Source organism: Oncorhynchus mykiss, chromosome 2 (assembly GCF_057628025.1).
Source record: "Oncorhynchus mykiss isolate SJ-2025 chromosome 2, ASM5762802v1, whole genome shotgun sequence".
Taxonomy (NCBI): Eukaryota; Metazoa; Chordata; class Actinopteri; order Salmoniformes; family Salmonidae; genus Oncorhynchus; species Oncorhynchus mykiss.
The window spans coordinates 101544415-101676366 of record NC_143023.1 but is presented as its reverse complement, the minus strand read 5'-3'; the positions used below and the strand labels follow the sequence as shown (position 1 = coordinate 101676366).

The 131952-nt window shown below is 44.6% G+C and overlaps 5 protein-coding genes, 1 long non-coding RNA gene and 1 other non-coding gene across 40 annotated transcripts in view; 4 read left to right on the top strand and 3 right to left on the bottom strand.

Annotated features, from left to right (window-relative positions):
- pgghg (protein-glucosylgalactosylhydroxylysine glucosidase) overlaps positions 1-5977 on the top strand; it is a 31461-nt gene extending 25484 nt beyond the window's left edge. For all 10 annotated transcript variants that reach the window (XR_016490287.1, XR_016490285.1, XR_016490286.1 and 7 more), the window contains 2 exons: positions 321-544; positions 3959-5977. Coding sequence is in view for 7 of the 10 variants with exons in the window: in XM_021578743.3 (XP_021434418.2) it covers positions 321-544; positions 3959-4035 (301 nt within the window). In the remaining 3 variants the exon portion in view is untranslated. The remainder of the gene's footprint in view (positions 1-320; positions 545-3958) is intronic.
- On the bottom strand, positions 4060-7571 carry LOC149985327 (uncharacterized). Its single transcript, XR_016490289.1, has 2 exons — positions 4253-7571; positions 4060-4189 (listed from the first exon to the last, which is right to left on the bottom strand). It is a non-coding gene; the product is annotated as an uncharacterized LOC149985327 (long non-coding RNA).
- Positions 7572-10288: 2717 nt separating this feature from the next.
- On the top strand, positions 10289-23721 carry incenp (inner centromere protein). 11 transcript variants are annotated; one of them, XM_090214434.1, is made up of 19 exons: positions 10408-10662; positions 11308-11456; positions 12072-12179; positions 14994-15649; positions 16048-16099; positions 17069-17132; positions 17364-17511; positions 17745-17866; positions 18217-18354; positions 18583-18600; positions 19107-19337; positions 19753-19875; positions 20651-20808; positions 21041-21137; positions 21363-21496; positions 21539-21569; positions 22303-22359; positions 22659-22812; positions 23336-23721. In XM_090214434.1, exons 1-19 carry the CDS (start codon positions 10660-10662, stop codon positions 23518-23520), a joined length of 2628 nt encoding a protein of 875 aa, XP_090070560.1. In that variant the 5' UTR covers positions 10408-10659; the 3' UTR covers positions 23521-23721. The 11 variants fall into 11 exon arrangements, with proteins under 11 accessions (XP_090070541.1, XP_090070560.1, XP_036816934.2 ...); XM_036961039.2 differs by having other exon boundaries at positions 17379-17511; positions 21363-21569; XM_036961042.2 differs by having other exon boundaries at positions 21363-21569.
- A 408-nt stretch (positions 23722-24129) lies between these two features.
- On the top strand, positions 24130-42220 carry fth1b (ferritin heavy chain 1b). 3 transcript variants are annotated; one of them, XM_036961181.2, is made up of 5 exons: positions 24130-24343; positions 29886-29991; positions 34657-34803; positions 37635-37760; positions 41302-42220. In XM_036961181.2, the coding sequence occupies exons 2-5, from the start codon at positions 29890-29892 to the stop codon at positions 41452-41454; spliced, it is 528 nt and encodes a 175-aa protein (XP_036817076.1). In that variant the 5' UTR covers positions 24130-24343; positions 29886-29889; the 3' UTR covers positions 41455-42220. The 3 variants fall into 3 exon arrangements, with proteins under 3 accessions (XP_036817076.1, XP_036817082.1, XP_090070565.1); XM_036961187.2 differs by having other exon boundaries at positions 24226-24367; XM_090214439.1 differs by lacking the exon at positions 24130-24343 and having other exon boundaries at positions 29885-29991.
- A 3602-nt stretch (positions 42221-45822) lies between these two features.
- On the bottom strand, positions 45823-72079 carry best1 (bestrophin 1). Its single transcript, XM_036961196.2, has 9 exons — positions 70025-72079; positions 68891-68985; positions 67710-67943; positions 66190-66344; positions 65761-65838; positions 65371-65523; positions 65118-65198; positions 63064-63215; positions 45823-47828 (listed from the first exon to the last, which is right to left on the bottom strand). Exons 1-9 carry the CDS (start codon positions 70174-70176, stop codon positions 46646-46648), a joined length of 2283 nt encoding a protein of 760 aa, XP_036817091.2. The 5' UTR covers positions 70177-72079; the 3' UTR covers positions 45823-46645.
- A 60-nt stretch (positions 72080-72139) lies between these two features.
- LOC110501267 (guanine nucleotide exchange factor for Rab-3A) lies at positions 72140-96334 on the top strand. 13 transcript variants are annotated; one of them, XM_036961085.2, is made up of 13 exons: positions 72147-72370; positions 73004-73451; positions 75980-76238; positions 77928-78023; positions 78239-78316; positions 78661-78900; positions 83313-83432; positions 87948-88076; positions 90242-90354; positions 93130-93153; positions 93626-93725; positions 93911-93977; positions 94169-96334. In XM_036961085.2, the coding sequence occupies exons 2-13, from the start codon at positions 73222-73224 to the stop codon at positions 94258-94260; spliced, it is 1548 nt and encodes a 515-aa protein (XP_036816980.2). In that variant the 5' UTR covers positions 72147-72370; positions 73004-73221; the 3' UTR covers positions 94261-96334. The 13 variants fall into 13 exon arrangements, with proteins under 13 accessions (XP_090070485.1, XP_036816980.2, XP_090070475.1 ...); XM_036961088.2 differs by having other exon boundaries at positions 72150-72370; positions 73008-73451; XM_090214363.1 differs by lacking the exons at positions 72147-72370; positions 73004-73451 and adding exons at positions 74247-74366; positions 74528-74632.
- An 8454-nt stretch (positions 96335-104788) lies between these two features.
- On the bottom strand, positions 104789-104979 carry LOC118944189 (U2 spliceosomal RNA). The gene has a single exon (XR_005039506.2). It is a non-coding gene; the product is annotated as a U2 spliceosomal RNA (small nuclear RNA).
- Between the last annotated feature and the right edge of the window lie 26973 nt (positions 104980-131952).

Genomic DNA, 131952 nt, shown 5'->3' with positions numbered 1-131952 from the left:
GCTAGAACTCCAATTGCTAGGGGGCTGGCCCACGTGGGGAGAAGTGTAGGGGAAATCGTGCAGCATAGCTTCAAGAAAACAGTCGCTTTCAAACCGGGCAATTTGTGAATAATTGAGGTTAGACAAAAATTATGCTCATAGATTATAAATGAATGATCTACTCATTGACACATCAGCCATCAAAGTTTTTTTTTTTTATACTTTCTTAGTGTCCACAATACCAGAGAATGTCTTTAACTGCTGGGACATAAGGCAACAATGAGCTCCTCGGTGAGGGGATCTGCAGTATGTACCCTTCTCGTTTTCATTTTCCTTCTCAGAGTACAGAAGGATTGTCTGGCCTTCGCCCCTTCCATCCCTGATGACATCACTCAGCTGTGTATCCGGGGGGTCAGTTACCTGGGCAACAAGATGGACTGGCTGGTGAGGGGACAGGAAGTTTACATCATACTGAGAGAGGGAGCAAAGCATACTGGGAATACCAAACCCTGCGCTCTGCAGGTGGTCCTCAAGAACTCCGGGACCAAGATCCCTCTTATACCAGGTAAACTCTATTCTATTCCATTTTATTTTACTACCAACTCACAAATGCTGAAACTGAGCATTCAAATACTGTCTGGATATTATAGTAAAGTTATAATTAAATACTGTCTGGATATTATAGTAAAGTTATAATTAAATACTGTCTGGATATTATAGTAAAGTTATAATTAAATACTGTCTGGATATTATAGTAAAGTTATAATTAAATACTGTCTGGATATTACAGTAAAGTTATAATTAAATACTGTATGGATATTATAGTAAAGTTATAATTAAATACTGTATGGATATTATAGTAAAGTTATAATTAAATACTGTCTGGATATTATAGTAAAGTTATAATTAAATACTGTCTGGATATTATAGTAAAGTTATAATTAAATACTGTCTGGATATTACAGTAAAGTTATAAATACTGTCTGGATATTATAGTAAAGTTATAAATACTGTCTGGATATTATAGTAAAGTTATAATTAAATACTGTCTGGATATTATAGTAAAGTTATAAATACTGTCTGGATATTATAGTAAAGTTATAATTAAATACTGTATGGATATTATAGTAAAGTTAAAATTAAATACTGTCTGGATATTATAGTAAAGTTATAATTAAATACTGTATGGATATTATAGTAAAGTTATAATTAAATACTGTCTGGATATTATAGTAAAGTTATAATTAAATACTGTATGGATATTACAGTAAAGTTATAATTAAATACTGTCTGGATATTATAGTAAAGTTATAATTAAATACTGTCTGGATATTATAGTAAAGTTATAATTAAATACTGTCTGGATATTATAGTAAAGTTATAATTAAATACTGTCTGGATATTATAGTAAAGTTATAATTAAATACTGTCTGGATATTACAGTAAAGTTATAATTAAATACTGTCTGGATATTACAGTAAAGTTATAATTAAATACTGTCTGGATATTATAGTAAAGTTATAATTAAATACTGTATGGATATTACAGTAAAGTTATAAATACTGTATGGATATTACAGTAAAGTTATAATTAAATACTGTATGGATATTACAGTAAAGTTATAATTGTTATGAAGGCACACACACTCAGATTTTCTCGTTGTTTTAGGGTGAGGAAAAATCGGTAACACTTTACTTGGAACCTAGTGTCATAACACGTTATGTAACGGTCATAACCAGTTATAACACGTTATGTAACGGTCATAACCAGTTATAACACGTTATGTAACGGTCATAACCAGTTATAACACGTTATGTAACGGTCATAACCAGTTATAACACGTTATGTAACGGTCATAACCATGTCATAATATGTTATAACACGTTATGTAACGGTCATAACCATGTCATAATATGTTATAACACGTTATGTAACGGTCATAACCATGTCATAATATGTTAACACGTTATGTAACGGTCATACCCATGTTATAACACGTTATGTAACGGTCATAACCATGTCATGATATGTTATAACACGTTATGTAACGGTCATAACCATGTCACATGTTATAACACGTTATGTAAAGGTCATAACCATGTCATAACACATTATGTAACGGTCATAACCATGTCATATGTTATAACACGTTATGTAACGGTCATAACCATGTCATATGTCATAACACGTTATGTAACGGTCATAACCATGTCATATGTTATAACACGTTATGTAACGGTCATAACCATGTCATGATATGTTATAACACGTTATGTAACGGTCATAACCATGTCATGATATGTCATAACACGTTATGTAACGGTCATCATATGTTATAACACGTTATGTAACGGTCATAACCATGTCATGATATGTCATAACACATATATTTAGACCTGTTGTGACATAAACATAAAAAGAAACGTCCCTTTTTCAGGACAATGTCTTTCCAAGATAATTTGTAAAAGTCCAAATAACTTCACAGATCTTCATTGTAAAGTGTTTAAACACTGTTTCCCATGCTTGTTCAATGAACCATAAACAATTAATGAACATGCACCTGTGGAACAGTCGTTAAGACACTAACGGCTTACAGACCGTAGGAATTTAAGGTCACAGTTATGAAAACACTAAAGAGGCCTTTCTACTGACTCTGAAAAACACCAAAAGAAAGATGCCCAGGGTCCCTGCTCATCTGCGTGAACGTGCCTTAGGCATGCTGCAAGGAGGCATGAGGACTGCAGATGTGGCCAGGGCAAGAAATTGCAATGACCGTACTGTGAGACGCCTGAGACAGACAGCGCTACAGGGAGACGGGACAGACAGCTGATAGTCCTGGCAGTGGCAGACCACATATAACAACACCTGCACAGGATCGGTACATCCGAACATCACACCTGCGGGACAGGTACAGGATGGCAATAACAACTGCCTGAGTTATACCAGGAACGCACAATCCCTCCATCAGTGCTCAGACTGTCGGTAATAGGATGAGAGAGGCTGGACTGAGGGCTTGTAGGCCTGTTGTAAGGCAGGTCCTCACTAGACACCACCAGCAACAACGTCGCCTATGGGCACTAACCCACCGTCGCTGGACCAGACAGGACTGACAAAAAGTGCTCTCCACTGACGAGTCGCGGTTTTGTCTCACTAGGGGTGATGGTCGAATTCGCGTTTGTCGTCGAAGGAATGAGTGTTACACCGAGGCCTGTACTCTGGAGCGGGATCGATTTGGAGGTGGAGGGTCCGTCATGGTCTGGGGCGGTGTGTCACAGCATCATCGGACTGAGCTTGTTGTCATTGCAGGCAATCTCAACGCTGTGCGTTACAGGGAAGACATCCTCCTCCCTCATGCGGTACCCTTCCTGCAGGCTCATCCTGACATGACCCAGCATGACAATGCCACCAGCCATACTGCTCGTTCTGTGTGTGATTTCCTGCAAGACAGGAATGTCAGTGTTCTGCCATGGCCAGCGAAGAGCCCGGATCTCAGTCCCATTGAGCACGTCTGGGACCTGTTGGATCGGAGGATGAAGGCTATTCCCCCAAGAAATGTCTGGGAACTTGCAGGTGCCTTAGTGGAAGAGTGGGGTAACATCTCACAGCAATAACTGGCAAATTTGGTGCATTCCATGAGGAGGAGATGCACTGCAGTACTTAATGCAGCTGGTGGCCACACCAGATACTGACTGTTACTTTTGATTTTGACCCCCCTTTGTTCAGGGACATATTACTCAATTTCTGTTAGTCACATGTCTGTGGAACTTGTTCAGTTTATGTCTCAGTTGTTGAATCTTGTTATGTTCATACAAATATTTACACGTTAAGTTTGCTGAAAATAAACGCAGTTGACAATGAGAGGACGTTTCTTTTTTTGCTGAGTTTATATTCGTTATTTTATGGCTGGTTATGACACCTGGTTAATATAAATATATTTGATATAATAAATAAAGGTCATTATGTTTGTTTGTTTCCTCAGGAAAACCAGTGACTTTCCCACGGGAGTCTGGAATGATCTGTAAAGTGGATGGTGCCTTATCCTGCTGGCCCATGTGAGGACCATCCCTGTCAAACCCCATCGCCTTCTATCTACAGTACCTTCTATCTACTGTACCTTCTATCTACTGTACCTTCTATCTACAGTACCTTCTATCTACAGTACCTTCTATCTACAGTACCTTCTATCTACAGTGCCTTCTATCTACAGTACCTTACCTTCTATATACAGTACCTTACCTTCTATCTACAGTACAGTACCTTCTATCTACAGTACCTTCTATCCACAGTGCCTTCTATCTACAGTACAGTACCTTCTATCCACAGTGCCTTCTATTTACAGTTCAGTACCTTCTAATTATACAGTACAGTACCTTCAGAAAGTATTCACACCCCTTGACTTTTACCACATTTTGTTGTGTTACAAAGTAGAATTAAAATGGATTGAATTGCCTTTGTTGTTTTAAACGATCTATACAAAATACTCATAAATGTATGAAAAATTAAACACTAATGTATCTTGACTAGATAAGTATTCAACATCCTGAGTCAACACGTTACAATCACCTTTGGCAGCAATTAAAGCAGTGAGTCTTTCTGGGTAAATTGGTAAAGCTTTGCACGTCTGGATTGTACAATATTTTTCCATTATTCTGCGTTGTCAATTTAGTTGTTAATCATTGCTAGACTGCCATTTTCAAGTCTTGCCATAGATTTTCAAGTAAGTCAAAACTGTAACGAGGCCACTCAGTAACATTCAATGTGCTCTTGGTAAGCAACTCCAGTGTATATTTGCAGACTGAACAAAGTTTTCATCTAGGATTTTGCCGGGGGCTTAGCTCTATTACGTTTATTTTTATCCTGAAAAACTCCCTAGTCCTTGCCGATGACAAGCATATCCATAACATGATGCAGCCACCACCATGCTTGAAAATATGAAGAGTGGTACTCAGTGTTGTGTTGGATTTGCCCCAAACATAATTTCTGTGCCACATTTGTTTTTGCAGTATTGCTTTATTGCCTTGTTTGCCAACAGCATGCATGTTTTGGAAAATGTTTATTCTGTACAGGTTTCCTTCTTTTCATTCTGTCATTTATGTTAGTATTGTGGAGTAACTACAAAGTTGTTGATCCATCCTCAGTTTTCTCCCATCACAGTCATTAAAATCTGTAACTGTTTTAAAGTCACCATTGGCCTCATGGTGAAATCCCTGAACGGTTTCCTTCCTCTCCGGCAACTGAGTTAGGAAGGACGCCTGTAGTGACTGGGTGTATAGATACACCATCCAAAGTGTAATTAATAACTTCACCATGCTCAAAGGGATATTCAGTGTCTGCTTCTTCTTTTTTTTACCCATCTGCCAATAGGTGCCCTTCTTTGCAAACCATTGGAAAACCTCCCTGGTAACATAATTCCACTTTGACATTACGGAGGATTGTGTGTTGATCAGTGACACAAAATCTCAATTTATTTCATTTTAAATCCAGGGTGTAACACAACAAAATGTGGGAAAGGTCAAGGGGTGTGAATACTTCCTGAAGGCCCTGAACCTATATGTCCTTATGCGAGTCCCAAATGGCATCCTATTCCCTTTATAAAGTAGCCTTGTCTGAACCAGAATGTCCCATAGGGCAGGAGCCTGTCTCCTGTTTCTGTAGCGTGAGGCAGCTTGATGTACAACTCCACCCCCGTGAGGCAGCTTGATGTACAACTCCTCCCCCTGGAAAGGACGCTAGCCTATCGCAAGGCCCATAGCCCAATGTAACGCACAATAGACTGCCATTTGGGGCTCATTGTTATTCCTGGTTTATTCATGCACTGGAAATTATTTTCTGTGTATAAGAAGGATTTCATCTATTGTGCTTTAACCATGTATTTAGTGTGACTTGATTTGTCATTCACATCTCAGTAAATGTACTGTATGTTTGTAGAGATGGATCAAATGCCTTTTATACTGATATACTTAAAGCTGCAATAAAATATACATTTGGTATGAGCACATTTTACTTTTTCGTGAGTGATATTTTTCATTAAAACATCTTGCAGCATGGACTCTGGATGCATGGATATTGTGTATTGCAATTATTTTGACCACACATACCTAATATTTCAACCCACCTAAGTGTTGCGTCTTTATCTTAGCAGACCTCAAACAAAAAACAAAGATGCATTTTCCTCCATTTTTGTTGCATGGCTTGTAAAATGAGATTTTGTTTTCTTCAACTGTGATAAAGATATTTTCCTGAGCCTTAATCTCTAAACATGCTTAGACTTTAATAATATTAGACTGGCTGTTATATGAATAACATCAAAACATTTTTTTAGATACAGCCTACACTTTATAGTGCAGGGATCATCAACTCGATTCAGCTGGGGAAGGATTTTTTTTATTGAGTTGATGGTCAAGGGCCCGGAACATAATTTGTTGACTACAAATTGACCGCAAGAAGCCTAAAGAGATACATTTGAAACCTTGCTTAAGTTTGTCTACGACCACATCGTGTCTCTCTATTTAGCGTGGGAATACTTGAGAATGTCTTAAAGTAAAATCACTTAGAGCTGATTTACTTGTTTTTTTTATGTCCAACAATGAAAATTCCACACACAAAAAAATCAGGTTTGGGGATAAACGCCGAAAATAAGGTCTGAGGTTAACACAGGCTTATGAGATCTTATACGTTTAGTTATATAAGATACTATATGTCCGTTAACATGACCTTTATAAAATATGAAGCCTTTATGTGCTTTAAGGCAGAGTTAGTGCAGACAAAAAGACGCCAATAGAGAGAAATAGTAATGGCGTCCTTTTGTTGGGACGTCTATATATTTAACCTTCATTATATTTTTATTAAGGATTCATTTTTTTATTTTTTATTTCACCTTTATTTAACCAGGTAGGCAAGTTGAGAACAAGTTCTCATTTACAATTTACAAATTTACAATTTACAATTGCGACCTGGCCAAGATAAAGCAGTTCGACACATACAACGACACAGAGTTACACATGGAGTAAAACAAACATACAGTCAATAATACAGTATAAACAAGTCTATATACGATGTGAGCAAATGAGGTGAGATAAGGGAGGTAAAGGCAAAAAAGACCATGGTGGCGAAGTAAATACAATATAGCAAGTAAAACACTGGAATGGTAGATTTGCAGTGGAAGAATGTGCAAAGTAGAAATAAAATAATGGGGTGCAAAGGAGCAAAATAAATAAATAAATACAGTAGGGAAAGAGGTAGTTGTTTGGGCTAAATTATAGGTGGGCTATGTACAGGTGCAGTAATCTGTGAGCTGCTCTGACAGCTGGTGCTTAAAGCTAGAGAAATAGTAATGGCTCTTGTTTATATGTGTTTCCAGTTTCAGAGATTTTTGTAGTTCGTTCCAGTCATTGGCAGCAGAGAACTGGAAGGAGAGGCGGCCAAAGAAAGAATTGGTTTTGGGGGTGACCAGAGAGATATACCTGCTGGAGCGTGTGCTACAGGTGGGAGATGCAATGGTGACCAGCGAGCTGAGATAAGGGGGGACTTTACCTAGCAGGGTCTTGTAGATGACCTGGAGCCAGTGGGTTTGGCGACGAGTATGAAGCGAGGGCCAGCCAACGAGAGCGTACATGTCGCAGTGGTGGGTAGTATATGGGGCTTTGGTGACAAAACGGATGGCACTGTGATAGACTGCTTCCAATTTATTGAGTAGGGTATTGGAGGCTATTTTGTAAATGACATCGCCGAAGTCGAGGATTGGTAGGATGGTCAGTTTTACGAGGGTATGTTTGGCAGCATGAGTGAAGGATGCTTTGTTGCGAAATAGGAAGCCAATTCTAGATTTAAATAAAAAAATAGTAACAACGTCCTTTTGTTGGGACTCCTCCATGGTTCGTTGGACAACGTCTATATATTTAACCTTCATTATTATATTTTTTATTAAGGATTCATATTGAGACCAAGGTCTTTTTTACAGATGCCCTGAATTACAGAAAATACACACGTCAAAATATAAATTCAAAATGCAAGCAGAAAGAAAAACACAGTCATAAAATACAAACACATTCATCAGTAATAAGGTCCTCAACCATCTTTCTGAATTGGCCCAGCGGCACCAGAACAAACACATTCATCAGTAATAAGGTCCTCAACCATCTTTCTGAATTGGCCCAGCGGCACCAGAACAAACACATTCATCAGTAATAAGGTCCTCAACCATCTTTCTGAATTGGCCTAGCGGCACCAAGGCATCACGCTTAAGAAGATTGTTTCCACAAATAAGGTGCAAAAAAAACAACGAAAAACTGATTTACTTAACTCAGTAGAGCCCAAAGGAATTTCCAGAGTTACGTTAGCTATCCTTGAGGCAGGGTGCGGTAACTCTTATGTCTGATGTTTAGTAATGTTAGGTACAGTGGGATTTTTTTTTGTAAAATGGCTTTTTATAAATTAAAACATAGCAATGTATCAACCTACATGACACCGGTGAGGTCCAAGCAACTTTCTGGATGAGAATGCAGTGATGAGTACTAAAATTGTCGCACGTAGTAAATCCCTATGGAGAAAATGAATGGCGTTTTTTGGATAAACGTTGAAGGAATTTAGTAAACACAGGTGTAGGAGATATACGTTTTGTTCTATGATATAATCTCAATCAGCTAACGTCACATTTAGTTAATTTTAAAGAAATTATGTAATAAATTTAAAAAATACATATAAAGCACGTAAAGGCTTCATAATTCATAAAGAGCATGTCAACTGACTGCTATTACATCGTAGAACAAACGGTATTTAACCTTTCTGATCTCCCCATCCCGGATCCGGGTTCGTGAATACAGACTCAAGCTCATTACCATAACGCAACGTTAACTATTCATGAAAATCGCAAATGAAATGAAATAAATATGCCATCTCTCAAGCTTAGCCTTTTGTTAACAACACTGTCATCTCAGATTTTCAAAATATGCTTCTCAACCATTGCAAAACAAGCATTTGTGTAACAGTATTGATGGCTAACGTAGCATTTAGCATTAACATTCAGCTGGCAACATTTACACAAAAAAACAGAAAAGCATTCAAAAAAATCATTTACCTTTGAAGAACTTCAGATGTTTTCAATGAGGAGACTCTCAGATAGCAAATGTTCAGTTTTTCCTGAAAGATTATTTGTTTAGGACAAATCGCTCCGTTTTCTGCGTCACGTTTAGCTATGAAAAAACCCCTGTATCCAGGATTGTGTAAATCTATCAGCAAGCTCATTAGCATAACACAACGTTAACTATTTATGAAAATCGCAAATGAAATGAAATAAATATGCCATCTCTCAAGCTTAGCCTTTTGTAAACAACACTGTCATCTCAGATTTTCAAAATATGCTTCTCAACCATAGGAAAACAATCATTTGTGTAAAAGTAGCTAGCTAGAGTTAGCATTTCGCGTTAGCATTTAGCGTTAGCATTAGCGTTAGCATCCAGCACGCAACATTAACAAAAACATAAAAGCCTTCAAATAAAATCATTTACCTTTGAAGAACTTCTGATGTTTTCAATGAGGATACTCTCAGTTAGATAGCAGATGCTCAGTTTTTCCAAAAAGATTCCTTGTGTATTAGAAATAGCTCCGTTTTATACATCACATTTGGCTACCAAAAAAAATCCATAAATTCAGTCCTCAAAACGCAAACTTTTTTCCAAATTAACTCCATAATATCGACTGAAAACATGGCAAACGTTTTTTAGAATCAAGCCTCAAGGTGTTTTTCACATATCTCTTCATTGATACATCGTTCTTGGATACATGCTTTCTCTCCTGAATCCCAGGAGAAAATGACCGCACCTGAAGATTACGCACAAATTTAGACAAAGGACACCGGGCGGACCTCTGGAAAATGTAGTCTCTTATGGCCAATCTTCCAATGATATGCCTACAAATACGTCACAATGCTGCTAAGACCTTGGGCGAACGACAGAAAGTGTAGGCTCGTTCCTTGCGCAATCACAGCCATATAAGGAGAGAATGGAAAACAGAGCTTCAGAAATTCTGCTAATTCCTGGGTGATGCATCATCTTGGTTTCGCCTGTAGAATGAGTTCTGGGGCACTTACAGACAAAATCTTTGCAGATTCTGAAACTTCAGAGTGTTTTCTTTCCAAAACTGTCAAGAATATGCATAGTCGAGCATCTTTTCGTGACAAAATATCGCGCTTAAAACGGGAACGTTTTTTATCCAAAAATGAAATAGCGCCCCTAGAGCTCTAACTGGTTAACAGCTCCTATTACCCCTGTGTTAACCTCAGACTTTATTTCCGAGGTTTAACGCTAAATAGCACTATCCGGAAGAAGAAATAAAAACCCTCTCCTACGATTGGATGGTTTGAATCATGAAAAGAATCAGTGATTCCGCCCCCTAGACACTTCCTCTTTAAATGTGATTGGTCAGTGGGAGGAGCTGATTTGGACACGTCATTTGCAAACCCGTCTCTGATTTGCTAGGACAGTTTGGAACATTTTAAACGGTTTTCAGCGGGTGTTGAAGTCAAGTAGGACTAACGTTACTTTGTTGTGGTTGTGCAGAGAAATACATGGCGTATTTTACCATTTAATATATATATATATTTTGTTGATAAAGATTGTTGAAGTCATCTGCTATTGAAGCGAAACGGATTTTTATTTTTTTCTCGAAAACTGGAGGAATTTTATGGTATGGGAATTTTATTTGATTTGGCTATCGTTAGCTAGCTTCATTAGCCATCTTTCCACGTTGACTTTTAAAATCTCAACAACAACAACTCGATAGATTGCTAGGACAACACTGACTATCTTTGTTTCTTCAACATGATCTGATTTTACTTTGCATATTATTACAGGACATATATGTTGCTAGCTGCTAACAAAAGTTGTCCGGGAGACTGGTTACGTTAATAAGTAGTTAGCTATTGTAGCAAGCCTCAGTCCAGCGTTACTTGAGTTTGCGGAAATGCGCGGGTTTAGCTCGAAAATTCAAAAATGGTAGCTAGTTACAGTTCGCTAACTAGTAAGCCATTTTGTTACTGCAAGCAAGGTGTCAATGAACATTTGGTTAAATGTAACGTTTTTTGTGGGTAATGTTTGAGTTATTGAATTGGATTGTCTGGAATGGTTGTCGTGTCACTTCGCACCCCCCTGCATGTGTCTTTGTGTCAGATGTCTCGACTTGTACAATATTTTGTTCTGAATTTTTTTGGCCTTCCTTGTTAAAATGTAACTGCTTACCAATTTAGTTAGAGCGTTAGAGTTTTGTGGGAGGTTTCACCATCCCATCAAACGTTTGAAAACAATTGATTCTTTCCTCCTTTATTTTCACCAGGTCGCAACCATGACCTCTGTACTGTCGTCGACGCATACCCTGATGCAGATGTTTAATGGGAAGATTCAGGAGTTCGCCAACGAAATAGAAAATGTCCACATGGTGTGGCTCGAGGAGATCCAGCAGGAAGCCAACCGCATGTTTTCAAGGTAGGAGGACTGAAGTGTACAGGGAAAAAACGACCCCATCAGAATCAAATCTATTGAGGACGGACTCCTTCTAGTCATTTGTGTCGTAATTATTTTTTCAAACGGTGCCCTTAAAGCATTATACAAACACGGTACATATAGTTGATTGGATTAAAATACATAGTATGTGTTTATATGGGAAAAATACACTGTAAAAAACTAGCGGTCGACCAAACCTTTTTAGTTTTATTGGCATGATTTTGCTCATAAGGAAACTGAGTGTGTAAAAACCCAGCAGCGTTGCAGTTCTTGATCACAAACCGGTGCGCCTGGCACCTACTAACATACCCCAGCACATCAATATTTTGTCTTGCTCCATTCACCCTCTGAATGGCACACACACAATTTAATGTCTCAATTGTCTCGAGGCTTAAAATCCTTATTTAACCTGTCCCCTCCTTCTTCATCTACACTGATTGAAGTGGATTTAACAAGTAACATCACTAAAGGGATCATAGCTTTCACCTGGTCAGTCTGTCATGGAAAGAGCAGGTGTTCTTAATGTTTTCTATATTCACAACAACAACAAAATTCTTCTCCAGAGCCATTCACATTTTTTCTTCTTTCCTGTCTCAGTGACTTCAGTGCGGAGCCAGAATTGATGCCAAAGACTCCGTCACAGAAGAAGAGCAACCGTAGGAAGCGTCTATCCGTGGGTCAGAATGAGAACCACACCAAGAGACGGTAGGTTATTCTGTTAATTTATTCTACTACAGTAGGTTCCTATGTCTCAGACAGAGCAGCCTTTTCATTGAGTTTCATCATGTGACACTGTACATTTTAGTACAGGAATCAGAATCACCTTCATTCACCAAGAGCTTGTGCCAGGAATTTCACAATAAACAGAGTTAACGCCCCGACTAGACCGATCCCACGTGTGCTCTTCATCGCGCACATTATAATTTTACCGCACCAGACACGTTTAATGACACGCAGGTTTAAATACCAAAAACAACGGTGAACCCACAATATTAATTTGAGGACAGGTTGAAACACGTATTTAGTTTTGTCCTGTAAGATGAACAGTAAGTTGCTATTTTAACTGACATGCATCTGGTTCTTTGAAAGAATGTTTTAAGCACCCTCGTGGGTTTGTATCTTTGAATACCAATGATTTCTGCTATAATGCCTGGTTTGACGTCTGCTATAATGCCTGGTCTGACGTCTGCTATAATGCCTGGTCTGACGTCTGCTATAATGCCCCCTGGCGTCTGCTATAATGCCCCCTGGCGTCTGCTATAATGCCCCCTGGCGTCTGCTATAATGCCCCCTGGCGTCTGCTATAATGCCCCCTGGCGTCTGCTATAATGCCTGGTCTGACGTCTGCTATAATGCTCCCTGGCGTCTGCTATAATGCCCCCTGGCGTCTGCTATAATGCCCCCTGGCGTCTGCTATAATGCCCCCCTGGCGTCTGCTATAATGCCCCCCTGGCGTCTGCTATAATGCCCCCCTGGCGTCTGCTATAATGCCCCCCTGGCGTCTGCTATAATGCCCCCCTGGCGTCTGCTATAATGCCCCCCTGGCGTCTGCTATAATGCCCCCCTGGCGTCTGCTATAATGCCCCCCTGGCGTCTGCTATAATGCTCCCTGGCGTCTGCTATAATGCTCCCTGGCGTCTGCTATAATGCCCCCCGGCGTCTGCTATAATGCTCCCCGGCGTCTGCTATAATGCTCCCCGGCGTCTGCTATAATGCCCCCCGGCGTCTGCTATAATGCCCCCCTGGCGTCTGCTATAATGCCCCCTGGTGTCTGCTATAATGCCCCCCCCCCCCCCCCCGTCTGCTATAATGCTCTCTCCCGTCTGCTCTAATGCCTCCCTGATGTCTGCTATAATGCCTCCGGTCTGCTATAATGCTCCCTCCCGTCTGTCGTCTGCTATAATGCCCCCCCCCTGCTATAATGCCTCCCTGACGTCTGCTATAATGCTCCCTGGCGTCTGCTATAATGCCTGGTCTGACGTCTGCTATAATGCCTGGTCTGACGTCTGCTATAATGCCTGGTCTGACGTCTGCTATAATGCCCCCTGGCGTCTGCTATAATGCCCCCTGGCGTCTGCTATAATGCCCCCTGGCGTCTGCTATAATGCCCCCTGGCGTCTGCTATAATGCCCCCTGGCGTCTGCTATAATGCCTCCCCGACGTCTGCTATAATGCCTCCGGTCTGCTATAATGCTCCCTCCCGTCTGTCGTCTGCTATAATGCCCCCCTGGCGTCTGCTATAATGCCCCCTGGTGTCTGCTATAATGCCCCCTGGTGTCTGCTATAATGCCCCCTGGCGTCTGCTATAATGCCCCCTGGCGTCTGCTATAATGCCCCCTGGCGTCTGCTATAATGCCCCCCCCCCCCCGTCTGCTATAATGCCCCCCCCCCCCCCGTCTGCTATAATGCTCTCTCCCGTCTGCTATAATGCCTCCCTGACGTCTGCTATAATGCCTCCGGTCTGCTATAATGCTCCCTCCCGTCTGTCGTCTGCTATAATGCCCCCCCCCCTGCTATAATGCCTCCCTGACGTCTGCTATAATGCTCCCTGGCGTCTGCTATAATGCCTGGTCTGACGTCTGCTATAATGCCTGGTCTGACGTCTGCTATAATGCCCCCTGGCGTCTGCTATAATGCCCCCTGGCGTCTGCTATAATGCCCCCTGGCGTCTGCTATAATGCCCCCTGGCGTCTGCTATAATGCCCCCTGGCGTCTGCTATAATGCCCCCTGGCGTCTGCTATAATGCCCCCTGGCGTCTGCTATAATGCCCCCTGGCGTCTGCTATAATGCTCCCTGGCGTCTGCTATAATGCCTGGTCTGACGTCTGCTATAATGCCCCCTGGCGTCTGCTATAATGCCTGGTCTGACGTCTGCTATAATGCCTGGTCTGACGTCTGCTATAATGCCCCCTGGCGTCTGCTATAATGCCCCCTGGCGTCTGCTATAATGCCCCCTGGCGTCTGCCAAAATGCCCCCTGGCGTCTGCTATAATGCCCCCTGGCGTCTGCTATAATGCTCCCTGGCGTCTGCTATAATGCCTGGTCTGACGTCTGCTATAATGCCCCCTGGCGTCTGCTATAATGCCCCCTGGCGTCTGCTATAATGCCCCCTGGCGTCTGCTATAATGCCCCCTGGCGTCTGCTATAATGCCCCCTGGCGTCTGCTATAATGCCCCCTGACGTCTGCTATAATGCCCCCAGGCGTCTGCTATAATGCCCCCAGGCGTCTGCTATAATGCCCCCTGGCGTCTGCTATAATGCCCCCCCCCCCCGTCTGCTATAATGCCTCCCCCCCCCGTCTGCTATAATGCTCTCTCCCGTCTGCTATAATGTCTGGTCTGACGTCTGCTATAATGCCTCTCTCCCGTCTGCTATAATGCCTGGTCTGACGTCTGCTATAATGCCTGGTCTGACGTCTGCTATAATGCCTGGTCTGACGTCTGCTATAATGCCTCCCTGACGTCTGCTATAATGCCTGGTCTGACGTCTGCTATAATGCCATCTTTGTCATCCCTGCAGCTTCTCAAAGGGCAAACGCAGCAACCTGCGTCGCTCCTCCGTGTCCACCTCCCTGAACCTGATAGCAGAGGATGACGGAGGATCTCCGGTCATGCTGGAAGAGATAGTCAAGCCCCCTCGTTCCCGCAGAGCCAAACAGACGACCCAGCCTGAGGCGGCGCCACCCGTATGCAGCACCCGCAAAGGAGCTGCTCCGACCACCAACTCTCAGCCGGAGGAGATGGAGTATGAGGCTCCTAGCAAACACATCCAGGAGGAGAGGATGCAGCCAGAGGAAGCTGAGAGTAAGAGGGAGTCGTTCAGCTCTGTCGCCTCCCAGCCCCACTGTCTAACACCCCCTCAGACTCAGAGTCACATAGCTGAAGCCATAGTCAAGATCTTGGCCTCAGAGCGGCGTTCTGCAGATCTCCAGATGAACCGCAACCCAGAGCGCTCTCCAAGCCGCACCGCCACTAAGATAGCCATCGCTGCCGGCGCCACGCCCCCGGGTCCCAGGCGGAGCTCCGTGAGACACTCCCTGACCGTGCGGCGCTCCCTGGCAGGGCTGAGACACAGCATGACCCAGGAGTCTGTCCGCAGAGCCTCCAGGAGATCCTTCCTGAAGAAGAAGGCTCGTATGGGTAGCTCCACCTGCAGCAGCAACGTCAGCGGGCATGGTGAGGGACGAGATATGACCTGCCATTTATACCTTGACTGGAGTTTGTGATGTGAGCAGTGGAGGCTGCTGAGGGGAGGACGGCTCGTACTAATTCCTGGAATGGAGTCAATGGAGTGGGGGCAACCACGTCCTTTGATGTTGGACACCGTTCCATTGACTCTATTCCAGCCATTTATCATGAGCCGGTCCTCCACTGGATGTGAGCGATATGGTTTGGTGTGCAGCCAGCGTTTGTTTTCATACCAGTCAGATTACTAATTTACTGCTTCAGAGCTCAGTCTGAGTTGAGCGTGCCTTTTTAATGTATTTATCTCTCCATATTACACCGTGACAATGTAATGATTATATACTGTGCTAATGAATGATAGCATTGTGTTGTCTGTCTGTCCGCTGTAGAAGATGTGTGGATGGAAACTGATGGACATGAGGCCCAGGTGCAGACTGACGGGTGAGTGATCATATTTATTAGCCCTATTGTGTGTTTTTATATCAGCCATTGTCTTGTCTTTAAACACGTCTGTTGTGAAGGATGTAGGCTTAGGCACTATACCTGGATATTTAGCCATTAGATGTTTTTTATATATATATATATATATATATACACACACATACACAGTGCCTTGCGAAAGTATTCGGCCCCCTTGAACTTTGCGACCTTTTGCCACATTTCAGGCTTCAAACATAAAGATATAAAACTGTATTTTTTTTGTGAAGAATCAACAACAAGTGGGACACAATCATGAAGTGGAACGACATTTATTGGATATTTCAAACTTTTTTAACAAATCAAAAACTGAAACTGCTCTCTGCGCTTTTGACGGACCTCTGAGACTATCACAGTGCAGGTGCATTTATACGGAGACTTGATTACACACAGGTGGATTGTATTTATCATCATTAGTCATTTAGGTCAACATTGGATCATTCAGAGATCCTCACTGAACTTCTGGAGAGAGTTTGCTGCACTGAAAGTAAAGGGGCTGAATAATTTTGCACGCCCAATTTTTCAGTTTTTGATTTGTTAAAAAAGTTTGAAATATCCAATAAATGTCGTTCCACTTCATGATTGTGTCCCACTTGTTGTTGATTCTTCACATAAAAATACAGTTTTATAGCTTTATGTTTGAAGCATGAAATGTGGCAAAAGGTCACAAAGTTCAAGGGGGCCGAATACTTTCGCAAGGCACTGTGTGTTTGTGAATATTGATCGCTACTTTCTAAGGAAATACCTGCAGTCAACTTGTGCAATATGTTAAGAGATAAAGTAGATGGCCTTCTTCATTTCACCTGTTACCGTAGTTCCCAGTGTTTCTGTTTACAAGCGCACACCTGCTTGTGAAACGTTTTTGTTACGGTGTGCCCACTAATGAATACACCCGGGGTTATTATGCATCTGATACGCTGTTGTGTATGACAGGGTGTTGTCAGAGGAGCCTGCGAAGACTAAGACCGACAGCCCAGCTCCTGAGACTTCTCCTGAGGTGGGAAACATCCCCATTGTACCTGGATGATACGTTTATCTAAAATATACATTCATATCAGGGTTGGGGGTCAATTCAGATGTTCCTCATTTACTTCCTGAAATGGAATTGAACCCCCAACCCTGATTGAGTTGTTGATGTCTAGCTCTACTGTTTCTGTCTGTTCCTTATGTAACTATATTGAGGATCATAGTGAAATTATTCCCCAAACTAATTTTTAATTTTGCGCAGGATAACGCGGTGCAGAACCACCCGGGGGTTCTCAGTGTTACGGAGGTTCGTCGTTTCACTCGCTCCATGGCCCAGACCACTCCCAGCGTGCCGCCACCGGCCTCGATCATCAGCAAAGCCAAGACCGCCACACCAGACTCTGGATCAGGTGCAGGCCGTCATTTCCTCACACACACACACTCCTCAGCAAAGACTGGCACACGTACCGAAGCTGCACCACGTATATATGCAGAAATACCCCCCCCCCCCCCCCATCTTCTGAATCATGCTTGTAACGTCAATAGGTTATAGCTATGCTTTAGAGAGGGAGCCAATGTGTGTGTGTGCACACTGGCAAAGATGTTGGCTGTATTGGTGGTTAACGGGTTTGTGTTCTCCTAGATGACAGTGGTAAGAAGCCACCGTCAAGTCTGGGTCCTCGTCTCAGTGCCAAGCGCAGAGCAGCTGCCGATGAATTCCAGAGCCCAAGGAAGAAGCCATCGCCCCCTGTTAAGAGCCAGAGTGTAAGATATTTTATTTATCTGTTATTTTACCAGGTAAGTTGACTGAGAACACGTTCTCATTTACAGCAACGACCTGGGGAATAGTTACAGGGGAGAGGAGGGGGGATGAATGAGACAATTGTAGGTGACCGTGATGGTTTGAGGGCCAGATTGGGAATTTAGCCAGGACACCGGGGTTAACACCCCTACTCTTACGATAAGTAAGATATATTAAGTGGTATCACTGTATCAAGTTCACTTTTGAAATCACATTTTTATAGGTTTACGTTCTGAAGCAAGTGTTATTTTTCCAAAAAAATATTGTAAGCTTTTATTTGCCATGAATAGACCCCTAATGTTGTCTGCTGTAGGTGAGGCCCAACATGAGGTCGTTCCTCCACACGGTCCAGAAGAACCAGATGCTGATGATGACCCCCAGTTCTCTGGGTCGCAACACGGTCATGAAGTCCTTCATTAAACACACCACGCCGGGCAGAGCCGACCTCAAGGTTCGTTTACAGATCACACTACTCAGCGATGTGATATTTCCTGAATAATTCCTGCCTTCGTGACATTATCCCCCCCCCCCCCCTCTCTATGTTGTCATGATCACATCATAACCATTTTGTGATCATTTTGAGCCAAACGTTTAGGAAGTAAAAAAACAAAGCACAATGTTACCAGACAACATGTGTAGCCTTGTTAATTGGATCTCTCTTTCCCTGTCCCCCCTACAGTCAGGCTGTGGTGTAGTGGTATGTATTATGGTGTGGTATGTGGTGGGGGGGGGTGTTTGTGTGCTCTAACTGGTACATGCCACTTGTCATTGTTCCCTCCAACACCACCTGAGTTAACGTTGGGTTCTAAAGGGGCACAAAGGCTGGGGCTTTTGTGATTTTAGATTTCATCCGATTTTATGTCTAACGTGTTTTCGGGGCGCCTACACACGTCAAGCGCGTTACCGGCTCTTTGCAAGAACATACATTTGCCCCTCACTTAACTAAATTTAAATTATATATTTATTTTCGCCTTAAATCTGTGTAGACGTCCTTCAGATGCATTTTCTTTCACCCTTGGTGCCTTTAGTCCATATTAATCTTGTTCCCTTTAATGGGCTCTTTCCATTTAAAATAATACTACCACGGATTTCACTCAGTCCCAAATGAGATGCCACTAGAATGTTTAAAAATATATATATATATATTATATTTTTTTTATGCCATGTATCTATATCAGATTCCCAAGTGTAATTTTCTTCTAGGAAAGAGAACGCCTGAAACTGGAAGCACTAAAGAAGAAGCAAGAGCAAGAAGACGAGAGGAAGAAGAAGATGGAGGAAGAGAAGAGGAGAAAACAGGAAGAGATGAAGAAGAAGAGGGATGAACGGCTGCGGAGGGTAGTCGAGGCCCGGGTGAAGGAAGAACAGAAAGAGGAGGAGAAGAAGAAGAAGATTGAGCAGAAAATGCTCCAGATTGACGAGAAACACGACAAGGTGAGATGTTGACGAGAGATGCGACAGGGTGAGATGTTGACGAGAGATGCGACAGGGTGAGATGTTGACGAGAAACGCGACAGGGTGAGATGTTGACGAGAAACGAGACAGGGTGAGGTGTTGACGAGACAGGGTGAGGTGTTGACGAGACAGGGTGAGGTGTTGACGAGACAGGGTGAGGTGTTGACGAGACAGGGTGAGGTGTTGACGAGACAGGGTGAGGTGTTGACGGGAGACGCGACTACTGAATGACGGACGGATGACATCTGATGCAGAGGTGAAGCTACAGTAATGGGGGTCCTGTTCATTTGGGCACAAACCGCCTTGAAATGGAGTGTTAAGAGGAGATACTATCTGAACTTGTCCAATCGGAAACTCTTGTTTTCGTTAAACTATTTTCCCCCTGTTCCCGCAGCTGCGAGTGGAGCGCATGGCAGAGGAGAAAGCCAAGAAGAAGGTGGCCACCAAACGCCAGGAGGAGCTGGAACTGAGGAGGAAGATGGAGGAGGACGTCAGGAGGAAGAAGATTCAACAGTCTGTAAGACACTCCTGTTTCCTACTTTCTATTTATTAGTAGTAGTAGTATGATTTATTTTTTAGTTGGCAGATATTGGGGAGGTAGACGGAATGCCGCCCATTGGGGAGGTAGACGGAATGCCGCCCATTGGGGAGGTAGACGGAATGCCGCCCATTGGGGAGGTAGACGGAATGCCGCCCATTGGGGAGGTAGACGGAATGCCGCCCATTGGGGAGGTAGACGGAATGCCGCCCATTGGGGAGGTAGACGGAATGCCGCCCATTGGGGAGGTAGACGGAATGCCGCCCATTGGGGAGGTAGACGGAATGCCGCCCATTGGGGGGGTAGACGGAATGCCGCCCATTGGGGGGGTAGACGGAATGCCGCCCATTGGGGGGGTAGACGGAATGCCGCCCATTGGGGAGGTAGACGGAATGCCGCCCATTGGGGAGGTAGACGGAATGCCGCCCATTGGGGAGGTAGACGGAATGCCGCCCATTGGGGAGGTAGACGGAATGCCGCCCATTGGGGAGGTAGACGGAATGCCGCCCATTGGGGAGGTAGACGGAATGCCGCCCATTGGGGAGGTAGACGGAATGCCGCCCATTGGGGGGGTAGACGGAATGCCGCCCATAGGGGGGGTAGAATCCGTACCCACTCTTGACCCATTAATGTCCAAACTGCAGCATTGCCCGCTAGACCAGCCCCAAGGACAGCCATTTTTTATTTTTTTGTAATTCGAATGCCTCTTGAAGGTGCTGCATGTGGGTTGTTAAATGTTTGACCCTTGACCCAGGAGGAGGAGGAGAAGCGTCAGCAGGAGCTGCAGGCGAAGAGGAGAGCCGAAGAAGAGCAGGAGAGGGCTCGTAAGATGACTGAGGCCCGACGAGCACTGGAGCTGAAGAAAGAACTAGAGAGAGAACTGGAGAGAGAGAGACAAGCATCTGCTGAGAGGTAGTTTTCCTGTCAACTTTTGATGAATGGAAGTGTTTATTTTCTTATGGAATTACGACAACTGTAAAATGGCCGACAACTGCTGACGTAAAATGGGCTTTAATAATTAATTAGTTTGATCTTCTATTAAACTGGCATTGTTATTGTTGATGTTCGAAGCTTTGGACTGTGAATTGTTTGGTTTAATGTGGAGACCGGAGAAGGCTGTTGCTGAATATTGTGTCTGTTTCAGGGAGCGGGTAGAGAGAGAGAAGGCCATCGCTCTTCAGAGAGACGTGGAGAAAGCTGCCCGGGAGAAGGAGAGGAGAGAGTTGGAGAAGAGGAAGAGGGTAAGTCTTCAACCATACCTGTCTTGTCTTGTTTGGATTAACCATTAATTTAACATGTCTGTTCCTGTCTTAAACATTGTGTAGACTTGGTTTGAAGGTACTTTCAGATTTGTACGTAACATTTAAAAGGTGTTAATATTGGGGACTTCGTACATGTACACTTTCGGTTAGAAGACATTAACGGCAAGTTGAAGTACTAATGAAATGTTTTTATTCTGTCAATAGGAGGAGCAACAGAGGCAGGCTGAGGAGGAGAGACAGCGAGAAGCTGAGAGACTCGCTGAGAGACAGCGAGAAGCTGAGAGACTCGCTGAGAGACAGCGAGAAGCTGAGAGACTCGCTGAGCGACAGCGAGAAGCTGAGAGACTCGCTGAGGGACTCGCTGAGCGACAGCGAGAAGCCGCTAAGAGCCACCTGACTGCTGAAGTTCAGGTGAGAACACTTCTCTCCTTTGACAGGTCAAAAGTAGGGCAGGGAGCATCAACTAGATCAACCCCCGGGTCCATTTTGTTTTCTTGGGGGAGGTGGTCGTAGGGCCGGAAGACGATTACAAATCATGGGTTTAGTCCAGTTCGAAGCCAAGAAGCCCCAACGGATATTTGACTAAAACAGAATAATTTAAAACCTTGCTTACATATGTGTATACGATCACATCTCTCTATTACGCGTGGGGAGACCTGGGAACTGATTTCCTAAATTAAAAATGACTTTGGTGCTGATTTCCTGGTGTCTTGTCCAACAATGAATCAAAAAAATCAAATCTAATGTATTTATATAGCCCTTCGTACATCAGCTGATATCTCAAAGTGCTGTACAGAAACCCAGCCTAAAACCCCAAACAGCAAGCAATGCAGGTGTAGAAGCAAACACAATGACAGTTTGTTGGCCCGCCAGTAGGGGGAGATGTGGGATTGGCCCCAACATGTGACTATTGACTATAGGAGGAGGAGCTTGTGGTAACATGGCGCGTCCATTGTTTTGAATGTAAACATTTTTTTTCCCCTATTTGTCCCATATGGGGCTGGAAGGAGTGGATGTCTATGGGGTTGTCAGTAATGATTTTCCTAATCTTTGCAAAGTGTTGTGTATCTCATTGGAGGATATTGATCCTGCGGTAGATTTACAGACCGATGTTCGTGTGCACTTCTCCTGTTCCCGCCTATAGGTGTTGAAGACGCCTGTGGGGAAGGGAGGAGTCCTCAACGTCACTGTGGATATCGAGGTATGGATCACACTCTCGTTAGAGCCGTAGTCGGTAGAGCATGACTCTTGCAACGCCAGGGGTTGTTGGGTTCGATTTCACCGGGGCCACCCATACGTAAAATGTACGCAAACTATGACTAAGTCGCTTTGGATAAAAGCATCTGATAAATGGAAGTAGGAGATGAGGACTCTCAATATGATATACTCTAATGTTGCTGGACCTACTTTATCAGTCCAACCTTGGCTGGGTGTAGAAATCACACCAACTTGTCTATTTGAATTCTAAGAGAAGAAATCCCTGTCTTCTTGCCCTTGCAGCAGTCTCCCCAGTCGTATGAGATCACTCCTAAAGGGGGGAACAAGCCCGTTGTTCTCAACGCCAACCCTGAGGACTATGGGATGGATCAGAACAGTGATGACTCTACTGATGACGAATCGGCACCAAGGAAACCCATCCCCACATGGGCTGAGGGTACGTTTGACTGACCTCGTAGCAACACGCGTAACGCCTCCACACAAGGCCTCGTTTATGCCTTTCACTGTGCTCTTATTTTTTACCTTTTATTTAACTAGGCAAGTCAGTTAACCCACTAAATAACAATGTGTTCTTAACTGCCTGTTCAGGGGCAGAAAGACAGATTTGTACCTTTTCAGCTCAGGGATTTGAACTTGCAACCTTTCGGTTACTAGTCCAACACTCTAACCACTAGGCTACCCTGCCGCACCAAACTATCTTAAAGGGATAGTTTGAGATTTTGGTAATTAACCTGGGGGGGGGGGGGGGTTCTACATACCCAGAGTTAGATGAACTCATGGATACCATTTGTTTATGTCGCTGTGCAGTTTGAAGGAAAGTCAAGAGTTCATGGTGCCATTGCTAACTAGCCATTAGCACAACGACTGGAAGCATGATGGCAAAGTGCTAGCTTTTATAACTACAAGACCTTAGTCACGATGCTAAAAGTGTGAACCCCTTCTTCCCTCCCCTCAACCAGGCAACCAGCTGAAGCAGTCTATGATGAAGCAATATTTCCACCCAGCGGACGTGGACTCTCACTACGGGGCGATTGAACCCCCAAAGCTGGATCGCATCTTCTGCAAGAGCAAACCTCGCTACTTTAAACGTACCAGCTCTGCTGTCTGGCACTCGCCGCCTCGAATGGGAGCTCTACCCCTTTAAGCACTGGGATAAAATGGTTTTATTTTTCATTTTGGTAATGTTTGTTGTTTCATGTATTATACGAAGATTCCCTAGCTGGCGGACACTTGAAAGGAAGTGTAGAACCTTCTTTCTTTCTTTTTTTAAAATTCTTTAAAAAAAATAAATCTTGTATAAATTTTTACATTTCTTCTGAATAAAATGGATATAACATCTCCACAACTTTTGAAGATGGTCATTTAAAAATAAAAAAAAATTGTTCGCATGAAGGGAAATCCATGAACTATTTGACAGGCAAGGATCACAACTTGAAGGTTAACCAATTATTATTTTTATAAGGGACTGGGGGGGGGGGGGGGGGGGGGGGGGTAAAATGAGTTACTCGTCTGTGCAGAAATACTAACCACACAACGTTATTCTATATAGTGTAATAATCTCATTTACAAATAAAATACATTTTCTGCACATTGAAAAAGGAATCGGGCATATCTCATACATACAAGTAGCTCACAGATGTGAATACAGATATAATCACTGTGTTTTTGCATCCCTGACTCCAATATTTAGAGAGCTCTAGATATGCATTCATTGAATTGTGGTTTTATATGCGTTAACGAGCACTACATTCAGTTTTATTTCTGAATATGGAGATGGGACTACACCACAGGATCAACAATGAACATGTTTTGGCAGTGTTGAGGACTTTTATTTTGAAAAGTGCACGCTGACTAGTACGTGATGCTGTAGTCCGTCAGAAACCACTGTCACCCAGTCCACACAGCATTTGATTTCTTTAACCTTTATTTAACTGGGCAAGTGGATACCATTTGGAGGGAGTCGACCGGTAAGCGTTCGTACCTCTCCCGAGGTAGTTGACGGTGTTTTATACCTGCGTTAGTGTGATGACTAGTTGTATAATATTATTACCAGGCTGTATGCGTTGCATTTATTTGTTGGGCCACTTTTGCAGCTCTGCTACTAGACGTTACCTGTTCGCGACAATAACCTTGAGAGTCCGTTTCATAAGCGCCTTGTCATGAGTAACTGTAGCCAACTAACGTTGTTTTAACGTCGTCAAATATCCGACCCGTTTCTCCAAAACCATTATTATTGTTATTAGCGGACGACGTTGTAAAACCCGTATTATCGGCATTATTCAACAGGGTTTTAAGAAATATATTACCTTCAACAGTGTTATCTTGTGATCAAGCCATCAATGTTTAGTGATTTTATTTTGGCTAACGGGTTAGCAATTAGCATGTTTGCCATTTCAGTGGAAATACTAACGTTTACTAGGATCAGCTTTTTCATAAGCAGGTTAGCAACAAACAAGTGTCCCGTATTATCGGCATACGGACCCCAGTTATTGACCACCTTCACTATTTTGTTCAATTAGAAAATATCTGTTTTTAATTTTGTACAAAGAAAGAGACCAGCCTGGGATCCTAAGGGATTACTAGCAGGTTGACTATAGTAAATATATTAGTTGACTTTCCAGTACAAATCACTTGTCTGTCCTACTTTATATTGCGTTGCCCGGTGCGCCCTCATGTAGGTTCTTCATCAACCTCTTCAGTGTTGGAACTAAATAATGTCTCTCTTTATTTTACACATTAATCTTATGGTTTGAGAAAGTTGATACGTTTAATACTAACATAAATTAGTATGCTGGATATTAAATGGTGTGTAAGTGTGTGGTCTGTCGCGCAGTCGAATTGTACAATACACAGCGCGTCCCACAAAATGTGTGTGTGTATACAGTTGATGTCGGAAGTGTACATACACCGTAGCCAAATTTAAACTCAGTTTTTCACAATTCCTGACATTTAATCCTAGTAAAAATACCCTGTCTTAGGTCAGTTAGGATCATTGCCTTTAAATCGTTTAACTTGGGTCAAAAGTTTCGGGTAGCCTTCCACAAGCTTCCCACAATAAGTTGGGTAAATTTTGGCCCATTCCTCCTGACAGAGCTGGTGTAACTGAGTCAGGTTTGTAAGCCTCCTTGCTCGCACATACGCTTTTTCAGTTCTGCCCACAAATTTTCTATAGGATTGAGGTCAGGGCTTTGTGATGGCCACTCCAATACCTTGACTTTGTTCTCCTTAAGCCATTTTGCCACAACTTTGGAAGTATGTTTGGGGTCATTGTCCATTTGGAAGACCCATTTGCCACCAAGCTTTAACTTCCTGACTGTCTAGATGTTGCTTCCATATATCCACATAATTTTCCATCCTCATGATGCCATCCATTTTGTGAAGTGCACCAGTCCCTCCTGCAGCAAAGCACCCCCACAACATGATACTGTCACTCCCGTTTTGAAATTTATCCCAAGGATGAACCAGACTTGTGGAGGTCTACAATTTTTTTTCTGAAGTCTTGGCTGATTTCTTTTGATTTTCCCATAATGTCAAGCATGAATTATAAGTGAAATAATCTCTGTAAACAATTTTTGGAAAAATTACTTGTGTCCTGCACAAAGTAGATGTCCTAACCGACTTGCCAAAACTATAGTTTGTTAACAAGAAATTTGTGGAGTGGTTGAAAAAATAATTTTAATGACTCCAACATAAGTGTATGTAAACTTCCGACTTCAACTGTATAATCAAGACGTTGACAAGACGGTTATAAATAATGTTTTTTAATTGAAATAATAGTGTCCTTCGAAATTTGCTTTCGTCAAATAATCCTCCATTTGCAGCCTTGCAGATCTTTGGCATTCCAATTTGTTGATGTAACGGATGTGAAATGGCTAGCTTAGTTAGCGGTGATGCGCGCTACATAGCGTTTCAATCGGTGACGTCACTTGCTCTGAGACCTTGAAGTAGTGGTTCCCCCTTTGCTCTGCAAGGGCCGCGGCTTTTGTGGAGCGATGGGTAACGATGCTTCGTGGGTGACTGTTGTTGACGTGTGCAGAGGGTCCCTGGTTCGCGCCCGGGTATGGGCGAGGGGACGGTCTAATGTTATACTGTTACATTGAGGTAGTCTGAAGTAGTGATGTTCGCAAACGAGTCGGCTTTTGTAAGTGAACGTTGGGATCCGGCTCGCATGTCAGAAAAGCCAAATCTTTTTATAAAAATCTTTTAAAAAAAATAAGATATGAATAATCAAAATATTTAAATAAATAGAATTTACTATTTGAAAGAACAAAAACAGTATAGGCCTAAATGCACAACTGTACACACATTTGATCTGACTGTCTGCTCAGACTAACAGCCTCCCCTGTTGTTCCTGTCAATCAGACGCAGTGTCAACCAATGAACCAACGATGTGTGAGGGAGGGCGGAGCCAACTCATTCACCGTCACACACTTAGCAACCGAGGAGAGAGAGAGGAAGGACAGCTGTTAAAACGAGTCGGAAGCACAGTAGCATTTGGATGCATTTTAATAATATAGACTATGTTAGAGCACAGCGTAGTATTTGCCAAAACAAAATCTCATAAAGTCGGTTCTACGCACAACCTACACCGGTATATGTGAACTGTGCACCCAACTGTGAAGCTAGCTGTAGCGGAGCTTCCAGAAACTAGCGGGCCTACTAGTGATAGTGGTGGACCCAGAACCTCCACACGTGGATATGTATCCACTCAGTCAAGTAGGCCTACTAGTGATAGTGGTGGAGATGTATCCACTCGGTCAAGTAGGCCTGCTAGTGATAGTAGTGGAGCCAGCACCTCCACACGTGGAGATGTATCCACTCAGTCAAGTAGGCCTACTAGTGATAGTGGTGGAACCAGCACCTCCACACGTGGAGATGTATCCACTCAGTCAAGTAGGCCTACTCCGCGACCCACAGCAACGCAGTCTTCTATGGACCAGTTTATGCCCAAGTCTATGTCTGTAGCAAAACAAGGCCAAATTGATATTGCATCGGCTAAAATGATTGCCAACGATTTCCAGCCATTTTCCATCGTGGAGGACAGAGGTTTTAGAAATTATAGCAATAGTCTAAATCCAATGTACACAATTCCAAACAGGAAAACCCTTTTAAAATCACTTATTCCACAACTGTATGAGAGCACACAGGCTTCAGTGCGGGAAAGAGTCCAAAAAGCTACTGCAGTTTGCCTTACCACTGACTGCTGGACATCAAGGGTAACCACTTCTTACACGTCACTTCATTGAAGATTTTTCGATGTCTAGCTGTCTTCCGGACTGCTTTGAGTTCAGCGACCGACACACCTCAGAGAACTTGGCAGAGGAACTGTTGAGAGTGGCCAGAGAACGGCAAGCAGCTAACGAAACCAAAGCCATGAAAATGTTTAAATGGACCCATCATCCATGTCTTTCCCACACAATCATCCTGATTGTAAGAGCTGCTCTGAGGGTGATGAAGTCCACTGTGGACGAAGTGAAATCAGCTGTGGAATACATCCACAGGAGCACAGTAGATGCTGAAAAACTAAACGTCTACACAACGCTAGATGGGAGATGCCTGAGCTGAGGCCTAAACAAGACTCCACTACAAGGTGGAATTCAACATTTTATATGTTGAAGTGGTTTCTTGAGTCAAAGGATGACATCATCTCTACCCTGGCCATTGTCAATGCACCTGTTGATGCTCTGACCCAAGAGGAATGGGAGGTGGTGGAGGAGGAGGAGTCCTGGAACCCTTTGAGCAGGTCACTATGGAGATCAGTGGAGAAAGGTACAGTAAGCAGCTATTTATTTAATCCAGTATTATATATGTAGATGAGCAGTAGATGAGAATGTAGTATCAGTAGACAAAACATGAACCTGAACTAATAAGTTACGGTTCTCTCTTTTCAGCTATGTGACAGCCTCAAAAACGATACTCCTGTGTCAGGGTCTGCAGCCAATCACAGCCGGCCGCCAGAGAGAAGCAAACGTAACCACAGGACATGTGACAGAGTTGATGGACACCCTCATCAATGGACAGGAAGATACACCGAATGGAATATAATATATATACACTTTGTTTATATACATTAAAAAGTTATACTTTAATAAATGCAAATGTTTAACAGCGTTCTTATTCATAACAAACCAAAGCATTTTTAAATACATTGTGGTTAAGGTAGAGTATGATTTCATTTAATAAATTAATTAGAATTGTTTTAACACCGATCGTAGTCAAACTATCGCAAACTGTTTGACTTGGAAAAAATACACACAAAAAAAATAAATTGAAAGAGCCGTTTGGGAGCCAAAAGAGCCGAAAGAGCTGGCTCTCTGAAAATAGCCTGAATGCCCATCACTAATCTGAAGAGATTTCACCCCATGTTTCCTGAGGCACCCCCCCACAAATTGGATTGGCTTGATGGGCACTTCTCTATAGGGTTGAGATCTGGTGACTGTGCTGGCCACTCCATTATAGACAGAATACCAGCTGACTGCTTCTTCCCTACATAGTTCTTGCATAGTTTAGAGCTGTGCTTTGGGTCATTTTCCTGTTGTAGGAGGAAATTGCCTCCAATTCAGCGTCGTCCACAGGGTATGGCATGGCGTTGCAAAATGGAGTGATGGCCTTCCTTCTTCAAGATCCCTTTTACCCTGTACAGATCTCCCACTTTATCACCACCAAAGCACCCCCCGACCATCACATTGCCTCCACCATGCTTCACAGACTGCGTCAAGCACTCCTCCAGCATCTTTTCATTTTTACAGCGTCTCACGAATGTTCTTCTTTGTGATCCGAACACCTCAAACGTAGATTCGTCTGTCCATAACACTTTTTTTCCCAATGTTCCTCGGTCCAGTGTCTGTGTTCTTTTGCCCATCTTAATCTTTTATTTTTATTGATCAGTCTGAGATGTGTATTTTTCTTTGCAACTCTGCCTACAAGGCCAGCATCCCAGATTCGCCTCTTCACTGTTGACGTTGAGACTTGTGTTTTGCGGTTACTATTTAATGAAGCTGCCAGTTGAGGACTTGTGAGTCCTCTGTTTCTCAAACTAGAAACTCTAATGTACTTGTCCTCTTGCTCAGTTGTGCACTGGGGCCTCCCACTCCTCTTTCTATTCTTGTTAGAGACAGTTTGCGCTGTTCTGTGAAGGGAGTAGGACACAACGTTGTACGAGATCTCACATGGAAAAGCCTCCATTTCCCAGAACAAGAATAGACTGACGAGTTTCAGAAGAAAGATCTTTGTTTCGTGCCATTTTGAGCCTGTAATCAAACCCACAAATGCTGATGCTCCAGATACTCAACTAGTCTAAAGAAGGCCAGTTTTATTGCTTCTTTAATGAGAACAACAGTTTTCAGCTGTGCTAACATAATTGCAAAAGTGTTTTCTAATGATCAATTAGCCTTTTTAAAACGATAAACTTGGATTAGCTAACACAACATGCCATTGGAACACAGGAGTGATGGTTGCTGATAATTGTTGTCTGTCTGTCTGTCTGCCTGCCTCTGTCTCTCTTTCCAGAACCATGACATCCCAGGTGCGACAGAACTTCCACCAGGAATGTGAGGCTGCCATCAACAGGCAGATCAACCTGGAACTGTATGCTTCTTATGTATACCTGTCTATGGTGAGTTATCCACCTGCTAGGCCCTTACCTGTCTATGGTGAGTTATCCACCTGCTAGGCCCTTACCTGTCTATGGTGAGTTATCCACCTGCTAGGCCCTTACCTGTCTATGGTGAGTTATCCACCTGCTAGACCCTTACCTGTCTATGGTGATTTATCCACCTGCTAGGCCCTTACCTGTCTATGGTGAGTTATCCATCTGCTAGGCCCTTACCTGTCTATGGTGAGTTATCCACCTGCTGGACCCTTACCTGTCTATGGTGAGTTATCCACCTGCTGGACCCTTACCTGTCTATGGTGAGTTATCCACCTGCTAGGCCCTTACCTGTCTATGGTGAGACCAATAGTTATCCACCTTCTAGGCCCTTACCTGTCTATGGTGAGTTATCCACCTGCTAGGCCCTTACCTGTCTATGGTGAGTTATCCACCTGCTAGGCCCTTACCTGTCTATGGTGAGTTATCCACCTGCTAGGCCCTTACCTGTCTATGGTGAGTTATCCACCTGCTAGACCCTTACCTGTCTATGGTGAGACCAATAGTTATCCACCTGCTAGGCCCTTACCTGTCTATGGTGAGTTATCCACCTGCTAGGCCCTTACCTGTCTATGGTGAGTTATCCACCTGCTAGGCCCTTACCTGTCTATGGTGAGTTATCCACCTGCTAGACCCTTACCTGTCTATGGTGAGTTATCCACCTGCTAGGCCCTTACCTGTCTATGGTGAGTTATCCACCTGCTGGACCCTTACCTGTCTATGGTGATTTATCCACCTGCTGGACCTTTACCTGTCTATGGTGAGACCAATAGTTATCCACCTGCTGGACCCTTACCTGTCTATGGTGAGTTATCCACCTGCTAGACCCTTACCTGTCTATGGTGAGTTATCCACCTGCTAGGCCCTTACCTGTCTATGGTGAGTTATCCACCTGCTAGGCCCTTACCTGTCTATGGTGAGTTATCCACCTGCTGGACCCTTACCTGTCTATGGTGAGTTATCCACCTGCTAGGCCCTTACCTGTCTATGGTGAGTTATCCACCTGCTGGACCCTTACCTGTCTATGGTGAGTTATCCACCTGCTAGGCCCTTACCTGTCTATGGTGAGTTATCCACCTGCTAGACCCTTACCTGTCTATGGTGAGTTATCCACCTGCTAGGCCCTTACCTGTCTATGGTGAGTTATCCATCTGCTAGGCCCTTACCTGTCTATGGTGAGTTATCCACCTGCTGGACCCTTACCTGTCTATGGTGAGTTATCCACCTGCTGGACCCTTACCTGTCTATGGTGAGTTATCCACCTGCTAGGCCCTTACCTGTCTATGGTGAGTTATCCACCTGCTAGACCCTTACCTGTCTATTGTGAGACCAATAGTTATCCACCTGCTAGGCCCTGACCTGTCTATGGTGAGTTATCCACCTGCTGGACCCTTACCTGTCTACGGTGAGTTATCCACCTGCTAGGCCCTTACCTGTCTACGGTGAGTTATCCACCTGCTAGGCCCTTACCTGTCTATGGTGAGTTATCCACCTGCTAGACCCTTACCTGTCTATGGTGAGTTATCCACCTGCTAGGCCCTTACCTGTCTATGGTGAGTTATCCACCTGCTAGGCCCTTACCTGTCTATGGTAAGTTATCCACCTGCTAGGCCCTTACCTGTCTATAGTGAGTTATCCACCTGCTAGGCCCTTACCTGTCTATAGTGAGTTATCCACCTGCTAGGCCCTTACCTGTCTATGGTGAGACCAATAGTTATCCACCTGCTGGACCCTTACCTGTCTATGGTGAGTTATCCACCTGCTAGGCCCTTACCTGTCTATGGTAAGTTATCCACCTGCTAGGCCCTTACCTGTCTATAGTGAGTTATCCATCTGCTAGGCCCTTACCTGTCTATGGTAAGTTATCCACCTGCTAGGCCCTTACCTGTCTATGGTGAGTTATCCACCTGCCAGGCCCTTACCTGTCTATGGTGAGTTATCCACCTTCTAGGCCCTTACCTGTCTATGGTGAGTTATCCACCTGTTAGGCCCTTACCTGTCTATGGTGAGTTATCCACCTGCTGGACCCTTACCTGTCTATGGTGAGTTATCCACCTGCTAGGCCCTTACCTGTCTATGGTGAGTTATCCACCTGCTAGGCCCTTACCTGTCTATGGTGAGTTATCCACCTGCTGGACCCTTACCTGTCTATGGTGAGTTATCCACCTGCTAGGCCCTTACCTGTCTATGGTGAGTTATCCACCTGCTAGGCCCTTACCTGTCTATGGTGAGACCAATAGTTATCCACCTGCTAGACCCTTACCTGTCTATGGTGAGTTATCCACCTGCTAGACCCTTACCTGTCTATGGTGAGTTATCCACCTGCTAGGCCCTTACCTGTCTATGGTGAGTTATCCACCTGCTAGGCCCTTACCTGTCTATGGTGAGTTATCCACCTGCTAGGCCCTTACCTGTCTATGGTGAGACCAATATTTATCCACCTGCTGGACCTTTACCTGTCTATGGTGAGATCAATAGTTATCCACCAGCTGGACCTTTACCTGTCTATGGTGAGATCAATAGTTATCCACCAGCTGGACCTTTACCTGTCTATGGTGAGTTATCCACCTGCTGGACCCTTACCTGTTTATGGTGAGACCAATAGTTATCCACCAGCTAGGCCCTTACCTGTCTATGGTGAGTTATCCACCTGCTAGGCCCTTACCTGTCTATGGTGAGTTATCCACCTGCTAGACCCTTACCTGTCTATGGTGAGACCAATAGTTATCCACCTGCTAGACCCTTACCTGTCTATGGTGAGTTATCCACCTGCTAGGCCCTTACCTGTCTATGGTGAGTTATCCACCTGCTAGACCCTTACCTGTCTATGGTGAGACCAATATTTATCCACCTGCTGGACCCTTACCTGTCTATGGTGAGACCAATAGTTATCCACCTGCTGGACCCTTACCTGTCTATGGTGAGACCAATAGTTATCCACCTGCTGGACCCTTACCTGTCTATGGTGAGTTATCCACCTGCTAGGCCCTTACCTGTCTATGGTGAGTTATCCACCTGCTAGGCCCTTACCTGTCTATGGTGAGTTATCCACCTGCTGGACCCTTACCTGTCAATGGTGAGTTATCCACCTGCTGGACCCTTACCTGTCTATGGTGAGTTATCCACCTGCTAGGCCCTTACCTGTCTATGGTGAGTTATCCACCTGCTAGGCCCTTACCTGTCTATGGGGAGTTATCCACCTGCTGGACCCTTACCTGTCTATGGTGAGACCAATAGTTATCCACCTGCTGGACCCTTACCTGTCTATGGTGAGACCAATAGTTATCCACCTGCTGGACCCTTACCTTTCTATGGTGAGTTATCCACCTGCTAGACCCTTACCTGTCTATGGTGAGTTATCCACCTGCTAGACCCTTACCTGTCTATGGTGAGTTATCCACCTGCAAGGGCCTTACCTGTCTATGGTGAGACCAATAGTTATCCACCTGCTGGACCCTTACCTGTCTATGGTGAGTTATCCACCTGCTGGACCCTTACCTGTCTATGGTGAGTTATCCACCTGCTAGGCCCTTACCTGTCTATGGTGAGTTATCCACCTGCTGGACCCTTACCTGTCTATGGTGAGTTATCCACCTGCTGGACCCTTACCTGTCTATGGTGAGTTATCCACCTTCTAGACCCTTAATTGTCTATGGTGAGTTATCCACCTGCTGGACCCTTACCTGTCTATGGTGAGTTATCCACCTGCTAGGCCCTTACCTGTCTATGGTGAGACCAATAGTTATCCACCTGCTGGACCCTTACCTGTCTATGGTGAGACCAATAGTTATCCACCTGCTGGACCCTTACCTTTCTATGGTGAGTTATCCACCTGCTAGACCCTTACCTGTCTATGGTGAGTTATCCACCTGCTAGACCCTTACCTGTCTATGGTGAGTTATCCACCTGCAAGGGCCTTACCTGTCTATGGTGAGACCAATAGTTATCCACCTGCTGGACCCTTACCTGTCTATGGTGAGTTATCCACCTGCTGGACCCTTACCTGTCTATGGTGAGTTATCCACCTGCTAGGCCCTTACCTGTCTATGGTGAGTTATCCACCTGCTGGACCCTTACCTGTCTATGGTGAGTTATCCACCTGCTAGACCCTTAATTGTCTATGGTGAGTTATCCACCTGCTGGACCCTTACCTGTCTATGGTGAGTTATCCACCTGCTAGGCCCTTACCTGTCTATGGTGAGACCAATAGTTATTCACCTGCTGGACCCTTACCTGTCTATGGTGAGTTATCCACCTGCTAGACCCTTAATTGTCTATTTGGGATTGGATCGCAAGTCAAATGAGAATGGGTTCAATTTGGGATTGGATCGCAAGTCAAATGAGAATGGGTTCAATTTGGGATTGGATCGCATGTCAAATGAGAATGGGTTCAATTTGGGATTGGATCGCAAGTCAAATGAGAAATTGGATCAATTCTCATGTTTGCTCTTTACATCTCTAGCACAGGGAGACATGAGTTAAAGGAATTTAGACTATATCTAATAATTAACTATTTTAACTATAGAACATTTCATACAGGCAAACTACAACTCAAAGTTCTGCAGGATGGTGTTGGCCATTTGACCTGTTAGTGACACTTCCACTTTTGTCTGGTACGTGTTTTTTTTCTAGGGCTACTACTTTGACAGAGACGACAAATCCCTGCCCAATTTTTCCAAGTTCTTCCTGACTCAGTCCAAGGAGGAGAAGGAGCATGCTGAGAAACTGATGAGTCAACAGAACCAGAGAGGAGGACGCATCTTTCTCCAGGACATCAGGGTATAAATAAACTCAACAGCACTACCGGGGGTTATGTTACCTTATACAAGGCTTCATATTGATTAGACTAGGGGCAATTTTGCCTTCTCTTGTCTGAACATTTAAGTCCACATAATATATGCCACTAACAGGGTGCGTCGCCACTAACAGGGTGCGTCGCCACTAACAGGGTGCGTCGCCACTAACAGGGTGCGTCGCCACTAGCAGGGTGCGTCGCCACTAGCAGGGTGCGTCGCCACTAGCATAGCAGGGTGCGTCGCCACTAGCAGGGTGCGTCGCCACTAGCAGGGTGCGTCGCCACTAGCAGGGTGCGTCGCCACTAGCAGGGTGCGTCGCCACTAGCAGGGTGCGTCGCCACTAGCAGGGTGCGTCGCCACTAACAGGGTGCGTCGCCACTAAACGGGTGCGTCGCCACTAACAGGGTGCGTCGCCACCAGCCGGGTTTGGTACAGAGCACAGGACATGGTCTGGTTAGGGTTGTCTGATACACAGAGCCCAGGACCTCGTCTGGTTAGGGTTGTCTGATACACAGAGCCCAGGACCTCGTCTGGTTAGAGTTGTCTGATACACAGAGCCCAGGACCAGGCAACATTGGTGGACAGGTACTGAAGTGATTTGCAGAGCAACTCACTGGCATTTTCCATCACATTTTGCTTTTGTCACTCGAGCGGCGGAAGGTGCCTGAACTCTGGAAGCATGCTACTGTAGTTCCTGTGGCCAGAAGGTGCCTGAACTCTGGAAGCATGCTACTGTAGTTCCTGTGGCCAGAAGGTGCCTGAACTCTGGAAGCATGCTACTGTAGTTCCTGTGGCCAGAAGGTGCCTGAACTCTGGAAGCATGCTACTGTAGTTCCTGTGGCCAGAAGGTGCCTGAACTCTGGAAGCATGCTACTGTAGTTCCTGTGGCCAGAAGGTGCCTGAACTCTGGAAGCATGCTACTGTAGTTCCTGTGGCCAGAAGGTGCCTGAACTCTGGAAGCATGCTACTGTAGTTCCTGTGGCCAGAAGGTGCCTGAACTCTGGAAGCATGCTACTGTAGTTCCTGTGGCCAGAAGGTGCCTGAACTCTGGAAGCATGCTACTGTAGTTCCTGTGGCCAGAAGGTGCCTGAACTCTGGAAGCATGCTACTGTAGTTCCTGTGGCCAGAAGGTGCCTGAACTCTGGAAGCATGCTACTGTAGTTCCTGTGGCCAGAAGGTGCCTGAACTCTGGAAGCATGCTACTGTAGTTCCTGTGGCCAGAAGGTGCCTGAACTCTGGAAGCATGCTACTGTAGTTCCTGTGGCCAGAAGCAAATCCCACAAGCTGCTAAATTACTTCAGACCAGTGGTACTGACATCCCTGGTAATGAAATGCATTGTCAGGTTGAGAACTCTGTGGACTCCTACAGAATGTACTGTCAGGTGGATAACTCCCTGGACCCCCTACAGAATGTATTGTCAGGTGGAGAACTCCCTGGACCCCCACAGAATGTACTGTCAGGTGGAGAACTCCCTGGACCCCCACAGAATGTATTGTCAGGTGGAGAACTCCCTGGACCCCTTACAGAATGTACTGTCAGGTGGAGAACTCCCTGGACCCCCTACAGAATGTATTGGCAGGTGGAGAACTCCCTGGACCCCCTACAGAATGTACTGTCAGGTGGAGAACTCCCTGGACCCCTACAGAATGTATTGTCAGGTGGAGAACTCCCTGGACCCCTTACAGAATGTATTGTCAGATGGAGAACTCCCTGGACCCCCTACAGAATGTACTGTCAGGTGGAGAACTCCCTGGACCCCCTACAGAATGTACTGTCAGGTTGAGAACTCCCTGGACCCCTACAGAATGTACTGTCAGGTAGAGAACTCCCTGGACCCCTACAGAATGTACTGTCAGGTAGAGAACTCCCTGGACCCCTACAGAATGTACTGTCAGGTAGAGAACTCCCTGGACCCCCTACAGGATGCATTGTCAGGTGGAGAACTCCCTGGACCCCCTACAGAATGTACTGTCAGGTGGAGAACTCTTCCTTCACCTGAATGTCTTGGTCATTGACTTTTAGAAGGCACCCACTGAACCTCATACCCACTCTGGCCAGGGGCAATGGCATTGAGCTGGTCAGTACCTATACGTATCTGGGAACTGTGCTGGACAAAAAGTTGGCCTTTTGAGGAGAACACTGACTCCCTCTGTAAAATGGGGGACAGCAACAACTCTCTTTATTGAATCAGTGTTGATGTTTAATGGTGTTCTGGTTTGGTAATCTTGTTGAGGAGCACTAACAGTATCCTAGACTGTCCTGATTAAGCCCTCTTTGCTGATCTTTGAGCTCCTCCCCTAGGTTTGTTGTTTTAGACTCCCAAACTCAAGAGCAACAGATCTTTTCACAATGACTGTTCCTTTTGACTGATCTAAGACTGATGCAATGACTGATCCTTTTGACTGATCTAAGACCGATGCAATGACTGTTCATTTTGACTGATCTAAGACTGATGCAATGACTGATCCTTTTGACTGATCTAAGACCGATGCAATGACTGTTCCAAGACTGATGCAACGACTGTTCCTTTTGACTGATCTAAGACTGATTCAACGACTTCCTTTTTAATGATTTAATGACTTGTTCCTTTTGACTGATTCAATGACTGATTCTAAGACTGCAACCGATCATTATTGATTTATCTTATGTGTATATCTGTTATGGTCCCTGTTGTTAATGCTGTTTTTACTGTTGAACACTGACTGCACAACACATGTCCTAATTGGGACAATAAAGAGATTTATTGATTGATAGGTTCAACATATTGCCTGGATATTCATCATTAGAATCAACTTTTTCTCTGTATGTTTCAGAAACCTGACAGAGATGAGTGGGGCAGTGGGTTGGAGGCCTTGGAGTGTGCCCTACAGCTGGAGAAGAGTGTCAACCAGTCTCTACTGGACCTGCACAAAGTAGCCGTAGAGCACAATGACCCGCACGTGAGTTACAAACACAGTTCATGGGGACAGTTTCCAGGACACCAATTGAGCTTAGTCACAGACTAAAAAGAACTTTCAATTTTCAAGTAAGGTTCTCTTGTGAGCATGCTTTTTAGCAGGGTTGGGGTCAATTCCATTTTAATTCGAGTCCATTCAGAGAGTAAACCAAATTCCGATTCCACATTTCAAATCAAATTATATTTGTCACATGCGCCGAATATAACAGTGAAATGCTTACTTTACAAGCCCTTAAACAACAATGCAGTTCAAGAAATAGTTAAGAAAATATTTACTAAATAAACTAAAGTAAGATTACATAACAATAACGAGGCTATATACAGGGGGTACCGTAACCGAGTCAATATGTAGAGGTAATTTGTACATGTAGGTAGGGGAAAATAAACAACGAGTAGCAGCAGTGTAAAAACGAAAGGGGGTCAATGTAAATAGTCTGGTTGGCCATTTGATTAATTGTTCAGCAGTCTTATGGCTTGGGGGTAGAAGCTGTTTAGGAGCCTTTTGGACCTAGACTTGGTGCTCCGGTACCGCTTGTCGTGCGGTAGCAGAGAGAACAGTCTATGACTTGGATGACTGGAGTCTTTGAAACATTTTTGGGCCTTCCTCTGACACCGCCTGATGTAGAGGTCCTGGATTGCAGGAGCTTGGCCCAGTGATGTATTGGGCCGTACACACTACCCTCTGTAGTGCCATGCGGTCGGGTGCCGAGCAGTTGCCATACCAGGCGGTGATGCAACCATGCTTTTGATGGTGCAGCTGTAGAATTTCTTGAGGATCCTGGGGCCAATGCCAAATATTTTCAATCTCCTGAAAAGGTTTTGTCTTGCCCTGTTCACGACTGTCTTGGTGTGTTTGGACCATGATAGTTCGTTGGTGATGTGGACACCAAAGAACTTAAAACTCTTGACCTGCTCCGACCCGGCCTGTTCTGCCCTCATTTTCCGACAGTCCACGATCAGGTCCTTTGTCTTGCTCGCATTGATGGAGAAGTTGTTGTCCTGGCACCACACTGCCAGGTCTCTGACCTTCCTATAAGCTGTCTCATCGCTGTCGCTGATCAGGCCTACCACTGGTGTTGTCAGCAAACTTAATGAGGGTGTACGACTTGTGCCAGGCCACGAAGTCATGGATGAACTGGGAGTACAGGAGGGGACTAAGCACACACCCCTGAGGGTCCCCGGTGTTGAGGAGCAGCGTGGCAGATGTGTTGTTGCCTACCCTTACCACCTGGGGGTGGCCCGTCAGGAAGTCCAGGATCCAGATGCAGAGGGAGGTGTTTAGTATCAGAGTCTTTAGCTTGATGAGCTTTGTGGGCACTGGTGTTGATCGCTGAGCTGTGGTCAATGAACAGCATTCTCACATAGGTGTTCCTTTTGTCCAGGTGGGAAAGAGCAGTGTGGAGTGCGATTGAGATTGCATCATCTGTGGATCTGTTGGGGTGGTATGCGAATTGGAGTGGGTCTAGGGTTTCCGGGATGATGGTGTTGATGTGAACCATGACCAGCCTTTGAAAGCACTTCATAGCTACCGACGTTGAGTGTTACAGGACGGTAGTCGTTTAGGCAGGTTACCTTTGCATTCTTTGGTACAGGGACTATAATGGTCTGCTTGAAACATGTAGGTATTACAGACTTGATCAGGTCAGTGAAGACATTTGCCACTTGGTCCGCGCATGCTCTGAGTACAACGCCCTGGTAATCCGTCAGGCCCCGCGGACTTGTGAATGTTGACCACATCGGCTACGGAAAGCGTGATCACAGTCATCCGGAACAGCTGGTGCTCTCATGCATGCTTCAGTGTTGCTTGCCTCGAAGCAAGCATAAAAGGCATTTACCTCGTATTGTAGGCTCGCGTCACTGGGCAGCTCACGGCTGCGTTTCCCTTTGTAGTCTGTAATAGTTTGCAAGACCTGCCACATCTGACAAGCGTCAGAGCCGGTGTAGTAGGAGGCAATCTTAGTCCTGTATTGACGCTTTGCCTGTTTGATGGTTTGTTGGAGGGCATAGCAGGATTTCTGTTTGGATTAGTGTCCCACTCCTTGAAAGTGGCAGCTCTAGCCTTTAGCTGGATGCGGATGTCGCCTGTAATCCATGGCTTCTGGTTGGGATATGTACGTACAGTCACTGTGAGGATGAAGTCCTTGATGCACTTATTGATGAAGCCAATGACTGAGGTGGTATACTCCTCACTGCCATTGGATGAATCGAGGAAAATATTCCAGTCAGTGCTACAAAACAGTCCTATAGCGTAGCATCCTCGTTATCTGACCACTTCCATATTGAGTGAGTCACAGGTACTTCCTGCTTTAGTTTTTGCTTGTAAGGAGGATTCAGGAGGATGGAATTATGGTCAGATTTGCCAAATGGAGGGCAAGGGAAAGCTTTGTACGTGTCTGTGTGTGGAGTAGAGCCTAGAGTGTGTGGAGTAAAGCCTAGAGTGTGTGGAGTAAAGCCTAGAGCCTAGAATGGGTGGAGTAAAGCCTAGAGTTTATTTTTACATCTGGTTGCACATGTGACATGCTGGTAGAAATTAGGTTAAATGGATTTAAGTTCTGGATGAGCGTTTTCCTGTTTGCTTATGGCCTTATACAGCTTATTGAGTGCGGTCTTAGGGTGGTAAATAGACAGCTACGAATAATATAGATGAGAACTCTCTTGGAACTCTCTTGGTAGATAGTGTGGTCTACAGCTTATCATGAGGTACTCTACCTCAGGCGAGTAATACCTCGAGACTTCTTTAATATTAGACATCGCGCACCAGCTGTTATTGAGAAATAGACAAACACTCCCACCACTCGCCTTACCAGACGTAGCTGCTCTGTCCTGCCGATGGACGGAAAACACAGCCAGCTCTATATTATCTGTGTCGTCGTTCAGCCACGACTTGGTGAAACATAAGTTGTTACAGTTGTTAATGTCCCATTGTTAGGATAGTCTCGAACCGGAGATCTAGTTTATTCTCCAGTGGTTGGCCAATAGAACCGATGGTAGTGGGGATTTACTCAGTCGCCTCCGAATCCTCACAAGGCACCTCGACCTTTGCCCTCTGTATTTCCGTCTTTTCTTCACGCGAATGACGGGGATTTGGGCCTGGTCTCCGGGAAGCAGTATATCCTTTGCGTCGGACTCATAAAAATAAATCTTTGTCCAGTTCGAGGTGAGGCGATTGCTGTTCTGATTTCCAGCAGCTCTTTTTGGTCATAAGAGACGGTAGCAGCAACTTTATGTACAAAATATGTTACAAAACAATGTCAAAAAACACTAAATAGCACAGTTGGTTAGGAGTCCAATAAAACACCATCCTCTCCACCGCCATTATATATTTTCCTCATTGAAGAGAATTGGAATTGAAATTTCAGTGTTCTTCCTTAATTGGCTGGAATTTAAATGGAATGGACTCCAACCTTGCTGTTTATAGCCTGGATGCTTAATCTGTGTGGGAAAAATCTGGGAAAAAACCCAGTGTCTGTTTGGAGATTTTATTTTTTTCCTAATGACCGAAACAAAAACCTTTCCTCCCTCAGATGTGTGACTTCATAGAGACCCACTATCTGGATGAGCAGGTCAAGTCTATCAAGGAGCTGAGTGACTGGGTCACCAACCTGCGTCGCATGGGTGCCCCTCAGAACGGCATGGCAGAGTACCTCTTCGACAAACACACCCTGGGGAAGGAGTAGCAGCTGAACATCCCGTCTTTTACTAGGGTCGTGTTCATTAGGGCACACTGTAGCAAAATACGTTGAAACAGGAAACGGCCATTTCTTATTGGATAAATTCAGATTGTAGTACCTCACAGTTTCAGCCCGTTTTGTGACGAATGAACACAACCCATTTTCCCGCCTGCTGGTCAATTTTTCATGTTTGGTCTGTCCTTACGACTGGTAATCTTCTAGTATCATAGATATGCTGGCTTTAAAGACCAAAATGACCAGAAGCCATTGCTCTATTTACATGACTGCTCTATATCGTGATTTACTTTTTCTATGATCTCCCGAAGCTGACTTCCAGGCTGTTTGTGCTATCATACCAACTCCTTGTCATTCAGTTTGGCTTGACAAAGACAGCACAAACAGATCTGGGACCAGGAAAAATATAGCCTATGTTTACCTACACTATGTGTCCGTTACAATTGACATGTTTTGCCAAAATAAAGACTTAACTGCTCCCTAGAGATATCTCGTAGCTTAGTGGAGTTTAAAAGTGAGACTGTGGTGAGTAGGACCACGTAACTTTTGTTTCTCTCTAATGCGTTTCACATTTAATTTGTGAAGCCAATATTGAGTGATTGTAGGAAAGACGTTACTTAAAATACCTTTTCCATTCTATTATGTCTACACAGTTCATTAATTGGCCATTTTAATGAAATTATGTCTATATTTTGGAATTTGGTCTGTGTCTCTTATCTATTGTAAGGTGATGTATGATGATAAACATTTGAATCACTGTGTGTGTGTTGACTGTTTCAGTATTAGGAGGGTCAGATGTTCATAGCCCAGTGGTTAGAGTGTTGGACTAGTAACCGGAAGGTTGCAAGTTCAAACCCCCGAGCTGAAAAGGTACAAATCTGTCGTTCTGCCCCTGAACAGGCAGTTAACCCACTGTTCCTAGGCCGTAATTGAAAATAAGAATTTGTTCTTAACTGACTTGCCTAGTTAAATAAAGGTAAAATAAAAATTACATAAGCAAAACAAATTGGATATTTTTTGGAAGGTTCATATTTATTACAGAGCAAAACATCCAAAATATGGCTACTACTCTATACACAGTATCATTCAGGGCAAGACAATATATGTACATATATATTTTTTTAATACAGTACTTCCTATTCATATGACCACTTGGGCAATGTGTTACGCCCTCACTCATAGGGTTGCAAAATACTGGTAACTGTTCCCAGATTCCTGAGTGTTCTAGATATCCTGGTTAGGGGGATTCTCTATTTCCTGCTTAATCCCTCCCAGAGTTCTATAAAACCTGGGAATTTGGGGAAAGTTTCCTGCAACCCTACGAACTACTCATTACAGAGACTTCTAGAACGACACCTGTTTCAAAACGTTTATATTGTACTGGGATTTCGTAACGTGTCGTGTCATGTTGTCAGGCTAATTGATCCCCGTTGAGTAAATTATTCTAGTAGTGTATAGAATAGATATGAGGGGGGATCAGATCTGTAGTGTATAGAATAGATATGAGGGGGGATCAGATCTGTATTGTATAGAATAGATATGATGGGGGATCAGATCTGTAGTGTATAGAATAGATATGATGGGGGATCAGATCTGTAGTGTATAGAATAGATATGAGGGGGATCAGATCTGTAGTGTATAGAATAGATATGATGGGGGATCAGATCTGTAGTGTATAGAATAGATATGAGGGGGATCAGATCTGTAGTGTATAGAATAGATATGAGGGGGATCAGATCTGTAGTGTATAGAATAGATATGAGGGAGGATCAGATCTGTAGTGTATAGAATAGATATGAGGGGGGATTAGATCTGTAGTGTATAGAATAGATATGAGGGGGGATCAGATCTGTAGTGTATAGAATAGATATGAGGGGGATCAGATCTGTAGTGTATAGAATAGATATGAGGGGGATCAGATCTGTAGTGTATAGAATAGATATGAGGGGGATCAGATCTGTATTGTATAGAATAGATATGAGGGGGGATCAGATCTGTATTGTATAGAATAGATATGAGGGGGATCAGATCTGTAGTGTATAGAATAGATATGAGGGGGATCAGATCTGTAGTGTATAGAATAGATATGAGGGGGGATCAGATCTGTAGTGTATAGAATAGATATGAGGGGGATCAGATCTGTAGTGTATAGAATAGATATGAGGGGGATCAAATCAGTGGTTGAGACCAAGAGGGTTCCCTATTCCTTCCTTTTCTAGAGCTGCTAGACAAATAGACACCAGCCTTGGGGTGCGTAAGAAACGGATGATTACAATATAGCAGAAACTAGGGTTGCATAATTCTCAGGTCACTGGGGTCTTCCACTGTCATTTTTCAACCTCTCTCTGACCCAGTCTGGAATATCTACATGTTTCAAGCAGACCACGATCATCCCTGGGCCTAAGAACGCCAGAATAACCTGCCTACGACACTATCAACATATATCAACATACAGCTGGCAGGATAGAACAGCGGCAAGAGGACTATGTCTTTTTGTAAATAACAGCCGGTGCACGATATCTAAGGAAGTCTCGAGCTATTACTCGCCTGAGGTAGAGTATCTCATGATAAACTGTAGACCACACTACCTACCCAGAGAGTTTTCATCTGTATTCTTCGTAACTGTTTACATACCACCACAGACTGAGGCTGGCACTAACACAGCATTGAATGAGATGTATTCCGCTGTAAGAAAACGCTCACCAAGAGGTGGCGCTCCTAGTAGCCAGGGACTTTAATGCAGAGAAACTTGAAGCCATTTTACAAAATTTCTATCAGCATGTTACACGTGCAACCAGAGGAAAAAACTCGAGATCACCTTTGCTCCACACACAGAGACGCATACAAAGCTCTCCCTCACCCTCCATTTGGCAAATCTGACCATAATTCCATCCTCCTGATTCCTGCTTTCAAGCAAAAATTAAAGCAGAAAGCACCAGTGACTAGATCAATAAAAAAGTGGTCAGATGAAGCAGATGCTAAACTACAGGACTGTTTTGCACAGACTGGAATATGTTCCGGGATTCCTCCGATGGCATTGAGGAGCATACCACATCAGTCATTGGCTTCATCAATAAGTGCATCGATGAAGTCGTCCCCACAGTGACCGTACATACCCCATCCAGAAGCCATGGGTTACATGCAACATCCGCACTGAGCTAAAGGCTAGAGCTGCCGCTTTCAAGAAGCAGGACTCTAACCCTGAAGCTTATAAGAAATCCCGCAATGCCCTCTGACAAACCATCAAACAGGCAAAGCGTCAATACAGGACTAAGATTGAATCATACTATACCAGCTCTGACGCTCGTCGGATGTGGCAGAGTTTGCAAAACATTACAGACATTACTACGAAAGGAAGCACAGCCGAGAGCTGCCCAGTGACACGAGCCTACAGGACGAGCTCAACTACTTCTATGCTCGCTTTGAGGCAAATAACACAAACATGCATGAGATCACCAGCTGTTCTGGAAGACTTTGATCACGCTCTCGGCAGCAGATGTGAATAAGACCAAAGGAACACCTACAGTATGTGAGAATGCTGTTCATTGACTACAGCTCAGCGTTCAACACCATAGCTCCTTTCAAGCTCATCACTAAGCTAAGGATCCTGGGACTGAACATCTTCCTCACTGGGGCTAAGCTGCCTGTCATCCAGAACATCTAATCCAGGCGGTGTCAGAGGAAGGCCCAAAATATTGTCAAAGACTCCAGCCACCCAAGTTAGACTCTTCTCTCTGCTACCGCATGGTACCGGAGCACAACGTTTGGGAACAAAGGGCCCCTGAACAGCTGCTACCCCATAAGACTGCTGAAAAGTTGATCAAAACGGACTATTTGCATTGACCCCCTTATTTTATTCTTATTCAAATAATGAAAAAAGCAAAAACATGGTTTTAGAAATCTTTACTTATTTATAAATAAATAAAAAACTGAAATATCACATTTACATAAGTATTCAGACACTTTACTCAGTACTTTGTTGAAGCACCTTTTTGGCAGCAGTTACAGCCTCAAGTCTTCTTGGGTATGAGGCTACAAGATATGTTAGATTGGGTTCAAGTCCGGGCTCTGGCTTGGCCAATCCAAAACATTCATACTTATGTAAATAAGCTATTTCTGTTTTTATTTTTAATACATTTGCAAAAATGTCTAAAAACCTGTTTTCGCTTTGTCATTATAGGGTATTATGTGTAGATTGCTGAGTTTAAATGTATTTAATCAAATTTAGAATAAGGCTGTAACGTAACAAAATGTGGAAAAAGTCAAGGGATCTGAATACTTTCCGAATGCAGTGTATCCTCCTCAATTACCTCGACTACCCCGGCACATCGGTACCCCTAGTATGTAGCCTCGTTAATGTTATTTTTCTTTTAGTTTACTGAGCAAATTGTTCATACTTACTTTAAAAAAAAACTGCATTGTTGGTTAAAGGCTCGTCAGTAAGCATTTCACGGAAAAGTCTGTTGTATTTGGTGCACGTGACAAATACAATTTTCCAGAAATCCTGGTTGGAAGAATCCTGGAATCAGGAGAGAATAAGCAGGAAATCCAGAAATCCTGGTTGGAAGAATCCTGGAATCAGGAGAGAATAGTACGTAGGCCTCCAGTCCGTAGGCCTCCAGTCCGTAGGCCTCCAGTCCGTAGGCCTCCAGTCCGTAGGCCTCTGAGATTCAGCAAACAAAGGAGTCTTTCTTCAGTAGATTTCGTACTGGTTTACTAGCTGGAATAGCATGAAGAAGAAATGTCATATTAGCAACCTCTCCACTCTGTGGGATTCCAATAAACATTTCAGAAGCAGCCTCTACGCTGGTCTAGCCTTGGACATCCAGGCTTCGCAAAATACTACCACTGGTCAGATGGATGGCCTAGAAAGAAAGACTACCACTGGTCAGATGGATGGCCTAGAAAGACTACCACTGGTCAGATGGATGGCCTAGAAAGACTACCACTGGTCAGATGGATGTCCTAGAAAGACTACCACTGGTCAGATGGATGGCCTAGAAAGACTACCACTGGTCAGATGGATGTCCTAGAAAGACTACCACTGGTCAGAAGTGCTGGAACCCTCCAGTTTGAAAGAAAGATGTGCGTACGGCGTAGGTTTAAACTACTTCTGAACCCTGAGTCTGTCGAACCACGCTCCCATCCCCCAGGGGCCTTGTCCAATCATCTCCCTCCTTCTTCAGTCCTGCTCCCGCCCCCCAGGGGCCTTGTTCAGAGCTCCCAGCCAGTGAGGGCCCCCCTCAGCCAATGAAATCCCTGAATCATTGGGCGAGTTTTGATGCTGATTGGCTTCTTGCTGAGAGGATCCAGAAATGGAAATGGTGTTCACGACGTTGTTGCTTAGACCACCATTGGTTCCACTGTTGATACCTGCTGCTCTTGTGCTGTTGAAGTTGGCATGGTTACAAAAGGTGTTGGGGTTGGTACCATTGCAGACGTTAGACGTAGTAGTGGTGTTGGAGTTGGTACCATTGCAGAAGTTTGTTGTAGAAGTGGGGTTGGTACCACTCAAGACGTTGGCTGGAGTAGTGGTGTTAGGGTTGGTGGTGTTGATAGTGCTGGTGGCATTGATACTAGAGGAGGAGCTGTTGGGATTGGTAGCTGGGGTGCGAGAGGGAGGGGTAAAGGAGAACACCCGCTCCCCTCCACCTCCCACTCCCCGTGGGCTGATGGGTCCAGGCTGCAGGCCCTCGGCCAACGGTGTGTTATCCAGTGAGAGGCGAGGAGGCGGAGGCCGTCGAGACAGCAGGCCTTGCCCGGGCCGGAGCTTTGATATGGGGCAGAGTTCCGGAAGGTTGCCAGGGTCAGGAAAGGAGAAGGCTGGAACACAAGGACCCTCTCCCTCCTCACTCAGCCAGGGGAAGGCAGAGGAGGGTGGAGGGAGCATATGACCTGGAGTATCAGGGGGCAGTAGACCTCCAGAACCAACCATCGGAGGAGCCAGCGAGCTGGAACTGCGATCCCAGGCGTAAGTTCCTCGGGTGGGCCGTGGACGAGGCATAGCGGGGGGAACACAGTGGATGGGGGTCTGGGGACAGCTATAGAAGCCGGACCTCTCATACAGCGGCATGGAGGAGAAGGCGTAGTCCGGGTGGCTGGAGTCGTGGCGGGGACCAGGGCCGTGGCTCGGTGTTGAGGGGTCCCCCTCGGAGTGCAGAAAGGGGGGGAAGCGGCTGAATGGAGCCCCTGGGCGCCGGCGCAGGAGAGAAACCCGGGAGGAGGTGGAGGAGCGGGGGAAGACGGGGGACTGAACCCCCAGGAGGCGACTCAGACCCCCCAGGAGAGGAGTAGAGTGGTTGGCCTCCTCATGCTCCTTGATCTGCTCCAGGTTGGACTGGAACTCCATCTCCTCTTTGGGAACACTAGAGAGAAGAAGAAGAAGAAGACTTTACCATCTGCTCTTTACACTGGAGTGATAATAGGAATGTGTTAAGCTAGTTTAATTCCATCTGCTCTTTAGGAACACTGGAGTGATGATAGGAAAGTGTTAGCCAGTTCAGTGATTAAAAGGAAGAAACTTCCCTGAGCAATGTAATAGATCTCAAAGTATCAAGCTAGTTAGGTACTGGAAGTGTTATAGCGCACAATCAACCCCTTGGATTGATGAGGAATTGAAAAATTATGTGGTTAAGAGGGATGAGGCAAAAGGTAGCAATTAAGTCTGGCAGCCCAACTGATTGGCAAACGTACTGCAAATTAAGAAACCATGTGACTAAACTAAATAAAAATAAACTATACAATGAAACAAAGATAAAAAATATCAAAAATGGTAGTAAAAAAACTACCACATTAAATGACATTTTTGGGAAAAAAGCCAACTCGGCTCCTTCATTCATTGAATCAGATGGCTCATTCATCACAAAGCCCACTGATATTGCAAACTACTTTAATGACTTTTCCATTGGCAAGATAAACAAACTTAGGGATGACATGCCAGCAACAAACACCGACACTACACATCCAAGTATATCGGACCAAATTATGAAAGACAAGAAGTGTACTTTGATTTCCGTAAAGTCAGTGTGGAAGAGGTGAACATTGTTTTGTTGTCTATCAACAATGACAAGCCACCGGGGTCTGATAAATTAGATGGAAAATTACTGAAGATAATAGCAGACGATATTGCCACTCCTATTTTCCGCATCTTCAATTTAAGCCTACTAGAGAGTGTGTGCACTCAGGCCTGGAGGAAAGCTAAAGTGTTTCCGCTAACCAAGAATAGTAAAGCCCTCTTTACTGTCTCAAATAGCTGACCAATCAACCCTTAGTAAACTTATTTCACAGTAAACAAATTGACAACATAATTTCAGATTGCTTATAGGGAAGGACACTCAAAAAGCACAGCACTTACACAAAAGACTGATGATTGGAGAGCAATTGATGATAAAATGATTGTGGAGGCTGTCTTGTTAGACTTCAATGCAGCTTTTGACATTATCGATCATAGTCTGCTGCTGGAAAAATGTATGTTTTATGGCTTTACACCCTATGATATAATGTGGATAAAGAGTTACTTGTCTAACAGAACACAGAGGGTGTTCTTCAAAGGAAGTCTCAAACATAATCCAGTTAGAATCAGGAATTCCCCAGGGCAGCTGTTTAGGCCCCTTGCTTTTTAAACTATTACTAACGACATGCCACTGACTTTGAGTAAAGCCAGAGTGTCTATTTATGTGGATAACTCAACACGTCAGCTACTACAGTGACTGAAATGACTGCAACAATTCACAAAGAGCTGCAGTTAGTTTTAGAGTAGGTAGCAAGGAATAAGTTAGCCCTAAATACTTAAAGTTAAGGCATTGTATTTGGAACAGAACACTCACTAAACCCTAAACCTCAACTAAATCTTGTAATAAATAATGTGGAAATTGAGCATGTTGAGATTACTAAACTGCTTGGAGTAACACTATGTTGTAAACTGTCACGGTCAAAACATATTGATGCAGTAGTAGCTAAGATGGGGAGAAGTCTGTCCAAAATTGTAATTGGCTCAGAACAGGGCAGCACGGCTGGCCCTTGGATGTACACAGAGAGATAATATTAATAATATGCATGTCAATCTCTCCTGGCTCAAAGTGGAGGAGAGATTGACTTCATCACTACTTTTATTTCTGAGAGGTATTGTTGAATGGACCGAGCTGTGACACCCATACATACCCCACAAGACATGCCACAAGAGGTCTCTTCACAGTCCCCAAGTCCAGAACAGACTATGGGAGGCACACAGTACTACATAGATCCATGACTACATGGAACTCTATTCCACATCAGGTAACTGATGCAAGCAGTAAAATTTGATTTAAAAAACAGATAAAAACACCTTATGGAACAGCGGGGACTGTGAAACAACACAAACATTGGCACAAACACATGCATACACACACACGATAACATACGCACTTTACATACATACATGGATATAGTCCTGTAGATATGTGGTAGTGGTGGAGTAGAGGCCTTAGGGCACACGGTGTGTTGTGAAATCTGTGAATGTGTTGTAATGTGCTGTAAAAATTGTATAAACTGCTTTGATTTAGCTGGACCCCAGGAAGAGTAGCTGCTGCTTTGGCAGGAACTAATGGGGATCCATAATAAACCCCAGGAAGAGTAGCTGCTGCCTTGGCAGGAACTAATGGGGATCCATAATAAACCCCAGGAAGAGTAGCTGCTGCCTTGACAGGAACTAATGGGGATCCATAATAAACCCCAGGAAGAGTAGCTGCTGCCTTGGCAGGAACTAATGGGGATCCATAATAAACCCCAGGAAGAGTAGCTGCTGCCTTGGCAGGAACTAATGGGGATCCATAATAAACCCCAGGAAGAGTAGCTGCTGCCTTGACAGGAACTAATGGGGATCCATAATAAACCCCAGGAAGAGTAGATGCTGCCTTGGCAGGAACTAATGGGGATCCATAATAAACCCCAGGAAGAGTAGCTGCTGCCTTGGCAGGAATGGGGATAATGGGGATCCATAATAAACCCCAGGAAGAGTAGCTGCTGCCTTGGCAGGAATGGGGATAATGGGGATCCATAATAAACCCCAGGAAGAGTAGCTGCTGCCTTGGCAGGAATGGGGATAATGGGGATCCATAATAAACCCCAGGAAGAGTAGCTGCTGCCTTGGCAGGAATGGGGATAATGGGGATCCATAATAAACCCCAGGAAGAGTAGCTGCTGCCTTGGCAGGAATGGGGATAATGGGGATCCATAATAAACCCCAGGAAGAGTAGCTGCTGCCTTGGCAGGAATGGGGATAATGGGGATCCATAATAAACCCCAGGAAGAGTAGCTGCTGCCTTGGCAGGAATGGGGATAATGGGGATCCATAATAAACCCCAGGAAGAGTAGCTGCTGCCTTGGCAGGAATGGGGATAATGGGGATCCATAATAAACCCCAGGAAGAGTAGCTGCTGCCTTGGCAGGAATGGGGATAATGGGGATGCATAATAAACCCCAGGAAGAGTAGCTGCTGCCTTGGCAGGAATGGGGATAATGGGGATCCATAATAAACCCCAGGAAGAGTAGCTGCTGCCTTGGCAGGAATGGGGATAATGGGGATCCATAATAAACCCCAGGAAGAGTAGCTGCTGCCTTGGCAGGATTGGGGATAATGGGGATCCATAATAAACCCCAGGAAGAGTAGCTGCTGCCTTGGCAGGAATGGGGATAATGGGGATCAATAATAAACCCCAGGAAGAGTAGCTGCTGCCTTGACAGGAACTAATGGGGATCCATAATAAACCCCAGGAAGAGTATCTGCTGCCCTGGCAGGAACTAATGGGGATCCATAATAAACCCCAGGAAGAGTAGCTGCTGCCTTGGCAGGAACTAATGGGGATCAATAATAAACCCCAGGAAGAGTAGCTGCTGCCTTGGCAGGAACTAATGGGGATCCATAATAAACCCCAGGAAGAGTAGCTGCTGTCTTGGCAGGAACTAATGGGGATCCATAATAAACCCCAGGAAGAGTAGCTGCTGCCTTGACAGGAACTAATGGGGATCCATAATAAACCCCAGGAAGAGTAGCTGCTGCCTTGACAGGAACTAATGGGGATCCATAATAAACCCCAGGAAGAGTAGCTGCTGCCTTGACAGGAACTAATGGGGATCCATAATAAACCCCAGGAAGAGTAGCTGCTGCCTTGACAGGAACTAATGGGGATCCATAATAAACCCCAGGAAGAGTAGCTGCTGCCTTGACAGGAACTAATGGGGATCCATAATAAACCCCAGGAAGAGTAGCTGCTGCCTTGGCAGGAATGGGGATAATGGGGATCCATAATAAACCCCAGGAAGAGTAGCTGCTGCCTTGGCAGGAATGGGGATAATGGGGATCCATAATAAACCCCAGGAAGAGTAGCTGCTGCCTTGGCAGGAATGGGGATAATGGGGATCCATAATAAACCCCAGGAAGAGTAGCTGCTGCCTTGGCAGGAATGGGGATAATGGGGATCAATAATAAACCCCAGGAAGAGTAGCTGCTGCCTTGACAGGAACTAATGGGGATCCATAATAAACCCCAGGAAGAGTATCTGCTGCCCTGGCAGGAACTAATGGGGATCCATAATAAACCCCAGGAAGAGTAGCTGCTGCCTTGGCAGGAACTAATGGGGATCAATAATAAACCCCAGGAAGAGTAGCTGCTGCCTTGGCAGGAACTAATGGGGATCCATAATAAACCCCAGGAAGAGTAGCTGCTGTCTTGGCAGGAACTAATGGGGATCCATAATAAACCCCAGGAAGAGTAGCTGCTGCCTTGACAGGAACTAATGGGGATCCATAATAAACCCCAGGAAGAGTAGCTGCTGCCTTGACAGGAACTAATGGGGATCCATAATAAACCCCAGGAAGAGTAGCTGCTGCCTTGACAGGAACTAATGGGGATCCATAATAAACCCCAGGAAGAGTAGCTGCTGCCTTGACAGGAACTAATGGGGATCCATAATAAACCCCAGGAAGAGTAGCTGCTGCCTTGACAGGAACTAATGGGGATCCATAATAAACCCCAGGAAGAGTAGCTGCTGCCTTGACAGGAACTAATGGGGATCCATAATAAACCCCAGGAAGAGTAGCTGCTGCCTTGACAGGAACTAATGGGGATCCATAATAAACCCCAGGAAGAGTAGCTGCTGCCTTGACAGGAACTAATGGGGATCCATAATAAACCCCAGGAAGAGTAGCTGCTGCCTTGGCAGGAACTAATGGGGATCCATAATAAACCCCAGGAAGAGTAGCTGCTGCCTTGGCAGGAACTAATGGGGATCCATAATAAACCCCAGGAAGAGTAGCTGCTGCCTTGACAGGAACTAATGGGGATCCATAATAAACCCCAGGAAGAGTAGCTGCTGCCTTGACAGGAACTAATGGGGATCCATAATAAACCCCAGGAAGAGTAGCTGCTGCCTTGACAGGAACTAATGGGGATCCATAATAAACCCCAGGAAGAGTAGCTGCTGCCTTGACAGGAACTAATGGGGATCCATAATAAACCCCAGGAAGAGTAGCTGCTGCCTTGACAGGAACTAATGGGGATCCATAATAAACCCCAGGAAGATTAGCTGCTGCCTTGGCAGGAACTAATGGGGATCCATAATAAACCCCAGGAAGAGTAGCTGCTGCCTTGGCAGGAACTAATGGGGATCCATAATAAACCCCAGGAAGAGTAGCTGCTGCCTTGACAGGAACTAATGGGGATCCATAATAAACCCCAGGAAGAGTAGCTGCTGCCTTGGCAGGAACTAATGGGGATCCATAATAAACCCCAGGAAGAGTAGCTGCTGCCTTGACAGGAACTAATGGGGATCCATAATAAACCCCAGGAAGAGTAGCTGCTGCCTTGACAGGAACTAATGGGGATCCATAATAAACCCCAGGAAGAGTAGCTGCTGCCTTGACAGGAACTAATGGGGATCCATAATAAACCCCAGGAAGAGTAGCTGCTGCCTTGGCAGGAACTAATGGGGATCCATAATAAACCCCAGGAAGAGTAGCTGCTGCCTTGACAGGAACTAATGGGGATCCATAATAAACCCCAGGAAGAGTAGCTGCTGCCTTGGCAGGAACTAATTGGGATCCATAATAAACCCCAGGAAGAGTAGCTGCTGCCTTGACAGGAACTAATGGGGATCCATAATAAACCCCAGGAAGAGTAGCTGCTGCCTTGACAGGAACTAATGGGGATCCATAATAAACCCCAGGAAGAGTAGCTGCTGCCTTGACAGGAACTAATGGGGATCCATAATAAACCCCAGGAAGAGTAGCTGCTGCCTTGGCAGGAACTAATGGGGATACATAATAAATCCCAGGAAGAGTAGCTGCTGCCTTGGCAGGAACTAATGGGCATCCATAATAAACCCCAGGAAGAGTAGCTGCTGCCTTGGCAGGAACTAATGGGGATCCATAATAAACCCCAGGAAGAGTAGCTGCTGCCTTGGCAGGAACTAATGGGGATACATAATAAACCCCAGGAAGAGTAGCTGCTGCCTTGGCAGGAACTAATGGGGATCCATAATAAACCCCAGGAAGAGTAGCTGCTGCCTTGGCAGGAACTAATGGGGATCCATAATAAACCCCAGGAAGAGTAGCTGCTGCCTTGACAGGAACTAATGGGGATCCATAATAAACCCCAGGAAGAGTAGCTGCTGCCTTGACAGGAACTAATGGGGATCCATAATAAACCCCAGGAAGAGTAGCTGCTGCCTTGACAGGAACTAATGGGGATCCATAATAAACCCCAGGAAGAGTAGCTGCTGCCTTGACAGGAACTAATGGGGATCCATAATAAACCCCAGGATGAGTAGCTGCTGCCTTGGCAGGAACTAATGGGGATACATAATAAACCCCAGGAAGAGTAGCTGCTGCCTTGGCAGGAACTAATGGGGATCCATAATAAACCCCAGGAAGAGTAGCTGCTGCCTTGGCAGGAACTAATGGGGATACATAATAAACCCCAGGAAGAGTAGCTGCTGCCTTGGCAGGAACTAATGGGGATACATAATAAACCCCAGGAAGAGTAGCTGCTGCCTTGGCAGGAACTAATGGGGATCCATAATAAACCCCAGGAAGAGTAGCTGCTGCCTTGACAGGAACTAATGGGGATCCATAATAAACCCCAGGAAGAGTAGCTGCTGCCTTGACAGGAACTAATGGGGATCCATAATAAACCCCAGGAAGAGTAGCTGCTGCCTTGACAGGAACTAATGGGGATCCATAATAAACCCCAGGAAGAGTAGCTGCTGCCTTGACAGGAACTAATGGGGATCCATAATAAACCCCAGGATGAGTAGCTGCTGCCTTGGCAGGAACTAATGGGGATCCATAATAAACCCCAGGAAGAGTAGCTGCTGCCTTGGCAGGAACTAATGGGGATCCATAATAAACCCCAGGAAGAGTAGCTGCTGCCTTGGCAGGAACTAATGGGGATCCATAATAAACCCCAGGAAGAGTAGCTGCTGCCTTGACAGGAACTAATGGGGATCCATAATAAACCCCAGGATGAGTAGCTGCTGCCTTGACAGGAACTAATGGGGATCCATAATAAACCCCAGGAAGAGTAGCTGCTGCCTTGACAGGAACTAATGGGGATCCATAATAAACCCCAGGAAGAGTAGCTGCTGCCTTGACAGGAACTAATGGGGATACATAATAAATCCCAGGAAGAGTAGCTGCTGCCTTGGCAGGAACTAATGGGCATCCATAATAAACCCCAGGAAGAGTAGCTGCTGCCTTGGCAGGAACTAATGGGGATCCATAATAAACCCCAGGAAGAGTAGCTGCTGCCTTGGCAGGAACTAATGGGGATACATAATAAACCCCAGGAAGAGTAGCTGCTGCCTTGGCAGGAACTAATGGGGATCCATAATAAACCCCAGGAAGAGTAGCTGCTGCCTTGGCAGGAACTAATGGGGATCCATAATAAACCCCAGGAAGAGTAGCTGCTGCCTTGACAGGAACTAATGGGGATCCATAATAAACCCCAGGAAGAGTAGCTGCTGCCTTGACAGGAACTAATGGGGATCCATAATAAACCCCAGGAAGAGTAGCTGCTGCCTTGACAGGAACTAATGGGGATCCATAATAAACCCCAGGAAGAGTAGCTGCTGCCTTGACAGGAACTAATGGGGATCCATAATAAACCCCAGGATGAGTAGCTGCTGCCTTGGCAGGAACTAATGGGGATACATAATAAACCCCAGGAAGAGTAGCTGCTGCCTTGGCAGGAACTAATGGGGATCCATAATAAACCCCAGGAAGAGTAGCTGCTGCCTTGGCAGGAACTAATGGGGATACATAATAAACCCCAGGAAGAGTAGCTGCTGCCTTGGCAGGAACTAATGGGGATACATAATAAACCCCAGGAAGAGTAGCTGCTGCCTTGGCAGGAACTAATGGGGATCCATAATAAACCCCAGGAAGAGTAGCTGCTGCCTTGACAGGAACTAATGGGGATCCATAATAAACCCCAGGAAGAGTAGCTGCTGCCTTGACAGGAACTAATGGGGATCCATAATAAACCCCAGGAAGAGTAGCTGCTGCCTTGACAGGAACTAATGGGGATCCATAATAAACCCCAGGAAGAGTAGCTGCTGCCTTGACAGGAACTAATGGGGATCCATAATAAACCCCAGGATGAGTAGCTGCTGCCTTGGCAGGAACTAATGGGGATCCATAATAAACCCCAGGAAGAGTAGCTGCTGCCTTGGCAGGAACTAATGGGGATCCATAATAAACCCCAGGAAGAGTAGCTGCTGCCTTGGCAGGAACTAATGGGGATCCATAATAAACCCCAGGAAGAGTAGCTGCTGCCTTGACAGGAACTAATGGGGATCCATAATAAACCCCAGGATGAGTAGCTGCTGCCTTGACAGGAACTAATGGGGATCCATAATAAACCCCAGGAAGAGTAGCTGCTGCCTTGACAGGAACTAATGGGGATCCATAATAAACCCCAGGAAGAGTAGCTGCTGCCTTGACAGGAACTAATGGGGATCCATAATAAACCCCAGGAAGAGTAGCTGCTGCCTTGACAGGAACTAATGGGGATCCATAATAAACCCCAGGAAGAGTAGCTGCTGCCTTGACAGGAACTAATGGGGATCCATAATAAACCCCAGGAAGAGTAGCTGCTGCCTTGACAGGAACTAATGGGGATCCATAATAAACCCCAGGAAGAGTAGCTGCTGCCTTGACAGGAACTAATGGGGATCCATAATAAACCCCAGGAAGAGTAGCTGCTGCCTTGGCAGGAACTAATGGGGATCCATAATAAACCCCAGGAAGAATAGCTGCTGCCTTGACAGGAACTAATGGGGATCCATAATAAACCCCAGGAAGAGTAGCTGCTGCCTTGACAGGAACTAATGGGGATCCATAATAAACCCCAGGAAGAGTAGCTGCTGCCTTGACAGGAACTAATGGGGATCCATAATAAACCCCAGGAAGAGTAGCTGCTGCCTTGGCAGGAACTAATGGGGATCCTTAATAAACCCCAGGAAGAGTAGCTGCTGCCTTGGCAGGAACTAATGGGGATCCATAATAAACCCCAGGAAGAGTAGCTGCTGCCTTGACAGGAACTAATGGGGATCCATAATAAACCCCAGGAAGAGGAGCTGCTGCCTTGGCAGGAACTAATGGGGATCCTTAATAAACCCCAGGAAGAGTAGCTGCTGCCTTGGCAGGAACTAATGGGGATCCATAATAAACCCCAGGAAGAGTAGCTGCTGCCTTGACAGGAACTAATGGGGATCCATAATAAACCCCAGGAAGAGTAGCTGCTGCCTTGGCAGGAACTAATGGGGATCCATAATAAACCCCAGGAAGAGTAGCTGCTGCCTTGGCAGGAACTAATGGGGATCCATAATAAACCCCAGGAAGAGGAGCTGCTGCCTTGGCAGGAACTAATGGGGATCCTTAATAAACCCCAGGAAGAGTAGCTGCTGCCTTGGCAGGAACTAATGGGGATCCATAATAAACCCCAGGAAGAGTAGCTGCTGCCTTGGCAGGAACTAATGGGGATCCATAATAAACCCCAGGAAGAGTAGCTGCTGCCTTGACAGGAACTAATGGGGATCCATAATAAACCCCAGGAAGAGGAGCTGCTGCCTTGGCAGGAACTAATGGGGATCCTTAATAAACCCCAGGAAGAGTAGCTGCTGCCTTGGCAGGAACTAATGGGGATCCATAATAAACCCCAGGAAGAGTAGCTGCTGCCTTGACAGGAACTAATGGGGATCCATAATAAACCCCAGGAAGAGTAGCTGCTGCCTTGGCAGGAACTAATGGGGATCCATAATAAACCCCAGGAAGAGTAGCTGCTGCCTTGGCAGGAACTAATGGGGATCCATAATAAACCCCAGGAAGAGGAGCTGCTGCCTTGGCAGGAACTAATGGGGATCCTTAATAAACCCCAGGAAGAGTAGCTGCTGCCTTGGCAGGAACTAATGGGGATCCATAATAAACCCCAGGAAGAGTAGCTGCTGCCTTGACAGGAACTAATGGGGATCCATAATAAACCCCAGGAAGAGTAGCTGCTGCCTTGGCAGGAACTAATGGGGATCCATAATAAACCCCAGGAAGAGGAGCTGCTGCCTTGACAGGAACTAATGGGGATCCATAATAAACCCCAGGAAGAGTAGCTGCTGCCTTGACAGGAACTAATGGGGATCCATAATAAACCCCAGGAAGAGTAGCTGCTGCTTTGGCAGGAACTAATGGGGATCCATAATAAACCCCAGGAAGAGTAGCTGCTGCTTTGGCAGGAACTAATGGGGATCCATAATAAACCCCAGGAAGAGTAGCTGCTGCTTTGACAGGAACTAATGGGGATCCATAATAAACCCCAGGAAGAGGAGCTGCTGCCTTGACAGGAACTAATGGGGATCCATAATAAACCCCAGGAAGAGGAGCTGCTGCTTTGGCAGGAACTAATGGGGATCCATAATAAACCCCAGGAAGAGTAGCTGCTGCCTTGGCAGGAACTAATGGGGATCCATAATAAACCCCAGGAAGAGTAGCTGCTGCCTTGACAGGAACTAATGGGGATCCATAATAAACCCCAGGAAGAGTAGCTGCTGCCTTGACAGGAACTAATGGGGATCCATAATAAACCCCAGGAAGAGTAGCTGCTGCCCTGACAGGAACTAATGGGGATCCATAATAAACCCCAGGAAGAGGAGCTGCTGCCTTGGCAGGAACTAATGGGGATCCATAATAAACCCCAGGAAGAGTAGCTGCTGCCTTGACAGGAACTAATGGGGATCCATAATAAACCCCAGGAAGAGTAGCTGCTGCCTTGGCAGGAACTAATGGGGATCCATAATAAACCCCAGGAAGAGTAGCTGCTGCCTTGACAGGAACTAATGGGGATTCATAATAAACCCCAGGAAGAGTAGCTGCTGCCTTGGCAGGAATGGGGATAATGGGGATCCATAATAAACCCCAGGAAGAGTAGCTGCTGCCTTGGCAGGAATGGGGATAATGGGGATCCATAATAAACCCCAGGAAGAGTAGCTGCTGCCTTGACAGGAACTAATGGGGATCCATAATAAATACAAATACAAACTAAGTTACAACGTTTCAAAATACGAGCATTTATAAGATTGTGCTGTTATTATTTCTATAATTATGATCTATGATTTTTTTCTGACTGTTTAGGGTAGCCTAGTGGTTAGAGTGTTGGACTAGTAACCGGAAGGTTGCGAGTTCAAACCCCCGAGCTGACAAGGTACAAATCTGTCGTTCTGCCCCTGAACAGGCAGTTAACCCACTGTTCCCAGGCCGTCATTGAAAATAAGAATTTGTTCTTAACTGACTTGCCTAGTTAAATAAGGGTAAAATAAAAGGTGAAGGTATGGTATATCACAGGTCTATGTACAGTCTCAGGGCAGGCCAGGTTTGACAGTGAACAGAGCATTCTGTTGAAGGAGATCACCTCACAACCTGTCTATCGGTCATATCTCTGTTTAAGGAGATCACCTCACAACCTGTCTATTGGTCATATCTCTGTTTAAGGAGATCACCTCACGACCTGTCTATCGGTCATATCTCTGTTTAAGGAGATCACCTCACGACCTGTCTATCGGTCATTTCTCTGTTAACAGGACAGATGTAAATCTTGCAGCGTTTTGTGTTACGATCCCAGATTTTAGAGAAAAATGTTGGTACTTATAAGTGTCTTATATCGGCTGAAAGCTTCAATTCTTGTCCAATTTACAGCAGCTATTACTGCTAAAAAATGCCATGCTATTGTTTGAGGAGAGCTCCTAACAGCAAAACACTTTTTTTTCAATGCGATAGGTTTGATAAATTCACCTCTGAAGGTGAAATGTGAACTAACAATCTGAAATCTTGCTCTGATTTATCATCCAAAGGGTCCAAAGGGTCCCAGAGAATGAAGTGTCATTTTGTTAGATAAAATAATTGTTCATATCCTTAAAAACCAGTTTAGGTCAAAAGAGATGAGACTAATGAAGGAAATAGAGGAAGTAACAGAGCAGGTAGATGGTAACGGAAACTGTATTATAGGAGGCACCAAATAGGTCAGAGGAAAAACCAAAAAGAAATGGAGGTACTTATTCAAGAACCATCAAGTGTAATGTATTACAAAACATATAGAGAATTGGATGGAAAATGGTGAAAAATGCACCAAGATTTTCTTGAATCTTCAACATAGAAATTCTACCAATTTTTTTTTATAGAAACTCGTTCACCAAATGATATTTTTGAAAAAGGAAGGAAAATATTTTAAGCATGTTTTATTTTCAGTCTCCTCCATTTCCATGGAATGATGTTAACTGTAAGGATTTCTTCCTTAATAATAACAATACAATAATAAAATACAATTAACAAATGTACAGAAAGACCTGTGTGAAGGCTTACAGAAGAGGAACTATCTGAGGCAATCAAATCTTTTCAGTCTGGAAAAACACCAGGGCTTTTATGGTATACCAGTAGAGGGATATCAGACCTTTTTTTTATCTACTCAAAGATCCATTATTAGCATGTTTTAATTACTCTTATACAAATAGTAGACTTTCAGGTACTCAACAAGAAGGTCTGATTTCATTGCTACTAAAACAGGACCCAGGTGGTAAGTATAAAGATCCAGTCCATTAAAAAAAACTGGAGGCCTCTAACACTTCAATGTTGTGATGTGATAATTCTGGAAAAATGCATAGCACATAGAACAAAAAATGTTTAACCAGATATTTTTAATCCTGATCAGACAGGTTTTACTTGAAACATTTTAACATTATGAAAACATCGAAGATACCAGGCCTAGTCTTCATAGCAGATTTTGAAAAGGTGTTTGATAAAGTATGACTAGAGTTGATATATAAATAAATAAATGCCTGGATTACTTTAATTTTGGTGAATCTCTAATACAATGGGTTAAAGTTATGTACAGCAACCCCAGATGTAAAATAGTAAACAATGGTTACTTCTCAGAATGTATTGAGCTTTTAAGAGGAGTAAAACAAGGCTGTCCGTTGTCTCCATATCTATTTATTATGGCCATTGCAATGGCAGCTATTAAAATTACATTGATTAACTCTTTGGTCCTATCACTGCCTACTCCTGATTACTTGTTTTTTTTAAATCATATACTTAATTTTATTTGGAATGCTAAGCCACACAGAATTAACCTATTTATATAATGAAGATGAGTTTGGGGGTTTAAAATGATTAAATATTAAAGCTTTAAACCTTTCCCTAAAAGCTTCACTCATACATTAGTTATACTGAAACCCAAAATGGTTCTCCAGTTTTTTTGTCAAGAAAGACTCTTTGTCTCTTTGTTCCAAAATGGCCTTTTTGCTTTGAAACAGATTACAACTTCTCAATTCCGACTAAATTGAAAATGAAATTTTGTTTAAAGTATTGCCTTTTAGCCTCCCGGGTGGCGCAGTGGTCTAGGGCACTGCATCGCAGCGCTAGCTGTGCCACAAGAGACTCTGGGTTCTCGCCCACTTACTTACTTACTTACTTACTGATTTTATTGTCCCCATTGGGGAAATTTTGTTGCAGTGTCACATTTAAAGTGGCGTTTAAATACAAAAACGAGATTGACAACACAACTATCATAACATGACACCAATAAAAATAATAATAATAGTAAGAAATAAGAAAAAATAAGAAAAGTCTAGCCTGCTGGCCTTACGGAGTCAATGGGAACATTCGCCCGAGCTGTTTAGGAGGGATATCACACCTGGCACAAATGATTGTCTCGCTCTGTTTTTCCTGCTGAGCGGTGCCCTATTCCTGCGCCCAGAGGGGAGTAATTCAAAGTCCAAGTACAGGGGGTGGCTTGGGTCTAAAATGATTTTGTGAGCCTTACGGAGGGCCTTGACCTTAAAGATCTCATCCAGGCCTGTCTGTTTGACTCCAATTACCTTTCTTGCTGTGGTAATAATCCTTCTCGGCATGTTTCTCTGGCTGACAGTGGCATTGCCAAACCAACAAACAATACAAAAAGTTAAAATACTCTCAATAAAGGATTTGTAAAACAGAGTCAGTATAGTACAGTCTATATTAAAAGATCCCAACGTTTTGAGAAAGTACAGTCTCTGTTGGCTCTTTCTGTAGATCAGGTCTGTACATTTACTCCACTGAAGCTTATTGTCCAAAAGGAAACCCAGATATTTATATTCCTCTACAATTTCTATATTCTGACCTCTGATAGATGTTGCAGAGGTAGGTGTTGTACAGGCTCTGTCGCAGCCGGTCCGTAGGGCGACGCAGAATTGGCCTAGCGTCGTTAGGGAGGGTCTAGCCGGTAGGGATATCCTTGTCTCATCGCGCACCAGTGACTCCTGTGGCGGGCCGTTGCGCAGTGCACGCTAACCAAGGTGACCAGGTGCACGGTGTTTCCTCCGACACATTGGTGCGGCTGGCTTCCGGGTTGGAGGAGCGCTGTTAAGAGGCAGTGCGGCTTGGTTGGGTTGTATTTCGGAGAACGCATGGCTTTCGACCTTCGTCTCTCCTGAGCCCGTACGGGAGTTGTAGCGATGAGACAAGATAGTAACTACTAACAATTGGATACCATGAAATTGGGGAGAAAGGGGGTAAAAAATAATAATAATATCGGCCTTTCTTAACAAGCCATACAAAGCTCGTTACAATTTCAGTTTTATCCTCCAGAAAATATAGAACAAATATTACAACAAATGTTGTGGTTAAACTAAAATATACTGATTCATTAAAAAAACATTCTTTATGGATAAAAAAATAAATAATTGTATTATATTTGTCCTCCGAAGAGGAGGAGGGGTTAATAACACATTTGTTTTTAAAAATAAATATATACAAAAAAATACAAAAACAGAAAACGAAGTTACTTGGCATTTTATATGCGTATATCTTATTAAGCTTGTTATGACAAAGATTAGGTCTATTCCTGCAAGAATTTCCTTTGAAACAAAATAGCTTTTTTTAGTTTAGGAATTGGCTTAATTGGGGTCTGGGAAACGGGTCCAATAGGTGTGTGTCTGTCTGTATCTGTGTCTGTCTGTATCTGTGTGTGTCTGTATCTGTGTGTCTGTATCTGTGTGTCTGTATCTGTGTGTGTCTGTATCTGTGTGTATCTGTGTGTAAAGGTACCTGATGTCCAGAGCAGAGCCCATGAAGGATGGTTTGCGATGCTCCGCGCTGGCTGCAGTGTATGGAGGCTGGGGCTCTGATTCGTTCCAGTACTTATCCCTCTCTACCAATGGGATAGTGTCGTACATCTCATCCACAGACAGCAGGGACACCTGAGAGGGATAGAACAAGATTGTGATTCATTTGGCATCAAACGGAAGAAAACAGTCTGAAACAGGGAGGGACTACTAGGACTGGGTTCTTTCCTGTTGTTTTCGGTTCTGCCCTAATGAACACAACCCAAGTCTCAATCCTGGACTGGTCTAAGCAAAACATTTACAAAACTAATTTTGTATTATTGTTATTATTAATAAAAGCAATCACATTCAACTACATAGAGGTCCTCAATCTATAATGTGATCTGCTTGAGTGACACCAGCACATGTAACTGCAGTGAACTCATTAGGGGGCAAAAAAACAAAATCTGTGGAGACTGAAGATATCTCTAGTATCCCTGAGAACGGGTTTAGTAACTTGTGATTCTTAACTTACTGAAGTTACATATGAAGGGAGTTTCTGTCAGATTGCTTTCTATATACAGTGGGGCAAAAAAGTATTTAGTCAGCCACCAATTGTGAAAGTTCTCCCACTTAAAGAGATGAGAGAGGCCTGTAATTTTCATCATAGGTACACTTCAACTATGACAGACAAAATGAGAAGAAAAAAAATCCAGAAAATCACATTGTAGGATTTTTAATGAATTTATTTGCAAATTATGGTGGAAAATAAGTATTTGGTCAATAACAAAAGTGTATCTCAATACTTTGTTATATACCCTTTGTTGGCAATGACAGAGGTGAAACGTTTTCTGTAAGTCTTCACAAGGTTTTCACACACTGTTGCTGGTATTTTGGCCCATTCCTCCATGCAGATCTCCTCTAGAGCAGTGATGTTTTGGGGCTGTTGCTGGGCAACATGGACTTTCAACTCCCTCCAAAGATTTTCTATGGGTTTGAGATCTGGAGACTGGTAAGGCCACTCCAGGACCTTGAAATGCTTCTTACGAAGCCACTCCTTCGTTGCCCGGGCGGTGTGTTTGGGATCATTGTCATGCTGAAAGACCCAGCCACATTTCATCTTCAATGCCCTTGCTGATGGAAGGAGGTTTTCACTCAAAATCTCCCGATACATGGCCCCATTCATTCTTTCCTTTACACGGATCAGTCGTCCTGGTCCCTTTGCAGAAAAACAGCCCCAAAGCATGATGTTTCCACCCCCATGCTTCACAGTAGGTATGGTGTTCTTTGGATGCAACTCAGCATTCTTTGTCCTCCAAACACGACGAGTTGAGTTTTTACCAAAAAGTTATATTTTGGTTTCATCTGACCATATGATTCAGTCTTCCCAGCCTGGTGCAGGTCTACAATTTTGTTTCTGGTGTCCTTTGACAGCTCTTTGGTCTTGGCCATAGTGGAGTTTGGAGTGTGACTGTTTGAGGTTGTGGACAGGTGTCTTTTATACTGATAACAAGTTCAAACAGGTGTCATTAATACAGGTAACGAGTGGAAGACAGAGGAGCCTCTTAAAGAAGAAGTTACAGGTCTGTGAGAGTCAGAAATCTAGCTTGTTTGTAGGTGACCGACCAAATACTTATTTTCCACCGTAATTTGAAAATAAATTCATAAAAAATCCTATAATGTGATTTTCTGTTTTTTTTTTCTCATTTTGTCTGTCATAGTTGAAGTGTACCTATGATGAAAATTACAGGCCTCTCTCATCTTTTTAAGTGGGAGAACTTGCACAATTGATGGCTGACTAAATACTTTTTTGCCCCACTGTAAATGAAAGAGAATACAGCTCTCTTCTTACAGACAGAGATCCATCCCACATTTCATACAGACTACTGTAATTATACAGACTACTGTAATTATACAGACTACTGTAATTATACAGACTACTATAGTTATACAGACTACTATAGTTATACAGACTATTGTAATGCATTGTAATGAACGGAGAGAGAAACTGAAATGATAGAGCAGAAGAATTGATTTTTATAATGTAGGCAGCCAAACCTGTAGATTACGATCAACCAGATAGTTGGTTTCAAAGTCATCGTCGTCTTCCCCAAACGGGTTTATCAGTTGTTCTGCCACCTGTCCACAAAAATGGCACATCACAATGAAGCAGAACATAAAATGTGCATTTTATACATCATGAAGTAATTATGTTATATTGTGAAAAGAACTGTGTGTATGTGTGATTGTTTATCAATCAGTGAACCATCCCTCCATCAACCCACTTCTCCCTCCCTCCCTCCCTCCCCACCTTGAGCCAGCCCACGTAGAAGAAGAACTGTAGCAGGGTGAAGACAGGCAGGTAGAAGTCGATGTCATGACCAGCGTAGCCCTGGGCGGGGTCTAAGAACTGTCGACCAATCAGACACGCCAGGAAGAAACTGTAGACCGCCACTGTCACCACCTAACAGAGAGGAAGTACTTACAATCCAGGTTCCTGTAGTTAGTTCCTCATCATGACTGACAATAACAGACACATGATTTCATTAACACAGAATTTGTGGGATCAAGATCGATGTTTACTATTTTAGTGTTAGTTCTACTACTACAACAACTATTAGTTGTTACTACTGCTACTACTCCTACCACCACTACTACTACCACTACCACTACTACCATTACTACATGTAGATAACAGAACCTGGGTGTACACAAGGGGTAGGCTGATCCAATCATAACTGTATAGCTTCATACACTGTGTCCGCAATGTGTTTAATTCCTGCAGAGGAGATAAGATGGAACAATCTGATAAACATACACAGACACACAGACACACAGACACACACACACACACACACACACACACACACACACACACACACAGACACAGACACAGACACACACAGACACACAGACACACACAGACACACACACACACACACACACACACACAGACACAGACACACACAGACACACACACACAGACACACACACATAGACACACACACATACAGGCACACACACATACAGGCACACACACACACACACACATATACAGACACACATAGACACACACACATAGACACACACACACATAGACACACACAGACACACCGAGAGAGAAACTCACATTGAGAATGGCTGACAGCGCCACATCATTGTTGATGCGTCCCTCGGTGCGGGCCCTCAGTGCCAGGTTAACAAACCACATACAAGGAACCCAGAACTTGTTATGAGGTGAGGGCAACTCCTCCAACTGCCTATGTTCCTCTGCTGTCATCAGGCCTGAGAGAGACACACACACACACGAAGGGTAGGAATTAGGAGGAGCTTCAAACCTTCTGTAAGAGCCGGTTTCCAAGACCCAGATTTAACCTACTTCTAGTTGTCATTCTTAAATTGACAGTGTTTTTGTCCAGGACTAAGCTTGATCTGGGTGGGGGATACTGGCATTTACTGTGATAACCAATATTATGGCCTTATAATAACAGCTGGCTACAGCATCAAGGAACTCCCCTCTTACACTATTATTATTTATTGTTATTTCCTCACTAGCATCATACCACCCTGCATCCCATTGCTGGCTTGCCTCTGAAGATAAGCAGGGTTGGTCCTGGTCTGTCCCTGGATGGGAGACCAGATGCTGCAGGAAGTGGTGTTGGAGGGCCAGTAGGAGGCACTCTTTCCTCTGGTCTAAAATAATACCCCAGGGCAAGTTTTTGGGGACATTGCCCTGTGTAGGGTGCTGTCTTTGGGATGGGACGTTAAAATGTGTGTCCTGACTCTCTGTGGTCACTAAAGATCTCATGTCACTTATTGTACCATGGTGTCCTGGCTCTCTGTGGTCACTAAAGATCCCATGTCACTTATTGTACCATGGTGTCCTGACTCTCTGTGGTCACTAAAGATCCCATGTCACTTATTGTACCATGGTGTCCTGACTCTCTGTGGTCACTAAAGATCCCATGTCACTTATTGTACCATGGTGTCCTGACTCTCTGTGGTCACTAAAGATCCCATGTCACTTATTGTACCATGGTGTCCTGACTCTCTGTGGTCACTAAAGATCCCATGTCACTTATTGTACCATGGTGTCCGGGCTCTCTGTGGTCACTAAAGATCCCATGTCACTTATTGTACCATGGTGTCCTGGCTAAATTCCCAAGCTGTCCTTCATACAATCATGGTCGCCTAATCATCCCCAGCTTACATTTATCTCCCTGTAACTATTCCCCAGGTTGTTGCCATAAATGAGAACGTGTTCTCAGCCAATGTACCTGGTTATATAACATATTTTTAAAAGAGTTCAACTAAAGTGTAAATGTAATGTTCTAGATTTACAAGCAAGCTAGTTTAGCACTAGCTGTGGTATCTGTTTGGGGTGGCACTGAGAATACAGGCTGCAGGTGAGATGTGCTATTTTATTCTGCCCTGTAGAGTCTGTTGAGCTGTGAGTTTTAACTCTAGGGTGTAGAGGGTTGTGACATCAGACATCACAGCGTACCTGGCTGTACCTGCACCAGGTGGTTCATGGTGGGGAACCTCTAGGGGTCAACTAGGTTAAGGGTTATGGCTAGGTTTGGTGTCGTACCCTAGAAGTCAACGAGGGTAAGGGTTAGGGGTCATAGGCTTTGAGGTCGTAGGTCGTACCTGCCTGCACCAAGTGCTTCATGGTGGGGAACCTCTTGTAGACTGCCGTGCTGACCGATCGGTAGATGAGCACGCCGGACAGGTTGGCGTACCGCATCAGGGTGCGGCGGGTCAGCCTGGCGATCTCATCGGTACCACGGACGTGAGCGCCCACCAGCGCACCCAACCGGTCCGGCCAGGGAACACTCTCAAACTGACCCCACCACCGAGACACCACCAGGGTCACATAAAAACCTGCGGGAGACAAACACACATGGAGACGACAAAAAAATATGTTATTAATGACATTGAAAGGGAAATGTCACCATGTTTCTACTTCATACTCATCATCTCCACCGCACCACCCACATCAGTAGTAACCAGCTGAATTTCTGTAGTTCAATACTTCCCATTTCTCCCCCTTATTACACTACCGCACTCTGTTTATTTGTAACCTATTACACTACCGCACTTGGCTTATTTGTAACCTGCTAAAGTTTTTGTAGAGAGGAAGTTCAGAATTGTTGATGACGTCTGTCAAAAGGGGGTTGTTTGTGCTTAAGAAGTATTGACTTGTGGCCTGAGAGTGAGTGGCTAAATGATTACTGAGCACCAGTGTTTGAAAGAGTCAAATCCACTTTAATTCAGGTAGTAAAAATAAATTCCAATCCAATTGTAAGCAATGAGGACAATTGGAATTTCAGAAATGGAGTTGATCCCAACCCTGCTGTGCACAAAACCCTGCTGTGCACAAATCTGACAGCATAGAATACAACTGAGCAGAGCATAACATAACAGAGCAGAACAGAACACAGCATAACAGAACAGAGCATAACAGAACAGAACACAGCATAACAGAGCATAACAGAACAGAGCAGAACAGAACAGAGCATAACAGAACAGAGCAGAACATAACAGAACAGAGCAGAACATAACACAGCATAACAGAACAGAGCAGAACATAACACAGCATAACAGAACAGAGCAGAACATAACACAGCATAACAGAGCATAACAGAACAGAGCATAACAGAACAGAGCAGAACATAACACAGCATAACAGAACAGAGCAGAACATAACACAGCATAACAGAGCATAACAGAACAGAGCATAACAGAACAGAGCAGAACATAACACAGCATAACAGAACAGAGCATAACAGAACACAGCATAACAGAGCATAACAGAACAGTATTCTCACCCAATACGAAGGACACAGGGATGAGTTCTGCGTACCGGTCACAGTAGATGGCCAGCTTCTCAAACAGCCTCTTCTGACCCTCATTCAACACAAACCTAGAGAGAACAGGTCTGTCACAAAGTTAACTAAGCTCCTGTATGATTGAACATGATAGGGGGGGAGTGACACCAATTGCAAAAAAAGAGAATGGGGCCTAATATTCCCACAACTATTCCCTGGCATTTGATTGTACAAAGTTGCTGTGATCTTTGATTTGAAGGGACAGGGTTACCTGTGTAAATGACGGGGTTACCTGTATATGATGAGGTTACCTGTATATGATGAGGTTACCTGTATATGATGAGGTTACCTGTATATGATGAGGTTACCTGTATATGACGAGGTTACCTGTATATGACGAGGTTACCTGTATATGACGAGTTTACCTGTATATGACGAGGTTACCTGTATATGACGAGGTTACCTGTATATGACGAGGTTACCTGTATATGACGAGGTTACCTGTATATGACGAGGTTACCTGTATATGACGAGGTTACCTGTATATGATGAGATGACCTGTATATGACGAGATTACCTGTATATGACGAGATTACCTGTATATGACGAGATTACCTGTATATGACGAGGTTACCTGTATATGATGAGGTTACCTGTATATGACGAGGTTACCTGTAAATTACGGGGTTACCTGTATATGATGAGGTTACCTGTATATGATGAGGTTACCTGTATATGACGAGGTTACCTGTATATGACGAGATTACCTGTATATGACGAGGTTACCTGTATATGACGAGGTTACCTGTATATGACGAGGTTACCTGTATATGACGAGGTTACCTGTATATGACGAGGTTACCTGTATATGATGAGGTTACCTGTATATGATGAGGTTACCTGTATATGATGAGGTTACCTGTATATGACGAGGTTACCTGTATATGACGAGGTTACCTGTATATAACGAGGTTACCTGTATATGATGAGGTTACCTGTAAATTACGGGGTTACCTGTATATGATGAGGTTCCCTGTGTAAATTACAGGGTTACCTGTGAAGTTGTGAGGTTACCTATATATAATGAGGTTACCTGTGTAAATTACAGGGTTACCTGTGAAGTTGTGAGGTTACCTGTATATGATGCTGAAGGAGTAGTACAGTGTGGTGAAGATGATCAGTTCTCTCCACAGCAGCTTGTAGATGCTCCCCTTCCATCGGAGGAGCAGATGGGAGAAGGTCCCTAGCCCCGCGTCAGCAACCCTCCGCGAGTACGTCACCGTCATCACTACCCTTCCCTGGCCAGGCTGGCTGGATGGATGGAGAGCTGGATGGAGAGGTGGATGGATGGATGGATAGGTGGATGGATGGATGAATGGATGGATGGATGGATGGATGGAGAGGTGGCTGGCTGGATGGATGGATGGACGGATGGAGAGCTGGATGGATGGATGGATGGATGGACGGATGGAGAGCTGGATGGATGGATGGATGGATGGATGGATGGATGGATGGATGGAGAGCTGGATGGATGGATGACTAGCTGAATGGTTGGCACAGAGAAATCTGCCCTTGGTGTATCAAAAAAGTCAACTACTGGCTGGCTGGTTGGCTGGCTGGCTGGAACAGAGAAATCTGCCCTTGGTGTATCAAAATGGTCAACTACTGTCTGGTTGGCTGGCTGGTTGGCTGGCTGGTTGGCTGGTTGGCTGGCTGGCTGGTTGGCTGGCTGGTTGGCTGGCTGGCTGGCTGGTTGGCTGGCTGGCTGGCTGGTTGGCTGGCTGGTTGGCTGGCTGGCACAGAGAAAGCTGCCCTTGGCATATCAAAATGGTCAACTACTGTCACTTTCTCTGTTTGCTTTACAAGTCAACTTTCCAAAACACTGATAGTGACACATATCGATCACATATCTACTTGATAACAAACTATCCAGAGAGACAATTCTTATAGATATTAGCTCATGGATCCACTATCTGAAGACATGGTGCTAGTGGGGGTAAAGTTCAGCAGAAGATGGAGAGAGAGAGAGAGGAAGTAAGATGTTGGTAATTAACATAGAGTCATCTATAAACTTTGAACGGCTCTTAATAGTAACCGGAACGGAGCAAATGGAATGGCATGAACCACCTGGAAACCATGGAAACCACGTGTTTGATGTCTGATTCTGCTCCAGTTCATTAGAACGAGGGTGTTCTCCCAAACTACTGTGATACAGAGATATCCACAATTAATCAATTGAGCCTAAAAAAATAAACAATTTAAAAATCAAGCTGTCCAACTCAGTCGAGAAACATATTCAGAATATTTATATTACTTTATTTAAATCTTCACTCTATTCAATCTTTACGTTAACTACAGAGTGAATCAGATTGATTGTATTATCATATTTACAATACACTCACTGGGCATCACATACATTACAGCGATATCAGTAACATCCTTTATCTATATCCCATTGTGTCCATCAGATAACTAGATGGCTTGATCAGATAGATTGTATATGATATACTCACTGTGCGATAAGGGAAAGTACGTTGCCAGTCTGAATGTTGGAGAGACGGATGTGGGAGAGGGAAGGAGAGGACGAAGGACTTGTAGACCTCCGGTCACTTGATGTGTTAAGCTGTTTCTGCAACAAAGCTGCATTGTAAGGCCTGGTACTGAGCTAATCTCAACAAATCTGTGTACAACACACATTGAAACAAATAAAAGTTCAAAGTTACAACACAATTTTTTACTGCCAAAATGTGAGTGGGAGCCGATCTGCACCATACCCCTCGCCCAACCAAAAACCCACGGCCCAATTTATTACCTCAATAATACTTGTGCTAATGGTTGGAACGGAATAAGTTGAACAGTATTAAATACATCTAACACATTGGTTTGATGCCATTCCATTCGCTCTGTTCCAGACATTATTAAGAGCCGCTTTCCCCTCAGCAGGTTCCTCTGGAATTCTTCAATAGGATACATCTTAATAAGCACAGAAAACTCAAAAAGCCGGTCAAACCATAGAGATAGATAGAGGACTCGTCTTTTATATCTGTGCCCTTATAGTGCCTGTGACAGCATGGGCCGCGCCATTGAGGCTACAACCCATAGGAATCCCCATCCAGCTGACTACTTTGACTACTTTAAATGGCAGAAGTACGGTGGAAGCCCTAAATGGCGCCGCCCATTGCTAAAATGACTTTTTGACCGCTAGAGTCCTTTATCATTCTCTATGGGTCAAACCTGTCGGTGGCCACCTGGCGGTAGTAATGTGCATCGCAGGCCACCGGGAGCGAAGGTGTTAGTAATTAACCCGTTTGCGGTGGATCAAGAGAACAACAACACGAACTAGAGGTTGAACTTCGGACTGTGCTGTTTTGTTTCTGCCTTCTGCAACTTTCGGTCAATGACATATGGGTCACTAAGATGATTGTGTTCAATATTAGACCATAAATTGATCTATCAGCTATCAAGTTTGATCCACACGTGGTGAGTTGCTACACCCATACGCCAGCAACGTTTAACTTTTGCAAAAGCGTCTGTACAGCCAATCAATGTGTAAACTTGTCCTCAATGAATACATCTAAACAAATAGGCGTACAAAACGTAAAAACAAGTAGGCTATTATTTTTGTCGAACCCGTTCATGTGTATCTGTATGAGGGAGAAAAAAAAAGAACACTTTCATTTTTCTGCTGGACGAACCGATTAACCGAAGTCCATGGGCGGACTGGAGCTCTGACGTCACAACACGATTAAAGCACCCGAACAATAGCCCATAATAACACGCGACATTGTTCTGTGTAATTTCGTGCCATTCTTTTTGGATGCTGAAAATCGGTAGTTTGGTTAATAAAAACGTCATTTTATGCGACACATCGGAGCTCCAGTCGAGTAGCAAATCGTGGAGATGAGTTTAGTCGGCTAGTGCTGGCCAAGGAGAGGGGTACCTGCTAAAGCTTATGGGGAGGTCTCCAGCGGGAGTGGAGCAGACGGCTCGGTTTATTTTAAAAGTAGTGCCTCATTATAATATGGCAGGTTGAAAATCCACCTAAGTATTTAAAAAAAAATCTAATCTGCATTATCATATTCTATTCTAGTAAAGAATATGTATTTTTCCCAGGTAGACTTCAGGTAAACAAGTTGGAAAGTGTTTATGCCTGCTGAAGTGAAGGTTCTTCCTACATCACCATACACACAAGGAAAGAAAAACAAGATTGAAAAAGGTGGAAGAACTCACCCCTTATTAAGGGCCTTAATTATGATCTCACGAAAGCCAGAACCTTCACAGTAACTGAAGTTACGGTAAACTGCAGTTGGATTAGTGGCTCTGTCTGGAACATGGATGCTTTTGAGGGTCTCCACAGTGTCCAGCTGTCCTCGTCTCCGCCTGCCTCTGCCTGCAACCCTGGGTATGAAGTACTAGTCTCAGCTGGGTCTGGTGTCCAGGTGTACTCCAACGCTACGTTCTATGGAAAACCCAGTGTTCTGGAGCATACACAACGGAGAGGGAGAGATAAAGATCCCTCCTACCGAGAGGAGACTAAAGAGGAGAGGTGTGAGGTTGGAAGGTAAGAGACCGATAAATCGTATTGATTTGATACTGACAGGTGGAAGTTGGTTCCAAGCATGAAGATATTTTTTAGGGTGGTCATAACAAATCTTAATTTGTACGACATTAATTCACAGATATACTGTGAATATCAATATTCTGTCTGATAATGTGTAATAAGGTGTTTTGGTCCTTTTTTCATAGCATGTGATAGTCAGTCCACTAATGCAGGCTTTTTCCACTGAGGCCCTGTGCCCCTTTAGTTAAACAACAACAACAATCAAACCAGAAATATCTAGGCCAATAGCAGGATGTGTCTCCCACCAATAAACCGCACAGTCCATTTGCAGTATCATCATCAATGGACAGTAGAGATAATATAGATTATGATTTGTATCCACTATTCTATATCAACTATATATTCTACTCTATGATTCTACTCTATGATTCTACTCTATTCTATGATTCTACTCTTTTAAAATGGATTCTACTCTGATTCTATTCTCTATATTCTATGATTCTGATCTATTCTATGATTCTACTCTATAATATTGTTTCTACTCTATAATATTGATTCTGCACTAGACATGTTTGTCTATATCAACTGTATTGTATTGACACTAGACATGTGTAGTCTATCTATATCTATTCTATTGACACTAGACATGTGTAGTCTATATCTATTCTATTGACACTAGATACTGTATGCTTTTCGTTGTTGAATTGCAACACCTCGTGGCTGTAGTGTGAAGTAGGTAGCTTATTTGTTCTGTTTCCTTAAACTAGATTTTTTTTTGGGGGGGGGGGGGGGGGGTTGGGATGGGAAGATGTGTCATCATGTGACCTATGGACGACGACACAATTCGTTATTTTCTCTATTGGAATGAACATAGATTACAGCGCATCGCAAACATCGTTGAAAGCGAGTCAAAACGTCAGTAACAAAAAAAAATAACATTCGCTTAACTTTATATCGTTTGATAACTCGATGAAACATTAATTGTAGTTCATAGCGTTGTCGTGAACATTTATTTAATAGTAGACTAACATTGTTTTGAAACTATGGCATTTCGTCTTTCTGAATGATATCGACAGCAAGTAAACATTGGACACTAAGAATTGACGGAATTCTTGGGAACAGGGAGTAGATGCCGTCACGGCGGCGGTACGTGGTGAATCATCCAGCCGGGTGGTGAGAGGGTAAGTGCGGGGAGCTGGGAAGGGAAATCCGATGAAATGTTGTGCTGTCAGACTGCCATCATGGCATTAGCGAAAGTTGTGAAAAAAGTTGTGTAGGCCAGTTCAGCCTCACATGCTGTGATGATTCTTAATGACGTGTTGATGTTTGTAATGTTATTGTTTTTGACAGGGCCAGATAAATGCAAGGGGCTGAAGCCCTGGGGCCCAAGCCCGTAGAGGGCCCTTGAGGCATAGATACATGTAAATGTTAATTTTTATTTTATTTTTTACTGCAAGCACAGGAGGTAATGGTAATCATCAGATGGGGGAGGAGAGCAAGTAGAGAGGCCCATAGTAGCCTGGTGGTTAGAGTTTTGGGACAGTAACCGAAAGGTTGCCGGATCGAATCCCCGAGCTGACAAAAGTAAAAATCTGTCGTTCTGCCCCCTGAGCAAGGCAGTTAACCCACTGTTCCCCGGGCCCTGAGCAAGGCAGTTAACCCACTGTTCCCCGGGCCCTGAGCAAGGCAGTTAACCCACTGTTCCACCGGGCGCCAAAGACATGGATGTCGATTAAGGCAGCTCCCCTCACCTCTCTGATTCAGATTGGTTTGGGTTAAATGCAGAAGACATTTCATTCAGTTGGACAACTGACGAGGTATCTCCCTTTTCTGATGTGGGTAACTGGAGATCCTGCCATGGTTGGGCAACTGATTCAGGGCCTTTTGGGGGCCCTAATCGATATTCGGTTGGCCCCCTCTTGATGGCAGAGAGAAAGTTAACCTCTTAGAGTCGATTTGTGCACCCATCAACTTTCCTTCAATTTGCAAGTGGCTGAAACAATCCCACCGGACAAAGCATTGGAGCGAGTGAAACAGCACCCGCTGTCTTACTATACGAACCCCATGTATTCTGTGTGGCCAATAAGAGTTTGACATTCTATACTCTATTTGGCCAGACAGCAGCAGATACATGGTCTACACATACTGAGACAGAGGGGTGCTGTTTCACTGTCCAGACAGCATCAGATACATGGTCAACACATGCTGAGACAGAGAGGTGCTGTTTCACTGTCCAGACAGCATCAGATACATGGTCAACACATGCTGAGACAGAGAGGTGCTGTTTCACTGTCCAGACAGCATCAGATACATGGTCTACACATGCTGAGACAGAGAGGTGCTGTTTCACTGTCCAGACAGCATCAGATACATGGTCAACACATAGAAAGACAGAGAGGTGCTGTTTCACTCGCTCGGCTGCTGAATAGTCTGCTCTACAGTCTAGGTTTCTAACTATATAGTAGTCCTAACTATAAACAAATGTAACTATGTTATTTAAATATCAGGTATTTTTATGTTTTGTAAAGGTTGGTAGACCTGGAGCCCGGTCCGAGCCCCCGGGTGGACGGCGGTGGGCCGGCTGACCCAGGTTTCACCAGGCCCCAGGAGGGAGCTGTTGCCCAGGCCCGGAGCCGGGAGGGCAGCAGGCTGGAGGGTGCTACCCAGCTGGAGGTTGCCCTGGGCGGGGAGCATGAGGACAACGTGTCCCGCCTCCGGAGCTCTTCCCTGGAGATCAGAGAGAAGGGATCAGAGATCCTACGGGAACAACTGGATGCTGCACAGAAGGTAGGGACCGATATTACAGGCTGGCACACACACACACCCTGATCTCACACACACACCCTGATCTCACACACACACCCTGATCTCACACACACACCCTGATCTCACACACACACCCCGATCACTCACACACACACCCCGATCACTCACACACACACCCCGATCACACACACACACACACACATACCCCGATCTCTCACACACACACACACACACACCCCGATCTCTCACACACACACACACACACCCCGATCTCACACACACACACCCCGATCTCACACACACACACACACACACACACCCCAATCACACATACACACACCCCGATCACACACACCCCGATCACAAACACCCGGATCTCACACACACACACACACACACACACACACCCCGATCTCACACACACACACACACACACCCCGATCTCACACACACACACACACACACCCCGATCTCACACACACACACACACACACCGATCTCACACACACACACACACACACCCCGATCTCACACACACACACACACACATCTCTACTGTATGACAGTTGCTTGACTCCATAACAATGTGTGACCTGGAAAAGGGTGTGACCATGCAGTCATCCCAATAGGTTCAGCCATACACTATGCTACTGCATACTTACCTAGTTCCCCTCCACCTCTCTCCACTCGTCTCCTCTCCTCCACCTCGCCCCTCTCCTCCACCTCTCTCCACTCGTCTGCTCTCCTTCACCTCTCTCCACTCGTCCGCTCTCCTCCACCTCTCTCCACTCGTCTGCTCTCCTCCACCTCGCCCCTCTCCTCCACCTCGCCCCTCTCCTCCACCTCGCCCCTCTCCTCCACCTCTCTCCACTCGTCTGCTCTCCTCTCCTCCACCTCGCCCCTCTCCTCCACCTCTCTCCACTCGTCTCCTCTCCTCCACCTCTCTCCACTCATCTGCTCTCCTCTCCTCTCCTCGCCCCTCTTCTCCACCTCGCCCCTCTTCTCCACCTCGCCCCTCTCCTCCACCTCGCCCCTCTCCTCCACCTCTCCCCTCTTCTCCTCTCCTCCACCTCGCCCCTCTCCTCCACCCCTCTCCTCTCCTCCACCTCGCCCCTCTCCTCCACCTCGCCCCTCTCCTCCACCTCGCCCCTCTCCTCCACCTCGCCCCTCTCCTCCACCTCGCCCCTCTCCTCCACCTCGCCCCTCTCCTCCACCTCGCCCCTCTCCTCCACCCCTCTCCTCTCCTCCACCTCGCCCCTCTCCTCCACCCCTCTCCTCTCCTCCACCTCGCCCCTCTCCTCCACCTCGCCCCGCCCCTCTCCCCTCTCCTCTCCACCTCGCCCCTCTCCTCCACCTCGCCCCTCTTCTCTCCTCCACCTCGCCCCTCTCCTCTCCTCCACCTCGCCCCTCTCCTCCACCTCTCCCCTCTTCTCTTCCCCTCTCCTCCACCTCTCTTCTCCTCTCCTCCACCTCGCCCCTCTTCTCTTCTCCACCTCGCCCCTCTCCTTTCCTCCACCTCGCCCCTCTCCTCCACCTCTCCCCTCTTCTCTACCTCGCCTGTCTCCTCTCCTCCACCTCGCCCCTCTCCTCCACCTCGCCCCTCTCCTCCACCTCGCCCCTCTCCTCCACCTCGCCCCTCTCCTCCACCTCGCCCCTCTCCTCCACCTCGCCCCTCTCCTCCACCTCACCCCTCTCCTCCACCTCTCCCAGGAGCTGAAGCTGAAGGATAAGGAGTGTGAGCGTCTGTCGCAGGTCAGAGATCAGCTGGAGCAGGAGCTGGAAGAGCTCACTGCCAGTCTATTTGAGGTTAGTCTTGGTCTAGATTAGATCTAGTCTAGGTTAGTACTCCCTGGAGCCTGGAATCGAGGCTAGTCTGACGGAGGCAGGAATGAGTCCTACAGCCTGCAACACACCGATCTGTCCTGGGTGTGCTCTTGTGATGGTATCAGTACATCTTGACATTGAGAAAGTGTAGCCCCTGCATGGTTGTTGTAACACACGGTTGTCTTCCTGTCCTCCAGGAAGCTCACAAGATGGTGCGGGAAGCCAACGTGAAACAAGCCGCAGCAGAGAAGCAGCTGAAGGAGGCTCAGGGCAAGGTTAGTCTGTGATCCCTCCGGGAATTGAACCCACAACCATGCCGAGCTCTAACCAATAGAGCCACACAGTCCTACCTGTACCTGATTAATGCAGGAAAACCTATAACAATCTGGGGTTGATGAAAAAATGTGGCGTGAATGAGCCCGGCAGCCAAAGAGTTGCTGGTATCAATATCTACTGCTTTTGTGCCCTTGAACAAGGCACTTTTACCTGCTCCAGGGACGCTGCGCTACATCTGACCCTGTGGTGTTCCCCTGCTGTCGTGTGTGAGTGTGTGTGTCGGTTTGGGTACAATCTATAACTACTGTCTATAACCACACCCCGTCTTCTTGTCTCTTCCCAGATTGATGTCCTTCAGGCGGAGGTGTCAGCCCTGAAGAGCATGGTCCTAACCTCCACCCCGTCTTCCCCCAATCGCCAGGCCCACCCTCAGCTCCTCTCCCCGGGCACCAGGTCCAAGGGGGCCAGCCCCCGCCATGGAGGAGGACACACGCGCAACAAGAGCGCCAGCTGGGCCTTGCCATTGGCCCCTGGTGGGAACTTAGACCTGCACTCCCTGCAGCCAGTCAGAGAGGACAAAGAGGTCGGCCGCTTTCAGACTACGGCCGTGTCCCAAATACCCATAATTGCGTTCTAAATAGTTAGATTTTTGGGTAATGCTATCAGAATACGAAGATCACATTATAAAGACTGGTCTAGAAGCACAAATGTTGCATTGTGGTCTGATTGTGTACAGATCTGGTCGCATTAATGCGGATTAATCCTTAGTCTTGGACGCCATTCAGGCTACCGAAAGCACGTACAGTGGGCAACATCATTAGCACTTTGGAAGCGAGAGGCACCTTTTTTTCATTATAACGTTAAGAGGAACGTTCCAAACGTGTAAGGAACATGTTTGCTGGCCTCATAAATGCTAACCAGCTATCTAATATTTAGAAAATAAATGTGGGTTTGGTTAGAGTTATGGTAACCTGTTTGCAATCCCTTTAGCTTTGCTTGCTGGCTAGCTACAGAGGTTAGCTGGCTAGTTAGCTACAGAGGTTAGCTGGCTAGTTAGCTACAGAGGTTAGCTGGCTAGTTAGCTACAGAGGTTAGCTGGCTAGTTAGCTACAGAGGTTAGCTGGCTAGTTAGCTACAGAGGTTAGCTGGCTAGTTAGCTACAGAGGTTAGCTGGCTAGTTAGCTACAGAGGGTAGCTGGCTAGTTAGCTACAGAGGGTAGCTGGCTAGTTAGCTACAGAGGGCAGCTGGCTAGTTAGCTACAGAGGGCAGCTGGCTAGTTAGCTACAGAGGGTAGCTGGCTAGTTAGCTACAGAGGGTAGCTGGCTAGTTAGCTACAGAGGGTAGCTGGCTAGTTAGCTACAGAGGGTAGCTGGCTAGTTAGCTACAGAGGGTAGCTGGCTAGTTAGCTACAGAGGGTAGCTGGCTAGTTAGCTACAGAGGGTAGCTGGCTAGTTAGCTATTGCCATCAGTTGTTGTGTTATTATCATATTTAGCCAATTCCACCGTTTGTAGAACGCATACTGGCATTTGAATATAGCGCAGGAAAAAGGGGAATCCGGACACAATGTGGACACGGTAGACACATTAAAATGTAAACTCGCAACAAACAAAAAAGAAACGTCCCTTTTACAGGACCCTGTCTTTCAAAGATAATTTGTAAAAATCCAAGTAACTTAATTTGTAAAGTGTTTAAACACTGGTTACCCATGGTTGTTCAATGAACCATGAACAATTAATGAACATGCACCTGTGGAACAGTCGTTAAGACACTAACAGCTTACAGGCGGTAGGCAATTAAGGTCACAGTTATGAAAACACAGGACACTAAATAGGCCTTTCTACTGACCCTGGAAAAAGTCTAGACAGGTCGATACTCACTTTGGATTTTTTCATGTAGTAGAATTTACTGCACACTATTGAGGAAAACACCCACGAGTGTTTGACAGCAGCTGATAATCAGAATAGGAGAAGCTCTACGAAAATGAACGAATGGAGGGGAACAAGCGTGATTGTGCATTATATGACGTCTTCTCCGTATGAATGAGTAGTATGTTGATATTTGTTGCTTACTGCATATGTTTTTACTAAACAGTACTCTCTAAGGAGTACACTGTATATACAAAAGTATGTGGACACACTTTCAAATTAGTGGATTTTGCAATTTCAGCCACTCCTGTTGCTGACAGGTGTATAAAATTGAGCACACCGCCATGCAATCTCCATAGACAAACACTGACAGTAGACTGGCCTTACTGAAGAGCTCAGTGACTTTCATTGTGGCACTGTCCATAGGATGCCACCCTGCTAGAGCTGCCCCGGTCAATTGTAAGTGCTTTTATTGTGAAGTGGAAACGTCTATCAGCACCAACAGAACGGGACAGACGAGTGCTGAAGCGTGAAAAAATTGTCCGTCCTCATTTGCAAAATCAATCAATCAAATGTATTTATAAAGCCCTTCTTACATCAGCCAATGTCACAAAGTGCTGTACTGAAACCCAGCCTAAAACCCCCAACAGCAAGCAATGCAGATGAAATCTCCCGAGTTCCAAACTGCCTCTGGAAGCAACGTCAGCACAAGAACTGTTCGTCGGGAGCTTCGTGAAATGGGTTTCCATGGCTGAGCAGCTGCACACAAGCCTAAGATCACCATACACAATGCCAAGCGTCGGCTGGAGTAAAGCTCGCTGCCGTTGGAATCAAAAGCAGTTGAAACGCGTTCTCTGGAGTGATGAATCACGCTTCACCACCATAGCAGTCCGACGGACAAATCTGGGTTTGGCGATGCCAGGAGAGTGCCACCTGCCCCAATGCATAGTGCCAACTATAAAGTTGGGTGGAGGAAAAATAATGGTCTGGGGCTGTTTTTCATGGTTCGGGCCCCTTAGTTCCAGTGAAGGGAAATCTTAACGCTACAACAAACAATGACATTCTAGATGATTCTGAGCTTCCAACTTTGTGGTAAGTTTGAGGAAGGCCCTTTCCTGTTTCAGCATGACAATTTCCCCCGTGCACAAAGCAAGGTCCTTGTAGAAATGGTTTGTAGAGATCGGTGCGGAAGAACTTGACTGGCCTGCACAGAGCCCTGACCTCAACCCCATCGAACACCTTTGGGATGAATTGGAATGCCGACTGCGAGCCAGGCCTAATCGCCCAACATCAGTGAACAGCATCAGTGCCCGACCTCACTAATGCTCTTGTGGCTGAATGGAAGCAAGTACCCCTGCAGCAATGTTCCATCATCTAGTGGAAAGCCTTCCCAGAAGAGTGGAGGCTGTTATAGCAGCAATGTTCCAACATCTAGTGGAAAGCCTTCCCAGAAGAGTGGAGGCTGTTATAGCAGCAATGTTCCAACATCTAGTGGAAAGCCTTCCCAGAAGAGTGGAGGCTGTTATAGCAGCAATGTTTCAACATCTAGTGGAAAGCCTTCCCAGAAGAGTGGAGGCTGTTATAGCAGCAATGTTTCAACATCTAGTGGAAAGCCTTCCCAGAAGAGTGGAGGCTGTTATAGCAGCGAAGGGGGGGACCAACTCCATATTAACGCCCATGATTTTGGATCGAGAAGTTGGACGAGCAGGTGTCCACATACTTTTGGTCATTTAGTGTATGTTGTATTGGTAGTGTACAGTATGTCGTTTTTAGTAATTAGTGGGCAAGACAGATTTCAGACACGGCCATACTGTTGTGATGTGCGTACTTACGTACTTTAGATTGTGGCGCACACATTCTCAATCTCATCTTGGGTCTGCTTCTGGTTGAACTTTTCAATCAATCGACCTACTGTGACCACTAACAGCGATCTACAGAAATGCACAACAATTCAATGCTTGTTTCTGCACTAACTCTTCTACTGCTTCCCACTATAACCCATGTGAATGTATTTCTCTCCTCCCTTCCTGCATCCTTTCATCACTCTCTCCATTTCTCTCCTCCCTTCCGGCATCCTTTCATCACTCTCCATTTCTCTCCTCCCTTCCGGCATCCTTTCATCACTCTCTCCATTTCTCTCCTCCCTTCCGGCATCCTTTCATCACTCTCTCCATTTCTCTCCTCCCTTCCGGCATCCTTTCATCCCTCTCTCCATTTCTCTCCTCCCTCTGGTGGGTTTACCTTTCTCTTTTTATCCTCCTCTCCCTATCATCTCCCTATCCCCATATCATCCTCGCCCTATCCCCATATCATCCTCGCCCTATCCCCATATCATCCTCGCCCTATCCCCATATCATCCTCGCCCTATCCCCATATCATCCTCTCCCTATCCCCATATCATCCTCTCCCTATCCCCATATCATCCTCTCCCTATCCCCATATCATCCTCTCCCTATCCCCATATCATCCTCTCCCTATCCCCATATCATCCTCTCCCTATCCCCATATCATCCTCTCCCTATCCCCATATCATCCTCTCCCTGTCCCCATATCATCCTCTCCCTGTCCCCATATCATCCTCTTCCTCTCCCTGTCCCCATATCATCCTCTCCCTGTCCCCATATCATCCTCTCCCTGTCCCCATATCATCCTCTCCCTATCCCCATATCATCCTCTCCCTATCCCCATATCATCCTCTCCCTATCCCCATATCATCCTCTTCCTTTCCCTGTCCCCATATCATCCTCTTCCTCTCCCTGTCCCCATATCATCCTCTTCCTCTCCCTATCCCCATATCATCCTCTTCCTCTCCATATCATGGGATTATTTTCTGTTTATTTTTCTTTCACTTGCTCATTGCCTTTCCCGGACCTCTTCTCGTTCTCTCTCTCTCCTTCCCTCCATCCTCCTCTCTCTCTCTCCTTCCCTCCATCCTCTCTCTCCTTCCCTCCATCCTCTCTCTCCTTCCCTCCATCCTTTCTCTCCTTCCCTCCATCCTTTCTCTCCTTCCCTCTATCCTCTCTCTCCTTCCCTCCATCCTCCTCTCTCCTTCCCTCCATCCTCCTCTCTCCTTCCCTCCATCCTCCTCTCTCTCTCTCTCTCCTACCCTCCATCCTCCTCTCTCTCAGCCTACGGTTCCTGCGCTACTCTCTCTGATTTTGTGTCTGGTTCCGGGCCACTCAATCTCTGTGACCTATGAACCCTACTGGGCAGAGAAGGGGGAGGGGCCACGCTCTCTCAGCCGACAGGTAACCACACTCCTCTGGTTCCTCTTAAGATTTCTTCCTTCTAGGGACTTTTTCCTTGCCACTGTGTTTCTGCTTGCTCTTTGAGGTTCTAGGACGGGCTTCCCTCACGTTGTTCTCCAGAGCCAGAGTTCAAATTGGTAAAGTAGGTTTTGAGTGAAGCGCTGATTGCCATCTTCTGCTGACTGATTGGCCGTGAGTAGACGTTGATAAAAACAAAAAACAAATCTACCAACCCTTCCATCCCTCTTCAGAAGCTCAAATTATCCAGAGTAAGCTAATTTACGGTGATAGCATTGCTTGTGTACTATATTTTTGAAAATTGATACCTCAGACAAAAAAAAATGACATATTTTTTTCTATACTTCGGTTTCAAATCTGAACGTGCCAACGGCTTTCATGCTCCACCTTCTGTTGGCCTCTTTTTCTACAGGCTTTCATACCGAAGGTGAGGTGAACTGGAAGAGACTCAGGGATGGGTTACTGGAAAACAAATTATATAAAAAGGGCTTCATTACAGAGCCTACACAGGGCCATGGACAGGCTGGGAAGCTTAGCCATGGACAGGCTGGGAAGCTTAGCCATTGACAGGTTGGGAAGCTTAGCCATTGACAGGCTGGGAAGCTTAACCATTGACAGGTTGGGAAGCTTAGCCATTGACAGGCTGGGAAGCTTAGCCATTGACAGGCTGGGAAGCTTAGCCATTGACAGGCTGGGAAGCTTAGCCATTGACAGGCTGGGAAGCTTAGCCATTGACAGGCTGGGAAGCTTAACCATTGAAGCTGTGGATATGCAGCCATTTCTATAGTTGTTATTCCTTCCCTACTTTACTGTGTGATCAGTGTCCAGTGGTTGATGTGTCAGTTTTATTCGGTCTGACTGAGTAGGTTTAGATCAACATTATTATCCCACCAGGGGGGAAATTCATTTGTTCATGTGCTTACAAAGCACAGCTGAATAATACACAATACAATTCATATGTGAGTGAATGTCTACCTTTCCTCTACTGAGTGATGTTGCCTGGATAATTTTTACGTGGACTGTGACACTACAGTGCATTCGGGAAAGCATTCAGACCCCTTGACTTTTTCCACATTTTGTTACGTTGCAGCCTTTTTCTAAAATGGATTACATCGTTTTTTCCCCCCCTCATCTATCTACACACAATACCCAATAATGACATCACAATACCCAATAATGACATCACAATACCCAATAATGACATCACAATACCCAATAATGACATCGCAATACCCAATAATGACATCACAATACCCCATAATGACATCACAATACCCCATAATGACATCACAATACCCCATAATGACATCACAATACCCCATAATGACATCACAATACCCCATAATGACATCACAATACCCCATAATGACAAACGAAAACAGGTTTTAAATACATTTTTGCAAATGTATTACAAAAATAAAAAACAGTTCACATTTACATTAGTATTCAGACCCTTTACTCAGTACTTTGTTGAAGCACCGTTGGCAGCGATTACAGACTTAAGTCTTCTTGGGTATGACGCTACAAGATTGGCACACCTGTATTTGGAGAGTTCCTCCCATTCTTCTCTGCAGATCCTCTAAAGCTCTGTCAGGTTGGATGGGGAGCGTCACTGCACAGCTATTTTCAAGTCTCTCCAGAGATGTTTGGGTTCAAGTCCGGGCTTTGGCTGGGCCACTCAAGGGCATTCAGAGACTTGTCCTGAAGCCACTCCTGCGTTGTCTTGGCTGTGTGCTTAGGGTCGTTGTTCTGTTGGAAGGTGAACCTTCACCCCAGTCTGAGGTCCCGAGCGCTCTGGAGCAGGTTTTCATCAAGGATCTCTCAGTACTTTACTCCACTCATCTTTCCCTCGATCCTGACTAGTCTCCTAGTCCCTGCCACTGAAAAACATCCCCACAGCGTGATGCTGCCACCACCCTGTTCCATAAGGTGTTTTTTATCTGTTTTTAAATCAAAAACTGCTGCGTCAGTTACTTGATGTGGAATAGAGTTCAATGTAGTCATGGCTCTATGTAGTGCTGTGTGCCTCCCATAGTCTGTTCTGGACTTGGGGACTGTGAAGAGACCTCTTGTGGCATGTCTTGTGGGGTATGTATGGGTGTCACAGCTCGGTCCATTCAACATGTCAATACCTCTCAGAAATAAAAGTAGTGATGAAGTCAATCTCTCCTCCACTTTCAGCCAGGAGAGATTGACATGCATATTATTAATATTATCTCTCTGTGTACATCCAAGGGCCAGCCGTGCTGCCCTGTTCTGAGCCAATTACAATTTTGGACAGACTTCTCCCCATCTTAGCTACTACTGCATCAATATGTTTTGACCGTGACAGTTTACAATATAGTGTTACTCCAAGCAGTTTAGTCACCTCAACATGCTCAATTTTCACATTATTTATTACAAGAGTTGGTTGAGGTTTAGGGTTTAGTGAGTGTTTTGTTCCAAATATAATGCTTTTAGTTGTATAAATATGTAGGACTAACTTATTCCTTACCACCCATTCTGAAACTAACTGCAGCTCTTTGTTGAGTGTTGCAGTCGTTTCAGTCGCTGTAGTAGCTGACGTGTATAGTGTTGAGTCATCCACATACATAGACACACTGGCTTTACTCAAAGTCAGTGGCATGTCGTTAGTAAAACATTTAAAAAGCAAGGGGCCTAAACAGCTACCCTGGGGAATTCCTGATTCAAACTGGATTATATTTGCTGGATTATATGGATTATATGCTTCCAGAACACCCTCTGTGTTCTGTTGGACAAGCCATAACACATACTTTCCAGCAGCAGACTATGATCGATAATGTCAAAAGCTGCATTGAAGTCTAACAAGACAGCCTCCACAATCATTTTATCATCAATTGCTCTCCAATCATCAGTCTTTTGTGTAAGTGCTGTGCTTGTTGAGTGTCCTTCCCTATAAGCAATCTGAAATTATGTTGTCAATTTGTTTACTGTATCTGGTAAACAAAAAATTTACAGAAGTTTACTAAGGGTTGGTAACAGGCTGATTGGTCAGCTATTTGAGCCAGTAAAGGGCGCTTTACTATTCTTGGGTAGCGGAATGACTTTAGCTTCCCTCCAGGCCTGAGGGCACACACTTTCTAGTAGGCTTAAATTGAAGATGTGGCAATATCGACTGCTATTATCCTCAGTCATTTTCCATCTAGATTGTCAGACCCCGGTGGCTTGTCATTGTTGATAGACAACAATAATTTTTTCACCTCATGGTCTGAGAGTCTTTAGGTGCCTTTTGGCAAACTCCAAATGGGCTGTCATGTGCCTTTTTACTGAGGAGTGGCTTCTGTCTGACCACTCTACCATAAAGGCCTGATTGGTGGAGTGCTGCAGAGATGGTTGTCCTTCTGGAAGGTTCTCCCATCTCCACAGAGGAACTCTGGAGCTCTGTCAAAGTGACCATCAGTTATTGGTCACCTTCCTGACCAAGGCCCTTCTTCCCCAATTTCTTCCCCAATTGCTGTTTGGCTAGGCAGCCAGGAAGAGAGTTGGTGGTTCCAAACTTCTTCCATTTAAGAATGATGGAGGCCACTGTGTTTTTGCGGACTTTCAATGTTGAAGACATTTTCTTTTGGTACCCTTCCCCAGATCTGTGCCTCGACACAATCCCGTCTCGGAGCTCTATGGACAGTTCCTTCTACCTCTAGCTTGGTTTTTTTCTCTGACATGCAATTTCAACTGTGGGACCTTTTTAATATAGACAGGTGTGCTTTTCCAAATCATGTCCAATCAATTGAATTTATGGATGGACTCCAAGTTCTAAAACATCTCAAGGATGGTCAATGGAAACAGGATGCACCTGAGCTCATTTGAGTATAATATCAAAGGGTCTGAATACTTATGTAAATAAGGTATTTCAGTTTTAGATATGTTTTATTTAAACATTTGCAAAAATGTCTTAAACCCTGTTTTTGCGTTATCATTATGGGATATTGTGTGTCGATTGAGTAAAATTAGTTATTTAATCCATTTTAGAATAAGACTGTAAATGTCAAGCCTTCTCTGAGGAAGCCCTTCTATATTAACCACACAGTACCAAATGTCATGGAATCACACCAGTGAGAGAGACTTGTAGGAAGACAACAGCTGCTCTAGAATCACACCAGTGAGAGAGGCTTGTAGTAGGAAGACGACAGCTGCTCTAGAATCACACCAGTGAGAGAGGCTTGAAGGAAGACGACAGCTGCTCTAGAATCACAGATACATTATCAATGTGGCATCAAACTTGAACCATAACTTACAATACTGGCAGTTTAACAGGTCAAAGGTAGGAACATCAATAAAGTTGCAACAGATGATTATAGACTTACAAGTGACAACTACTTACTTAAATATACCTGGTTAACTCCTGTTTCCCATCTGTCCTGCAAATACAATCATGTTTATTACATATTTAATCTTTATACACAGTAAATCAAATACAGGAAAATAATTAAATAAAATCATTTCTCATTACAATTATACAGTGTTTCCTGTCCTCAGATGGACAACGTGCTGTATGCAGAGTTCCTGACCTGGAAAGACAGACCTAGTCTGGACAGAACGTCAGCCTTCCTGGGCCGTATCTACAGAGAGGACATCGGCCCCTGCCTCTCCTTCACCAAATCTGAGGTATGTACCTTTCTGTGTTTCTCTGTACATACAGTTGAAGTCGGAAGTTTACATACACTTAGGTTGAAGTCATTAAAACTCATTTTTCAACCACTCCACACATTTCTTGTTAACAAACTATAGTTTTGGCAAGTGGGTTAGGACACCTACTTTGTTCATGACACAAGTCATTTTTCCAACACTTGTTTACACACAGATTATTTCACATATAATTCACTGTATCACAATACCAGTGGGTCAGAAGTTTACATACAATAAGTTGACTGTGCCTTTAAACAGCTTGGAAAATTCCAGAAAATTATGTCATGGCTTTAGAAGCTTCTGATAGGCTAGTTGACATCATTTGAGTCAATTGGACGTGTACCTGTGGATGTATTTCAAGGTCTACCTTCAAACTCAGTGCCTCTTTGCTTGACATCATGGGAAAATCAAAGAAAATCAGCCAAGACCTCAGAAGAAAAATTGTAGACCTCCACAAGTCTGGTTCATCCTTGGGAGCAATTTCCAAACGCCTGAAGGTACCACGTTCATCTGTACAAACAATAGTACGCAAGTATAAACACCATGGGACCACGCAGCCGTCATACCGTTCAGGAAGGAGATGTGTTCTGTCTCCTAGAGATGAACGTACTTTGGTGCGAAAAGTGCAAATCAATCCCAGAACAACAGCAAAGGACCTTGTGAAGATGCAGGAGGAAACAGGTACAAAAGTATCTATATCCACAGTAAAACGAGTCCTATATCGACATAACCTGAAAGGCCACTCAGCAAGGAAGAAGCCACTGCTCCAAAACCGCCATAAAAAAGCCAGACTACGGTTTGCAACTGCACATGGGGACAAAGATCGTACTTTTTGGAGAAATGTCCTCTGGTTTGATGAAACAAAAATAGAACTGTTTGGCCATAATGACCATCGTTATGTTTGGAGGAAAACGGGGGAGGCTTGCAAGGCGAAGAACACCATTCCAACCGTGAAGCATGGGGGTGGTAGCATCATGTTGTGGGGGTGCTTTGCTGCAGGAGGGACTGGTGCACTTCACAAAATAGATGGCATCATGAGGTTGGAAAATTATGTGGATATATTGAAGCAACATCTCAAGACATCAGTCAGGAAGTTAAAGCTTGGTCGCAAATGGATCTTCCAGATGGACAATGACCCCAAGCATACTTCCATACTTCCAAAATGGCTTAAGGACAACAAAGTCAAGGTATTGGAGTTTCCATCACAAAGCCCTGACCTCAATCGTATAGAAAATATGTGGGCAGAACTGAAAAACCGTGTGTGAGCAAAGAGGCCTACAAACCTGACTCAGTTACACCAGCTCTGTCAGGTGGAATGGGCCAAAATCTACCCAACTTATTGTGGCAAGCTTGTGGAAGGCTACCCAAAACGTTTGACCCAAGTTAAACCATTTTAAAGGCAATGCTACCAAATACTAATTGAGTGCATGTTAACTTCTGACCCACTGGGAATGCGAGGAAGGAAGTAAAAGCTGAAATAAATCATTCTCTCTACTATTATTCTGACATGTCACATTCTTAAAATAAAGTGGTGATCCTAACTGACCAAAGACAGTGACTTTTTACTAGGATTAAATGTCAGGAATTGTGAAAAACTGCGTTGAAATGTATTTGGCTAAGGTGTATGTAAACTTCCGACTTCAACTGTACGTACAGACAGAATGGAATGGCACAACTACTCGTACCAGAATAGAATGCCACAACTACTCGTACCACAATAGAATGGCACAACTACTCGTACCACAATAGAATGGCACAACTACTCGTACCACAATAGAATGGCACAACTACTCGTACCACAATGGAATGGCACAACTACTCGTACCACAATGGAATGGCACAACTACTCGTACCACAATAGAATGGCACAACTACTCGTACCACAATAGAATGGCACAACTACTCGTACCACAATGGAATGGCACAACTACTCGTACCACAATGGAATGTTATTTTTCTGAGAGGGAACTTCATCTGTAACATTGAGATTGGACAATAAATGCTTAGTGACACAATTCACATGAAACAAGTCAGTCACAAGATTCAATGTCTATATTCTATATGTGTCTGGGCGAAGAACAGGCTTTGTTTATGTCTTTTTTTTGTTTCTATTCAGGTTTTTATTAATAATCTTCTGTCAACAGTTGTCTCAGTTGGTGCAGAATGCAGTGGAGAACAACTCGCTGACCATCGAACCGGTGGCCGTGTCTGCTTTACCCATGGTCAAAGCCAACGCCATAGAGTGTGGCGGGCCCAAGTGAGTGATCAGTCAACGTTTTTACTAGGTTGTTTTCCTCAGGAAATGTATTCTGGGTAATTTTTTTGTTGTTGTTGTCGATACTATCTTGACAACATTAATCACATCTGCACTACTTCCATCACTTGTTCTTATTCACCTCTTATTCTCATTCACTGCCTATTCATGCTCCTCTTGGTGACTACACCTGTCTTCTGTGATGAATATCACATTAAAACAGACAGCTCCTCTCCTCTTGGTGACTACACCTGTCTTCTGTGATGAATATCACATTAAAACAGACAGTTCCTCTCCTCTTGGTGACTACACCTGTCTTCTGTGATGAATGTCACATTAAAACAGACAGTTCCTCTCCTCTTGGTGACTACACCTGTCTTCTGTGATGAATGTCACATTAAAACAGACAGTTCCTCTCCTCTTGGTGACTACACCTGTCTTCTGTGATGAATGTCACATTAAAACAGACTGTTCCTCTCCTCTTGGTGACTACACCTGTCTTCTGTGATGAATGTCACATTAAAACAGACAGTTCCTCTCCTCTTGGTGACTACACCTGTCTTCTGTGATGAATGTCACATTAAAACAGACAGTTCCTCTCCTCTTGGTGACTACACCTGTCTTCTGTGATGAATGTCACATTAAAACAGACAGTTCCTCTCCTCTTGGTGACTACACCTGTCTTCTGTGATGAATATCACATTAAAACAGACAGTTCCTCTCCTCTTGGTGACTACACCTGTCTTCTGTGATGAATGTCACATTAAAACAGACAGTTCCTCTCCTCTTGGTGACTACACCTGTCTTCTGTGATGAATGTCACATTAAAACAGACAGTTCCTCTCCTCTTGGTGACTACACCTGTCTTCTGTGATGAATGTCACATTAAAACAGACAGTTCCTCTCCTCTTGGTGACTACACCTGTCTTCTGTGATGAATATCACATTAAAACAGACAGTTCCTCTCCTCTTGGTGACTACACCTGTCTTCTGTGATGAATGTCACATTAAAACAGACAGTTCCTCTCCTCTTGGTGACTACACCTGTCTTCTGTGATGAATGTCACATTAAAACAGACAGTTCCTCTCCTCTTGGTGACTACACCTGTCTTCTGTGATGAATGTCACATTAAAACGGACAGTTCCTCTCCTCTTGGTGACTACACCTGTCTTCTGTGATGAATGTCACATTAAAACAGACAGTTTCTCTCCTCTTGGTGACTACATCTGTCTTCTGTGATGAATATCACATTGAAACAGACAGCTCCTCTCCTCTTGGTGACTACACCTGTCTTCTGTGATGAATGTCACATTAAAACAGACAGTTCCTCTCCTCTTGGTGACTACACCTGTCTTCTGTGATGAATGTCACATTAAAACAGACAGCTCCTCTCCTCTTGGTGACTACACCTGTCTTCTGTGATGAATATCAAATTATAGGAACTTGGTTGGTCATTTTATTTTACAACAAACCAAAAAAAAAAAAAACAATCAATAAGTTATTGTTTACATTTCCACAAACATGAATGACATACTTCCTCAGACACACATGTTCCCCACCGTGTCCACGCCCAATGTTGTTGACATCAAAATTGTGTTTTATATAGTGTTCGATTCTAAGTGAACGGAGTAAACACTCACACCCAAGTTTATTCACCCAATGAATCAAGACAACTGAACAGACAAAGGCATGTTCCCACCAGTGGTAGTATGTATGTGTATATATAATATATACATGTGAATTGTTACATTATATATATTATATATAATAATATTATGTGAATTGTTACATTATTTATATATATATACATACACACACACACACACACAGTGGGGCAAAAAAGTATTTAGTCAGCCACCAATTGTGCAAGTTCTCCCACTTAAAAAGATGAGAGAGGCCTGTAATTTTCATCATAGGTACACTTCAACTATGACAGACAAAATGAGAAAAAAAATCCAGAAAATCACATTGTAGGATTTTTAATGAATTTATTTGCAAATTATGGTGGAAAATAAGTATTTGGTCACCTACAAACAAGCAAGATTTCTGGCTCTCACAGACCTGTAACTTCTTCTTTAAGAGGCTCCTCTGTCCTCCACTCGTTACCTGTATTAATGGCACCTGTTTGAACTTGTTATCAGTATAAAAGACACCTGTCCACAACCTCAAACAGTCACACTCCAAACTCCACTATGGCCAAGACCAAAGAGCTGACCAAAGAGCTCTATGTGTGTGTGGTGTGGTGTGTGTGTGTGTATATATATATATATATATATATATCCACACACCACACCACACACACACACACACTTACCACTGTTATATAGGGTAATAAACTGCTCCTTCTCCCTTAATGTGACCTCGGCCTCCATTCCTCACTCATCCACAGCTCTCCATCCTTATCAGTGACTGCAACCATGTGATTATCTTTCCTTCACTCAGAACATTCCAGCTCAATCTCTTGCACCATATACTTTCCTCCTACAGATATCCATTCATTCCTGGTTTAGAAACCAGGTCCTCGTTTCCATAGGATACCGGATGATTTAACCATATTTCAACTTTAGAAGTCAAAACCCATCGGTAGTTTCTGTCTATAGCTTGATCTTTTTTTTGTGTTGGGGGGGGGGGGTTGTCTGACTTTCTAATAGATTGGTTTTGGGTTTTTCTCTTCAAATCTGTTTCGGGTTTTCTGAGTGCTAATGGGTTGACTCAATGGTCTACGTTGCTTCACCTCATGCTTCCTATTCACAATTTGATTGAATTCTTTTCCCCAGTGGCCTGAGAGCAGCAGTAGAGACGTAAGTTAATTTTTTTTTTTTTTTTTAGGAGCCAATCGTTTTTATTTACTTTCCTTTTCCACAAAAAAAAAAAGACTGGTTCTATGGTGTGACTGTGTGTAGTACTGTATACTGAGTCGCTCTTCTTCGCTCTCCTTAGTCGTTCTTCTTCGTCAGAATGTCCTCTATAACACTTTGTCTAACCAGGCAGGCATGTCTTGTTCCACTGTTCCAGACCACGCTTTGTTCATTTATTGTTTCTAATGTTAAACAACTAACAATGACATTTTCATATCGTTTACATGTAGGGCCAATTTCACAGACCCAGGATTAGGATAAGGATTAGTCTTAATTTGGTCCGGAAACCGGCCCATAGATGAATTTCCGGAAACTGGCCCATAGAGTTCCATAGATGAATGAGGTTCTGGAAACTGGCCCATAGAGTTCCATAGATAAATGAGCGAGTAGTGTTATGTTTCTCTGCCTCTGACAGGAAGTGTGCGTTGAGCGGCATGTCCCGGTCCTGTAAGCACCGCATCAAACTTGGAGACAGAGAGAGTTACTACCACATCTCTCCCTCCAGCAGGGCACGGGTACCTAACCATGTTTGTTGTGTCCTAATCAATTAAACAACATTATGCATTCTAAACATTGATGCATAACATTCATTCATTCATTCAGATGAATATGGCTACCTTTTGTGTTCATAAAGACTTTTATCATTGCAGAACTTTTATTTTGAAATTGTGAAACCCGTTCTCATTTCCAACCCCTTCAGATTACAGCGGTGTGTAATTTCTTCACCTATATCCGCTACATACAGCAGGGCCTGGTCAGACATGATGGTAAGTGTGACGTCCTTCCTCTTAACAGATAAACACTGAGGTCAACAATGGACCCATTTTTAACAGTGTTGTCTCCTGGCATTACATTCCTCTTTTGTCAATGTAGACAGCATATCTGTCTGGTGTTCTGAAACTCTTTCAAATAATGAAACCCTAATGTCTTTGACCCCTGACCCCCCCCCCCCCCCCAGCGGAGCAGATGTTCTGGGAAGTGACGCGTCTACGGCGGGAGATGACTGTGGCCAAGCTGGGCTTCTACCTCACAGACACAGACCAGGGATAGAAGACAGACAAGAGGAGACAGTCACCGTTAGCCCTGGGTCATGTTCATTAGGGCACACCGTAGCAAAAAAAAAACAAGCGCTTCGTATTGGACAAGTTCAAGATATTACCACCCATTTAGGGACGCTTTCTTCCGTTTTCATGCCTACTGAACATGACCCTGGGCTTAGAAAGACAAGAGATACCAATCAGCTGTACAGAGACACAAGATCACCAGTACCCTTTCTACACTGTCCTGATAATCCAACCCAAAAACAAACTGGGCTGGTTTGGCTCAGTAGTGTGAAAAGTCCTCAGCTGGACACGGTGAACACAGAAACCAGATCACTGATCTTATTGAGTAGGAGAACGATTTTCAAGTGTGTCTGACGAGGGAAGCAGAAATGCTACAGCAAATATGACACCACTTAGCAATTAGATTAGATTAGTCTCGTAACAAATCAGCCCGATCTGGCGAGCTACAAGGTAGCGGAAAAAAAACATTTGTAGCAAAACAGAATGTAAGCTTGTGAGATCAGTATAGTTCGTACGATGCTAGCAGTTAGAGCTATGTACTTTATAAACTAGCACAATATTATAACACAAACCACAAAGACATGCAATGAATATCATCTTTTAAAAGGACAGTAGCGTATATGTGAAAATGTATCAATATACCATAGAAACTCTTGTTATTACTACGTACAATTGACAAGTGGTTACACGGCTGATCTTAGTTGGCACAGATTGAAACTATATACGCATGTGTCATGCTGCCACGGAAACACTCATATGGGTTGAATCCTAACTGGTCAGGTTACTCACACAGATGTTTTTAAGTTGGAGTTCTGACCAATAGAGAACTATGCTGCTCACTTTTCATTCTAACAGCTGTCATGTGGTACCTGTGGACTAGTCCTGCATGTTCTAGTCCTGCATGTTGTCTCATCTCCTCTCACCTTAACAACCAGACCACGTACGTGTTGTCGTCTCCTCTCACCTTAACAACCAGACTACGTACGTGTTGTCGTCTCCTCTCACCTTAACAACCAGACTACGTACGTGTTGTCGTCTCCTCTCAGCTTAACAACCAGACTACGTACGTGTTGTCGTCTCCTCTCACCTTAACAACCAGACCACGTACGTGTTGTCGTCTCCTCTCACCTTAACAACCAGACCACGTACGTGTTGTCGTCTCCTCTCACCTTAACAACCAGACCGCGTACGTGTTGTCGTCTCCTCTCACCTTAACAACCAGACCACGTACGTGTTGTCGTCTCCTCTCACCTTAACAACCAGACTACGTACGTGTTGTCGTCTCCTCTCACCTTAACAACCAGACTACGTACGTGTTGTCGTCTCCTCTCACCTTAACAACCAAACCACCCATTACGTTGCCTTAACCTCGATAGATTCTTGCACTACGTTGTAAATGCCTTGCATGGCTTATATAGGAAAGACACCTCGACTGAGAATGGGGGTTATGGAAGGGAAGTAATTCACTCAGCTGAGTCTGTTTTAGTACAAACCGGTTCAGAAGTAGTGTGTGTTGCAGGTACACGAAGTGAAAGCAGTGATCTGAAATATCCTCGTCTTCACTCTGGATACTGTGACCGCTTAGCAACGACTATCCTAGAAATGAAGAATACAGTTTATAACATAACGGAGTTATAAACCAATCATAGACGACTAAGCAATACGTTTTTTTTTTCTCGTTTTTCTTCTTCCTCCTTCCTGATATCACCAATTTTTATTCACAGCTTTAAAATAACTGTAGTTTTGGGAGAGAAAACAGTTGTAAATGATTGCAGTATGTTATGCTCAACCTTAGTTGTAAATTGAACTCCTGTAAAATGTTATTGAAATTGCACTCCAGGTTGTGTATGATAAATTATGTTTAAAGCCAATGACCATGAATTGTGTCGCTTTGCGTGGATACATAGCCAATAGTGTGTTTGTGTTCAACAGTTATGCTCTATAACTCTAAAACACTATAGTGTTGATATTAGCCATATCCTGCATGAAAATATATTTATCAAACTTTTAAATGAAGAATATCGGAAGTCTGAAAGTGCAATTAAAGCTTTGTGTCATGAGTTTGGAATCCTTGACTTATTATGCCAATAAAACAACACACGCCATCAGTATATTGATAGAAACATACACTGAGTGGACAAAATATTAGGAACACTTGCTATTTCTGTGAGATTGACCAGGCGAAGGCTATGATCCCTGATTGATTGTCACCTGTTAAAACCACTTTAAATCAGTGTAGATGAAGGGGAGGAGTCAAGAACTGCAATGCTGCTGTTTTTTCTCTCTCTCACACTCTCGCACTAAACTGTTTCCCGTGTGTATCAAAAATGGCCTACCACCCAAAAGGACCTCCAGCCAACTTTAAACAATTGTGGGAAGCATTGTTGTCAACGTGAGCCAGCGTCCCTGTGGAACGCACTGAGCCGGTCAGGACAAAAGACTGAACCACCCATCTGTGTGTTGTCTGGCGCGGCTATAGTCTCTTGAGTCTGCAAATGATATAACCTTTTTAAAGTAATCGTTGCTGCTAGATGTCACAGAAATGAACTTCCTATTTGTTATGTCAAAATGCCATGTGATGCACTTTCTCCATTTGTTGGGTGCCTTTGTGGCCCCCCCCCCACTGTTTTTAAGGAGTGTGGCTTTAACCCACAGAAGCCCTGTCTGAAGAAGCCTACAAATCATGTCACATGTAAAAGCCATCCGGTACAAATGTCAGAAGATGCACGTGGCCTTTTCCCAGCAACTTCGAGGAACAACGACTTCCTGGTGCGTGTTGTTCGCACGCGTATCTGCCCTCTCATTGGCTAGAATGTTACCACCTGATCTCACTTGCCTTTACTCACTGAGGACATGTATTTTCGTTGTTAAAGCGGTCACTCTGCTCACTCTTGTCAATTAAATAGATAATCTTTGCCTCGAACTCGAGACCCTCCCACACATCACAGTTGTTGCTGAACCGGTTTAAAGGGAGGGAATATGGAGCGCCAACATCCTGGGAATGTTCCAGACTCACTACATTGTAGATGCCTGGCTGGTCATACAGCGACAGGTGTTGAACTTATCAGCTAACTACGTCATATATATATATATATATATATATTTAGCTATTAGTAAAACCCTGGAATGAGTAGGTGTGTCCAAACTTTTGACTGGTGTGTGTGTGTATTTATTTATATATATATATATATATATATATATATGAGCAACATACATACAGTGCCTTCAGAAAGTATTCATACCCCTCTGTACTCAATATTACATTTTTTTATTAATTTGTCAAAAAAACATAATTCCACTTTGACATTATGTGGTATTGTGTGTAGGTCAGTGACCCAAAATCTCAAATTTTATCCATTTTAAATTCAGGCTGGGACAACAAAATGTGGAGAGAAAATAAAAGTCCAGGGGTGTGAATTATGTAGCTGTAAAGGTTGTGAAACGGCTAGCTTAGTTAGCGTGGGCGCTAAATAGCGTTTCAATCAGTGACGTCACTTGCTCTGAGACCTTGAAGTAGTAGTTCCCCTTGCTCTGCAAGGGCCGCGGCTTTTGTGGCGCGATGGGTAACGATGCTTCGAGGGTGACTGTTGATGTGTGCAGAAGGTCCCTAGTTCGCGCCCGGGTATGGGCGAGGGGACGGTTTAAACTTATACTGTTACATTGATGCTGTTGACCCGGATGGCTGCGGAAAAAAAGGAGGAAGGTCAAAAGGGGGTGTAACGGATGTGAAAGGGCTAGCTTAGAAACGGCTAGCTTTCCCTGACACAACAACACTATATACTTACTGGAGCTTAATGCCTCTAACAGATCTGGGACCAGGCTATAACTTATGCTTTCCCTGACACAACAACACTATATACTGGAGCTTAATGCCTCTAACAGATCTGGGACCAGGCTATAACTTATGCTTTCCCTGACACAACAACACTATATACTTACTGGAGCTTAATGCCTCTAACAGATCTGGGACCAGGCTATAACTTATGCTTTCCCTGACACAACAACACTATATACTGGAGCTTAATGCCTCTAACAGATCTGGGACCAGGCTATAACTTATGCTTTCCCTGACACAACAACACTATATACTGGAGCTTAATGCCTCTAACAGATCTGGGACCAGGCTATAGCTTATGCTTTCCCTGACACAACAACACTATATACTGGAGCTTAATGCCTCTAACAGATCTGGGACCAGGCCTCTTGCCACATGGGAAGACCCATATAATCCAGCATGTGTCAAACAGCTGGCAACTGGGTTCCCACTAGATAGCACAGTCACAAAGTCAAGATTGGCTAAATTGTAAAATTCATGAAAACAAAAATGTGATTTTTAAAAATGTTTAAGGTAAGGCATAAGGGTAGCAGTGTGGTTATGGTTAGGTTTAAAATAATATTTTAAGAAGATAAATTGTAGAAGTAGGTGGTGTTTATGACTTTGTGGCTGTGGTAACTAGTGACGACCTGGCAACGGCTATCTGCATTAACTGTACTGAATGTGTCTCAGGAAGTCTGACATCTGGCTGCTCTGTCCAATGGCGAGCACTATCCTCTCTCAGGAAGTCTGACATCTGGCTGCTCTGTCCAATGGCGAGCACTATCCTCTCTCAGGAAGTCTGACATCTGGCTGCTCTGTCCAATGGCGAGCACTATCCTCTCTCAGGAAGCTCAGTTTGATATACAACGCTTCTGTATCTAGCATTTAACCGTACAAATAGAATTATGTTCAACATAATATTTCTAGTCAGATAATGACATGTACATGTAGGCCTGTAATTCTAGTAAAACTCTTGTCTGTAAAAGCTCTCAATTATGAGAGACCCATTTCTGAAAAGATCAATGAAGTGAAGTGAACGGAAGACAATGAATTCACTTGTTTCAACTGAACACATGATGAGAGACGTTAGTGTTGACTATACTGTTAAAAGTCTATGGGCTCTGGTCTAAAGTAGTGCACTATATAGGGAATAGAGTGCCAGTGGGGACACAACCGTGTGTCTGTAGCTGCCATTCTGACCTCTCCATCTCCTCTTAGACAACCTACAGGGGTGTCAAAAACCCCCAAGCAGTTGAGAGAAATAAAAAGAATAAGGAGATGGAGAAACAAGAGATGAGACCGTCTCCACCTGGAGGAGGAGGAGGAGGGCTGAAGGTTAGTCCTCGTATTTTCAACAGAGTGAACACAGATTATGTCATGTCACAGTCTGCCTGCAACTTCAAGAGGTGAGTCTCTTAACGAATCGGCACACCTTTGAGAAAGGCAAGATGGCCTAACCTTGTATTCTTTGCTGGCTTATAGATATTAAATAAATAAAAATGAATGAATCATATACAGTGGGGAGAACAAGTATTTGATACACTGCCGATTTTGCAGGTTTTCCTACTTACAAAGCATGTAGAGGTCTGTAATTTTTATCATAGGTACACTTCAACTGTGAGAGACGGAATCTAAAACAAAAATCCAGAAAATCACATTGTATGATTTTTTTAAGTAATTCATTTGCATTTTATTGCATGACATAAGTATTTGATACATCAGAAAAGCAGAACTTAATATTTGGTACAGAAACCTTTGTTTGCCAATTGGAGATCATATGTTTCCTGTAGTTCTTGACCAGGTTTGCACACACTGCAGCAGGGATTTTGGCCCACTCCTCCATACAGACCTTATCCAGATCCTTCAGGTTTCGGGGCTGTCGCTGGGCAATACGGACGTTCAGCTCCCTCCAAATATTTTCTATTGGGTTCAGGTCTGGAGACTGGCTAGGCCACTCCAGAACCTTGAGATGCTTCTTACGGAGCCACTCCTTAGTTGCCCTGGCTGTGTGTTTCTATCCTCTCTCAGGAAGTCTGACATCTGGCTGCTCTGTCCAATGGCGAGCACTATCCTCTCTCAGGAAGTCTGACATCTGGCTGCTCTGTCCAATGGCGAGCACTATCCTCTTTCAGGAAGTCTGACATCTGGCTGCTCTGTCCAATGGCGAGCACTATCCTCTTTCAGGAAGTCTGACATCTGGCTGCTCTGTCCAATGGCGAGCACTATCCTCTCTCAGGAAGTCTGACATCTGGCTGCTCTGCCCAAGGGCGAGCACTATCCTCTCTCAGGAAGTCTGACATCTGGCTGCTCTGTCCAATGGCGAGCACTATCCTCTCTCAGGAAGTCTGACATCTGGCTGCTCTGTCCAATGGCGAGCACTATCCTCTTTCAGGAAGTCTGACATCTGGCTGCTCTGTCCAATGGTGAGCACTATCCTCTCTCAGGAAGTCTGACATCTGGCTGCTCTGTCCAAGGGCGAGCACTATCCTCTCTCAGGAAGCTCAGTTTGATATGCAACGCTTCGGTATCTAGCAATTAACCTTACAAATAGAATTATGTTCAACATAATATTTCTAGTCAGATAATGACATGCACATGTAGGCCTGTATTCTAGTAAAACTCTTGTCTGTAAAAGCTCTCAGTTATGAGAGACCCATTTCTGAAAAGATCAATGAAGTGAAGTGAACGGAAGACAATGAATTAACTTGTTTCAACTGAACACATGATTAGAGACGTTAGTGTTGACTATACTGTTACAAGTCTATGGGCCATGGTCTAAAGTAGTGCACTATATAGGGAATAGGGTTCTATAGGGCTCTGGTCTAAAGTAGTGCACTATATAGGGAATAGGGTTCTATAGGGCCCTGGTCTAAAGTAGTGAACTATATAGGGAATAGGGTTCTATAGGGCCCTGGTCTAAAGTAGTGCACTGTATATAGGGAATAGGGTTCTATAGGGCTCTGGTCTAAAGTAGTGCACTATATAGGGAATAGAGTGCCAGTGGGGACACAACCGTGTGTCTGTAGCTGCCATTCTGACCTCTCCATCTCCTCTTAGACAACCTACAGGGGTGTCAAAAACCCCCAAGCAGTTGAGAGAAATAAAAAGAATAAGGAGATGGAGAAACAAGAGATGAGACCGTCTCCACCTGGAGGAGGAGGAGGAGGGCTGAAGGTTAGTCCTCGTATTTTCAACACAGTGAACACAGATTATGTCATGTCACAGTCTGCCTGCAACTTCAAGAGATGAGTCTCAACGAATCGGCACACCTTTGAGAAAGGCAAGATGGCCTAACCTTGTATTCTTTGCTGGCTTATAGATATTATATAAAATAAAATGAATGAATCATATACAGTGGGGAGAAGTATTTGACACACTGCCGATTTTGCAGGTTTTCCTACTTACAAAGAATGTAGAGGTCTGTAATTTTTATCATAGGTACACTTAAACTGTGAGAAAAATCCAGAAAATCACATTGTATGATTTTTAAGTAATTAATTAGCATTTTATTGAATGACATAAGTATTTGATACATCAGAAAAGCAGAACTTAATATTTGGTACAGAAACCTTTGTTTGCCAATTAGAGATCATACGTTTCCTTGACCAGGTTTGCACACACTGCAGCAGGGATTTTGGCCCACTCCTCCATACAGACCTTATCCAGATCCTTCAGGTTTCGGGGCTGTCGCGGGGCAATACGGACTTTCAACTCCCTCCAAAGATTTTCTATTGGGTTCAGGTCTGGAGACTGGCTAGGCCACTCCAGGACCTTGAGATGCTTCTCACGGAGCCACTCCTTAGTTGCCCTGGCTGTGTGTTTCGGGTCGTTGTCATGCTGGAAGACCCAGCCACGACCCATCTTCAATGCTCTTACTGAGGGAAGGAGGTTGTTGGCCAAGATTTCGCGATACATGGCCCCATCCATCCTCCCCTCAATACGGTGCAGTCGTCCTGTCCCCTTTGCAGAAAAGCATCCCCAAAGAATGATGTTTCCACCTCCATGCTTCACGGTTGGGATGGTGTTCTTGGGGTTGTACTCATCCTTCTTCCTCCAAACACGGCAAGTGGAGTTTAGACCATTAAGCTCTATTTTTGTCTCATCAGACCACATGACCTTCTCCCATCCCTCCTCTGGATCATCCAGATGGTCATTGGCAAACTTCAGACGGGCCTGGACATGCGCTGGCTTGAGCAGGGGGACCTTGCGTGCGCTGCAATATTTTAATCAATGACGGCGTAGTGTGTTACAAATGGTTTTCTTTGAGACTGTGGTCCCAGCTTCAGGTCATTGACCAGGTCCTGCCTTGTAGTTCTGGGCTGATCCCTCACCTTCCTCATGATCATTGATGCCCCACGAGGTGAGATCTTGCATGGAGCCCCAGACCGAGGGTGATTGACCGTCATCTTGAACTTCTTCCATTTTCTAATAACTGCGCCAACAGTTGTTGCCATCTCACCAAGCTGCTTGCCTATTGTCCTGTAGCCCATCCCAGCCTTGTGCAGGTCTACAATTTTATGCCTGATGTCCTTACACAGATCTCTGGTCTTGGCCATTGTGGAGAGGTTGGAGTCTGTTTGATTGAGTGTGTGGACAGGTGTCTTTTATACAGGTAATGAGTGGAGAACAGGAGGCTTCTTAAAGAAAAACTAACAGGTCTGTGAGAGTTGGAATTCTTACTAGTTGGTAGGTGATCAAATACTTATGCAATAAAATGCAAATTAATTACTCAAAAATCATACAATGTGATTTTCTGGATTTTTGTTTTAGATTCCGTCTCTCACAGTGGAAGTGTACCAATGATACAAATGACAGACCTCTACATGCTTTGTAAGTAGGAAACACTGTCGATTTTGCAGGTTATCAAATACTTGTTCTCCCCACTTGTAGGTAATTTGTTTTGAGTTAGAACAGTTAAATGATGCAGCCCGGAACATAAAGGCTTTTTAATGTCTCCGACTACATGAATGGCTGGATCTGGTTTATGTAGGCCACATATCACCCACTTGTTGTTGGAATGTTTCCTGTTTCTCTCAACAGGTCATTTATTTGTCTGAGTACACTTTTCCCCTTTGAGGAGATGAGCTGTGTCTATTCCAATCCTTTAATACCAGGTTTTCTTCTGTTTTGTAATGGCAGGTAGGCTAAAGATGGACATGGAGAGATCCTGGAAGTCTCAATCTAGACTGAGGTTCAGCTAACAACATGAAGAGTGTTGGTACCAGTTGACTTGAAAAGGCTTTTTTTGGGTGTTGGCCCTTCTACTACATTTTTTAATATTTTTAAATGCAAGCTTATTTTTTTTAGAGGGGATTGTTTGCCAGGCTTCGACACTGGTAAATAAATAAAGATTCTACTGCCCAATGTTGGCAGTGTGAATCACAGGACATGCCTCCCTTAATGCCAAGATATACAAGAGAATATGCAAGCCAGCCAATGGAGCTTTGGAACGGACAGGGTGGCATAGCTATGAATAGAATATACACACTCAGAGGAAATATGCTCACACTACATCTATAAACTGTACCAGGCATCTTGCCTCTCTCTTTGTCCTCTCTCCTCACGCTCCTCCTTCTTTCTCTCAGCCATTTCAACTTGGCCAGCTTTAACACCATGGTGCTTACTTCTTCTGAGGAATATTCTCATTATTGTGACCTATTTACTGTATAATACATTTTCCTTCTAAAATGATTTTATGCAACAAAGTCCTTTAATGTTCAAAATAGGCCTAGATGATTCAAATGACGTTTTCATGCACCAGCACTATTCAGTTTACTTGTCTATTGTAGATCAGTGTGAAAAGAACTACATTTCCCATAGCTACTGATGAACCACGTGATGTTTTAGAGTTCATGCACCAGCACTATTTGTTTGTATGTATCTACTCGGATTTTTAAAATACAAACTAACTTTCTGTTTTGTCTGCTTGGACTCAAGAGACAAGTATAGTCGCGTTAATCTTTTTTTGCAAGCAGTCGTGTTCTTTCGATGAATGTATTTGCAATTTGAACGGTATAATATAATTTTGATGAATGCATTTTATGTTTTAAAAAGACAACTACATTTTGAAAATCCATGTACTGTTTTGCAACAGCTCTCTCTGTTTTATGGACGCTGTTTTGACAACCTTGTTAAAAAAAAACCGAATGGTTTAGACCGTTGTTCCCTGATTTAAATAGTTTAAGAGTACAGGTGCCATGAGGGACAGAAATGCTGACAGCACCTGGTATTCCCAGGCAGTCTCCCATCCAAGGACTAACCAGGCCTGACCTTGCTTAGCTTCCGAGACCGGGCGTATTGTATTGTAATGTGTATATGATGCACGTAAACACTTCACTGTACCGTTTACCGTATCCTGTGCACGTGACAAATAAACGTTGATGATGATTAACTCACCATTCATATCAGCTGTCATAGTCAATATAATGACTAACCTGTATCCCGTCACATTGACTCGTTATTGTGTTACTTTTTAAAATGTTCTTAAAACTGCATTGTTGGTTAAGGAATTGTATGTAAAAATATTACGGTAAAGTTGTATTCGGCGCATGTGACAAATATAATTGTATTAGATTAATTGGGTGACTGACTTGACCACCACTGTCGAGGCATCATTGACATGGATTTACTTAAACGCATCATGATTCTGATAAAAGAACCATCTGGTTAACTTAGTCTACTTTTCCTTTACAACGGCAGGGGGTGCACCTTTCCTGGAGGTACTGCAATACCAGGTCGATGCGTGGAGTGGACGGAGCAAGCCCCTATTCCATCTCCCTATTCCAAAAAACAATTTAATATATGGTCCCCAGATAGGGGACGTATCAGATATTAAACTGATAAGAACAGAAACTACACTTGATCTTAGCCAAAAGGCCGAGAAGCGATACCGCAATGCTTTCGGGAGGAAGGTGCCATTCTCAGACACGTCAAATCCGGTAACGGTTACACCAAAATGAGCTCTGTACACTTTACAACAAATATCAAAGATGATGCTATTTAAATGGATGGTGACATAGACTGGGATTTGATCAACGTCGGGAAACGACACTTTTCACTGTTACAATGTAACACATTGGAAGGTTCCAAAGTGACGTGGACATCCGCCCTCCAATCGGAAACGAGACAAATCCTTATTGAGTTAAAACCAGATTTACAGCTAAATTGGAATAAGAATCTATCAAATAGGGGTGGGAAAAACAATTTGTAGATAATAAAACTGACATAACATGTTATCTTTTATAAACTGTCTCTTGAAGCGTTGATGCCACAAGGAACTAAAATAATTGTCCACTTGGTGGCGCCCGACTTCCACCGACCGTCGCCTTGTTCAAGCTGTACTATGTGTTCAATCAAAATGCATTTTAATGTTGAACCACTCGACTTCAATTCCAACGTCATCAACGCAAAAATAGGCTATATATATATATTTTTTTTAAAATCTGTCTGTAGAGCCTTGCATGATAAGGCCATTGTGAGGAGGCCTTTATAAAGTTGTCCTCCTAAATTACTAGAGGCCCGAATTCAAAGATGTCCATGCCACTGGACCGCAGCGTTGTTATTTGTCACATGCGCCGAATAAAACTTTACCGTAATATTTTACTTACAATTCCTTAACCAACAATGCAGTTTTAAGAACATTTTAGAAAGTAACACAATAACAATAACGAGTCAATGTGACGGGTTACAGGTTAGTCATTATATTGACTATGACAGCTGATATGAATGGTGAGTTGATCATCACATCAACGTTTATTTGTCACGTGCACAGGATACGTAAACGGTTCCTCTTCCTTAATTCTCCCGCCCCCCCCCCCCCCCCCCCCCCTGTATCTCTCACCAAACTAGAATGAGATTCACTTTCTATGATCTCTCTCTCTCTGCTCTGATAGACATGAGCCTGCAACTCTCATCTCTCCAGCTTTGCACTTCATCATGTTTCCTCTTATAGAATCACAGCCACGCGAAGGGTTCTGGAGGAGCTGCAGCACGCATGAGAAATTTAAATAAATGTGCCAAAGTTATAGAGTTACTGCTGTCTGTTCAGAAATACATTTAATAATTCAGAATAGCCTTCTACACTATGACAACGCCTAAACTTCAGCCACAGAGGATAAATGGCTTATTTTCAATAATAGCCTATTAGAGTGTAGCCCAATACAAGGCATAGTCTACAGTCGGGGATGCGCGGTGAACATGTTAGTGAACAAACATTATGCAGACAAAACTGGCCTTTCGCAATATTTAAAATGCCTACAATCGCGGAAAAACACAGGTCGGAAAGAAAATGGCTCTTGCTAAAAAGAGAATAATCTAATTTGTCAGCTGTTACCAAAATATTTGATCAACTTCCAAATATGGTTTGTTTTACAAAGTAAAACAGGAGAGTGGCGTTTGGCACGAGCGCATAGGCCATCACCAGCGAGTGAGATGCGCATCTTTGGGTGAATCAGTGAAACTGAAAGCAATTTCCTTCTCATATTGTAGCCTAATGTGTCTCCACACAACTAGACATTGGCTATTGATGGATTCAAGAAGAGGTCGTTTTCATTGATCTCAGATTCTCAGTTGGTCATTTCTCTAATTTCTGATGTATTATGGTGCTTTGAAGATGACTGGGAACTCCGGAAAAAAACGAGGTCGAATCATGACGTCAGTGATCTTTAGGTCGGAAAGTCGGAGCGCTAGAAAGAGGCCAGAGTTCCCCACTTCGAATTCCTAGTAGGATGACCTTTCAAGACGAATTTTCCCAGTCGGAGCTTGTTTTTTCCAGATTTCCCAGTTGTCTTGAACGCAGTATTAAAAAAGATTATGCCAAAGTCTCCAGTCATGTAAAATGACGTAGAACAACATGATATGTGTTCATAAAAGGCCGAACATTTCCCTGAACCTAGCGGTGTCTAGGGATATGATTTTCGTTTTGGGCGTACAGACAAACTGAAATGGTCCACCCACACAGACAGTGTGGTGAAGAAGGCGCAACAGCCTCAGTCTCCTACAACCCTCACAAACTTTTACAGATGCACAATTGAGAGCATCCTGTCGGGGGCTGCATCACCGCCTGGTACGACAACTGCTCCGCCCACAACCGGAAGGCTCTCCGGAGGGTAGTGAGGTCTGCACAACGCATCACCGGGGGCAAACCACCTGCCCTCCAGGACACCAACACCACCCGATGTCACAGTAAGGCCAAAAAGATCATCAAGGACAACAACCACCCGAGCCACTGCCTGTTCATCCCGCTATCATCCAGAAGGCGAGGTCAGTACAGGTGCATCAAAGCTGGGACCGAGAGACTGAAAAACAGCTTCTATCTCAAGGCCATCAGACTGTTAAACAGTCACCACTAGCCGGCCTCCACCCAGTACCCTGCTCTGAACCTTAGTCACTGTTACTAGCCGGCCTCCACCCAGTATCCTGCCCTGAACCTTAGTCACTGTTACTAGCCGGCCTCCACCCAGTATCCTGCCCTGAACCTCACTGTTACTAGCAGGCTTCCACCTGGTTACTCAACCCTGCACCTTATAGGCTGCTGCCCTGGAGTCATTGAACACGGGTCACTTTAATAATGTTTACATACTGTTTTACCCAGTTTATACAGTGCTTTGCAAAAGTATAAAGACCCCTTGGATTTCTTTACATTTTATGTGTTACAAAATGGAATTCAAATTTATCTAAATGTGTTTTTTTAAATTGTCAACAATCTACACAAAATACTCATGTCAAACTGGAAGAAAAGCTACATTTAAAAAAAATACATTTATAAAAGTATTACATAAGTATTCCACTCCCAGAATCAATAGTTTGTAGAATTACCTTTGGCAGCGATTACAGCCTCGTGTCTTCTTGGGTATGACGCTACAAGCTTGGCACACCTGTATTTGGGGAGTTTCTCCCATTATTCTCGGCAGATTCTCTCAAGCTCTGTCAAGTTGGATGGGGAGTGTTGCTGCACAGCTATTTTCAGGTCTCTCCAGAAATGTTCGATTATATTCAAATCCGGGCTTTGTCTGGGCCACTCAAGGACATTCAGAGACTTGTCCCGAAGCCATACCTGCCATACCTTGTCCCAAAGCCATTGTCTTGGCTGTGTGCTTAGGGTGGTTGTCCTGTTGGAAGGTGAATCTTAAACCCAGTCTGAGGTCCTGAGCTCTCCGGAGCAGGTTTTCATTAAGGATCTCTCTGTACTTTCCTCCGTTCATCTTTCCTTCAATCCTGACTAGTCTCCCAGTCCCCGCTGCCGATTGAAGTTTGAGTAGATAATAGCTTGACTAGCGGTAATTATTTCTCTGTCTCTCGCGCTTCCACTGTGTATTTCTTTGTTTACCGCGTGTTCCGGTAAAACATCACAAAAATAAAGCAGAGAAATGGTTTGAACGTAATACGTTAGAAGTAAAAGCGTTCCCTTTGCTGAATCCTATTTTGTGCTTGGAAGCAAGATTTCTATACAAATAGGATTAGCTTAGCACTAGATGCTGCATCTAAAAAAGGAACGGCAGCCATTTTGTTTTCTTGTGTAAAAGTATTGGCAAATACCTGATTGACCATTCTTTTCATGTTTTCGAGCCAGCAGTCTCTGTGAATGAGCAACTTCCCTCCTCTTTGAAGTCGTGCAATACCTTAGTTGAGATGAAATTCTCTTGCCCCTCTGATATTTCCGCAAGCACTGCGGCAGTCTCAGCAAGAAAAACATTGATGCTTTTTATGATACATCTTCCACTTTGTGGGGGACTGTCACCCCTTTCAATGACACGAATGGAGTCAGTCCAGCAACTGACCCGATGACTACCACTGGTGAAACACTTTGCAATATCACAGACAGATATCCTTGTCTCAGTTCGCAGGAAATGAAGAGGTTGCCACATGCGGATGCTGTGGTGACTGACAGGCCTCGACAGCCACTGAGGGTGTTGAAGCACAAACACCAGGAGATTTGGTTGATAGGTTACAGCCACTCTCATAATAACGCGGCCACTGACAACTCGTACATAGGGTCCAACATTTTAGTTTGCACCTCGGACACCAACACCATCCGCTGGTGGGGGGTCCCGAGACACAAAGGGGGGGAATAGTAGACCAGACCCATGATGAGCCTCATCGAGACCGGAGAGGGCGGGGTGTCGAGACACAAAGGGGGTGAATAGTAGACCAGACCCATGATGAGCCTCATCGAGACCGGAGAGGGCGGGGTCCCGAGACACAAAGGGGGGGAATAGTAGACCAGACCCATGATGAGCCTCATCGAGACCGGAGAGGGCGGGGTGTCGAGACACAAAGGGGGGGAATAGTAGACCAGACCCATGATGAGCCTCATCGAGACCGGAGAGGGCGGGGTGTCGAGACACAAAGGGGGGGAATAGTAGACCAGACTCATGATGAGCCTCATGGGAGGGGGGAGGGGGGGGGTCGAGACCACGTGCAACACCGTACGAGGCCGCCAGAGCAAAAAAGCGAATCTATTCGTAAACTCCCCTATGAGAACAGTGAGGAGCAGACAGGCCCCTAGACAGGGATTATCTTAGAACACATCTAAGATATTACTGAGGTGTCCCACACTGGTCGTAGAAGAACTCCAGTGGACTTCCACCCACAAATGGCAAAAATAGTCATGTCTTGCCATGTGTAGGTTCAACTACAAAACAACTAGTAAAATACTCTAAGCATGTGTTCCTGTAGGATAACATTTCAGAATAAATCAGTAGGACACCTGGTCCCCTTGAGTACCAGTACCAATATCTCAGTCAGTCCAGCAACAATCAGTAAGAGGATTAGAGAGCTCACAAGTCAAATTGCTATTGATAATAGCGACAGAGGAGTTAGTAGTCACTCAGATTGCAACATGTGGAAGGGAATCTCCAGAACACTCTTCTGATGGTCAACACACATGCCACTAATAAATAGAACCCTCCATTCAGGAGGAAAGTTATTAGAAGTCATGAACCATGATCACACCACGTATGACTGGTTCAGTGCTTAGAGAGTACTTCCGTCGTGAGGTTAGCACCTCCGTGGATAACATAGCTATAAAATAGACTTCCTCATACCTATCGCCACTACAATAGTGGAAGACACAGTGACTTGTAGTAAAACCACTACAGACTCCATCAACACCTATTCTGACTGACCTCCAGACATTGACTTGAAAATAACCTGATTACTTCAGACTCATTCTGAACAAGTTGTAGTCTACGAGGATACTTGGTTTTCTTCCCTTGGTATGCACGCTTGGGTAAGCATAAGCATAAACGCACATGTACAAAGGAACATTCAATGAGGATTTAACCTAGGATCACATAAAAACCTCTTAGGACTAGGGGGCAGTGTTCGGAAGTTCGGATGAATGACGTGCCCAAAGTAAACTTCCTGTTACTCAGACCCAGTTGCTAATATATGCATATTATTAGTAGATTTTGATAGAAAACACTCTGAAGTTTCTAAAACTGTTTGAATGATGTCTGTGAGTATAACATAACTCATATGGCAGGCAAAAACCTGAGAAAAAATCCAACCAGGGAGTGGGAAATCTGAGGTTTGTAGTTTTTCAACTCATGCCCTATCGAATACACAGTGTCTATGGGGTCATACTGCACTTCCTAAGGCTTCCACTAGATGTCAACAGTCTTTAGAACCTTGTTTGATGCTTCTACTGTGAAATGGGGGCGAATGAGAGGGGAATGAGTCAGAGGTCTGGCAGAGTGCCATTAGCTGACCACGCTCGTTCACGTGAGAGTTAGCTTGCGTTCCATTGCATTTCTACAGACAAAGGAATTCTTCGGTTGGAACATTATTGAAGATTTATGATAAAAACATCCTAAAGATTGATTCTATACATCTATACTTAGTTTGACATCTTTCTACGAACTGTCATATAACTTTTTGTCTGAACTTTCGCATGGACTTGCCTGCGCGTCGTGATTTTGGATTGTGTATTGACTGACACATCTGCAGAAGTGCAAAAACGAACACAGGAAATCACAGAGACATTGAACGTGTTATGTGTTAAAGGCAGTGGGACCAAAGCAAAATATAGAATACGAAGAAATATGAACCATAGGGCACAGCCCTGAGACCAAATGGTTAGCAGATGTAGTACTGTACTTGCACCCAGGTAATGCCTCCTCATGGGACAACAGAATATTAGGAGGGAGCAATGGCATTATTTTACCATATGCGAAAAACAGAACTTATAACTACCCAGGATTCATTGGCGGCCCTATAGATAGATTCCACAGAATGGAGTATGGAGTGTGGGGACATGATATCCCCCACTCCGCAAGAACCGGAGAAAAAACAATAAAATATTCTACCACAGGGTGGGTATGTCTCACAACCCATAATAGTTCAAATCCGGGGATGGCCTACCCTAGGTCAACCCCATGGACCATTCTAAACATTCAAAGTTTGCAGGAAAATTATCAACCTAGTCTAGAGATGGCGCAGGAAATGTGTGCTGAAGCTCCCCTATGGAACTGGGGACAAGAACCAAACAATAGGATCCATAGGAAAAAAGGAAAAACAACAATATCATGATCAATGGGTTAAAACCCCCGCAAATAAGACAGAAGCCTGGGCGAGATATCATTGTATTTCGGCCTATGGCAATCTAAAAGAGTCAGGGATCCTCCACTGTCATAGATGGTCAGGGGGACATTATCCCTCACCCGGAATGTTGGGAGTAGCTCCAGCATTCGCAGAGAGAAATGAGGAAGCAAACCAACGACTGATAGATTGGGCAAACACGAGGGGTGCGTGTCCCTCTAGAAAGTTAGTTGGGGGGGGGGGGGGGGGGGGGGGGGGCATTATGAGGGAAATTAGAGCACAAGATAGAATGGAACATGTGCATCAGTTTGGGTATAGTTTTCCACCCATAGGCAGAGTAAACAATGATTAGTTCATTTGGATGTATGGTTTGACCCTACAAAAATGGAACACTACTATGGATTATCACTACAGGCAAAATGAGAAGAAAGGCCATAGAAGTAAATGAAACCGTAATCAGAGGAAATGAAGCACAGGAACCACCAGGGGAATATCAAAAAACCTCAGACCCAATAGCATTGGGATGGGCAAAAAGGATTCAACAGCCCTGTCACGCCCTGGTCTTTATATTGTTTTGGTCAGGCCAGGGTGTGACATGGGTTTATTTATGTGGTGTGCTTTATTATTTTGGTCAGGCCAGGGTGTGACATGGGTTTATTTATGTGGTGTGTTTTGTCTTGGGGTTTTCATAGGTATTCAGATTGTGGCTGAGTGGGGTTCTTTAGCAAAGTCTATAGCTGTCTGGAGTGGTTCTCAATCAGAGGCAGGTGTTTATCGTTGTCTCTGATTGGGAACCATATTTAGGCAGCCATATTCTTTGAGTGTTTCGTGGGTGATTGTTCCTGTCTCTGTGTTTGTTGTCACCAGATAGGCTGTATAGGTTTTTGTATTTGTTCGTGGTTATTCGGTTATTAAACATGTACCAAAATTACCACGCTGCATTTTGGTCCGACTCTCTTTCACCCGAAGAAAACCGTAACAACCCCTTACTGGGGGTTATGTGCAATTAGCATGCTATGGAGGACTTAAGTTCCATGTTAGCCCGGGAAATATACCTGGAACCAGAGATCAAACACTTAGAACGGACCCAGCCCTGGCGGGCTGGGCTAGATACACTATGGACCCTTTAGCGGGGAGATGGTTTATGGAAGGATATAAGGAATGGGCCCAAAAAAACAACAATGGCAGGACCTCTGGGGATCAGGGTCCGAGTGGGAAAAGAACCTGACACAAGTCTGGAATAATTCTCTATGTAAGCAGTTAATGGACAACTCCACTAACTCTACTGGATGTGTAATAATAAAAATAACCATACATTTGTTCAGTCTATGGGCCAGGAAAACTACTGCAACATATTTAATAAAGACTTCTGGAAGGAAGGCTCAGAGGGTATAATGTGGTTCAGAGACGAAGATACCACAACTAAAGGTGGAATAGGGGGAAATTGGTTAGTTATGGCCTGGGGAGGATTTACTATGGGCATAACTAAAGCAGCAAGGGATTTAGTGGTAGAACCAGTCAAAAAGGTGATGAGAACTATTGAAGACAAATGGGAAGCCGTAACCACTTGGTGGAATAAAGTTAAAGCTACATTTTGGATGGGTTTGACCATAGGAATCCTAGTATTTATTAGTGTAATGATGGCCATTGGCTATGCCAAAGAAATGGGCCTACCAGTAGATCAGGGTTTGAGGGCTGGTTAGGGATGTTTAAGGGAATAATATTACTAGGGAAACTGGTGAAGAAACTAATAAAGTTGATCCTAAAGCTGTTCAGGAAACTAATGGAGGGTCTAGTTATAAGGAGCATGGTGTACCGCAACAGCCGGAAAGAAATGCTCAGGGTAACCACAAGACACGTGAGATGCTTCTTGAGGTGTCAAGCCTCTAAGTATACTGTCAGCATTATTAGAAGTGAGACCCAGTCTGAAAAAAGGGGGTTGACATTAGTGGTTAGAAGAGAATATAAGGCAAGGTTAGACTAGAGAAAAGTATCTTGAAAACTACCGGACCAAGAATGTCACGAGTCCGACTGAAGCTCCCCTTCGTCCTCGCCGGGTCTACTAGCTGCCACTGATTTCTTTCCTTTCTTTCCTCCTTCCTGGCCTTTACACACGGAGGATAGGTCCACCGAACCTAATCCCATCCTTCCCCCCTCGAGGCTGATAGCACCAGTGGTATGGGAGGTGGACTCGGACATCGAGCGGGCGTTACGGGCGGAACCCGCACCTCCTCAGTGTCCGGTGGGGCGAAAGTACGTGCCGCTTGGTGTCCGGGAACAACTGATTCGGTGGGCTCATGTCCTACCCTCCTCCGGTCACCCTGGGGTGGCGAGGACAGTGGGGAGCCTTCGGGGGAGGTATTGGTGGCCCAACTTGACTAGGGACGTTAAGGTTTATGTCTCCTCCTGTTCGGTATGCGCCCAGAGTAAGGCTCCTAGGCAGCTTCCTAGAGGGAAGTTACAACCCCTCCCCGTTCCACAACGGCCATGGTCTCATCTATCCATAGATTTCCTGACCGATCTTCCCCCGTCTCATCTCTCATCTACCAGTATCAGATTAGAGCCATAAAGGAGACTAGACATCTACCACCTCACTACCACCATCAGATTAGAATCATAAAGGAGACTAGACATTTACCACCCCACTACCAGAGCCATAAAGGAGACTGGACATCTATCACCCAAATACCCCTCTCAGATTAGAGCCATAGAGGAGGCTAGACATCTACCACCCCACTATCAGATTAGAGCCATAAGGGAGACTAGACATCTATTACCCCACTACCACTATCAGATTAGAGCAATAAGGGAGCCTAGACATCTACCATCCCACTACCACTATCAGATTAGAGCCATGATGGAGACTAGACATCTATCATTCCACTACCATTATCAGATTAGAGCAATAAGGGAGCCTAGACATCTACCACCCCACTACCACTATCAGATTAGAGCCATAAAGGAGGCTGGACATCTACCACTATCAGATTAGAGCCATAAAGGAGACTCGACATCTACCACCCCACTAACACTATCAGATTAGAGCCATAAAGGAGACTAGACATTTACCACCCCAATACCACTATTAGATTAGAGCCATAAAGGAGACTAGACATCTATCACTCCACTATCAGATTAGAGCCATAAGGGAGACTAGACATCTATCATCCCACTACCACTATCAGATTAGAGCAATAAGGGAGCCTAGACATCTACTACCCCACTATCAGATTAGAGCCATAAAGGAGACTAGACATCTATCACCCCACTGCCAATATCAGATTAGAGCAATAAGGGAGCCTAGACATCTACCATCCCACTACCACTATCAGATTAGAGCCATGATGGAGACTAGACATCTATCATTCCACTACCACTATCAGATTAGAGCCATAAAGGAGACCAGACATCTACCACCCCACAATCAGATTAGAGCCATAAGGGAACCACCCCACTACCACTGTCAGATTAGAGCCATAAATGAGACAAGACATCTATCACCCCACTGCCAATATCAGATTGGAGCTATAAGGGAGCCTAGACATCTACCACTATCAGATTAGAGCCATAAAGGAGACTAGACATCTATCATCCCACTACCACTATCATATTAGAGCAATAAGGGAGCCTAGACATCTACTACCCCACTATCAGATTAGAGCCATAAAGGGGACTAGACATCTATCACCCCACTGCCAATATCAGATTGGAGCCATAAGGTAGCCTAGACATCTACCACTACCAGATTAGAGCCATAAAGGAGACTAGACATCTACCACTATCAGATTAGAGCCATAAGGGAGACTAGACATCTATTACCCCACTACCACTATCAGATTAGAGCAATAAGGGAGCCTAGACATCAATCATTCCACTACCACTATCAGATTAGAGCCATAAGGGAGCCTAGTCATCTACCACCCCACAACCACTATCAGATTAGAGCCATAAAGGAGACTAGACATTTACCACCCCAATACCACTATTAGAATAGAGCCATAAAGGAGACCAGACATATACCACCCCACTATCAGATTAGAGTCATAAGGGAGACTAGACATCTACCACCCCACGACCACTATCAGATTCGAGCCATAAAATAGTCTAGACATCTACCACTATCAGATTAGAGCCATAAAGGAGACTCGACATCTACCACCCCACTCTCACTATGAGATTAGAGCCATAAAGGAGACCAGACATCCACCACCCCACTATCAGATTAGAGCCATAAAGGAGACTAGACATTTACCACCCCAATACCACTATTAGATTAGAGCCATAAAGGAGACCAGACATCCACCACCTCACTACCACAATCAGATTAGAATCATAAAGGAGACTAGACATCTATCATCCCACTACCACTATCATATTAGAGCAATAAGGGAGCCTAGACATCTACTACCCCACTATCAGATTAGAGCCATAAGGGAGACTAGACATCTATTACCCCACTACCACTATCAGATTTGAGCAATAAGGGAGCCTAGACATCTATCATTCCACTACCACTATCAGATTAAAGCCATAAGGGAGCCTAGACATCTACCACCCCACTACCACTATCAGATTAGAGCCATAAAGGAGGCTGGACATCTACCACCCTACTACCACTATCAGATTAGAGCCATAAAGGAGACAAGACATTTACCACCCCAATACCACTATTAGATTAGAGCCATAAAGGAGACCAGACATATACCATCCCACTATCAGATTAGAGCCATAAGGGAGACTAGACATCTACCACCCCACGACCACTATCAGATTAGAGCCATAAAGGAGTCTAGAAATCTACCACTATCAGATTAGAGCCATAAAGGAGACTAGACATCTACCACCCCACTCTCAATATCAGATTAGAGCCATAAAGGAGACTAGACATTTACCACCCCAATACCACTATTAGATTAGAGCCATAAAGGAGACCATACATCCACCACCCCACTATCAGATTAGAGCCATAAAGGAGACTAGACATTTACCACCCCACGACCACTATCAGATTAGTGCCATAACGGAGTCTAGACATCTACCACTATCAGATTAGAGCCATAAAGGAGACTCGACATCTATCATTCCACTACCACTATCAGATTAAAGCCATAAGGGAGCCTAGACATCTACCACCCCACTACCACTATCAGATTAGAGCCGTAAAGGAGGCTGGACATCTACCACCCCACTACCACTATCAGATTAGAGCCATAAAGGAGACTAGACATTTACCACCCCAATACCGCTATTAGATTAGAGCCATAAAGGAGACCAGACATATACCACCCCACTATCAGATTAGAGTCATAAGGGAGACTAGACATCTACCACCCCACGACCACTATCAGATTCGAGCCATAAAATAGTCTAGACATCTACCACTATCAGATTAGAGCCATAAAGGAGACTCGACATCTACCACCCCACTCTCACTATGAGATTAGAGCCATAAAGGAGACCAGACATCCACCACCCCACTATCAGATTAGAGCCATAAAGGAGACTAGACATTTACCACCCCAATACCACTATTAGATTAGAGCCATAAAGGAGACCAGACATCCACCACCCCACTATCAGATTAGAGCCATAAAGGAGACTAGACATTTACCACCCCAATACCACTATTAGATTAGAGCCATAAAGGAGACCAGACATCTACCACCCCACTAACAGTTTAGAGCCATAAGGGAACCACCCCACTACCACTGTCAGATTAGAGCCATAAATGAGACAAGACATCTATCACCCCACTGCCAATATCAGATTGGAGCTATAAGGGAGCCTAGACATCTACCACTATCAGATTAGAGCCATAAAGGAGACTAGACATCTACCACCCCACTCTCACTATGAGATTAGAGCCATAAAGGAGACCAGACATCCACCACCCCACTATCAGATTAGAGCCATAAAGGAGACTAGACATTTACCACCCCAATACCACTATTAGATTAGAGCCATAAAGGAGACCAGACATCCACCACCTCACTACCACAATCAGATTAGAATCATAAAGGAGACTAGACATCTATCATCCCACTACCACTATCATATTAGAGCAATAAGGGAGCCTAGACATCTACTACCCCACTATCAGATTAGAGCCATAAGGGAGACTAGACATCTATTACCCCACTACCACTATCAGATTTGAGCAATAAGGGAGCCTAGACATCTATCATTCCACTACCACTATCAGATTAAAGCCATAAGGGAGCCTAGACATCTACCACCCCACTACCACTATCAGATTAGAGCCATAAAGGAGGCTGGACATCTACCACCCTACTACCACTATCAGATTAGAGCCATAAAGGAGACAAGACATTTACCACCCCAATACCACTATTAGATTAGAGCCATAAAGGAGACCAGACATATACCATCCCACTATCAGATTAGAGCCATAAGGGAGACTAGACATCTACCACCCCACGACCACTATCAGATTAGAGCCATAAAGGAGTCTAGACATCTACCACTATCAGATTAGAGCCATAAAGGAGACTAGACATCTACCACCCCACTCTCAATATCAGATTAGAGCCATAAAGGAGACTAGACATTTACCACCCCAATACCACTATTAGATTAGAGCCATAAAGGAGACCATACATCCACCACCCCACTATCAGATTAGAGCCATAAAGGAGACTAGACATTTACCACCCCACGACCACTATCAGATTAGTGCCATAACGGAGTCTAGACATCTACCACTATCAGATTAGAGCCATAAAGGAGACTCGACATCTATCATTCCACTACCACTATCAGATTAAAGCCATAAGGGAGCCTAGACATCTACCACCCCACTACCACTATCAGATTAGAGCCGTAAAGGAGGCTGGACATCTACCACCCCACTACCACTATCAGATTAGAGCCATAAAGGAGACTAGACATTTACCACCCCAATACCGCTATTAGATTAGAGCCATAAAGGAGACCAGACATATACCACCCCACTATCAGATTAGAGTCATAAGGGAGACTAGACATCTACCACCCCACGACCACTATCAGATTCGAGCCATAAAATAGTCTAGACATCTACCACTATCAGATTAGAGCCATAAAGGAGACTCGACATCTACCACCCCACTCTCACTATGAGATTAGAGCCATAAAGGAGACCAGACATCCACCACCCCACTATCAGATTAGAGCCATAAAGGAGACTAGACATTTACCACCCCAATACCACTATTAGATTAGAGCCATAAAGGAGACCAGACATCCACCACCCCACTATCAGATTAGAGCCATAAAGGAGACTAGACATTTACCACCCCAATACCACTATTAGATTAGAGCCATAAAGGAGACCAGACATCTACCACCCCACTAACAGTTTAGAGCCATAAGGGAACCACCCCACTACCACTGTCAGATTAGAGCCATAAATGAGACAAGACATCTATCACCCCACTGCCAATATCAGATTGGAGCTATAAGGGAGCCTAGACATCTACCACTATCAGATTAGAGCCATAAAGGAGACTAGACATCTATCATCCCACTACCACTATCAGATTAGAGAAATAAGGGAGCCTAGACATCTACTACCCCACTATCAGATTAGAGCCATAAAGGGGACTAGACATCTATCACCCCACTGCCAATATCAGATTGGAGCCATAAGGTAGCCTAGACATCTACCACCATCAGATTAAAATCATAAAGGAGACTAGACATTTACCACACCACTACCAGAGCCATAAAGGAGACTGGACATATACCACTATCAGATTAGAGCCATAAAGGAGACTAGACATCTACCACCTCACTACCACCATCAGATTAGAATCATAAAGGAGACTAGACATTTACCACCCCACTACCAGAGCCATAAAGGAGACTGGACATCTACCACTATCAGATTAGAGCCATAAATGAGACTAGACATCTATCAACCCAATACCCCTCTCAGATTAGTGCCATAAAGGAGGCTGGACATCTACCACCCCACTATCAGATTAGAGCCATAAAGGGGACTAGACATCTATCACCCCACGACCACTATCAGATTAGAGCCATAAAGGAGTCTAGACATCTACCACTATCAGATTAGAGCCATAAAGGAGACTCGACATCTACCACCCCACTAACACTATCAGATTAGAGCCATAAAGGAGACTAGACATTTACCACCCCAATACCACTATTAGATTAGAGCCATAAAGGAGACTAGACATCTATCACTCCACTATCAGATTAGAGCCATAAGGGAGACTAGACATCTATCATCCCACTACCACTATCAGATTAGAGCAATAAGGGAGCCTAGACATCTACTACCCCACTATCAGATTAGAGCCATAAATGAGACTAGACATCTATCAACCCAATACCCCTCTCAGATTAGTGCCATAAAGGAGGCTGGACATCTACCACCCCACTATCAGATTAGAGCCATAAAGGGGACTAGACATCTATCATCCCACTACCACTATCAGATTAGAGCAATAAGGGAGCCTAGACATCTACCACCCCACTACCACTATCAGATTAGAGCCATAAAGGAGGCTGGACATCTACCACCCTACTACCACTATCAGATTAGAGCCATAAAGGAGACAAGACATTTACCACCCCAATACCACTATTAGATTAGAGCCATAAAGGAGACCAGACATATACCATCCCACTATCAGATTAGAGCCATAAGGGAGACTAGACATCTACCACCCCACGACCACTATCAGATTAGAGCCATAAAGGAGTCTAGAAATCTACCACTATCAGATTAGAGCCATAAAGGAGACTAGACATCTACCACCCCACTCTCAATATCAGATTAGAGCCATAAAGGAGACTAGACATTTACCACCCCAATACCACTATTAGATTAGAGCCATAAAGGAGACCATACATCCACCACCCCACTATCAGATTAGAGCCATAAAGGAGACTAGACATTTACCACCCCACGACCACTATCAGATTAGTGCCATAACGGAGTCTAGACATCTACCACTATCAGATTAGAGCCATAAAGGAGACTCGACATCTATCATTCCACTACCACTATCAGATTAAAGCCATAAGGGAGCCTAGACATCTACCACCCCACTACCACTATCAGATTAGAGCCGTAAAGGAGGCTGGACATCTACCACCCCACTACCACTATCAGATTAGAGCCATAAAGGAGACTAGACATTTACCACCCCAATACCGCTATTAGATTAGAGCCATAAAGGAGACCAGACATATACCACCCCACTATCAGATTAGAGTCATAAGGGAGACTAGACATCTACCACCCCACGACCACTATCAGATTCGAGCCATAAAATAGTCTAGACATCTACCACTATCAGATTAGAGCCATAAAGGAGACTCGACATCTACCACCCCACTCTCACTATGAGATTAGAGCCATAAAGGAGACCAGACATCCACCACCCCACTATCAGATTAGAGCCATAAAGGAGACTAGACATTTACCACCCCAATACCACTATTAGATTAGAGCCATAAAGGAGACCAGACATCCACCACCCCACTATCAGATTAGAGCCATAAAGGAGACTAGACATTTACCACCCCAATACCACTATTAGATTAGAGCCATAAAGGAGACCAGACATCTACCACCCCACTAACAGTTTAGAGCCATAAGGGAACCACCCCACTACCACTGTCAGATTAGAGCCATAAATGAGACAAGACATCTATCACCCCACTGCCAATATCAGATTGGAGCTATAAGGGAGCCTAGACATCTACCACTATCAGATTAGAGCCATAAAGGAGACTAGACATCTACCACCCCACTCTCACTATGAGATTAGAGCCATAAAGGAGACCAGACATCCACCACCCCACTATCAGATTAGAGCCATAAAGGAGACTAGACATTTACCACCCCAATACCACTATTAGATTAGAGCCATAAAGGAGACCAGACATCCACCACCTCACTACCACAATCAGATTAGAATCATAAAGGAGACTAGACATCTATCATCCCACTACCACTATCATATTAGAGCAATAAGGGAGCCTAGACATCTACTACCCCACTATCAGATTAGAGCCATAAGGGAGACTAGACATCTATTACCCCACTACCACTATCAGATTTGAGCAATAAGGGAGCCTAGACATCTATCATTCCACTACCACTATCAGATTAAAGCCATAAGGGAGCCTAGACATCTACCACCCCACTACCACTATCAGATTAGAGCCATAAAGGAGGCTGGACATCTACCACCCTACTACCACTATCAGATTAGAGCCATAAAGGAGACAAGACATTTACCACCCCAATACCACTATTAGATTAGAGCCATAAAGGAGACCAGACATATACCATCCCACTATCAGATTAGAGCCACAAGGGAGACTAGACATCTACCACCCCACGACCACTATCAGATTAGAGCCATAAAGGAGACTAGACATCTACCACCCCACTCTCAATATCAGATTAGAGCCATAAAGGAGACTAGACATTTACCACCCCAATACCACTATTAGATTAGAGCCATAAAGGAGACCATACATCCACCACCCCACTATCAGATTAGAGCCATAAAGGAGACTAGACATTTACCACCCCACGACCACTATCAGATTAGTGCCATAACGGAGTCTAGACATCTACCACTATCAGATTAGAGCCATAAAGGAGACTCGACATCTATCATTCCACTACCACTATCAGATTAAAGCCATAAGGGAGCCTAGACATCTACCACCCCACTACCACTATCAGATTAGAGCCGTAAAGGAGGCTGGACATCTACCACCCCACTACCACTATCAGATTAGAGCCATAAAGGAGACTAGACATTTACCACCCCAATACCGCTATTAGATTAGAGCCATAAAGGAGACCAGACATATACCACCCCACTATCAGATTAGAGTCATAAGGGAGACTAGACATCTACCACCCCACGACCACTATCAGATTCGAGCCATAAAATAGTCTAGACATCTACCACTATCAGATTAGAGCCATAAAGGAGACTCGACATCTACCACCCCACTCTCACTATGAGATTAGAGCCATAAAGGAGACCAGACATCCACCACCCCACTATCAGATTAGAGCCATAAAGGAGACTAGACATTTACCACCCCAATACCACTATTAGATTAGAGCCATAAAGGAGACCAGACATCCACCACCCCACTATCAGATTAGAGCCATAAAGGAGACTAGACATTTACCACCCCAATACCACTATTAGATTAGAGCCATAAAGGAGACCAGACATCTACCACCCCACTAACAGTTTAGAGCCATAAGGGAACCACCCCACTACCACTGTCAGATTAGAGCCATAAATGAGACAAGACATCTATCACCCCACTGCCAATATAAGATTGGAGCTATAAGGGAGCCTAGACATCTACCACTATCAGATTAGAGCCATAAAGGAGACTAGACATCTATCATCCCACTACCACTATCAGATTAGAGAAATAAGGGAGCCTAGACATCTACTACCCCACTATCAGATTAGAGCCATAAAGGGGACTAGACATCTATCACCCCACTGCCAATATCAGATTGGAGCCATAAGGTAGCCTAGACATCTACCACCATCAGATTAAAATAATAAAGGAGACTAGACATTTACCACACCACTACCAGAGCCATAAAGGAGACTGGACATATACCACTATCAGATTAGAGCCATAAAGGAGACTAGACATCTACCACCTCACTACCACCATCAGATTAGAATCATAAAGGAGACTAGACATTTACCACCCCACTACCAGAGCCATAAAGGAGACTGGACATCTACCACTATCAGATTAGAGCCATAAATGAGACTAGACATCTATCAACCCAATACCCCTCTCAGATTAGTGCCATAAAGGAGGCTGGACATCTACCACCCCACTATCAGATTAGAGCCATAAAGGGGACTAGACATCTATCACCCCACGACCACTATCAGATTAGAGCCATAAAGGAGTCTAGACATCTACCACTATCAGATTAGAGCCATAAAGGAGACTCGACATCTACCACCCCACTAACACTATCAGATTAGAGCCATAAAGGAGACTAGACATTTACCACCCCAATACCACTATTAGATTAGAGCCATAAAGGAGACTAGACATCTATCACTCCACTATCAGATTAGAGCCATAAGGGAGACTAGACATCTATCATCCCACTACCACTATCAGATTAGAGCAATAAGGGAGCCTAGACATCTACTACCCCACTATCAGATTAGAGCCATAAATGAGACTAGACATCTATCAACCCAATACCCCTCTCAGATTAGTGCCATAAAGGAGGCTGGACATCTACCACCCCACTATCAGATTAGAGCCATAAAGGGGACTAGACATCTATCATCCCACTACCACTATCAGATTAGAGCAATAAGGGAGCCTAGACATCTACTACCCCACTATCAGATTAGAGCCATAAAGGAGACTAGACATCTACCACTATCAGATTAGAGCCATAAGGGAGACTAGACATCTATCATCCCACTACCACTATCAGATTAGAGCAATAAGGGAGCCTAGACATCTACTACCCCACTATCAGATTAGAGCCATAAAGGAGACTAGACATCTATCACCCAACTGCCAATATCAGATTAGATCCATAAAGGAGACTAGACATTTACCACCCCAATACCACTATCAGATTAGAGCCATAAGGGAGACTAGACATCTACCACCCCACTACCACTATCAGATTAGAGCCATAAAGGAGACTAGACATTTACGACCCCAATACCACTATTAGATTAGAGCCATAAAGGAGACCAGACATATACCACCCCACTATCAGATTAGAGTCATAAGGGAGACTAGACATCTACCACCCCACGACCACTATCAGATTAGAGCCATAAAGGAGTCTAGACATCTACCACTATCAGATTAGAGCCATAAAGGAGACTCGACATCTTCCACCCCACTAACACTATCAGATTAGAGCCATAAAGGAGACTAGACATTTACCACCCCAATACCACTATTAGATTAGAGCCATAAAGGAGACTAGACATCTATCACTCCACTATCAGATTAGAGCCATAAGGGAGACTAGACATCTATCATCCCACTACCACTATCAGATTAGAGCAATAAGGGAGCCTAGACATCTATCATCCCACTACCACTATCAGATTAGAGCAATAAGGGAGCCTAGACATCTACTACCCCACTATCAGATTAAAGCCATAAATGAGACTAGACATCTATCAACCCAATACCCCTCTCAGATTAGTGCCATAAAGGAGGCTGGACATCTACCACCCCACTATCAGATTAGAGCCATAAAGGAGACTAGACATTTACCACCCCAATACCACTATTAGATTAGAGCCATAAAGGAGACCAGACATATACCAACCCACTATCAGATTAGAGTCATAAGGGAGACTAGACATCTACCACCCCACGACCACTATCAGATTAGAGCCATAAAGGAGTCTAGACATCTACCACTATCAGATTAGAGCCATAAAGGAGACTCGACATCTACCACCCCACTAACACTATCAGATTAGAGCCATAAAGGAGACTAGACATTTACCACCCCAATACCGCTATTAGATTAGAGCCATAAAGGAGACCAGACATATACCACCCCACTATCAGATTAGAGTCATAAGGGAGACTAGACATCTACCACCCCACGACCACTATCAGATTCGAGCCATAAAATAGTCTAGACATCTACCACTATCAGATTAGAGCCATAAAGGAGACTCGACATCTACCACCCCACTCTCACTATGAGATTAGAGCCATAAAGGGGACCAGACATCCACCACCCCACTATCAGATTAGAGCCATAAAGGAGACTAGACATTTACCTACCCAATACCACTATTAGATTAGAGCCATAAAGGAGACCAGACATCCACCACCCCACTATCAGATTAGAGCCATAAAGGAGACTAGACATTTACCACCCCAATACCACTATTAGATTAGAGCCATAAAGGAGACCAGACATCTACCACCCCACTAACAGTTTAGAGCCATAAGGGAACCACCCCACTACCACTGTCAGATTAGAGCCATAAATGAGACAAGACATCTATCACCCCACTGCCAATATCAGATTGGAGCTATAAGGGAGCCTAGACATCTACCACTATCAGATTAGAGCCATAAAGGAGACTAGACATCTATCATCCCACTACCACTATCAGATTAGAGAAATAAGGGAGCCTAGACATCTACTACCCCACTATCAGATTAGAGCCATAAAGGGGACTAGACATCTATCACCCCACTGCCAATATCAGATTGGAGCCATAAGGTAGCCTAGACATCTACCACCATCAGATTAAAATCATAAAGGAGACTAGACATTTACCACACCACTACCAGAGCCATAAAGGAGACTGGACATATACCACTATCAGATTAGAGCCATAAAGGAGACTAGACATCTACCACCTCACTACCACCATCAGATTAGAATCATAAAGGAGACTAGACATTTACCACCCCACTACCAGAGCCATAAAGGAGACTGGACATCTACCACTATCAGATTAGAGCCATAAATGAGACTAGACATCTATCAACCCAATACCCCTCTCAGATTAGTGCCATAAAGGAGGCTGGACATCTACCACCCCACTATCAGATTAGAGCCATAAAGGGGACTAGACATCTATCACCCCACGACCACTATCAGATTAGAGCCATAAAGGAGTCTAGACATCTACCACTATCAGATTAGAGCCATAAAGGAGACTCGACATCTACCACCCCACTAACACTATCAGATTAGAGCCATAAAGGAGACTAGACATTTACCACCCCAATACCACTATTAGATTAGAGCCATAAAGGAGACTAGACATCTATCACTCCACTATCAGATTAGAGCCATAAGGGAGACTAGACATCTATCATCCCACTACCACTATCAGATTAGAGCAATAAGGGAGCCTAGACATCTACTACCCCACTATCAGATTAGAGCCATAAATGAGACTAGACATCTATCAACCCAATACCCCTCTCAGATTAGTGCCATAAAGGAGGCTGGACATCTACCACCCCACTATCAGATTAGAGCCATAAAGGGGACTAGACATCTATCATCCCACTACCACTATCAGATTAGAGCAATAAGGGAGCCTAGACATCTACTACCCCACTATCAGATTAGAGCCATAAAGGAGACTAGACATCTACCACTATCAGATTAGAGCCATAAGGGAGACTAGACATCTATCATCCCACTACCACTATCAGATTAGAGCAATAAGGGAGCCTAGACATCTACTACCCCACTATCAGATTAGAGCCATAAAGGAGACTAGACATCTATCACCCAACTGCCAATATCAGATTAGATCCATAAAGGAGACTAGACATTTACCACCCCAATACCACTATCAGATTAGAGCCATAAGGGAGACTAGACATCTATTACTGTCATGTATTGTCATGTTGTGTCTTTCTGTCCTTTCCTTTCACCCTGTCTCCCTCTGCTGGTCGTTGTTAGGTTACCTTTTCTCCCCCTCTTTCCCCCAGCTGTGCCTTGTCTCCTCCTAACTACCTCGTCACCCCTTTTCCCACCTGTTCCCTTTTTCCCTCTGATTAGTCCTCTATATCTCTCCCTGTTTCTGCTCCTGTCTTTGTCGGATTCTTGTTTGTGTTGTTCATGCCTGAACCAGACTATCGTCATGTTTGCTGCAACCTTGTCCTGTCCTGTCGGAACCTGCCGGTCCATCTGAGCCTACGTTTTGTTTTGTTATTAAAGAAGCTCTGTTTACGTTAATTCGCTTTTGGGTCCTCATTCACGCACCGTAACAGAAGAATCCGACCAAGAATGGACCCAGCGACTTCGGATCCTCTCCACTCAGCCGTCGAGATCCAGGGAGCGATGCTAGGCAGACACAAGCAGGAATTGTCTGCTGCTCGACATGCCGTTGAGACCCTGGCCACCCAAGTCTCCAACCTCACAGAACAGGTTCACCATCTCCGCCTCGATCCACCGGCCACTTCCAGGGCTTTCGAATCTCCGGAGCCCAGAATCAATAACCCGCCGTGTTACTCTGGGGAGCCCACTGAATGCCGCTCGTTCCTCACCCAGTGTGATATTGTGTTTTCTCTCCAGCCCAACACTTACTCCAGGAGCACTGCTCGTGTCGCCTACGTCATATCTCTCCTTACTGGACGGGCTCGTGAGTGGGGCACGGCAATCTGGGAGGCAAGGGCTGAGTGTACTAACCAGTATCAGGACTTTAAGGAGGAGATGATACGGGTTTTTGATCGATCTGTTTTTGGGGAGGAGGCTTCCAGGGCCCTGTCTTCCCTATGTCAGGGTAATCGATCCATAACAGACTACTCTATTGAGTTTCGCACTCTTGCTGCCTCCAGTGGCTGGAACGAGCCGGCTTTGCTCGCTCGTTTTCTGGAGGGTCTCCGCGCAGAGGTAAAGGATGAGATTCTCTCCCGGGAGGTTCCTTCCAGCGTGGATTCCTTGATTGAACTCGCTATTCGCATTGAGCGACGGGTTGATCTTCGTCACCGAGCTCGTGGAAAGGAGCTCGCGTTCTCCGTTGCCCCCCTCTCCGCATCACTACCATCTTCCTCTGCCGGCTCGGGTGCTGAGCCTATGCAGCTGGGAGGTATCCGCATCTCGACTAAGGAGAGGGAACGGAGAATCACCAACCGCCTCTGTCTCTATTGCGGTTCTGCTGGTCATTTTGTCACTTCATGTCCAGTAAAAGCCAGAGCTCATCAGTAAGCGGAGGGCTACTGGTGAGCGCTACTACTCCTGTCTCTCCTTCAAGATCCTGCACTACCTTGTCGGTCCATCTACGCTGGACCGGTTCGTCAGCTTCCTGCAGTGCCTTAATAGACTCTGGGGCGGAGGGCTGTTTTATGGACGAGACCTGGGCTCGGGAACATGACATTCCTCTCAGACAGTTAAGGGAGTCCACGGCCTTGTTCGCCCTGGATGGTAGTCCTCTCCCCAGGATTCAGCGTGAGACGCTACCTTTAACCCTCACTGTTTCTGGTAATCATAGCGAAACCATTTCTTTTTTAATTTTTCGTTCACCTTTTACACCTGTTGTTTTGGGCCATCCCTGGCTAGTTTGTCATAATCCTTCCATTAATTGGTCTAGTAATTCTATCCTCTCCTGGAACGTCTCTTGTCATGTGAAATGTTTAATGTCTGCTATCCCTCCTGTTTCCTCTGTCTCTTCTTCACAGGAGGAGCCTGGTGATTTGACAGGGGTGCCGGAGGAATATCACGATCTGCGCACGGTGTTCAGTCGGTCCAGGGCCACCTCTCTTCCTCCACACCGGTCGTATGATTGTAGTATTGATCTCCTTCCGGGAACCACTCCCCCCCGGGGTAGACTATACTCTCTGTCGGCTCCCGAACGTAAGGCTCTCGAAGATTATTTGTCTGTAGCTCTTGCCGCCGGTACCATAGTCCCCTCCTCCTCTCCCGCCGGAGCGGGGTTTTTTTTTGTTAAGAAGAAGGACGGGTCCCTGCGCCCCTGCATAGATTATCGAGGGCTGAATGACATAACAGTGAAGAATCGTTATCCGCTTCCTCTTATGTCTTCAGCCTTCGAGATCCTGCAGGGAGCCAGGTTTTTCACTAAGTTGGACCTTCGTAACGCTTACCATCTCGTGCGCATCAGGGAGGGGGACGAGTGGAAGACGGCATTTAACACTCCGTTAGGGCACTTTGAATACCGGGTTCTTCCTTTCGGCCTCGCTAACGCTCCAGCTGTCTTTCAGGCATTAGTCAATGATGTCCTGAGAGACATGCTGAACATCTTTGTTTTCGTTTACCTTGACGATATCCTGATTTTTTCACCGTCACTCCAGATTCATGTTCAGCACGTTCGACGTGTCCTCCAGCGCCTTTTAGAGAATTGTCTTTTTGTGAAGGCTGAGAAGTGCTCTTTTCATGCCTCCTCCGTCACATTTCTCGGTTCTGTTATTTCCGCTGAAGGCATTAAGATGGATCCCGCTAAGGTCCAAGCTGTCATTGATTGGCCCGTCCCTAAGTCACGCGTCGAGTTGCAGCGCTTTCTCGGCTTCGCAAACTTCTATCGTCGTTTCATCCGTAATTTCGGTCAGGTGGCAGCCCCTCTCACAGCCCTTACTTCTGTCAAGACGTGCTTTAAGTGGTCCGTTTCCGCCCAGGGAGCTTTTGATCTCCTCAAGAATCGTTTTACATCCGCACCTATCCTTGTTACACCTGACGTCTCTAGACAGTTCATTGTCGAGGTTGACGCGTCAGAGGTGGGCGTGGGAGCCATTCTTTCTCAGCGCTCCTTCTCTGACGACAAGGTCCACCCTTGCGCGTATTTTTCTCATCGCCTGTCGCCGTCGGAACGTAACTATGATGTGGGAAACCGCGAACTGCTCGCCATCCGCTTAGCCCTAGGCGAATGGCGACAGTGGTTGGAGGGGGCGACCGTTCCTTTTGTCGTTTGGACTGACCATAGGAACCTTGAGTACATCCGTTCTGCCAAACGACTTAATGCGCGTCAGGCGCGCTGGGCGCTGTTTTTCGCTCGTTTCGAGTTCGTGATTTCTTATCGTCCGGGCTCTAAGAACACCAAGCCTGATGCTTTATCTCGTCTCTTCAGTTCTTCAGTAGCCTCCACTGACCCCGAGGGGATTCTCCCTGAGGGGCGTGTTGTCGGGTTGACTGTCTGGGGAATTGAGAGGCAGGTAAAGCAAGCACTCACTCAAACTCCGTCACCGCGCGCTTGTCCCAGGAACCTTCTTTTCGTTCCCGTTCCTACTCGTCTGGCCGTTCTTCAGTGGGCTCACTCTGCCAAGTTAGCCGGCCACCCTGGCGTTCGGGGTACGCTTGCTTCCATTCGCCAGCGCTTTTGGTGGCCCACCCGGGAGCATGACACGCGTCGCTTCGTGGCTGCTTGTTCGGTCTGCGCGCAGACTAAGTCCGGTAACTCTCCTCCTGCCGGCCGTCTCAGGCCGCTTCCCATTCCCTCTCGACCGTGGTCTCACATCGCCTTAGATTTTGTCACCGGACTGCCTTCGTCAGCGGGGAAGACTGTTATTCTTACGGTTGTCGACAGGTTCTCTAAGGCGGCTCATTTTATTCCCCTTGCTAAGCTTCCTTCTGCTAAAGAGACGGCACAAATCATCATCGAGAATGTTTTCAGAATTCATGGCCTTCCGTCAGACGTCGTTTCGGACAGAGGTCCGCAATTCACGTCTCAATTTTGGAGGGAGTTTTGCCGCTTGATTGGGGCTTCCGTCAGTCTCTCTTCCGGCTTTCACCCCCAGTCTAACGGTCAAGCAGAACGGGCCAATCAGACTATTGGTCGCATCTTACGCAGTCTTTCTTTTCGAAACCCTGCGTCTTGGTCAGAACAGCTCCCCTGGGCAGAATACGCCCACAACTCGCTTCCTTCGTCTGCGACCGGGCTATCTCCTTTTCAGAGTAGCCTCGGGTACCAGCCTCCGCTGTTCTCATCTCAGTTCGCCGAGTCCAGCGTCCCCTCCGCTCAGGCTTTTGTCCAACGTTGCGAGCGCACCTGGAAGAGGGTCAGGTCTGCACTTTGCCGTTATAGGACGCAGACTGTGAGGGCTGCTAATAAGCGTAGAACTAAGAGTCCTAGATATTGTCGCGGTCAGAGAGTTTGGCTCTCCACTCAGAACCTTCCCCTTAAGACGGCTTCTCGCAAGTTGACCCCGCGGTTCATTGGTCCGTTCCGTATTTCTCGGATCATTAATCCTGTCGCAGTTCGACTTCTTCTTCCGCGATATCTTCGTCGCGTCCACCCGGTCTTCCATGTCTCCTGTGTCAAGCCCGTTCTTCGCGCCCCCGCTCGTCTTCCCCCCCCCCCATCCTTGTCGAGGGCGCACCCATCTACAGGGTCCGTAGGATTTTGGACATGCGTCCTCGGGGCCGTGGTCACCAGTACCTCGTAGATTGGGAGGGGTACGGTCCTGAGGAGAGGAGTTGGGTTCCCTCTCGGGACGTGCTGGACCGTGCGCTGATCGAGGATTTCCTCCGTTGCCGCCAGGTTTCCTCCTCGAGTGCGCCAGGAGGCGCTCGGTGAGTGGGGGGGTACTGTCATGTATTGTCATGTTGTGTCTTTCTGTCCTTTCCTTTCACCCTGTCTCCCTCTGCTGGTCGTTGTTAGGTTACCTTTTCTCCCCCTCTTTCCCCCAGCTGTGCCTTGTCTCCTCCTAACTACCTCGTCACCCCTTTTCCCACCTGTTCCCTTTTTCCCTCTGATTAGTCCTCTATATCTCTCTCTGTTTCTGCTCCTGTCTTTGTCGGATTCTTGTTTGTGTTGTTCATGCCTGAACCAGACTATCGTCATGTTTGCTGCA

Bases quoted from the DNA above. Each gene is read 5' to 3' on its own strand.
- incenp (XM_036961042.2), top strand. The intron at 15,650-16,047 runs GTGAGGGACGAG...TGTCCGCTGTAG, and splicing joins CAGCAACGTCAGCGGGCATG to AAGATGTGTGGATGGAAACT. The intron at 21,570-22,302 runs GTGAGAACACTT...TCCCGCCTATAG, and splicing joins ACCTGACTGCTGAAGTTCAG to GTGTTGAAGACGCCTGTGGG.
- fth1b (XM_036961181.2), top strand. From the start codon at position 29,890: ATGACATCCCAGGTGCGACAGAACTTCCACCAGGAATGTGAGGCTGCC. The intron at 34,804-37,634 runs GTATAAATAAAC...TGTATGTTTCAG, and splicing joins TCTTTCTCCAGGACATCAGG to AAACCTGACAGAGATGAGTG. The intron at 37,761-41,301 runs GTGAGTTACAAA...TTCCTCCCTCAG, and splicing joins TAGAGCACAATGACCCGCAC to ATGTGTGACTTCATAGAGAC.
- best1 (XM_036961196.2), bottom strand. From the start codon at position 70,176: ATGACGGTGACGTACTCGCGGAGGGTTGCTGACGCGGGGCTAGGGACC. The intron at 65,839-66,189 runs GTGAGTTTCTCT...TCTCCTCTGCAG, and splicing joins CGCTGTCAGCCATTCTCAAT to GAATTAAACACATTGCGGAC. The intron at 65,199-65,370 runs GTGGGGAGGGAG...TTTTGTGGACAG, and splicing joins TCTACGTGGGCTGGCTCAAG to GTGGCAGAACAACTGATAAA.
- LOC110501267 (XM_036961085.2), top strand. From the start codon at position 73,222: ATGGATGCTTTTGAGGGTCTCCACAGTGTCCAGCTGTCCTCGTCTCCG. The intron at 76,239-77,927 runs GTAGGGACCGAT...CACCTCTCCCAG, and splicing joins AACTGGATGCTGCACAGAAG to GAGCTGAAGCTGAAGGATAA. The intron at 78,317-78,660 runs GTTAGTCTGTGA...GTCTCTTCCCAG, and splicing joins TGAAGGAGGCTCAGGGCAAG to ATTGATGTCCTTCAGGCGGA.